The 131,564-nt window shown below is 45.2% G+C and overlaps 1 protein-coding gene, 3 non-coding genes and 1 pseudogene across 4 annotated transcripts; all 5 read right to left on the bottom strand.

The window, feature by feature from the left end:
* Positions 1-10,638: 10,638 nt before the first annotated feature.
* Positions 10,639-10,710, bottom strand: TRNAE-CUC (transfer RNA glutamic acid (anticodon CUC)). The gene has a single exon. It is a non-coding gene; the product is annotated as a tRNA-Glu (tRNA).
* Positions 10,711-18,929: 8,219 nt separating this feature from the next.
* TRNAV-AAC (transfer RNA valine (anticodon AAC)) lies at positions 18,930-19,002 on the bottom strand. Its single transcript has one exon. It is a non-coding gene; the product is annotated as a tRNA-Val (tRNA).
* A 2,505-nt stretch (positions 19,003-21,507) lies between these two features.
* Positions 21,508-21,581, bottom strand: TRNAN-GUU (transfer RNA asparagine (anticodon GUU)). Its single transcript has one exon. It is a non-coding gene; the product is annotated as a tRNA-Asn (tRNA).
* Positions 21,582-48,954: 27,373 nt separating this feature from the next.
* LOC139159915 (zinc finger protein 154-like) lies at positions 48,955-58,547 on the bottom strand. The gene is made up of 6 exons (XM_070737371.1): positions 58,400-58,547; positions 56,423-56,999; positions 56,061-56,178; positions 55,871-55,938; positions 54,017-54,143; positions 48,955-50,190 (listed from the first exon to the last, which is right to left on the bottom strand). The coding sequence occupies exons 2-6, from the start codon at positions 56,930-56,932 to the stop codon at positions 49,325-49,327; spliced, it is 1,689 nt and encodes a 562-aa protein (XP_070593472.1). The 5' UTR covers positions 56,933-56,999; positions 58,400-58,547; the 3' UTR covers positions 48,955-49,324.
* Positions 58,548-69,697: 11,150 nt separating this feature from the next.
* On the bottom strand, positions 69,698-124,971 carry LOC139159959 (zinc finger protein 721-like; annotated as a pseudogene).
* Positions 124,972-131,564: the final 6,593 nt, after the last annotated feature.

Raw genomic sequence — 131,564 nt, 5'->3', positions numbered from 1 at the left:
GCGCTAGAGGCTTCAGATTACACAGAAAAAGGAAAGGCAGAGAAAGAAGATGGCCCTGTGGTTGCCCACAAATTAAATTTGCAAGAGGGTGAACAGGGGGACGCAGAGTAGCAGGAGGACGGAACAGCAGCCACCCACCAGATTTTGCACAGCAATCCGATAGGCGGCAGGCATCACCTTTTTCACAGTAATCCCGTGTGATGGAAGGCCATGCACTCTGTGGCGCTATCGGTCTCTGGCCACTGTGACCAGTAGTAGCAGCTTGAGGCTTCCGATTACACAGAAAAAGGAAAGGCAGAGAAAGAAGGGAACCCTGTGGCTGGCCAAAAATTAAATTGAAAGACAGCGCTAGTGGCTTTTTCTTGCATAGAAAAAGGAAAGGCAGATAAAGAAGGCAGTCCTGTGGTTGGCCAAAAATTAAATTGAAAGACAGCGCTAGTGGCTTTTTCTTGCATAGAAAAAGGAAAGGCAGAGAAAGAAGGCGGCCCTGTGGTTGGCCAAAAATTAAATTGAGAGACAGCGCTAGTAGCTTTTTCTTGCATAGAAAAAGGAAAGGCAGATAAAGAAGGCAGCCCTGTGGTTGGCCAAAAATTAAATTGAAAGCTAGTGGCTTTTTCTTGCATAGAAAAAGGAAAGGCAGAGAAAGAAGGCGGCCCTGTGGTTGGGCAAAAATAAAATTTACAGAGAGCGCTAGAGGCTTCAGATTACATGGAAAAAGGAAAGGCTGAGAAAGAAGGCGGCCCTGTGGTTGCCTACAAATTAAATTTGCAAGAGGGTGAACAGGGGGACGCAGAGTAGCAGGAGGATGGAACAGCAGCCACCCACCAGATTTTGCACAGCAATCCTGTGTGATTGGAGGGCATACGCTATGTGACGCGCTGGGTCACTGGCCACTGTGGGCAGTAGTAACAGCAGACTGAACACTGAGAGTTTTGGGTCCACATGTGATCTAGCACCTCGTCCTCACCCCTGGTATCTTCTTCCACTGACTCCTCCCCGCTGGCCTTACTCTCAGACTCTACATTGCAGTAAGCTGCAGGATTGGTGATCTGGGTCTCATCATCCTTCCCAGATGATGCCCTGGACACCTCCTCCTTCTCTTGTTCTGTTGCCATGGCTGGATGGCTTTGCACACTGGAGAAGAGTGGCACACTGGCAAACTGCAACTGGTGGAGAGAGAACACAAACCGTGTTTGTCATACCCAAACCAGAACATTACATCCCATTACTATAAGCCTGCATATCTCAGATTTACAAAAGGTGACAGTTCTGGGAGGGAACATAGTTTATAGTTTATTAGAGTTATATGCCGCCCCTCTCTGAAGACTCCCTGCATTTAGGCTCCCTGCAACCATTTTTCCAAAAGAATTTTTTTCTTCCTGGCCAGGTGCACAGTACAGCCATTGACTAGAGTCGAACTCAGGACACACTAAAAATTTTCCCATGAAAATGCACATGGATATCTCAGATTTTCAATAGGTGGCACAAATTGGAAGGAACATCCATTTAGGCTCTCAGAACAAATCTGTGCAAAAAAATAGGTTTATTGAACACAAACTTTAGTCAAACACAAACTATACCCAAACTTTCACCATAAAAATATAACTGGCTATATACAGTGATCCCTCGAGTTTCGCGATCTCGATCTTCGCGAAACGCTATATCGCGATTTAAAAAAAAATTAATTAAAAAAAAAACCACTTCCGCGTTTGACTTCGGGAGTCAGCTGGGAAGCGGCGCGGCTTTTTTAAAAGGTCGCAGCCGGCCTGGGGGGCTTCCCAGCACCCCCCCGAACCTGGGTTGGGGGTTCGGAGGGGTGCTGGGAAGCCCCCCAGGCCGGCTGCGACCTTTTAAAAAAGCCGCGCCGCTTCCCAGCTGAGTCCTGAAGCCAAACGCCAAAGGCGAACTTCCGCATTTGGCTTCAGGACTCAGCTGGGAAGCGGCGTGGCTGTTTTAAAAGGTCACAGCCGGCCTGGGGGGCTTCCCAGCACCCCCCGAACCCGGGTGGCCGGGCGAGCAGCGAGCGAACGGCGGGTGGCCGGGCGAAGGGCGGGCGAGCGGCGAACGGCGGGCGAGCGGGTGCTGGGGGGGCCGGGGCAGCCGACATTCAAAGCAATCTGTCGGCTTCTGCACTTTCGTCGCTCCCCACCTCCACCATCTGCGCATGCGCGGCCATGAAAAAAAAGGGCGCGCATGCGCAGATGGTGTTTTTACTTCCGCAACCCTACATCGTGAAAAATCGATTATCGCGAGGGGTCTTGGAACGGAACCCTCGCAATAATCGAGGGATCACTGTACATACATAACATGAATTTTACAATTGTGAGGGTGGTGTTGGTAGCGAACGCTTTAACCACTCACTCAGGTGGTGGCACAGCAACGTCCTCTGTGATCCACGCCTGGTTCATTTTAAGAAATGTCAGTATGTCAACGTTGTCTGTGGATAGGTGGTGAGACCTGTCAGTGATGACCCCTCCTGCGGTGCTGAACACACGCTCTGACAGGACGCTTGCCGCAGGGCAGGCCAGCACTTCCAGGGCATAGAGAGCAAACTCTGGCCACGTGTTCAATTTACCTACCCAAAAATTTAAGGTGGTGGAGGCATCGCTAAGAACCATCATGCGCGTGGACAGGTAGTCGTCCACCATGCGAGTCACGTGATGCCTTCTGCTATGGGACATCACATCCGCGGGTGGTGGATCTGTGTCAATACTGAGTAAGGCCTCATGGATATTTTCAATGTCTGACAATGACCACCCCCCTGCGGTGCTGCCAGTGTCCCCGCTGCGTTGCCGACTGCGTCCTACTCCTACTCCGCGTGCCACCACTGGGCACTCCAATTGCTGTGGGAGCCATAGTTCCCTCTAAGCTGAGCAGTGAGCAATCGCTCACTTAAAAATCATCATCAACTCAGAGTTTTTCAAACCTGCCCAGAAGCCGAGAGGGAAAGAGTGAGATGGAAGGAGAGAGAGAGGGGAAGAGAGAGAAACAGATAGAAAAAAGAGAGTAAGGAAAAGAGAAAGAAAAAGAATGGGAGTAAGGAAGAGAGAAAGAAAATCAAAATCTAGTTTGAAACTAGCTCAACTATTTAAGTGGCATTTTGATATTGATAGAGTTGCCCTATTATGAGCTCACTGTTATAGACACACAGTGCAGTATTTTATTTTGAAATTCTCTGAGGCAAAACAGGGTGGGTTTTTTATTTGTTTGTTTGTTTGTTTGTTTATGTATTTATGTATTTATGTATTTATGTATTTATGTATTTATGTATTTATGTATTTATGTATTTATGTATTTATGTATTTATGTATTTATGTATTTATGTATTTATGTATTTATGGTTTTCTGTGCTGCCCAGTCCCGAAGGGACTGCCGCTCAGACACTATACTTTTCCGCCCCCCCCCCAAAAAAAAATTAGAGGGAACACTGGTGGGAGCTCTTCCAATAGTGTATCCACGAGCACATGCTTGTACTTGCGCATTCTGTGCTCCCGCTCGGGTGCTGGTATCAAGGAGGTGATGCTGTCCTTATAACGGGGATCCAGCAGGGCGGCCACCCAGTAACTGGCAGATTTGAGGATGCAGTCTACGCTGGGGTCATTCCACAGGCACTGGAGCATGTAGTGGCTCATGTGAGCCAGGCTGCCCGGAGTCAAGGCGATGTTTTCAGCAACAGGTCTCTCCTCTTCCTCTTCCTCCTGCTCCCCCCACCAGCCACGCTCCATTGGTGCCCGTGAGTGGCACTGGGGGCCGCCCTGCTGCAAGTCCTCCTCCTCCTCCTCCTTCTGCCCCAAAACTCTATGCTGGCTGGACAGTGGAGTACCTGACTGCTGTCGCCACAGCCCCCCACCCTGCGAGACATGGATTTGCTGGGAAAATGGGCCTTCCTCCTCCTGCCCCTCCTGTTCCACCTGCTGGTCCGTTTTTTCCTGTCGCACATCCTGCATGGCCTGAAGGGTTTTTTCCAGTAGGCAAACCATGGGGATGGTAGCACTGACGACGGAATTGCCAGCGCTGACCACATTAGTGACATACTGGAAGCCATGCAGGACGGAACAAATGTCCCTCACGGAGACCAACTCTTTGCAGGTAAAGTGCTGTGGGTCTGCACTTCTACTTGACCGGGGGTTATGAAACTGGTACTCCACTATTGCCTGCTGTTGCTCACACAGCCTTTGAAGCATATGCAGCGTGGAATTCCACCTGGTTGGCAAATCGCAGATGAGGCGGTGGGCGGGAAGGCCAAAGTTCTTCTGCAGGGAAGATAGGCGAGCAGCAGCAAGGTGGGAACATCCAAAGTGCGCGCACACCGCACGTACTTTACCCAGCAGTGCCGACATGCCCGGATAATTGGCCAGGAACTTCTGCACCACCAGGTTGACCACATGCGTCAACCCCGCTCGGCCCAAGGCTGCCACAAGGTTCCGCCCACTGTCGCACACCACCTTCCCCGGCTTCAGGTTCAGCGGCAACGACCACTCATCTGTCTGCCCCTGGATGCCGGTCCGTAGCTCCTGGGCAGTGTGTGGTCTCTCGCCCAAGCAGATGAGTTTCAGCACCGTGTGCTGCCGTTTACCCACAGCCGTTCTGAAGTAGGAGTGTACCGGGCTGTGCTTACTGGGTGTGGAGGAAGAAGACAGGGAAGTGTAGGAGCAGGAGGCAACAGCAGGCACCGACTGATGTCCAGCAATCCTGGGTGGTGGAAGGATATGCGCTGAACTGCTTCCCGCCTCATGTTCCAATGTCAGCTGTGGATCGAGGAGGACGCCCAAGTTGTACACCCTCTCTGAGGGGGTCAATAGTTCCCCCCCCAGGGTAATGGACGGACAGATGGAATTGTCCTTGGGAGGCAGGACTCACAGCCACTCCGTCTTGTCTGGGTTGAGTTTGAGTTTGTTGACACCCATCCAGTCCCCAACAGCCTCCAGGCACCAGCACATCACTTCTACTGGGCAGTGAGAGAGATGTACCGGCCCTGGCCATGTTTACTGGTCCACGTGTCGGTGGTGAGGTGGACACGGGAACTGACAGCATTTTGCAGTGCACACCGAATTTTCTCCACTACATGTTGGTGCAGGGCAGGGATGGCCTTGCGTGAAAAGTAATAGCGGCTGGGAACGGAGTATTGTGGGACAGCCAATTTAAATAATTTCCTGAAACTTGGTGTCTCCACCAGGCGGTAGGGGAGCATTTCAAATGCCAGCAGCTGTGAAATGCTGGCATTTAGGGCCAGGGCTCGTGGGTGGGATGGGCTGAACCTCTGCTTTCTCTTAAACGTTTGAGGGATGGACAGCTGAATGCTTCCCTGGGACGGTGTAGACATGCTTGACGATGGTGGTGGTGGTGGTACCGGTGCTGCTACATTGTCCCTTTGGGGAGAGGCAGGTGGCCTTGTTGTTGGGGAGGCGGTGGCATGGGCCGAGGCAGCCATAGCATAAGAGGAAGACCCAGGCGTTTGAATACTGTTAAGGTATTGTCTCCAACGAAGGTCATGTTTTGAAATCAGGTGCCTGGTCATGCAGCTGGTGCTGAGATGATTAACAACTCTCCCTCGCTTCAGGGACCGGTGGCAGAGATTGCAAACGACCTTTCTCTTGTCTTCTGGTAACTGCTTGAAAAAATGCCACGCTGGTGAGATTCTTTGTGACACATGTGGCGTGCTCGGTCCCTGGACACGGAGGGCAGTATTACCAGCAGACTGAGCGCTGAGGGTTTGCAGCCTTCTCCCTCCTCTTCTGCTGGCTGCCTGGGGCTGTGGGACCACCTCTGAACTCTGCCGGCCTTCGGTCCGAGTGGGATCTAGCGCCTCCCTCTCAGACTTAACATTGTAGTAAGCTGCAGGAGCAGGGATCTGGGCCTCATCACCCTCCATCGTGGTCTTCCCTGATGATGCCATGGACACCTCCTCTTTCTTCAGCAGAAGCTCCTGCCTCTCTGGAAGCCCAAGGTCTGCAACTGCGGATCGGGCAGGTGGACGGCCCCTGGCATCCCAGTTGCAAGTGTCAACGAACAGCATTAAGGACTTTGCTGCTTCTGGGTGAGACGGCCTTGCTGCTTTGGAGGGGGGTGATGACGGGGGCTTTGAACTCGCAGATGAGGTGGAGTGTGAAGAAGGCAATACCAAGGAAAAGGTAGCGCTGCATACCATGTCATCTCCAACTTCTTCTTGCATCAAACCCAGGTGCCTGCTTGCACCAGAGGAAGGGGTAGGAGGCGCAGATGCTACACGCCCTCTCCCTGCCCCTGCAGCACCAGTTCCATCACCACCACTACCACCACCAGCACAGCCACGTCCCTTTTTCACAGCTTTCTTCATGGTTGAAGCCCTGCAGTGACACTCGTCCAAGGAACAGAAGAAGGTGCGGCGTTCAGGTAGACCTAGAATTAGAAAAATAAATGCCCTGTAAATATTAACTGACTTCCGGTTTGAACTAGGGCTGCTGCAGAGGCTCCGGGACAGGGCTCTGTCCCCGAGGCCCCCTTTACCTAATCCTACCTAATCCTACGTAGCTTCTGCTCTGGCAATCTCACACTACTTACCAGAGCTTACAAAACTTTTGCCAGACCCTTCCTCGAATACAGCTCATCTGTTTGGAACCCATATCGCATCTCAGACATTAACACTCTTGAAAATGTCAAAGATACTTTACCAGAAGAGCCCTTCACTCCTCCACTCGAAATAGAATACCCTATGAGACTAGACTTTCAATCCTGGGCCTAGAAGGTTTAGAACTAAGACGCCTTACACATGATCTAAGTATTGCCCACAAGATCATAGGCTGCAACGTCCTGCCTGTTGGCGACTACTTCAGCTTCAACCACAACAACACAAGAGCACACAACAGATTTAAACTTAATATTAACCGCTCCAAACTTGACTGTAAAAAATATGACTTCAGTAACCGAGTTGTCGAAGTGTGGAACTCATTACCGGACTCTATAGTGTCATCCCCAAACCCCCAACACTTTACCCTTAGATTATCTACGGTTGACCTATCCAGATTCCTAAGAGGTCAGTAAGGGGCGAGTACAAGTGCACTAGAGTGCCTTCCGTCCCCTGTCCTATTGCTCTCCTATATTTCCTATACCTTTTTTCTACTCCTATATCTCTTCTTTTATTCTTTCATTGATATGTTCTATTCCTATATCTTCTTTTCTATTCTTTCATAGATATATTTTACTATGAGTATCTCCTCTATAACCTTCATCATGTATTTTACTATGTGTATATATAGCTAAAAACTAAAAACATTTAACACACACACACACACACACGCACATATATATATATATATGACGGTCTTGGTATATTCGGGTTTCTTCCCGTGTAGGATTTGGAAATTTCTGGCGACGTTTCGATGAGGTCCCACTCATCATCTTCAGGCTGGTGTTTCTGTCCTTGTTCTAAGGCGAACACCAAGACCGTCATACCTGTACCCGTGAAAATCTACGAAAACACACACACACACACACACACACACACATATATATCCACTAAAACTCTAATTGTGTATTGGACAAAATAAATAATAAAATAAATAAAATAAATAAAATAAATAAAATAAATAAAATAAATAAAATAAATAAAATAAAATAAATAAAATAAATAAAATAAAATAAATAAATAAAATAAAATAAAAAATAAAATAAAATAATAAATAAAATAAATAAAATAAATAAAATAAATAAAATAAATAAAATAAATAAAATAAATAAAATAAATAAAATAAATAAAATAAATAAAATAAATAAAATAAATAAAATAAATAAAATAAATAAAATAAATAAAATAAATAAAATAAATAAAATAAATAAAATAAATAAAATAAATAAAATAAATAAAATAAATAAAATAAATAAAATAAATAAAATAAATCTGCCCCTTCCTGACATTCTAAGATAGGCTATTTGGATGGGGACTCTGACAAGCCTGTTGCTAGGAGGACCAAAGGGTAGGGAGAGGTTAGGTTAGGTTTATTGGATTTATATGCCGCCCCTCTCCGCAAACTCGGGGCGGCTCACAACAATAATAAAAAACAGTACAGTACACAATACCAAATCCAATGCCCACCCATCCAGTTCCAATTGAAATTAATAATCTCATAAAAAACAGTATATATAAAAAACAGGCACACAGTCAATCAATCAACAAAACAACATGGGCAAGGGGGAGGTGTTTTAGTTCCCCCATGCCTGACGGCAAAGGTGGGTCTTAAGGAGTTTACGAAAGGCAGGGAGGGTGGGGGCAATCCTAATCTCAGGGGGGAGCTGGTTCCAGAGGGTCGGGGCCCCCACAGAGAAGGCTCTTCCCCTGGGTCCCGCCAGACGACATTGTTTAGTCGACGGGACCCGGAGAAGGCCAACTCTGTGGGACCTAACCGGTCGCTGGGATTCGTGCGGCAGGAGGCGGTCCCGAAGATATTCTGGTCCGGTGCCATGAAGGGCTTTATAGGTCATAACCAACACTTTGAATTGTGACCGGAAACTGATCGGCAGCCAATGCAGACTGCGGAGTGTTGGAGTGATATGGGCATACGTGGAGAAGCCCATAATTGCTCTCGCAGCTGCATTCTGCACGATCTGAAGTTTCCGAACACTTTTCAAAGGTAGCCCCATGTAGAGAGCGTTACAGTAGTCGAGCCTCGAGGTGATGAGGGCATGAGTGACTATGAGCAATGACTCCCGGTCCAAATAGGGCCCCAACTGGCGCACCAGGCGAACCTGGGCAAACGCCCCCCTCGCCACAGCTGAAAGGTATTTTTCTAATGTGAGCTGTGGATCGAGGAGGACGCCCAAGTTGCGGACCCTCTCTGAGGGGGTCAATAATTCCCCCCCCAGGGTAATGGACGGACAGATAGAATTGTCCTTGGGAGGCAAGACCCACAGCCACTCCGTCTTGTCTGGGTTGAGTTTGAGTTTGTTGACACCCATCCAGGCCCCAACAGCCTCCAGGCACCGGCACATCACTTCCACTGCTTCGTTGACTGGACATGGGGTGGAGATGTACAACTGGGTATCATCGGCATATTGATGATACCTCACCCCATGCCCTTGGATGATCTCACCCAGCGGTTTCATGTAGATATTAAATTGCAGGGGGGAGAGGACCGACCCCTGAGGCACCCCACAAGGGAGAAACCTCGGGGTCGACCTCTGACCCCCCACTAACATCGACTGCGACCGACCGGAGAGGTAGGAGGAGAACCACTGAAGAACAGTGCCTCCCACTCCCAACCCCTCCAGCCGGCGCAGAAAGATACCATGGTCGATGGTATCGAAAGCCGCTGAGAGGTCAAGGAGCACCAGGACAGAGGACAAGCCCCTGTCCCGGGCCCGCCAGAGATCATCCATCAACGCGACCAAAGCAGTTTCCGTGCTGTAGCCGGGCCTGAATCCAGACTGCTGAGGACCTAGATAATCGGCTTCATCCAAGGACCGCTGGAGTTGAAGTGCCACCACCTTCTCGACAACCTTCCCCATGAAGGGAAGGTTGGAGACTGGACGGTAGTTATTAAGCACGGCTGGGTCCAGGGAAGGCTTCTTGAGGAGGGGGCGCACAACCGCCTCCTTATAAAGTGGCGGGAAGGACCCCCTCCCCAAGGAGGCGTTGACAATCTCCTGGACCCAGCTCCGTGTCACCCCTCGACTGGCCGAAACCAGCCAAGAGGGACACAGATCCAGTAAACAGGTGGCGGAACTCACAGCTCCAATGGCCTTGTCCACTTCATCAGGTGTCACCAAGTCAAACTCCCCCCAGACAGATGGACAAAGACGTTTAGCCCCAGTCACCTCGACTGACTCATTGTCAGTCGACTCTGTTTCACAATTGGAGTCGAGGTCTGCTCGGATCCGGGCGATTTTATCAGCGAAAAACGTGTTAAAATCCTCGGCACTACTCTGCAAGGGCTCCCCAACTCCCCTCTGATTAAGAAGGGAGCGGGTTACCCTAAACAGAGCGGCCGGGCGGGATTCCGCTGATGCAATCAAGGCGGCATGATACGCGCATCTTGCCGCCTTGAGCGCCACTTTGTAAGTCTTAATATGAGCTCTTACAAGTGTTCGATCGGATTCGGACTTACTCTTCCTCCATCACTTCTCCAGACGTCTCTTCTGGCGCTTCAACACCCGGAGCTCCTCGTTGAACCATGGAGCTCTACGGGGTCTAGTGCCGCGGAGAGGTCGCAACGGCGCAATCCGGTCAAGAGCCTCCCCTGCAGCCTTGTTCCAGGCCTCAGCAAGAGACTCTGCCGAACTGTGGACAAGTGTATCTGGAATAACCCCAAGCGCCATCTGGAAGCCTTCTGGATCCATCAGGCGTCTGGGGCGGAACCTCCTAATTGGTTCCGCCTCCCTGCGGGGAAGGATTGGAGCCAGGAAGTTAAGCCGCAGTAGGAAATGATCTGACCACGACAAAGGCAGCACTTCTAAGCCCCTTAATCTCAGATCATTACTCAGTTGCTCAGAGAGGAATATCATATCGGGTGCGTGTCCACCCTCGTGAGGTGGGATGGGGGAAAGAAAAAAGAAGGAAAGGAAATGCAGGAAAATTTTCTGACCAACTCAGCCTATTATGTTGTAGAAATGAGCCTCTCTGAAAATTCCAGCTGCAGAACAATGGATAGATTGGAAACAAAAGCTTTCCCTGGCCGGGAATCGAACCCGGGCCGTGGCGGTGAGAGCGCCAAATCCTGACCACTAGACCACCAGGGAAGGACATAATAGCTTTCATCCCTCCACCTTCTCCTTAGAAAGGGCATCAACTCCAAAGGCAGGAAAGGTTTATCCTTCCTGTTAATGGCTACTTCACCTTTAACCACAGCAACACACGAGCACGTAACAGATTCAAACTAAATTTAAACCGCTCCAAACTCGACTGCAGAAAGTACGACTTCAGCAATAGAGTGATCAACGCCTGGAATTCACTACCTGGCTCTGTGGTTTCTTCCCTCAACCCCAAAATCTTCAGCCTTAGATTATCTACAGATGACCTCTCCCCCACCCCTTTTTAACTGATTTTTAATTCCAATAAATTGTCAAAGCAATGGAAACTGCAGTTCAATGTTTCCAAATGTAAAATAATGCACTTGGGCAAAAGGAATCCTCAATCTGAGTATTGTATTGGCAGTTCTGTGTTAGCAAAAACTTCAGAAGAGAAGGATTTAGGGGTAGTGATTTCTGACAGTCTCAAAATGGGTGAGCAGTGTGGTCAGGCTGTAGGGAAGCAAGTAGGATGCTTGGCTGCATAGCTAGAGGTATAACAAGCAGGAAGAGGGAGATTATGATCCCGCTATATAGAGCGCTGGTGAGACACCATTTGGAGTACTGTGTTCAGTTCTGGAGACCTCACCTACAAAAAGATATTGACAAAATTGAACGGGTCCAAAGACGGGCTACAAGAATGGTGGAAGGTCTTAAGCATAAAACGTATCAGGAAAGACTTAATGAACTCAATCTGTATAGTCTGGAGGACAGAAGGAAAAGGGGGGACATGATCGAAATATTTAAATATGTTGAACGGTTAAATAAGGTTCAGGAGGGAAGTGTTTTTAATAGGAAAGTGAACACAAGAACAAGGGGACACAATCTGAAGTTAGTTGGGGGAAAGATCAAAAGCAACATGAGAAAATATTATTTCACTGAAAGAGTAGTAGATCCTTGGAACAAACTTCCAGCAGACGTGGTTGGTAAATCCACAGTAACTGAATTTAAACATGCCTGGGATAAACATACAGTGGAACCCCGACATAAGAGCTGCTCGACTTAAGAGCTACTCGAGATAAGAGCTGGGAGAGGAGAGACATTTTTTTATTTTATTTTATTTATTACTTGGATTTGTATGCCGCCCCTCTCCGCGATACGAGCCGAGAAGAGCCGGGCTGGCTTACTTTCCTTCCTTCCTGCGCTGATGCAGAGCCACTCGAACAAAGCGTCGCGCCCCTCTGATGCTTTCGGCGGCTTCCGAAGCGACGCTGGGCTCTTTTGCCGCCAAAAGCATCAGGGGGGCGTGACGCTTTGTTCGAGTGGCTCTGCATCAGCGCGGGAAGGAAGGAAAGTAAGCCAGCCCGGCTCTTCTCGGCTCGTATCCCGGCACTTGGTGAGTGGAGAGGCGGTCGCCTCCCCTGCCGCCCCACTCTGGGGGTCCTTGGCTTCTGCTGGGGGTGGGGGGATCCGAACGCTGTTTTGAATTTCACATTCCGAGTGGCCCAAACGCCAAAGGCGAACTTCCGCACCTCAGGAGTTAGCTCGCAAACGGCGCGGCTGTTTTAAAACATCGCTGCCGGCCTGGGGGGGGAGAGGGAAAGGGGGGAGAGGGGGGAGAGAAAGAGAGAGGGAGAGAGAGAAAGAGAGAGGGAAAGGGGGGAGAGGGGGGAGAGAAAGAGAGAGGGATAGAAAGAGAGAGAGAGTGAGAGATGCTCAGTGAGCCTTTCTTTGAAGTTGCCTTTCTTTCTTTCTCTCTCTCTTTCTTTTTCTCTCTTGCTCTCTTGCTCTTTCATTCTTTTTTCTTTCTCTTTCTTTCTTTCTTTCTCTTGCTTTCTCTCCTTCCTTCCCTCCTTCCATTTCATAGAAACATAGAAACATAGAAGTCTGACGGCAGAAAAAGACCTCATGGTCCATCTAGTCTGCCCTTATACTATTTTCTGTATTTTATCTTAGGATGGATATATGTTTATCCCAGGCATGTTTAAATTCAGTTACTGTGGATTTATCTACCACATCTGCTGGAAGTTTGTTCCAAGGATCTACTACTCTTTCAGTAAAATAATATTTTCTCATGTTGCTTTTGATCTTTCCCCCAACTAACTTCAGATTGTGTCCCCTTGTTCTTGTGTTCACTTTCCTATTAAAAACACTTCCCTCCTGGACCTTATTTAACCCTTTGACATATTTAAATGTTTCGATCATGTCCCCCCTTTTCCTTCTGTCCTCCAGACTATACAGATTGAGCTCATTAAGTCTTTCCTGATACGTTTTATGCTTAAGACCTTCCACCATTCTTGTAGCCCGTCTTTGGACCCGTTCAATTTTGTCTATATCTTTTTGTAGGTGAGGTCTCCAGAACTGAACACAGTATTCCAAATGTGGTCTCACCATCATTCTATATAGTGGGATCATAATTTCCCTCTTCCTGCTTGTTATACCTCTAGCTATGCAGCCAAGCATCCTACTTGCTTTCCCTACCGCCTGACTGCACTGTTCACCCATTTTGAGACTGTCAGAAATCACTACCCCTAAATCCTTTTCTTTTGAAGTATTTGCCAACACTGAACTGCCAATACAATACTCAGATTGAGGATTCCTTTTCCCCAAGTGCATTATTTTACATTTGGAAACATTAAACTGCAGTTTCCATTGCTTAGACCATTTATCTAGTAAAGCTAAATCATTTACCATATTACAGACGCCTCCAGGAATATCAACCCTATTGCACACTTTAGAGTCATCGGCAAATAGGCAAACCTTCCCTACCAAACCTTCCCCTATGTCACTCACAAATATATTAAAAAGAATAGGACCCAGAACAGATCCTTGTGGCACACCGCTTGTAACCTGACTCTGCTCAGAATACTCGCCATTAACAATAACTCTCTGATGTCTACGCTTCAGCCAGCTGCAAATCCATTGAACTATCCAGGGATTAAGTCCAATCTTCACTAATTTATCTATCAGCTCTTTATGTGGAACCGTATCAAAGGCTTTGCTGAAGTCCAGGTAGGCAATATCCACGGCACCACCTTCATCCAACACCTTTGTGACATAGTCAAAGAAATCAATGAGATTAGTCTGACATGATTTGCCTTCAGTAAAGCCATGCTGATTTGGGTCTAATAAGTTATTGTTTTTTAGGTGCTGATTTATCCTCTTTTTGAGTAGAGTCTCCATCATTTTAACTACAACTGATGTCAAGCTAACTGGCCTGTAGTTACCAGCTTCTTCTCTACTGCCCTTCTTGTGAATAGGCACAACACTGGCCATTCTCCAATCCTCAGGAACTTCTCCTGTTAACAAGGATTGGTTAAACAAATCAGTCAGGGGGGTAGCAATGACAGATCTGAGTTCTTTAAGAACTCTGGGGTGGATGCCATCTGGACCCATTGCCTTATTTATCTTTAATCGTTCAAGTTCTTCTAAGACATCGGCTTCTAAGATCACTGGAGCTGAATCCGTACAGCTGGAAGCAATGCTATATCCCTCTATAGTATTATTTTGTAAGGTGTCTTTTGAGAAAACTGAACAGAAGTAGCTATTGAAATGGTCAGCGATCTCCTTATTCCCATTAATGCATGTATTATTCCCGGTACTAAGCTTCGTGATGCCGCAGTTTTTCTTCTTCTTATCATTAATATATCTGAAGAAGGTTTTATCCCCCTTCTTTACAGATTTGGCAATTTCTTCCTCTTTTGAGGCTTTAGCAGCATATATTATCTGTTTCGCCTCCTTCTGTCTCATTTTATATACCTCCCTATCAGCTATACTTCCAGACTCTTTATACCTCCTATAGGCAGCCTTTTTTTCATTGACTATAGCCCTTACATCATTGCTAAACCATAGCGGTTTCTTCTTCCTTTTACCTTTAGTTATTTGTCTTACATACAGTCCAGTGGCTTTTAAGATGGCCTTTTTTAATACAGTCCACTGGATGCTCGCTCCTGCCATTTTATCCCTCCCCTTTAATTCATTATCTAAATATTCTCCCATTGCATTAAAATTTGTTTTTCTGAAATCCAATACTTTGGTTGCATTATAGGATTGCTCACAATGAGTTTTTACATCAAACCACAAACATAGATGGTCACTGCAACCTAAATTTTCTCCCACCTTGACATCTGAAATCCAATTCCCATTCGTAAAAACTAAATCTAGAATATTCTCCCCTCTAGTTGGTGTCTTAACCAGCTGTGCCAGAGCTGCTCCTGTAAAGGCCTCTACTATATTCTTACTTTTGCATGTAAGGGCACTGGGGATATTCCAGTCAACATCAGGCATGTTGAAATCACCCATAACCACAATATCTCCCTTTACTGCCATTTGGGTAATTTCACCCACCATCTTGTTGTCATATTCCTCGGATTGCCCTGGAGGCCTATAGATCACCCCAATTCTAATGACAGAACCTTCTTTATTTTGCTTGCAAATCCAGAGAGTCTCTAGATCTTGACACGTATTTTGAATTAGTGTTGTTTTTAGACTTTCTTTAATATAAATGGCTACTCCACCTCCCCTTCTCTCTATTCTATCCTTCCTATACAGTGTATATCCTGGTATGGATATTTCCCATTCATTAGAATCCTTAAACCATGTCTCAGTTATGGCAACCAGGTCCAAATTATCTCTAGATATTATGGCCATTAATTCACAGAGCTTGTTGCTCAAGCTTCGAGCATTTGTGCACATTACCCGAAGAACATTATTTTCGTTATTAGTTTGCCCCTTATCATCAACAACTACATCTATATTATTTGCAGCTCCCTTTTCATAAGCTTCCAAAAACTGCTTTATCCTCATTGGTCGGGGACAGAAATCACCCACATCAGTTACATCTCTGTCCCCTTTACCTAGTTTAAATGCCTGTCCAAAAAAGTTCTGAATTCCTCACCGAGCACCTGGGTACCTCTGTATGATGGATGCAAACCATCCCTCTTAAACAACTCCCTATTAGACCACCTACTGACATCATGACTTACATAGCCAAAACCTTCAGCTTTACACCACTGCCTTAACCACACATTAAACTCTCTGATACACGTTGTTTTATCCTCTTGGCCACAAACCGGTAACACCTCTGAGAAAGTCACTGAATCAGTTATTTTACCCAGCTCCACACTTAGACATTGAAAATCTCTTTTTACTACATTAACATTTCTCTGGGACAAATCATTTGTGCCAAGATGCACCACCACATCAACATTATTACCTTTACTCACAGTCTTAACAATGTTTGTAATCCGCCTCCTGTCCCTGCTGGCAGTGGCCCCTGGGAGACACCTCAGCACCTTAACCACATCCTTGCTCTGTCCCAAATCAACACCTCTAACGGTCGAATCACCCACAAGAAAATGTGTCCTCTTTTTATTTCTACTAACTGTACTTGATGGTTTGGTGACATTTATGACAACTTCCCCTTTGAACATCCCCTCATTCTCTGCCTGAGGGGCCTTGCTAATATCTCCAACATCCTTACTATTTAAATCCGCAAGAACACTATAGGAATTCGATACAGAGAGACCAAAATTGCTATGTTTTTGCTCAACTGCACGCAATCTTCCTGAACCGACAGTTGTCCACACAGCCCTCCTCCTCGGGGGGCGCTGTGGAAGTGGAGGCTGGACACATGGCTGCATTACAGCACGTGGCTGGGACAATCTTTCCACTTCTGACTGCAAGCTACAAACTAAGGACTGCAATCTAGAGATCTCGCCATCTAACCTAGATGTCCTTATGCAAAGAGGGCAGTACCCCAAGTTCCACAAGGTACTACGGAAGACAACAGCCAAACAAATGTTACACTGCACCAAGCCAGTCATCTTAACAATGTATTGAAATACAAGTACTTAGCAGGAAAATCAACAATCCCTATTGCTACCAAACTTTGCTGATTTTGGTTTATAGTTATATGATTCCGGCGCGCGGGCCACTACCTTCTTCTCCTTCTCTGTGATCTGAAGTGCAAATTAAAATGGCTTTTTCCTGCCTTTTATACTTCCCAGTCTAATCCTGCCCCAGCCTAATCTGATTGGTCTGTGTTTGAAAACAAACTGCTAATAAAATTGTCTGTAACAGCCAGTTATAAATGCCCCTTCTCCTTGAATTCAAAAAATGCAAATGCAAAAAGTAAACAGCACTACCTTCTTCTCCTTCTCTGTGATCTGAAGTGCAAATTAAAATGGCTTTTTCCTGCCTTTTATACTTCCCAGTCTAATCCTGCCCCAGCCTAATCTGATTGGTCTGTGTTTGAAAACAAACTGCTAATAAAATTGTCTGTAACAGCCAGTTATAAATGCCCCTTCTCCTTGAATTCAAAAAATGCAAATGCAAAAAGTAAACAGCACTACCTTCTTCTCCTTCTCTGTGATCTGAAGTGCAAATTAAAATGGCTTTTTCCTGCCTTTTATACTTCCCAGTCTAATCCTGCCCCAGCCTAATCTGATTGGTCTGTGTTTGAAAACAAACTGCTAATAAAATTGTCTGTAACAGCCAGTTATAAATGCCCCTTCTCCTTGAATTCAAAAAATGCAAATGCAAAAAGTAAACAGCACTACCTTCTTCTTTCATTCTCCCTCTCTATTTTTATTTCTCTTTCATTTTCTTTCTTTCTCTCTTGCTTGCTTTCTTTCTTGCTCTTTTTCTTTCTCTCTTTTACCTTCCCTTCCTCTATTTCTTGCTTTCCTTTTCCTTCCTCCCTTCTTTCCTCCCTCTACAGGATTGGGTGGCAGTGAAGTTACTCTCCCCTTTCATAAGTTTCCTTGCTTCCTTCCTCTGTTCCTGTCCCTTCACCCTTTCTTTCTTTCTTTCTTTCTTTCTTTCTTTCTTCCTTTCTTTCTTCCTTCCTTTCTTTCTTTCCTTCCTTCCTTTCCTCCCTCCATTTCTTGCTTTCCTTTTCCTTCCTCCCTTCTTTCCTCCCTCTACAGGATTGGGTGGCAGTGAAGTTGAATAAATAACTACAGTTTAATGAATAAAAATAAAAGTTTGCCATGTTGATTGTTTTGGGTAAAAAGAGGAAGGGAAGGAAAGCTCTCAGCTTATCATCTTATTAATAAGTAAAGTTACATTTATTCTTGCAATGTCTTTTTGCATAATTTAGACTAACTTTGTGAGTTTTTTGAGGGCTGGAACCAATTAAAATTATTTACATTAATTCCTATGGGGAAAAGTCGTTCGAGATAAGAGCTGCTCGACTTAAGAGCACAGGTCCGGAACGAATTAAACTCGTATCTCGAGGTACCACTGTATATCCATCCTAAGATAAAATACAGAAAATAGTATAACGACAGACTAGATGGACCATGAGGTCTTTTTCTGCCTTCAGTCTTCTATGTTTCTAATTCAAGTCAAAGACACATATAAAAATAAAAACAAAAAAAGGGACAAGGAGAATCTGACTATTATAAAATTTAGTATAAGTTCTATGAGTGACTGGATAAAAGAACACTATTGTAAATATTGCAACGTATATCAGATGGTACAAAACTATGTGAACTTTTGTAAATAGTAATTGTTGATAGTTTATACTTTTTTTCTTTTCATTACTCCTTTTTTTACCTTCTCTTAATATGATCTACAACAGTGTTTCCCAACCTTGGCAACTTGAAGAGATCCGGACTTCAACTCCCAGAATTCCCCAGCCAGCAAATGTTGGCTGGGGAATTCTGGGAGTTGAAGTCCAGATCTCTTCAAGTTGCCAAGGTTGGGAAACACTGATCTACAAGACTCTTATTTAAATTTCTTAGACTTCTGAAAAGTATGGCTCAGCTTTGCGCTCCTTTGTGTGTGTGTGTGTGTGTTTTGACCTCTCCCCTTTTTAAAGAGATCTGTAAGGGGCGTGCATAAGCACGCCATTGTGCCTACCGTGCCTGTCCTATTGTCTTTTTTTATCATTACTTTCTATGTTATGTTTATATAAACTACTACCCTATACTTGATTGACAAAAGAAAAAAATAAAATAAAAGACAGTGGTGGCATTAATCTCACAGATTAGAAGTGGAAAATGGACACTTTTCCATAGTTCCCCAGAATGTGTGAAGCCATAAAACGGCTTCTGTTCTGTCCAGCTGGTCACTTGGGATGGTCAATATTTAGAACATCCTTTGCTTACACTCATTCCCTCTTAGATAAGGGAGAAATGAAAATGGGATGCTTCTTAATCTGGAGGGAAGGTTATTCCTTGGACATGCTTGGAACTTGAAATGGCTTTGATGCTGAGAAAAAGATGTGTTTCTGCCTGGTTTCGAACCAGGGACCTTTTGCGTGTTAGGCAAATGTGATAACCACTACACCACAGAAACCAGACATATGGGGCAGCTCTCAATTAGCGCATCCATATCTTTTGCTGGCCATTCTATGTTTATTGTATGAGAGGGCTTAAAATACCCGATACTTTTGTGCCCTACAGAGGTCAGTGATAGGCATGGGAGCAAAACTTGAAGCATTCTCAGGCCTCTGAGTCAACCCTGCAATTTCAGGAGAGTTTTTCTTTTGCAAAAGAATAGAATAGAATAGAATTTTATTGGCCAAGTGTGATTGGACACACAAGGAATTTGTCTTGGTGCATATGCTCTCAGAGTACATAAAATAAAATATACATTTGTCAAGAATCATGTGGTACAACACTTAATGATTGTCATAGGGGTCAAATAAGCAACGAAGAAGCAATATTAATAAAAATCTTAGGATATAAGCAACAAGTTACAGTCATACAGCAAATACTTCAGAAGAAAAGGATTTAGGGGTAGTGATTTCTGACAGTCTCAAAATGGGTGAACAGTGCAGTCAGGCGGTAGGGAAAGCAAGTAGGATGCTTGGCTGCATAGCTAGAGGTATAACAAGCAGGAAGAGGGAGATTGTGATCCCCTTATATAGAGCGCTGGTGAGACCACATTTGGAATACTGTGTTCAGTTCTGGAGACCTCACCTACAAAAAGATATTGACAAAATTGAACGGGTCCAAATGCGGGCTACAAGAATGGTGGAAGGTCTTAAGCATAAAACGTACCAGGAAAGACTTAATGAACTCAATCTGTATAGTCTGGAGGACAGAAGGAAAAAGGGGGACATGATCGAAACATTTAAATATATTAAAGGGTTAAATAAGGTCCAGGAGGGAAGTGTTTTTAATAGGAAAGTGAACACAAGGACAAGGGGACACAATCTGAAGTTAGTTGGGGGAAAGATCAAAAGCAACATGAGAAAATATTATTTTACTGAAAGAGTAGTAGATCCTTGGAACAAACTTCCAGCAGACGTGGTTGGTAAATCCACAGTAACTGAAGTTAAACATGCCTGGGATAAACATATATCCATCCTAAGATAAAATACAGAAAATAGTATAAGGGCAGACTAGATGGACCATGAGGTCTTTTTCTACTGTCAGACTTCTATGTTTCTATGTAACATGGGAGGAAATGGGTGATAGGAATGATGAGAAAAACTAGTAGAATAGAAGTGCAGATTTAGTAGAAAGTCTGACAGTGTTGAGGGAATTATTTGTTTAGTAGAGTGATGGCGTTCGGAAAAAAGATCCCCCATACAAGCCATTACATCACAAGCAAAGATGAAAAGTGGAAGTTATCTGATTGATGAACTCATGCGAGCAATTCAGGGCTTCCACATAAAGAGGTACCACTGATCTTTCAAAGATTTGCCCATCTGGGTGGTTGTGGCTATCAGCAAATTTTAGGAGGTTAATAACAGAGGCAAGCAGCTAATTTCAAAAAGGCTGTTGTTTTTTTCCGTATTGTGTCTTGGTGAAATTGCCAAGTCTTCACCTCCTATAAAGAGCTTCCACCAGATCCTGGAAACATAGAAACATAGAAGACTGATGGCAGAAAAAGACCTCATGGTCCATCTAGTCTGCCCTTATACTATTTCCTGTATTTTTATCTTAGGATGGATATATGTTTATCCCAGGCATGTTTAAATTCAGTTACTGTGGATTTACCAACCACGTCTGCTGGAAGTTTGTTCCAAGGATCTACTACTCTTTCAGTAAAATAATATTTTCTCACGTTGCTTCTGGTCTTTCCCCCAACTAACTTCAGATTGTGTCCCCTTGTTCTTGTGTTCACTTTCCTATTAAAAACACTTCCCTCCTGAACCTTATTTAACCCTTTAACATATTTAAATGTTTCGATCATGTCCCCCCTTTTCCTTCTGTCCTCCAGACTATACAGATTGAGTTCATTAAGTCTTTCCTGATACGTTTTATGCTTAAGACCTTCCACCATTCTTGTAGCCCGTCTTTGGACCCGTTCATTTTTGTCAATATCTTTTTGTAGGTGAGGTCTCCAGAACTGAACACAGTATTCCAAATATGGTCTCACCAGTGCTCTATATAACGGGATCACATTCTCCCTCTTCCTGCTTGTTATACCTCTAGCTATGCAGCCAAGCATCCTACTTGCTTTTCCTACCGCCCGACCAATATCTTTTTGTAGGTGAGGAACTACTTACCTGTCTCTTCTGCAGAAAACTTTTTATCCTAAAAGGAACAAGATTCACAACGCTGTGAAGCATCACTCAGCTTTCTTAACTTGCAACCTATGTACAAACTGGTATTGATCTGACCTTGTATTTTCTGCAGGAACTAAAATGTAGAAATCATTCCTGCTCCATCAGGCCTGGGGCCTTGTCTGCTTCTTCTTCTTGTAGGTAAAGCTGATGAAGCAGGTGACTAAATATTTAGGTCTGGCAGGAAAAAATACTGAGAGATTGGGAACCCCGATCCAAAAACGGAGAACCAAATGGATAAACAACCCATTGCCTTCATGTATTGTTCAATGTATCAAGCAGGCCGTCCCTGGGTGGGCTCGAACCACCATCCTTCTGGTTAACAGCCAGACGCGCTAACCCATTGCGCCACAGAGACCTGGCATGGGCCTTCCTCTCGGCTCTCCCCATCTGAGCATACACAGCTGTGCTGGCTAGACAGCAATCAGATAGATTGGTCCCAAAACCCAGTGTGTTTCTCTCTCCCACCATCAGATGGGAAAAGAGAAACCCTGGATATAAAGCTTTTCCCAAGACAGACTCTCAACAGCTGTGCCAGTGGTGTAGGGGCATCATGCAGGGTTCCCAATCTTGCGACCTGGGTTCGAATCCCAGCTGGCGCATGTCTTTTTCTACCTTTTGTCTTCTAGGATGTACAGGCAACAGCACCAGATGATGTTTTGAGCCCAGATTCTGTTTTAGTGGGAGAAGACCCACAGCCACTCCGTCTTATCAGGGTTGAGTTTGAGTCTGTTGACACCCATCCAGACCCCAACAGCCTCCAGGCACCGGCACATCACTTCCACTGCTTCGTTGACTGGACATGGGGTGGAGATGTAAAGCTGGGTATCATCCGCATACTGATGATACCTCACCCCATGCCCTTGGATGATCTCGCCCCATTGCCAGCTGCAGCCCGCTATTGCCCACCATCTCCCCAACTTCAATTAGGGTTACGGTTCCTTCATCCACCTTCAGATTCATGTCCAAGAATAATCTACCAAGCTGGCATTCAATAGCATCTGATCCTAACTAGCAACAACGCATCCCATAACTAGGCCAATGTTGGCAAACCTTTTCTGTCACCGTGTGTCGAAATGGGAGCGCAGGTGCGCACAGGGGAACACCAGAAACTAGAAGAGTGGCTTTTTGGCCCATATGTGCGGGAGGACCCAAAACTGGAAGAACAGCATACAGTACACCAGGAAGCTGAGCTTCTGTTTTCCGGTGTGCACATGCGTGCTGATCCCCTGGTTTTCCACTTTCTGGCATCCGTCCATGCGCAAAGACCAGTTGGCTGGCATGCGTGCATGTTGCGGCCCTATCTGGACCGGGACTCACTGCTCATAGTCACTCATGCCCTCAACACCTCGAGATTCGACTATTGTAACACTCTCTACATGGGGCTACCTTTGAAGAGTGTTCGGAAACTTCAGATGATGCAGAATGCAGCTGCGAGAGCAATCATGGGCTTCCCTAGGTATGCCCATGTTACACCAACACTCCGCAGTCTGCATTGGTTGCCGATCAGTTTCCGGTCACAATTCAAAGTGTTGGTTATGACCTATAAAGCCCTTCATGGCACCGGACCAGAATATCTCAGGGACTGCCTTCTGACGCACGAATCCCAGCGACCGGTTAGGTCCCACAGAGTTGGCCTTCTCCGGGTCCCATCGACTAAACATTGTCGTTTGGCGGGTCCCAGGGGAAGAGCCTTCTCTGTGGCAGCCCCGACTCTCTGGAATCAACTCCCCCCAGAGATTAGAACTGCCCCCACCCTCCTTGCCTTTCGTAAACCCCTTAAAAGCCACCTCTGCCGTCAGGCATGGGGGAATTGAGACGTCTCCCCTGGGCCTATACAATTCATGTATGGTATGTTTGTGAGTATGTCTGCTTTAGTAACAGGGTTTTTAAAAATGTTTTTAAATTATTAGATTTGTCTTGAATTGTTTTATTGTTGTTGTGAGCCGCCCCGAGTCTACGAAGAGGGGCAGCATACAAATCTAATAAAGATAGATAGATAGATAGATAGATAGATAGATAGATAGATAGATAGATAGATAGATAAAAATGTGCCCTAAACCAGAAGCTCAGCCTCCCGGTGGGAGCATACACACCAGGGAGTTGCTCTTCTGCTTTTCAGTGCTCCTGCTTGTGCACATCCAGCTGCCCGGTGTGCATGTGTGCGCCAGAACACTAGAATGGTAAAAGGCGGGTGGCCCCGGCCCTCTGGAGTCAACTCCCCCCTCCCCCCCCGGAGATTAGGACTGCCCCCACCCTCCTTGCCTTTCGCAAACTTCTGAAAACCCACCTATGTCGCCAGGCTTGGGGAAATTGACATACCCCTAGCTGTTCCATTTCATGTATGGTTTGTTTGGATTGTATCACTGTTTTATAGTGGGGTTTTTTTTATAATTGTTTTTTAATATTAGATTTGTATTTCTGTATTATTGTTGTGAGCCGCCCCGAGTCTTCGGAGTGGGGCGGCATACAAGTCTAATAAATTATTATTATAAATTAATAATAATAATAATTTATTAGATTTGTATGCCGCCCCTCTCCGAAGACTCGGGGCGGCTCACAACAATAATAAAAACAATATTATAGCGAAACAAATCTAATATTAAAAAAGAAGCATATAAAACCCTATCATATTTAAAAACCAAACAACACATACACACCAAACATAAAATATAAAGAGCCTGGGGGACAGGTGTCTGAACTCCCTCATGCCTGGAGGTATAGATGGGTCTTGAGTAGTTCACGAAAGACAAGGAGGGTGGGGGCATTTCTAATCTCTGGGGGGAGTTGATTCCAGAGGGCCGGGGCCGCCACAGAGAAGGCTCTTCCCCTGGGACCCGCCAAACGACATTGTTTGGTCGACAGGACCCGGAGAAGGCCAACTCTGTGGGACCTTATCGGTCACTGGGATTTCTGCAGTAGCAGGCGGTTCCGGAGGTACTCTGGTCCAATGCCAAGTGGCGCTTTAAAGGTCATAACCAACACTTTGAATTGTGACCAGAAACTGATCGGCAGCCAATGCATGTTGTAGAAACGTGGGAGAATCTGGAAAGTCCCACGATGGCTCTCACGGCCGCATTCTGCACGATTTGAAGTTTCCAAACACTTTTCAAAGGTAGCTCCATATAGAGAGCATTGCAGTAATCGAACCTCGAGGTGATGAGGGCATGAGCGACTGTGAGCAATGACTCCAGGTCCAAATAGGGCCGCAACTGGTGCACCAGGAGAACCTGGGCAAACGCCCTCCTCGCCACAGCCGAAAGATTATATTCCAATGTCAGCTGTGGATCGAGGAGGATGCCCAAGTTGAGAACCCTGTCTGAGGGGGTCAGTAGTTCCCCCCCTCCCAGGGTGATGGACGGACAGATGGAATTGTCCTTGGGAGGCAAGACCCATAGCCACTCCGTCTGGTCTGGGTTGAGTTTGAGTTTGTTGACACCCATCCAGGCCCCAACAGCCTCCAGGCACCAGCACATCCCTTCCACTGCTTCGTTGACTGGACATGGGGTGGAGATGTACAACTGGGTATCATCGGCAAATTATTATTATTAAATGTTTTAGAATATTTATTTCAAAGACAACCAGTAAACTAGCTCTGTAAGTTTAAAAGAGGATAAACAAAAACAATCTGTTATTAACAATAACTTAAAAAGTAAAAAATAAATAAAATTAGCCCAATCAGCAACCAAGAGTTAAAACCTAAGAGTTAAAATCCTTCAAAACTGGATTCCTCCTCCTCATCTGTATGTCCAAATAGAGCTTCAGCATTAGCTGCTGTGAGGCTATCAGCACAGACACTGTCCTCATCACTGAGTTCGCAGTCCTTGCCATCACTGCCGTCATTCTCAAACAAAGCATCGTCTTCACTGCCATCCATCACATTACTAATGCCACATTTTTTGAAGGCGCGTCGCACCAAGCCCTTTGGAATTTCTTCCCATGCGTCACGGACCCACTTGGCTATCAATCCTATGTCGGGCTTCTTCAGATTTCCCACTTTTCTCAGTTGGCCTTGACCAGATGACATCCATTCACGCCACATCTTTCGAACACGGTCTTTAAAACGTTTATTTAAGGAAAGGTCTAGGGGCTGTAACACAGATGTAAGCCCACCTGGAACACTGGCCAAAGTAACTTGAGAAGACCTTGCCAATTTTTTAATGTCGTCGGATGTGTGGGCTCTGAACATATCCCAAACTAGCAATGATGGTTTTTTCTTTGAGGCTCCTCCTGGTCGTCCGTTCCAAATTTCTTCCAGCCATTGTTTTGTTCCATCTTCATCCATCCAGCCTTTAACGTGAGCACGCACTGTAATTCGTGGTGGGAATTTGACCTTTTTTGGCAAGGTCTCTCTTTTAAAAATGATGACAGGCCGCAGCTTTCTTCCATTAGCCAAACATGACAGAACGACCGTGAAATTGTTTTTTTCGTTTCCTGTGGCTCTGAGCAAAACAGATTTATCTCCCAAACGTGCCGCAGTTCTGTTGCTTGGAAGATCAAATGTCATAGGTGTTTCACCCATATTCCCAATATCTCCCAGGTCATAGTTATGGATCTTTCTTCGTTTTATGATGAATGAATGGAACGATATCACTTTTTCTTCCAGGTCTTTTGGCAACTTCTGTGAAATCTTTGTTCTTTGCCGCAAGCACAGGCCAAACCTATTCATGAAGCCGGAACACCATCCTGCTGACGCAACAAAATTTTCAATGCCTGGTGCCTTTAATTTGTCATCTTTAGCCATTTGAAGGGCACGCAAGCGAGTTCCCATTCGTGTTACACAGCGGCCATTTTGACGACGCTCCATAACCCATTTATGCAATTCGGTCTCTAGAGCCCCATATGAAGTCGATGAACCACGTCGAGCTTTCTTTGCCTTTGGAATCTTCTCCAAGTCAGCTTTCATTTTCCTCCAGTCTCTCACTTGTTTTTCGGCGACACAAAATTCCCTACTTGCAATGCTGTTATTGCTTTCTTCTGCTCTTGACACAACCTGAAGTTTAAAACTAGCTTCATATGACCTCCGTTTTGGTTTTGGTCCAGGATTAGAAGTACTGGGATTTATTTCTAAGAAGATAAAAAAAATTTTTTTTTTGAAAAAGTAAACCCCCTCCTAGTAGGCAGGCATAGACAGTTTAATGTCCCCCATAGGCAGTTTAATAACCCCATAGGCAGGTATAGGCTGTTTAACAGAAACATAGAAGACTGACGGCAGAAAAAGACCTCATGATCCATCTAGTCTGCCCTTATACTATTTCCTGTATTTTATCTTAGGATGGATATATGTTTATCCCAGGCATGTTTAAATTCAGTTACTGTGGATTTACCAACCACGTCTGCTGGAAGTTTGTTCCAAGCATCTACTACTCTTTCAGTAAAATAATATTTTCTCATGTTGCTTCTGATCTTTCCCCCAACTAACTTCAGATTGTGTCCCCTTGTTCTTGTGTTCACTTTCCTATTAAAAACACTTCCCTCCTGGACCTTATTTAACCCTTTAACATATTTAAATGTTTCGATCATGTCCCCCATTTTCCTTCTGTCCTCCAGACTATACAGATTGAGTTCATTAAGTCTTTCCTGATACGTTTTATGCTTAAGGCCTTCCACCATTCTTGTAGCCCGTCTTTGGACCCGTTCAATTTTGTCAATATCTTTTTGTAGGTGAGGTCTCCAGAACTGAACACAGTACTCCAAATGTGGTCTCACCAGCGCTCTATATAAGGGAATCACAATCTCCCTCTTCCTGCTTGTTATACCTCTAGCTATGCAGCCAAGCATCCTACTTGCTTTCCCTACCACCTGACTGCACTGTTCACCCATTTTGAGACTGTCAGAAATACTGCTGGTTCTAACCAACACAAATTTTGTATCTGGTCAAATTTTTAATACCATTATTATTATTATTATTATTATTATTATTATTATTATTATTGTTATTATTATTATTTGGATTTGTATGCCGCCCCTCTCCGCAGACTCGGGGCAGCTAACAACAATGATAAAAAACAACATGTAACAATCCAATTTAATAAAACAACTAAAAACCCTTATTATAAAAAACCAAACATACACACAAACATACTATGCATAACTTGTAATGGCCTAGGGGAAGGAATATCTTAACTCCCCCATGCCTGGCGACAAAGGTGGGTCTTGAGTAGTTTGCGAAAGAGAAGGAGTATGTTGTTAGAGTAAATGACAACAAGCCTAGGTGCTAGAGCCCACTGTAACAGCATTGCCAAAAAGGCTTTAAGCATTGTAAACCTAATCTTACGTAGCTTCTTCTCTAGAAACACTGATTTATTAACCGTAGCATACAAAACATTCGTCAGACCTTGTTCTGTCTGGGTCCCCCCAGACGCCAACACCAACTAAAAAGAGTAGCCAGACACACTGGCAAAAAGCAAAGGCAGTTTATATATTTGAAAGCAAACACAGGTAACAAAAACTGTTCTTACAGACAGGAACGTTATGAAGCTTCACAGAGGTTTCACGACGGCCAGGCAATAAAACAGGATTCTTGCTGGCAAAAACAACACTGGAGGTAATAAAACCCACGCCTCCCCCAAGTCTTCAGCCTTCGAAGCCACAAGCCAGGATCAGAGACGCCAAGAATCGAAGCAAGGTCACAGGACTCCCAATTGATAACTCTCCACAATACAGGAGGAGAACCACACCCAAACCCAGCTGTTACCAATTCAGGGATGGAAATACCTTGCTAATTGACCCCTTCTTTGAGCTGCCCGTCTCTGCCTCATATCTATGATAGCCTGGGCGTCTTCATCTAATGAATCCAGGCTACTCGCTGGGGAGAGCCCCCCCCCCCCCGGGGGTCTCAGGCTGCTCTCCCTCTTCCTCTTCTGCCGGGTCCTCCCCCTCCTGTTCATTGTCCTCCCCCTCTGAGCATGGATCCGGCAGAGTTCCAGCCGTTCCCTGAGGAACCTCAGGCTGAATCACAACAGACCTATTCTAGAATACAGCTCACCTGTGTGGAATCCACACTGCATATCAGACAGTCCACGGAGAGGGGCGGCATACAAATCTAAATAATAAATAAATAAATAATTAATTAATTAATACAATCAAAGGAGTCCAGAAATACTTCACAAGAAGAGTCCTTCACTCCTTCTCACGTAACAAATTACCCTACTCCTCCAGACTTCAAATACTAAATCTAGAAAATTTACAACTCCGTCGTCTCCGAACTGATTGAACTGTTGTTCATAAAATCATACATCACAATGTACTCCCTGTCAGTGACTAGTTCACCTTTAACAACAACAACACAAGAGCACGTAATAGATACAAACTGAATATAAATATAGAAACTGAATATAAATCGCTCCAAACTTAACTGCAGAAAATATGATTTCAGCAATAGAGTGGTCAACCGCCTGGAACTCATTACCTGACTCTGTTGTTGCTTCCCCCAACCCCAAAATCTTCAACCTTACATCATCTACAATTGACCTCTCCCTTTTTCTAAGAGGTCTGTAAGGGGCGTGCGTAAGTCCACTTATGTGCCTAATGTCCCTGTCCTACTGTCTTATTATCCTTTCTATTACTACGTACTACTTATGTTATGTTAATATGTACTATAATATTATACTTGTTTGACAAATAAATAAATAAATAAATGAAAAGGACCCCCCAAAAAAAGCCTTCTGCAGCCGTCTTAACCTTGAAAAGGGGTCGTGGGTAGCTTTTGGAGGGGTCTGTCATAATTTTGAGTGTTAAATGGCCTGTTGTATCTCAAGGTTGTATCAGTACCAAAAAACTAAAAGATATACACTTTAAAAATGCTACATCATCAGATATATTTACCGTATTTTTTGGTGTATAAGACACACCGTTTTCTTCCTAAAAGAGGCTGATAATTAGGGTGCATCTTATACTCTGAATGTAGCTTTTTCCCCAGCTCTTACCTGGCAGGCTCTTTCATTGTTTCTCTATGTGAAAAATGTTTTCCAAGCCCTAAGTCTTTGCAGGTTGTTTTCCCATTACTCTAACTTGCTCCGAATAAGTTTCTTTCCAGCCCTAACCAGGTGCTAACAATGTTCCCAGCTTTTACCGGCTTGCAAGCTCTTTCATTGTTTCCCTCTGTGAAGAATGTTCTCCAAACCCTGTCTTTGTAGTTGCGGCCCTATCTGGATCGGGAGTCACTGCTCACAGTCACTCATGCCCTCATCACCTCGAGGCTCGACTACTGTAAAGCTCTCTACATGGGGCTACCTTTGAAGAATGTTCGGAAACTTCAGATCGTGCAGAATGCAGCTGAGAGAGCAATCATAGGCTTCCCAAGGTATGCCCATGTTATTCCAACATTCCGCAGTCTGCACTGGTTGCCAATCAGTTTCCGGTCACAATTCAAAGTGTTGGTTATGACCTATAAAGCCCTTCATGGCACCGGACCAGAATATCTCCAGGACCGTCTTCTGCCGCACGAATCCCAGCAACCGGTTAGGTCCCACAGAGTGGGCCTTCTCCGGGTCCCGTCGACTAAACAATGTCGTCTGGCGGGACCCAGGGGAAGAGCCTTCTCTGTGGTGGCTCCGACCCTCTGGAACCAGCTCCCCCCAGAGATTAGGATTGCCCCCACCCTCCTTGCCTTTCGGAAACTCCTTAAAACCCACCTCTGCCGTCAGGCATGGGGGAATTGAAACATCTCCCCCTTGCCCATTTAGTTTCTGTGTATGATTCGACTGTGTGCTTGGTTTTTATATATTGGGGGGATTTTTTTGGATTTTTTTAACCTAAAACTGTAATTTAGATTGCTAAATATTAGATTTGTTACTATGTATTGTTTACCATTGTTGTGAGCCGCCCCGAGTCTACAGAGAGGGGCGGCATATAAATCCAATAAATCTAAATCTAAATCTTTTTCCCCATTGCTTTACTTGCTCCAGAAGTTTCTTTCCAGCCCCAACCAGGTGCTATTAATGTTCCCAAGCTCTATCATTGTTACTCTCTGCAAAGAAGAATGTTTTCCAAGCCCTAAATCTTTGCAGGGATTTTTCCATTGCTCCACTTGCTCAGACTGTTTCTTTCCAGGTGCTAACGATGTTCCCAGCTCCTACTGGCTTGCAAGCTCTGTCATTGTTACTCTCTCAGAATAAAGGTTTTTTAAGCCCTTAACCAGGAGATAAAATAATGTGCTGAAGCTGACCAGACTAAGGACGCTAGCCAGATGAATACAGTACCTGGTAAGCAGATTCTTTTCCCTATTTTCCTCCCCAAAAACTAAGGTGTGTCTTATATTCCGGTGCATTTATACTCCGAAAAATATGGTAATCAAAAGCCAATGGTTATGTCCCCCAATGTCTTCTCTACGCTTTTGAGCACAGATTCTTACCCAGAAATTCCAGATTCCTGGAATTCTCCAGCATGACTTCTCTATGGAGGGCTTTTTGGCCAGGATCCAGTTGAGACCACTCCTCCTTGGAGAAATATATGGCCACGTCCTCAAAAGACATCACACCCTGAACAAGGAAAGAAGTTTCAGTATTAATAGATAATCCCGAGAATAATTTGAGAGTTTTCTGCCAATAATTCTAAATAATTCTCCCAATAATCCTACGGAGAGTCTACGGAGAGGGGCGGCATACAAATCTAATAAATAAATAAATAAATAAATAATAATAATAATAATAATAATAATAATAATAATAATAATAATAATAATCCTAAAGTTGAGGTCCAATGGACAAAATGGGCATCTTCTGCAGAATTCTGAATGAGATCTCACAACGTTTAGCTGACAGCACAACTGCTAAGCACCTTTGATCAAATTGGAAGGGCTTAGAATGCTTCGAATCCCCTCCTGCTTCGAATCCCAGCGGCCGATAAGGTCCCACAGAGTTGGCCTTCTCCGGGTCCCGTCGACTAAACAATGTCATCTGGCGGGCCCCAGGGGAAGAGTCTTCTCTGTGGCGGCCCCGGCCCTCTGGAATCAACTCCCCCCAGAGATTAGAACTGCCCCCACCCTCCTTGTCTTTTGTAAATTACTTAAGACCCACCTATATCGCCAGGCATGGGGGAATTGAGACATCACCCCCAGGCTTATAGAGTTTTATGTGTGGTATGCTTGTGTTGTATGGTTTTTTTAAATGATGGGCTTTTAGATGTTTTCTTTTAATTAGTAGATTTGTTACGCTGTATGTTGTTTTTGTCATTGTTGTGAGGCCGCCCTGAGTCTACGGAGAGGGGCGACATACAAATCTAATGAATTATTATTATTATTATTATTATTATTATTATTATTATTAATAATGCCTTTCATGAAGCCAATTAAAGTAATGTTCTTGGTCAATTGGTCTTAAAAATCACTACATATCAATGACTTTGATTCTTCCTAGAGTGGGTAGAAATACAGGGGAACCCCACTTGACATTTTTTGCCAGTGGCTTACGTTACCCACTGAGGGACCAACTCTCCCCCCACACTCCATACCAGTGGTCCCCAAACTACGACCCGTGGGCCACATGCGGCCCGCTGAGGCCAGTTATCTGGCCCGCGGGGTCTTTTCCAAGGCCGCACTGCTAAAGCAGTGAGAACGTCCCCCTCAATCTCATCTCACCCGAGGTAAAGTAAGGCTTGCCAAAAGCTGAGTTGGGCCCAACACACACAAATACACGCACACACCTGCCTCCTTCTCTTTGAGTTGCTAGCTCCTGTTTTCTGAATGGGGATTGAATGGGAGTCCGGGGTTGGAGGGTGGAGGCTTGTTGGGTGAGTTCTCCGCGGGGAGAGAAGAGGGAGGGTGAAAGAGGGAAAAGAGAGAGAGAGAAGTGGAGAGAAAGAAAGACAGAAAAGGGAAAGAGAAAGGGAAAAGCCAGGGAAAGAGAAGTGGATAGGAAGGAAGGAGGGAAGGAAAGGAAGGGGGAGAAAGAGAGGGAGAGAGAAAGGGAGGGAGGGAGGGAGGAAGAGAGATAGCAAGAGAGAGAGTGAGAGACAGAGAGAGCAAGAGACAGAAAGAAAGCAAGAGAGAGCAAGAGAGAGAGAAAGAAAGAGAGAGAGAAAGAAAGAGAGAGAGAAAGAAAGAGAGAGAGAAAGAAAGAGAGAGAGGGGGAGAAAGAGAGTGAGTGAGAGAGAGAGGAAGAAATAAAGTATGTGCAGTGTGCATAGGAATCTGTTCATAGGTTTTTTTATAGTCCAGCCCTCCAACAGTCCGAGGGACAGTGAACTGGCCCCCTGTGTAAAAGGTTTGGGGACCCCTGCTCCATACCCTCATGGAAGTGTTGGGATAGCTTATAATATTATGTGAGAATGACCTTGGGAGACAGAAGAAAGATCTCTAGTCAAGGCAACATTTGGCTAATGAATCTGAAGAAGGGTGGAGAAAGATTATCAGAAGAAACAGGAAGGTTAAAGTGAGTGTGAATATGACCTGCTACCCTGTTTCCCCGAAAATAAGACGTACCCCGAAAGTAAGGCATGTCAGAGGTTTTGCAGAATTTGCTAATATAAGGCACCCCCCGAAAATAAGGCGTAGTCAAGTTTACATACGGTACAGTGGAAAAACATACGGTACCATTCAAAGCTGTTCATAGCGGTACCGTAATAATGTGGCGTCCCCTGCTGGCCCCTTCCATCGCTTTGTACTGTCCAGAACAGCAGACACAGTCTGCTGCTGTCTCACCGCCATTACAGTCTCCACTACAGTGCGTAGACTGTAGTTCCTCTGGTGGCCGGACGCTGCAATAGCGGGAGTATACTGTTGTACCATATAAGTGCCATCGTTTGTGGTGTGTGGGTGCCATACTGACAGGTACCGCACCGTAATCAGTGTACCGTACGGTACACTTTCTTTGGGGGGGTGTCAGCTTTTCTGCCTGTGAATTTGTCTTATTTGAGAAATATAAGGCACCCCCCGAAAATAAGACATAGCACAACTTTTGGAGCAAAAATTAATATAAGACAGTGTCTTATTTTTGGGGAAACACAGTATTAAAAATTTGTGTTGGTTAGAACCAGCAGTATTTCTGACAGTCTCAAAATGGGTGAACAGTGCAGTCAGGCGGTAGGGAAAGCAAGTAGGATGCTTGGCTGCATAGCTAGAGGTATAACAAGCAGGAAGAGGGAGATTATGATCCCGCTATATAGAGTGCTGGTGAGACCACATTTGGAATACTGTGTTCAGTTCTGGAGACCTCACCTACAAAAAGATATTGACAAAATTGAACGGGTCCAAAGACGGGCTACAAGAATGGTGGAAGGTCTTAAGCATAAAACCTATCAGGAAAGACTTAATGAACTCAATCTGTATAGTCTGGAGGACAGAAGGAAAAGGGGGGACATGATTGAAACATTTAAATATGTTAAAGGGTTAAATAAGGTCCAGGAGGGAAGTGTTTTTAATAGGAAAGTGAACACAAGAACAAGGGGACACAATCTGAAGTTAGTTGGGGGGAAGATGAAAAGCAGCATGAGAAAATATTATTTTACTGAAAGAGTAGTAGATCCTTGGAACAAACTTCCAGCAGACGTGGTAGATAAATCCACAGTAACTGAATTTAAACATGCCTGGGATAAACATAGATCCATCCTAAGATAAAATACAGGAAATAGTATAAGGGCAGACTAGATGGACCATGAGGTCTTTTTCTGCCGTCAGTCTTCTATGTTTCTATGTTTCTATTATACACTGAATTCCAGGACAAGATAAAACCCATTCAAGATCCATGGAGCTTTCTGATATTTCTTCTCATACCTGAGGCAGAGGTTTAGCCACTCTTTCAGCTCTCTCATGAAGAGGAGGCGATCCTAAAAGTACCAAAGAGAGTTTTCTGTTCTCTGTGAGGGACAGAAAATGGCGGAAAGCAGGTGGTTAAAAAAGGAACCAGAGACAGATTCCAGAGAAGATGAGCAAAACAGTCAGCCACATCCCACAGAAAAACCTATTTTACCTGGCGCAGTGTCCTGAGCTTTCTGGAAGGTCTCCCTGAACTCTTGAGAGGATTTGGCGGAATCTTTACTTTCCTTGCGATACTCACTGCCAACGTCCGAGGATTTCTAGGCACGGTGAAGGGAAGAGCACAGAGACAGAAATGAATTATCATACTGCACCTTCAACCTAGTAGACTGCAGTATCCATCACTGTATAGGTAGTCCCTGACTTACGACGTCGATCCGTTCCTACGGGTCGTCGTAAGCTGAATTTCACGTAAGTTGGGATATTCTAATAATTTACACGAACGGAGGCAGCAGCAGAAAGGGATGAACAGCCGGTCCTTCTCTGCGCTGTGTTGCTGCAGCCTCCGAGGCCACCATCCCCTCGCCCGAACGGAGGCAGTGGCGGCCTCGGAGGCTGCAGCCACACAGCGCCGAGAAGGACCGGCTGTTGATCCCTTGGAGCCGCCGCTGCCGCCGCTACCTCCATTCAGGCAAAAGGGTCTCTGCAGGGTCTCCGAAGCTGCCGCCGCCCACCACAGAGGTCCCCTCGCCTGAACGGAGGTGGTGGCATGGCTTCGAGGGAGCTTCGGCTCCGCTGCTGTCCTAAAGACGAAACATCATAAGTCGGGGATGACATAACCCGGGGACTACCTGTAGTTGAAAAATGAGAATTTTATTTATTTATGGGATTTGTATGCCGCCCCTCTCCGTAGACTCGGGGCAGCTAACAACAATGATAAAAACAGCATGTAACAATCCAATTAATAAAACAACTAAAAACCCTTATTATAAAACCAAACATACACACAAACATACCATGCATAACTTGCAATGGCCTAGGGGGAAGGAATACCTTAACTCCCCCATGCCTGGCGGCATAAGTGAGTCTTGAGTAGTTTGCGAAAGACAGGGAGGGTGGGGGCAGTTCTAATCTCCGGGGGGAGTTGGTTCCAGAGGGCCGGGGCCGTCACAGAGAAGGCTCTTCCCCTGGGGCCCGCCAAACGACATTGTTTAGTCGACGGGACCCAGAGAAGGCCAACTCTGTGGGATCTTATCGTTCGCTGGGATTCGTGCGGTAGCAGGCGGTTCCAGAGGTAATCTGGTCCAATGCCATGTAGGGCTTTAAAGGTCATGACCAACACTTTGAATTGTGACCGGAAACTGATCGGCAGCCAATGCAAGAATGGAAGAATTGCTCCAAATACAGGGGAGAATAGAATAACTGGCCCAAAAATTCTGCCACAGAGGAGTTTCAAGTTTCAAGTTTCAATGGATTTATATGCCGCCCCGCAAATTAAAACCCCTTAATATAGAAAACCAAACACACATACAAACATACCATGCATACCATTGTAACGGCCTAGGTGGAGAAGATATCTTAATTCCCCCATGCCTGGCGGCAGAGGTGGGTTTTAAGTAGTTTACGAAAGGCAAGGAGGGTGGGGGCAATTCTAATATCTGGTTCCAGAGGGCCGGGGCCGCCACAGAGAAGGCTCTTCCCCTGGGTCCCGCCAAGCAACATTGTTTAGTTCAGTGTTTTTCAACCAGTGTGCCGCGAAGCTCAGAGAGAAAGAAACCAAGAGAGAGAGAAAGAAAGACAGAAAGAAAGCAAGAGAGAGAGAAAGCAAGAGAGAAAGAAAGCAAGAGAGAGAAAGAAAGCAAGAGAGAGAAAGAGAACAAGAGAAAGAAAGAGAGAGAGAAAGAGAGAGAGAGAAAGAAAGCGAGGGAGAGGGATGTACAGAGGGAGAGAGAAAGAGAGCAAAAAAGAGAGGAAGGAAGAGAAAGAAAGAGGAAGGAAGGGAGAGAAAGAGGGAGGGAGAAAGAAACAGAGCGAAGGGGAGGAAGAGAGAGAGAGAATTTTTTTGTCCAAACTTTTTTTAGCTGCCCCCGCCCCCCGCTCAATGTGCCCCAGGGTTTCGTAAATGTAAAAAATATGCCGCGGCTCAAAAAAGGTTGAAAATCACTGGTTTAGTTGACGGGACCCGGAGAAGGCCCATTCTGTGGGACCTAACTGGTCGCTGGGATTCGTGCGGCAGGAGGCAGTCCCTGAGATAATTGACAACTTCAGTGGGATCGCCCTTAGAACAATTGACCCGATTACATTCTCCCACCTGCAATTCTTCTTTCATCTTTTCCTCCTCCTGGGTCAGCAAGAAACCTTCGGCCAGGGACACCGCCTGGGAACTGGTCTCTGCTCCACACTCGCGCACCCATCTTGCCATCTCTGGGGGAAGGACCGCCAGCAATTGCTCCAGGAGCACCAGGTCCAGCATCTGAGCCTTGGTGTGTTTCTCTGGTTGCAGCCACTGATGACAAAGGTAGTGAAGCCGAGTGCAAATATCTCGGGGACTCTTCCCTTCCTGGAACTTCACTTTCCTGAACCGAAAGCGTTTGACTTCTGATTTGTTGGCTTCCTCTTCTTGAGTCTTGTGTACATTCTTCCCACAGCACCAAGACCGAGTAGCTTTAAAGCCTTTTCCAGTTGGTGCATCTGCTGGGTGTTGTCCCTCCATCTTCTTTCTGGTCTCTAATCCTACTCTGCAATGGATGGATGGATCACAGCAGGTCTTATTAACCGCCAAAGATCTGGACAAATCTTTCAACCCTCTTTCCACACTAGGTACTTAGGACTTCAGCGGAACCAGGGAAATTTCCAACTTGCGTATCTGAAATGAAAAACAAAAGAAACTTCCAGACATATTGGATGACCAACATAACAACTGAACATCCTGAAAATCCAGAATAAGAAATTATCATGAATCCACCAATATGCTGGAGAAATTTCTCAGTAAGAAGACCAATGTATCTCTGTGTGGAGAAAATTCTGTAGTAACCTTCTGGATCAACTTTTATCAGGGACTTTAAAAGTATTTAAAGTATTTAAAAACATTTAAATACGTTTTGGATTTCTGTTTTATTTATTTATTTATTGATTAATTAATTGGATTTGTATGCCGCCGCTCTCTGCGGACTCAGGGAAGTTCACAACATGTCAATAAAACAATATACAAATTACAATCGGATCCAATTAATATAGCTAATTAACTAAAAACATTATAGAAATTAAGTATCACAATCATTCATTCAGTACAACCAAACATATTAGACATTCAATAGCCATTGTATTGTATTGGCAGTTCTGTGTTAGCAAAAACTTCAGAAGAGAAGGATTTAGGGGTAGTGATTTCTGACAGTCTCAAAATGGGTGAGCAGTGTGGTCGGGCAGTAGGAAAAGCAAGTAGGATGCTTGGCTGCATAGCTAGAGGTATAACAAGCAGGAAGAGGGAGATCGTGATCCCCTTATATAGAGCGCTGGTGAGACCACATTTGGAATACTGTGTTCAGTTCTGGAGACCTCACCTACAAAAAGATATTGACAAAATTGAAGGGGTCCAAAGACGGGCTATAAGAATGGTGGAAGGTCTTAAGCATAAAACGTATCAGGAAAGACTTAATGAACTCAATCTGTATAGTCTGGAGCAGCGTTTCCCAACCGGTGTGCCGCAGCATACTAGTGTGCCGCGAGACACGGTCAGGTGTGCCGCGAAGCTAGGACCTAGAGAAGCTCCAGCTGGGTGGGGCGCTGCCGGACCGCCGTATCCGGCGTTCTCCTGCTGGGCCCCAAAGAAGGAAGGCGGGAAAAAGGAGGCAGGGGCGGGGAGGTGCGGCAGTAGGAGTAAAGGGAGCCGTGGCCGCCCCTGCCTCCCCACGGTGCCTCCGGCCAAACGCACCCCTGGCTTCTCCACCCTGAACCATTGCCCACCCGATCCGCCCACTCTCCTCCGCCGCCGTCGCCTCCTGTCTTGGGGCGCGATCTGCCCCCTCTCCTCCGCCGCCGCCTTCTGCCTTGGGGCGCGATCCGCCCCCTCTCCTCCGCCGCCACCTCCTGCCTTGGGATGAGCAATCCAGGAGTCCGGGACTGTGTGGCTTTGCGCCATGAAGAGAAAATGGCCAACTTTTCCCTGCTGCCGTTTTCTCTTCATGACGCAAAGCCACACAGTCCCGGACTCCCGGATCGCTCACTTCTCCGGTCAGCAAAGCCATCTGCCCAGAAAAGCGACGTGCATTGAAAAAGGGCGATGCTTTTCCGGGCAGCCGGCTTGCTGGCCGGAGAAGCGAGCGATCCGGGAGTCCGGGACTATGTGGCTTTGCGCCATGAAGAGAAAACGGCAGCAGGGAAAAGTCGGCCGGGCTAACGGGAGGTGGCGCGTGGCCGGGCGCTGGGGAGGTCTGGGAGGGCGAGGGGCTCCGGCTCTCTCTCTCTCTTTCTTTTTCTCTCTGTTGCCGGCGTAGTGAACGAGAGATAAAGAGAGAGAGAAAAAGGAGGGGAGAGAGAATGAGAGAGAAAGAAAGAAAGAGAAAGAGAGGGAAAGAAAGCAAGAGAGAGAGAGAAAGAGAGGGGGGAAGGAGGGAGAGGGAAAGACATAGAGGGAGGAAAGGAGGGAGAGAGAAAGAGAGCAAAAAAGAGAGAAAGAAGAAAGAGGGATGGAGAGAGAGAAAGAAGGGAAGGAAGGAAGAGAGAGAAAGAGGGAGGGAGAAATAGAGTGAAATGGAAGAAGAGATTTTTTTTTTTGTCCAAACTTTTCTTTAGCCCCCCCCCCCCCCGTTCAGTGTCCCCCCCCCCCCCCCGTTCAGTGTTCCCCAGAATTTTGAAAATATGAATAATGTGCCGCGGCTCAAAAACGGTTGGGAAACACTGGTCTGGAGGACAGAAGGGAAAGGGGGGAAATGATCGAAACATTTAAATATGTTAAAGGGTTAAATAAGGTTCAGGAGGGAAGTGTTTTTAATAGGAAAGTGAACACAAGAACAAGGGGACACAATCTGAAGTTAGTTGGGGGAAAGATCAAAGGCAACATGAGAAAATATTATTTTACTGAAAGAGTAGTAGATCCTTGGAACAAACTTCCAGCAGACATGGTTGGTAAATCCACAGTAACTGAATTTAAACATGCCTGGGATAAACATATATCCATTGTAAGATAAAATACAGGAAATAGTATAAGGGCAGACTAGATGGACCATGAGGTCTTTTTCTGTCGTCAGTCTTCTATGTTTCTATGTTTCATACAATGGCCTAATGATTTATTCATATAGTTCTGAGGGCCGATTGCAATGTTAAAAAAAATAACCTCTGTAGAATCCAAATCATAAATGTCTCCAGTCCCGAGCAGCAATTGAGCTGCTTTTCTATATTTTTAATCAATATTTGAACTTCCAGTATAATTTTAGACAGCAGTACCCCATTAACCTCCTGGCACAAACGGCTATGGATACCCTAGAAATCACAACAAAATACAATCTAATATAATCCTGACAGTCAGAACGGTTGATCAGTGGAACAGCTTGCCTCCAGAAGTTGTGAATGCCCCCAACACTGGATGTTTTTAAGCAGATGTTGGATGACCATCTGTCTCAAGTAGTGTAGGGTTTCCTGCCTAAGCAGGGGGTTGGACTAGAAGACCTCCAAGGTCCCTTCCAACTCTGTTGTTGTTGTTATTTATTATTATTATTATTATTATTATTATTATTATTATTATTATTATTATTAATGGAATAATACCGAAACCAATAAACCAGCTATGGCTTAACATGATGTTTTGATTCAGGAATCTCCTGGAAAGAGGCTTCCCACTTTTAACCTAATCCTGAATGGCTGTCAGATTCCCATGGTGCCATGCAGAAGCAACTTTGTAGGAGGTGTTATTGAATTTAAATTTGGCTGACCCTTTGCTGGGTGATAGTGGAAAGAAAGAGCTTTGGGCAATTCTTAATATGGCTGTTGTTTGTTATGCAGAATAGATTGGTCCAGCTATTAACAAAGGTGAGCTGGGCCATTCCTTGATGGCCCATTGACAAAGGTGGGGGCTACTAGGAGTGAGTCTTTTTCATAAAAACATAGAAGATTGACCTCAGAAAAAGACCTCATGGTCCATCTAGTCTGGCCTTATACTTATTTCCTGTATTTTATCTTAGGATGGATATATGTTTATCCCAGGCATGTTTAAATTCAGTTACTGCGGATTTACCAACCACGTCTGCTGGAAGTTTGTTCCAAGCATCTACTACTCTTTCAGTAAAATAATATTTTCTCATGTTGCTTCTGATCTTTCCCCCAACTAACCTCAGATTGTGCCCCCTTGTTCATGTGTTCACTTTCCTATTAAAAACACTTCCCTCCTGAACCTTATTTAACCCTTTAACATATTTAAATGTTTCAATCATGTCCCCCCCTTTCCCTTCTGTCCTCCAGACTATACAGATTGAGTTCATGAAGTCTTTCCTGATACGTTTTATGCTTAAGACCTTCCACCATTCTTGTAGCCCGTCTTTGGACCCGTTCAATTTTATCAATATCTTTTTGTAGGTGAGGTCTCCAGAACTGAACACAATATTCCAAATGTGGTCTCACCTGCCCTCTATACAGCGGGATCACAATCTCCCTCTTCCTGCTTGTTATACCTCTAGCTTCCTTGCATAAAAGCATGTTTCTGGGGATCTTCTATATTTATTAATTTATTATATTTATTTATTTGTATATTGGATTTCCGAGGACTCGGGGCGGCTCACAACATATAAAATATGCAATACATAATATAATGCAATTAACTAATTAAAAACCTAACCCACCCACCCCCAAAACCATAAAAATACAATCCTTCCATTCACTCCACATTTTTCCAGCGCATTCACTGGGCAGGGGGCAAAGATCTAATGGCCCCATATAATGTTCTGCCTTTTAAAATATTTCCTAGAATATTTCATTTTCCTAGAAGAGGGGTGGGAGCTAACTTCCTACACTGATTTTCCTCCTGGAGGCAACGCAGAGGGTCTGGAGCTTTGGTTTCTTCCCTGCCTGCTCCATGCATGCACCGGGGCGGCAGGGCAACATGGGACAACGGGCTCCCCGCCTTCCACGGCTCCATACCTGATGGAAGACTTACATGCCTCCACGCACGGTTCAGCCCAGGAAGTTTGGCAGGATAGAAAAGTTCTCGACCCCGGAGTCAGCTCTTGGTCCCCACGCTTCCTCGCGGCTTCTTGGCTTCGTCGAAACGCTCCGCCTAAGCTCTCAGCGAAGACCGTGGAAAGGTCGGACTCGCTCCCAGACTTTTCCGAAAAAAGTCCCGCCTCTCTCTTTTAAGTTTGAGGGAAAAAGGCGGGCGCATGCTCAGTTCCCACCAGACTATTCCAATGCCTGCGGACAGAGCCCCCTGGTGGATACGGCCCTCAATGCTAGAGTTCTATGCAAGGGGAGAGGCGATGAAGTTCCATGGCTCTTCAATAACATTTTCTTCATTGGGTTGTTAAAAGGAAACGACAGGTTGAGGAAAATTAAGATTTGTATTGTTTTTTATTTAACGAGTTCAGTTATTATAGCTGCCTGGATGCTTTTGGGTAGCCAAGGAGGCTTGGAAACACCAAAGACAGACTGTAATAATGTGAATAATCCTGAAGTATAGATCCTGATTAAAAAAAGAGGCATCAAAAGAAAAGTACCAAAACGAAGGGAAACCTCAAACTTGTAGACCTTGAATTTTTTTTACCTCAAACAAGCCCCGATTATGGACAAATGAAGACGGAGGGAATAAAGTCACATATGTAACTAGAGAAAAAGTGGAAAATTAAGGCAAATGCTGAAAAATAAATATAAAGCTCAAGTATTGCAAGGGAAAAATAAATAAGAGACATGAAGAGTTTTATTCTGGTGTTCAGTAGAGCAGTGATTTTCAACCTTTTTTGAGCCGCGGCACACTTTTTTACATTTTAAAATCCTGGGGCACACCACCAACCAAAATGACACAAAATGACACCCTAAGACACTCTCCTCTCCTTTTCCATCCGTCTCCTCCCCACCCTTCTGTGTGTATACAAACTCTTGAACCATTTCCAAAAACAGGTGAGGGTTGGGGGGGGGTTCTCTCTTATTCTTTGGGTGCTTTTTATCATATGCTTTAAATTAAGAGTCACTTCTCTCTCTTTTGTTTCTCTCTCTTTCCTTTCATTCTCTGTCTCAATCATTTTCTCATTTCTCTTTTTTTCCTCCCCTTTTTGCTCATTTCTCCCTCTCCTTTTCTCTCTCTCTCTCTTGCTTTCTCTTTCTCTTGCTTTCTCTCTCTATCACTCTTGCTTTCTCTGTTTCTCTTTTCTTTCTCTTGCTTTCTCTCTCTCACTTTTTCTCTCTTTCTCTCTTGCTTTCTTTCTCTCTCTTTCTCTCTCTCTCTTGCTTTCTTTCTCTCTCTTTCTCTCTCTCTCTCTCTCTCGCTCTCTCAGCAAAAAGTTGCGAGACTGGAACCTGAGCTTCCTTCTTCGCGGCACACCAGACCATGTTTCACGGCACACTGGTTGAAAAACACCGCAGTAGAGAATACGCCTCAGCAAATTTTAGCAGGAACTTTTGGTGTAAGACAATTTTTTTTTTCTTGCCAAAAGTAATGAACATTTCATTGGTTTGAAAAAATTAGTCTGGATTTGGAGATGACCGTTGAAGAAAAAAGAGATTTAGGTGTAATTAAAGAAAGGAGGGAGGAATAATTGTGGTTAAGAAGCAAAATAATAATAATAATAATAATAATAATAATAATATAATTAATAATTATATAAATGGAACTACCATTAACCAATGCAAAGAACTGGTGGGATCATAAGCCCGAAGCAAATCTATTGTGAGACTTCTGACTTCAGACTGACCAAATTCTGAAACATAACATACCAGACATCCTGATTGTGGAGAAAAAGAAAGTATGGATCATCGACATCGCAATCCCAGGGGACAGCAGAATTGAGGAGAAGCAGCTAGAGAAATTAGTTAAGGAAAATTCTATTCTAGTGTCTAGTTGTCTTAGTGTGCAGTGCTCTGTCGTGTTGTTTTGAGAGTTGAACCAAGGTTTATTATTACTGTATATTCGCAAGATCCTGATTGGTACACATAGGTCTTTAGAGAAGCTGATATATGATGTTATGTAGTATGTCATGTTATGTCATAAAAGGGGTGGGTTCTAAGTTTGCCCACACCCATATTCAATACCCCTCCACGTGCCCATGGTCCCCCATTTCCTGACTTCCAGTGGGCCCAGTAGGGCCATTTTTGCCCTCCCCAGCTCCAGAGGCTTTCATGGAGCTCGGGGACGGCAAAACAGCCCTCTTCTGCCCCCCTGGAGGCCCTCCAGAAGCCCAAAAGGCTCTCGCAGTGCCTCCTTGCAAGCCAAAAATCAGTTGACAGGTGCCCACACATGCTTTGGAGCTGAAAACAGCCTGTTTCCCAATTTGTAGTGGACCCAGTAGGCTCGTGTTTCTCCATTCCCAGGCATCAAAGTCCTTCCTTCAGCTTTGGAGCTGAGCATGGGGAACGGCTTGTGTTCCAGCAAATATGACTATGGGTGCCACCTGTGCCATGCATGCGATAGGTCAGTGATGGCGAATGTTGTTTTCCTTGGGTGCCGAAGGAGCGTGTGTATGCGCTATTGTGCTTGCACGAGTGCCCACACTCATAATTCAATGCCTGGGGAGGGCAAAAACAGCTTCCCCCACCCTCGGAGGCTTTCTGGAAGCTGAAAACGGCCTGTTTCTCAATTTCTAGTGCGTCGAGTATCCTCGTGTTTCTCCCTTCCCAGACACCAAAGTCCTTCCTTCAGCTGCGGGAGGGTAAAAACGTCCTCCCCCAATCACCCGGAGCCTCTGTGCAAGCCAAAAATCAGCTGGACAGCACACAAACGCACCTTGGAGCTGAGCAAGGGCAACACATCACTTACCAGCAGATATGGCTCCACATGTCACCTGTGGCACCTGTTCCATAGTTCGCCATCATTGCCATAGGTTCACCATCATGGCCCTACACCGTTTCTGACAGCTGGCAATTCAGTCTCTTCTTCAAAGCTTCTAGTGATGAAGCTCCCACAACTTCTGAAGGCAACATCTGTTCCATTGGTTGATTTTTCTCAGTCAGAAAAGTTCTCCTTATTCCCAGGTTGAATCTCTCCTTGACCCCCTCCTTGGAAAATAGCTTGAGCCCGTCCTCTCTGTGGCAGCCCCTCAAGGATTGGACCACTGCTATCATGTCTCCCCTGGTCCTTCACTGGACTAGCCATGCCCATTTCCTGCAATAGTTCACCACTTTATAGCTTCCTAACCCTGATCATCTTGATTGCTATTCTCTGTACTCTTTCTTAGGATTTTAAATATTATTTGGTTTGTTTATTATTTATTTATTTGATTTGTATTTCGCCCCTCTCCGAGGACTGGGTTTGGTAGCCCAGCAACCGGTGGGAGGGTGGGAGAGAGAGGGTGGCCCTCTATAACCAGCAGGGACATGTTGGTGCGTGCAGGTCCATTTGTGGAAGCAGCTGGCTCACACATCCACCTCTCACACAAATGGAGATTTCCGTGCTACTTGTGCAAGTAGAACTAGGCTCATACACTATTTGCGCGGCCCACTTCCAAACACGCCACTGTCTGGGGGGTTGGGGACAATTGGTTTAAAAGATCCTGTGACAAATGTGGTGGCAATGGTGGGATCGGTTCAGACTCAAGAGACTCATTAAGTAACTACTGTGTGTGAAAAAAAGTTTTAGCTGCTAAAGGAACAGAATGTGTCCCTCACACAAAGACTGCAAGCAACAGCCAACAATCTGGATAGAGAAACCAGACCTCTCACTTGAGCCTTCTTCAGAGGAACAGGGATGGGAACGGCAGAACAGACAGAGAAAGGGCTCAGCTCAGATTCTTAGTCCAACAAAAGTACTGAAGCAACAGCAAGAGATATCGGATAACCTCTAGGAAAATTGTGGCTTGTTTTTTTATCTAAAACATACTTGAAGAATAATGCGATAATTGTGTTTGATATTTTGGAATATCAGGAACAATATAATGAAAAAAAAAAGATCAGGAATACTTCTCCATGTAGAGAACATTTTTGAGTAGTTCGACTTTGCAAAAACCACAATCAGGATTAGGGATTCACTTTATTCCCTATTGCACTAGAAAGGCAATTTATAGATGCATATCTAAGGCATACAATTCATTTGAATTATTACTAAAATGGCACTTATCTGAAATTTTGGACAACCATAGGTGTTTGTCGATTTACTACAATTCGTTTACAATTGGCTCAAATTTACGGAAAAACTGAAGAAAGTGATTTATGACCCTTTTCCACACTTATGACGGTTGCAACATCCCCAAGGTCACCTGATCAAACTTTGGATGCTTGGCAACCGATTCAAGACAGTTGCATTGTTCCTGGATCATGTGATCACCTTTGGTAACCTTATGACAAGACAAGCCGATGGGGAAGCCAGATTCATTTCACAAGTGGTACTAACTGTGGTGATTCACTTAAGAAACGGGGCAAGAGAAATCGTAAAATTGGGGAGGGGGGTATATTTAAAAACTGTTTCAACAAGAGAAATTTTGGGCTCAATTGCAGTCATAAGGCGAGATCCTCCTGGATTTCTAAGAACATAAGAAGAGCGATGATGAATCAGGCCAAAGCCCATCGTGTCCAGTGTTGCCTTTGTCATGGTCAGACCATTTTCTACTACACCTTGACTTCCTGGCTCCAATCCTCCCCCGCAGGGAGGCGGAACCAACTAAGTGGTTCTACCCCAAGCGCCTGATGGACCTTTAGGGCTTTCAGAGGGCTCTTGGGGTTATTCCAGATGCACTCGTCCACAGTTCAGCAGAGTCTCTTGCTGAGGCCTGGAACAAGGCTGCAGCGGAGGCTCTTGATCGGATTGCGCCATTGCGACCTCTCTGTGGCACTAGACCCTGTAGAGTTCCATGATTTACCGAGCAGCTCTGGGAGTTAAAATGCCAGAAGAGACGTCTGGAGAAGTGATGAAGGATGAATAAGTCCGAATTTGACCGAACACATGTAAGAGCTCACATTAAGATTTACAAAGTGACGCTCAAGGCGGCAAGATGCGCATATCATGCTGCCTTGATTGCATCAGCGGAATCTCGCCCGGCTGCTCTGTTTAGGATGACCCACTCCCTTCTTAACCAGGGGGAGCTGGGGAGCCCTTGCAGAGCAGTGCTGAGGATTTGAAGACATTTTTCCCTGATAAAATTGCTGGGATCCGGGCGGACCTCGACTCCAATTGGATAAGAGTCGAATGACAACGAGTCAGTCGAGGTGACTAGGGCCCGTCCTTGTCCATCTGTCTGGGAAGAGTTTGATCTGGAGACACATGATGAAGTGGACAAGGCCATTGGAGCTGTGAATTCCGCCACCTGTTTGCTGGATCTGTGTCCCTCCTGGCTGGTTTCGGGCACCAGGGAGGTGACACGGAACTGGGTCCAGGAGATTGTCAAAACTTCTTTGGGGAGGGGTCCTTCCCGGCTCCCTACAAGGAGGCACTTATGCGCCCCCTCCTCAAGAAGCCTTCCCTGGACCCAGCCATTGTCAACAACTATTGTCCAGTCTCCAGCCTTCCCTTTTTGGGGAAGGTTGTTGAGTAGGTGATGGCTCTCCAGCTCCAGCGGTTCTTGGAAGAAGCCGATTATCTAGGCCCTCAGCAGTCAGGACTCAGGCCTGGCTACAACACGGAAACTGCTTTAGTTACGTTGATGGATGATCACTGGCTGGCCCGAGACAGGGGTTTTCCCCCTGTCCTGGTGATTCTTGACCTCTCAGCGGCTTTCTATACCATTGGACATGGTATCCTTCTATGCCAGCTGGAGGGATTGGGACTGGGGAACACTGTTCTTCAGTGGTGTTCCTCCTACCTTTCCAGTCAGACGTAGTCAGTGTTAGTGGGGGGTCAGAGGTCGAATTCTAGGTCTCTCCCTTGTGGGGTGCCTCAAGGGTCGGTCCTCTCCCCTCTGCTATTTAATATCTACATGAAACCGCTGGGCGAGATCATCCAGGGACATGGGTGAGGTATCATCAGTACGCTGATGATACCCAGCTGTACATCTCCACCCCATGTCGTCAACGAAGCAATGGAAGTGATGTGGGAGTGCCTGGAGGCTGTTAGGGTGTCGATGGGTGTCAACAGGCTCAAACTCAACCCTGACAAGACAAGGCTCTGGGTTTTGCCTCCTAAGGACAATTCCATCTGTCCGTCCATTACCCGGGAGGGGGAATTATTGACCCCCTCGGAGAGGCTCCACAACTTGGGCGTCCTCCTCGATACACCGCTAACATTTGAGAACCATCTTTCGGCTGTGACGAAAAGGGTGTTTGCTCAGGGTCACCTGGTGCACCAGTTGCGGATCTACCTGGACCAGGAGTCACTGCTCAATCACTCATGCCCTCATCACCTCAAGGTTCGAGTACTGTAACACTCTCTACATGGGGCTACCTTTGAAGAATGTTTGGAAAATTCAGATCGTGCAGAATGCAGCTGCGAGAGCAATCATGGGCTTTCCCAGATATACCCATGTCACATCAACACTCTGCATTGGTTGCCAATCAGTTTCCAGTCAGAATTCAAACTGTTGGTTATGACCTATAAAGCCCTTCACGGCATCGGACCAGAATACCTTCGGGACCGCCTTCTGCCGCACAAATCCCAGTGACCGATTGTTTTTAAATTAAGGGTTTTTAACTGTTTTGTTTTTAATCATTGGATTTCTATTGCACGTTGTTGTTGTGAGCCACTCCGAGTCGTCAGAGAGTGGCGGCATACAAATCTAATATATTATTATTATTATTATTATTATTATTATTATTATTATTATTATTATTCTATGCCACACAGTCGTCCACCAATTGTACATGGGAATCTTGAGCAGAAAGAGAAGGCAAAACCCTCCCTTTTCCTTGACACCCAACAAATGGTACCCAAGGGAACCCTGCCTGCCTCAACCAACAAAGAGGTGACACTTGGACATCCATTTCAATAAGCACAGATACATTTGGCATCTATGAATTTGTCTAATCCTGCTTTAAAGCTATCCAGGCTGACAGCTGTCACGACCTCTTCTGGAAGTGAATTCCATAAACCAAAGACTCTCTGGGTGAAGAAATATTTCCATTTGTCCTTTCTTACCTATGAGCTTTAGGGAGTGCCCCCACCTCCTAGTATTGTGTGATAGAGAAAAGAATATTTCTCTCTCCATCTTTTCTCTCCAATGCATGAGTCTTCGGAGAGTGGCGGCATACAAATTTAATAAATTATTATTATTATTATTATTATTATTATTATTATTATTATTATTATTATTATATACACTTTGATCAAGTCTCTCCTTCAACACCATCTTTCAAGGCTGAAGAGACTAAGGCGTTGCAACCTGGTTTCAGAGGCAATACAGCAGTTGCCGCCCTATTTTCAATTCCCTTCCTAATCATGGCAAGCATGGAATTTGCTTTTTTTTACTGCTGCTGCACACTGGGTTGACATCTTCATTGGGCTGTCCACCAAAACCTCAAAATCCCTTTCTTGGGTTCTCAGAAAGCTTGGTACCTATAATTGCGGTTCTTTCTCCCGATATGCATAACTTTGCACTTGTTTAGATTAAAATTCATTTGCCACTTTGTTGCCCACTCACTCAATTTCGAGAGATCCTTCTGGAGCTCCCGACAAACAGTTCCACTTTTCACTACCCAGAGCAATTTAGAAAACTTTGCTACCTCACTATTTACTTCTACATCCAGATCATTAATGAATAAATTATCCCAAAACTGAACCTTGGGGTACACTACTTCTCACTTCTTTCCATCCTGAGAATTATCCATTTATTGCCACCCTTTGCTTCCTACAATTTAGCCAGTTACCAATCTGGAACAAGACCTGTCCTCTAATTCTGTGGCTGAAGAGCTTTTTTAGGAGCCTTTGGTGAGGAACGTGGTCAAAAGCCTTTTGAAAGTCAAGATATACAATATCAACCGGTTCCCCTTCATCTATGTGTTTATTTACACCCTCAAAGAATTCTAACAAGTTTGTAACACATGATTTGCCTTTGCAGAAACCATATTCATTTTATTTCATAAATTTCTATTGAAGCTTTTTCCACAATTCCTTTATTCATATGGTTTATCTTGTGTGTGGATGTTTCTATGACAAGTAAGAGCTTTACTCCTTACAAATTCTTTCCTCACTCCATGGATCCATATGGTTTTTTTCCTCCCAAATGGAACCTTTTATGTAAAGTGAGATCACAACTCTTTTCAAAGCCATTTCCACACTTCAAATTTTATGTGACTCTTGTGTGGCTCCTCTTGTGGGAACTGAGACCATCACTACGAGTAAAGCTCTTTCCCTACTCCATGCATTGATAGGGTTTCTCTCCTGTGTGGCTCCTCTGGTGTCGAAGAAGATGACTGGTACAGCCAAAGCTCTTCCCACACTCTATGCATTGATAGGGTTTCTCTCCTGTGTGGCTCCTCTGGTGTCGAAGAAGATTACTGCTATGGCCAAAGCTCTTTCCACACTCCATGCATTGATAGGGTTTCTCTCCTGTGTGGCTCATATTGTGTTGAAGAAGATGACTGCTACGGCCAAAGCTCTTTCCACACTCCATGCATTTATAAGGTCTTTCTCCTGTGTGGCTCTTCCTGTGGAAATAGAGACCACTATTATGGGTAAAGCTCTTTCTACACTCCATGCATTGATAGGATTTCTCTCCTGTGTGGATCTTCTTGTGGGAATTAAGACCAGTGGTACAAGTAAAGGTCTTTCCACACTCCATGCACTTATAAGGTCTTTCTCCTGTGTGGCTCCTCTTGTGTCGAAGAAGATTACTCCTATGGCTAAAGCTCTTTCCACATTCTGTGCATTTATAAGGTCTTTCTCCTGTGTGGCTCCTCTTATGGGAACTGAAATCAGTACTGCGGGTAAAGCTCTTCCCACATTCCATGCATTGATAGGGTTTCTCTCCTGTGTGGATCTTCTTGTGGGAATTAAGACCAGTGGTACAAATAAAGGTCTTTCCACACTCCATGCACTTATAAGGTCTTTCTCCTGTGTGGCTCCTCTTGTGTCGAAGAAGATTAGTGCTATGGCCAAACCTCTTTCCACACTCCATGCTCTTATAATGTCGTTCTCCTGTGTGGATCCTCTTGTCAGAATTAAGATGGATTGCTTGGGGTTCCTCCTTCCAATTCTTGTTTTCTTGCCCATTAAAACCTTGAAAAAGAAAAAATAAAAGCTGTAGCAAGAAAAAGGAACAATAAAAACCTACAAATCAAAATGGTTTGTAACTATAGGAAAGGCTGATGTCAACCATAACAATATGTAATCAAGGGTTTGCTAATTGTGCTGTAACCTGATTGGCTGTAACCTATATAATAGGAATAACACCCTTGCATGTGTGTGGTTTGTTATAGAGGGATTTGTTAAAGAGTGGCTTCTTATAGAGTGGTTTTGTTATAGAGTAGTTTTGATATAGAGTGGTTTTGTGCTGGATGGTTTGTAGTTAGTAATTAGTGCTTAGTGGTTGCAGTGGTGGATGTAGTAAGAGTTATATGAGAGTATTTTAGATAGTTTGATATACAGTGAACCCTCGAGTTTCGCGTCCTCAAGGATCGCGAAAGGGCTATTTCGCTAGTTTTCAACCCGGAAGTAAACTCCACCATCTACGCATGCGTGCCCTTCCACGCATGCGTAGATGGTGGAGTTTCCCCGCCGGGCAGAGGCTTCCCTGGGTCTTCTCCCTCTTTCTCTATGTTGCTTCTTCCTCTCTCACACTCTCTTCCTCCCTCTCTCATCTCTTTCTTTCCTTCTCTCTCTTTCTCTATCTCTCCCCCTCTTGCTCTCGAGCGGCCGCCTAGCAGCTGATCTGCTCGGCAGCGCAGCAGCAGCGAGGAGCCGAAGATCTTCGGCTCCTCGCTGGTGCTGCGCTGCCGAGCAGATCAGCTGCTAGGCGGACGAAGGAACCTTCCCTGGGTCTTCCCCGCCCGGATCTTCGGCTCCTCGCTGCAGCCGCGCGCCCCTCGCCTTCGCCTCACCTGGCGGGCGAAGGAGGGCGCAGCTCCGGCCGCTCGCCTCGGAGCCGGTCTGCCTCACTGCCTCCAGTCCGCGGCAATTCCCCTCAGCACGCTGCCGGATCCAGCGGGGGAGGGGGGGAAGCGAAGGCGCGGCGATGGGCAAGGGCTGCCAGTGAGCCTTCTCCGTCCCTTTCCTGCTGCACTGGTCTGGGGCCAAGTGGGCGGGGGGCGGCCGGGACCTCGCCTGTCTCCGCCGCCCGCATCGCCCCTCCGGCGGGCCGGCCTCCCCCGCCCGCCTCTGCTGCAGCCGCCACCGCCTCCCCGACTGGCACAAAAGGGCCCCGCCCGCCCCGCCCCGAAGCTTACCTTGCGGCGGGATTCCCTCCCCCCGCAGCCAAAACTAAAAGCCTGTCTCTTTTTTTTCTTGCGGCGAGCCCAAGCCGTTTCTCTCTCGACCACAGCCGAGCTTCCCTCGGCCCCGTCGCCTCCTCCCCGCCTGCCTTTCCTCGCCAAGCGCACGAAAAAAAAGAGAGAAGGCTTCTACCAGAAGCGGGTGATGGCGGAGGAGCTCCGAAAGCTGGCTAGCGGCTTTTCCCCCGCAAGAGATCCTTCATGCCCCTGCCCGCCGTCCCCGGCTTCTGGTAGAAGCCTTCTCTCTTTTTTTTCGTGCGCTTGGCGAGGAAAGGCAGGCGGGGAGGAGGTGACGGGGCCAAAGGGGGCCGAGGGAAGCTCGGCTGCGGTCGAGAGGGGAACGGCTTGGGCTCGCCGCAAGAAAAAAAAGAGACAGGCTTTGAGTTTTGGCTGCGGGGGGAGGGAGTTAGGAAAGTCCTACTTCTCTCCCCGCAGCTAAAAACTCAAAGCCTGTCTCCTGCCGCCCGGTTTAGCCAGGACACGAGCGGCGAAGTGACACCCCCCACCCCAGCACTTTGAATCCCGCCGCAAGGTAAACTTTGGGGCGGGGCGGGCGGGGCCCTTTTGTGCCAGTCGGGGAGGCGGCGGTGGCTGCAGCAGAGGCGGGCGGGGGAGGCCGGCCCGTCGGAGGGGCGATGCGGGCGGCGGAGACAGGCGAGGTCCCGGCCGCCCCCCGCCCGCTTGACCCCGGGGGCTGAAGGGAGCCGGGCGGGGGCTACTCCCCCAGCCGGTTAACTTGAAGCGCTCGATTAACCGGCTGGGGGAAGGCAGGGCATTTGCCTCCTCTTTCCAGCTGAAGGAAAAGCAGACAACTGCCTTTCCCTCGGTCGCTTCCCGGAGACCGCTTTGGAACATCGCTTTGGGAGAGGGAGCAACTGCTCCCAGTTAAGAAGCAAGAATCCACCCCCTAGCCAAATGGCTTTTTTCGTGTTTAGCGCTCGAACGCCGTGTTAAACAGGAAAAAAGCCATTTGGCTAGGGGGTGGATTCTTGCTTCTTAACCGGGAGCAGTTGCCCCCTCTCCCAAAGCGATGTTCCAAAGCGGTCTCCGGGAATCGACCAAGGGAAAGGCAGTCGCCTGCCTTTCCTTCAGCTCTAAAGAAGCGGCAACTGCCCTGCCTCCCCCAGCCGGTTAACCGAGCGCTTCAAGTTAACCGGCTGGGGGGAGGCAGGGCAGTTGCCGCTTCTTTAGAGCTGAAGGAAAGGCACGGCGTTCGAGCGCTAAACACGAAAAAAGCCGTTTGGCTAGGGGGTGGAAGTGAAAGTGAAATGCCGGCGGCTCTAGCAGCTGCTACAAGCAGCATTTCACTTTCCCTCCCAGGCAAAAAGATGCCGGCATTATGGGCTGATGGGGCCGGACTTCCCAGGCGGAAGGCGTGCCCCTCTCCCCGGCATCTTTTTGCCTGGGAGGGAAAGTGAAATGCCGCTCGTAGCAGCTGCTAGAGCCGCCGGCATTTCACTTTCCCTCCCAGGCAAAAAGATGCCGGCATTCTGGGATGATGGGGCCGGACTTCCCAGGCGGAAGGCGTGCCCCTCTCCCCGGCATCTTTTTGCCTGGGAGGGAAAGTGAAATGCCGGCGGCTCTAGCAGCTGCTACGAGCGGCATTTCACTTTCCCTCCCAGGCAAAAAGATGCGGGGAGAGGGGCACGCCTTCCGCCTGGGAAGTCCGACCCCATCAGCCCAGAATGCCGGCATCTTTTTGCCTGGGAGGGAAGGTGAAATGCCGCTCGTAGCGTGGGCGGGCGCGCGTGCGGGGACCCCAGCTTCGCTTCCCAGCTGGGAAGCGGCCCCAGCAATGGCGTGGGCGGGCCCGGGGAAACCCCAGGCGCGAGCAACGGGGTGGGCGGGCGAAGGGCGGTGGAAGTAAAAACACCATCTGCGCATGTGCAGAAGGTGTTTTTACTTCCGCACCGCTACTTCGCGAAAAATCGATCATCGCTTGGGGTCCTGGAACGGAACCCTCGCGATGATCGAGGGTTCACTGTAGTGGTTAAATGTAAAGTGAAGTATTTTGATGAGAAAAAAAATAAAATATATTTTTACAAGAAAGCCTTCTACAGTGTTTTTCCTTGAAGACTTCAATTAGGTATAGTGATTAACTGTGGCTACTTGGTGGGTTTACCTTCCGCATGTGCAAAACTCTCCCACCATATGCTACACACATCCTCCACCTGGCCCCCATCTCTACACCTCAGGGGCTTGATAAAATCTTATATGAAATAGACATTTTGTATTTCATGAGCAGAACACTTTAGGTAAAATTCTTTAGGTAAAAAGCCAGGGTAGGCAGTCTGCCAATCTTTCTTTCAATAAATTTCTTTCTTCCATAAAGTTGGTTTGCTCAAAAGCTTAAAACACCAGGTTAGAAACTAATACATTTACAGAGATTTCTCAAATTTTTGTTATCACATCATTGTCATCATTGGTATCAAAAGTAGATGAATGAGAAAAATAATGAATTTCAACAACTGTAGACTCATGCCGCAGTATAACAAAATTCTACACAGTGAAGGGGTGTGTGAGTGCTTGCTGAATGCACTGTCAATAAAGGATTTCCCTCCCCAGAAATAACATTTAACTCTCTTCTATTTCTGAGCACAGAAAGAGGATCTTACCCAGAGAAAACAGATTCCTGGAATTCTCCAGCATGACTTCTTCATGGAGTGCTTTTTGGTCAGCGTCCAGGTGAGACCACTCCTCCTCTGAGAAATACACGGCCACGTCCTCCAAAGACAGAACGTCCTGAACAAGGACAAAGGTTTCCTTAATTATGGATAATCCCAATAATAACTTTATAGTTTTCTTTCACCAATTTTAGGAAAAGAGATCACGTGAACAAAATTGGTACCTTCTGCAGATTTCAGAATGAGATCTTACCACTTTTGGCTGCTGGACCAAATGAATCATGTTTGATGAAGTTGGGAGTGTTTGCAATGCCTTAGGGCAGTGATGATGAAGCTTTTTTCCCTCAGGTGCCAAAAGTCTGGGTCCGCCTGCTACCGGAATTGCCGTTTCCCTACGTCTGGTGGGCACAGTTGTTGTACATACTCCTGATCAGTTGGAGGATGATGAAGATATTGAGAACTCGGATTCAGATAGCGTTTATGAATTAGTGGGGTGTCTGGGGTTACAGGTAGTAGAACAGGTGGGAGGTCAGCCACAGGATGGGGCTATGAGTTCAGGATCTAGCGAGGGAGAATCAGACACTCGCTGGTTTAACCCTAAATTCAGAAGGGACCAAAAATGTAGAGAACAGAAGTCTGGAAGAAGATATTAAGGAGAGGAATGGGTTAAATACTATAGTGATGTATTTGGCACGTCAGGGGGTCAGTGGAGAAGAAGGGTGGAGTTTCAACGTTGTTGAACGGAAAAATGGAGGTGTTTCTTGCCGCTCTCAAGTAAGCAAAAAGTATTCTTTGTTGTTAGCCCTCAGTTCTGCTGTTTTTAGAAATCATGCTGTTAGGACAATAAATCTTGTTAAGTGGAGCAGGAGAAGGAATATGAGAGATGAAGCTACGGGAGATAACGGACCAAGTGCCTGTATGGAATGTGTTTGAATTCCAGAAGAGCAGAGAAATAAATGGAGTTTCTTTATTCATGAAATAATACATTTAATAAGAGTTATTTGTAATTGCTAAATTTCTACCAGAAACCAGAACAACAGTAGGCTCATGTTTCGCCCTCCCCAGGTTCCAAAGGCTTCCGTGGAGCTGAGGGAGGCTAAAAAGAAACCCACCCAAAGAGGCCCTCTGGAAGCCCAAAACGCCCCTGTGCAAGCCAAAAAACAGCTGGCCAGCACACACATGCATGTTGGAGCTGAGCTAGGGCAACGTCTCGTGTGCCACCTGTGCCATAGGTTCACCACCACAGCCTTAGGGCATCCCATTCTTCAATATTCTTGGTCAATTGGTAGTTGGGTCTTAAATCCACTCCTGGTCCGTGACTCCCATTCTGGTCCGTGACTCCCATGACTGTAACTTGTTGCTTTATTAATATTGTTTCTTCATTGCTTATTTCACCCCTATGACAATCATTAAGTGTCGTACCACATGATTCTTGACAAATGTACATTTTATTTTATGTACGCTGAGAGCATATGCACCAAGACAAATTCCTTGTGTGTCCAATCACACTTGGCCAATAAAATTCTATTCTATTCTATTCTTTTCAGAGTGGGCAGAGAAAAATACTGGCAAAACCCACCTGACGTGTTTTCCAATGGCTCACTTCATCCACTCAGGGACTAATGGACTCCAACACCAACACCCTCATGGAGGAATTAAGAGGTTGCAATAGAACTCTATATGCCTATAGGGGGATTCTCAATCACCAGGTGACGACCGTTCCAAATATGCTTTTCAAAGGGCAAAAAAGGATATATATTTTTTGTAATGGTGCGTGAGAAAAACCCTGAGAGACAGAAGGAGGAGCCTTCTGATCCAGGGGCCTTTTGTGAGTCTCCTCCTTACCTGAAGTAGCGTTTCAGCTCCATCACAAAGAGGTGAATCTAAAGAATCCAAGGACAGCTTTCTACTCTCTGCGAGAAAGATTAAAAAACGGTGGAGGCAGATTTGTTAAAGAGGGACATTCCAATAAAGTGGAACGAAAGAATCAGCTAAATGTTGAAATCTCACCTCACACAGAAAGAGCTTTTCTTACCTTGCGTAGAGTCTTGACTTTGATCTTTCTGGATGTTCTCCCTGAAGATCAACTCTTGAGAAGATCTGAATGAATCTTTCCCCTCCTCTCTATACTCAGTCACAGCTTCCACAGATTTCTGGAGATGATGCAGAAGGAGAGACAAAGAACACAGATGGAAATAAATTATCTGTCATACTGCACCTTGAAATTAGCAGACCCCAATGTCCATTGCTGAAAGAGAATGGAAGAATTGCCCCAAATCCTCTGGAAGAAGAGAGCAAATGCCCTTAGGAGTTAATAATCCCAGAAAACACTGCCAGAAAGGGATTGACAAATCCAGAGGGATCCTCTTTAGAGTTGCCATGGTTACATTCTCCCACCTGAAACTCTTCTTTCATCTTTTCCTCCTCCTGGGTCAGCAAGAAGCCTTCAGCCAGGGACACCGCCTGGGAACTGGTCTCTGCTCCACACTCCCGCACCCATCTTGCCATCTCTGGGGGAAGGACCACCAGCAATTGCTCCAGGAGCACCAGGTCCAGCATCTGAGCCTTGGTGTGTTTTTCTGGTTGCAGCCACTGATGACAAAGGTAGTGAAGCCGAGTGCAAATATCTCGGGGACGACTCCCCTCCTGGAACTGCATTTTTCTGAAGTGACAGCATTGAACCTCTGGACTATTGGAAGCCTCTTCGTGGCTCTTCCGCCCAGGACTTGCCCCGTTCTTCCCACGGCTCCATGGCTGAGTAGCTGGTGAGTGTTTTCTAATTTCTGCATCTGCTGGGTGTTGTCCCTCCATCTTCTTTCTGATCTCTAATCCAGCTCCAAAATGGACCCAAGGATTTTCATAGGTTTTTCCGTTAGATAGAGGTGGGGCCAAATTTTCCAAGGCCATTCAGCTCTCTTCCCAGACAAGATACTTAAGATTCCAGAAGAAGCAGAAAATATTTTGAGCTTAGTACCTGAAATGGGAAGAAAAAATGGAGTAATGGGAAAGAGAGAGAAGGCAAGATTAAGTAAAGAAATATGTCTGCACCCACCAAGGTCTGGGAAGGAGGTGAAATCTTATTATTTAGTTTTTTCTCCCTACATATGGGGGACATTGCAGTGAACCCTTCAAGATCAATGTCTATCAAAATATTGGAAAACACATTTACGAGGGTTGCCCAGAAAGTAATGCACCACATTTTTTTCTTCAACAATTATTTATTGAAGATAATGAAACTTATACACAAGAAATAATTATGTTTTTTGTACACTCCCGATTTTTCAACATAATCTCCATCCCGTTCTATGGCCTTCCTCCAGCGAGACACAAGGTCATGTATGCCCTTTCAGTACCACTCCTTGTTCTGGTCACAAAGGTATTCCGTCTTCTAATGGCTTCACCCTCTGTGCCCAGCGACTAACCGTACTTCTGTCGACTGCAGATTCTCCATAAACTGAACACAAATGTTGTTGAATGTTCCCAACAATTTTTTTCCCTCCAGTGAGAAATTCAATGATGACACACGCTTGTAACGTACATCACGTACAGACGTCCTTTCAAAAAACTGCTGTACCTACAATATCTATCTGAATAAACACAAAATTTACACACGCACTCCTGACAATTCAGATAATGTATATCTAAAGTTTCGCACCCATACCATTACTGTAGGCTGAGAGGAAAAAATGTGGTGCATTACTTTCTGGGCAACCCTCATCCATGTAATTTAATTTCTACTTCCTAGTTTTTTATTAAAAATTAATTTTTATTCTTATGTCTTCTTGTTATTTTTATACATTACTACTTTCCCCAGAACAACATCCATGTGAAGCAGATTGGGCTGAGAGCTGGGATGGGCTCAAGGCTTTTATGCCAAAAGTTGGACTAGAAATCTATTGGTTTCTAAGCCTTGTGCGTGAACCCAATTTCTCTCTCTTCCTAATCATAATTTAACATGATATAATTTACAATATTTATATATTCAATATAATTTAAAATATACTTTGATATCACTTTTAACGTGCATAGTGAAGAACAAGTCCTTGCACCAGCTCCTCGTACGTGGAGAGGCAGCCTTGCATGCAAAGCTAACAGGAGGGACTCCAACTGCTCGCTTCTCTCGTCCTTGGAAGGGGGAGGGGAGGGAAACCCCTTCTGGAAACGGAGCCAGGAAATGGGCAGGGAAACTGTCCAGGAGTCAACACTGACTTAGAGGCTCGAATCTCTCTTTTGCAAAGACGATCTCTCCCCCTCCCCCTCCATGCAAAGAGCCTCCAGCGCGGGAGAAAAGCCCCATCACTGAACCCCGATCTCCAAGTGCAAAATTTCCCTCCAGCCTCTTCGTTTGCTAGGAAGACTCGCCCGAAGACTCACAGTTGTGTGTGCGAGGGGAGAGCACAACCGGAGACCGCAGAAAAGATGAACAGCTTTTCAAGTCTTTGCTGCAAAATGCCTCGGGAATCCCGCCTTGAGTTCCTGTTTTGGAGAAGACGCCGGCGCATGCTCAGTTCTCTTGGAAGGCGGAGACAGTTTGAGGAAAATTAAGATTTGTATTTTTTCTTTAACGAGTTCAGTTATTATAGCTGCCTGGATGCCTTTCGGTTTGGAAACACCAAAGGCAGACTGTAATAATGTGAATAATACTGAAGTATAGATCCTGATAAAAAAGAGGCATCAAAAGAAAAGTACCAAAATGAAGGGAAACCTCAAACGTGTAGACCTTAAATATTTTTTACCTCAAAACAAGCCGCAATTATGGACTAAATGAAGACGGAGGAGAAAAACTGGAAAATTAAGGAAGGCAAATTCTGAAAAATAAATATAAAGCTCAAATATTGCAAGGGAACAATAAATAAGAGACATGAAGAGTTTTATTCTGGTGTTCAGTAGAGAACGTGTACACCTTAAATATTTTTTACCTCAAAACAAGCCGCAATTATGGACTAAATGAAGACGGAGGGAATAAAGTCACATATGTAACTAGAGAAAAACTGGAAAATTAAGGAAGGCAAATTCTGAAAAATAAATATAAAGCTCAAATATTGCAAGGGAACAATAAATAAGAGACATGAAGAGTTTTATTCTGGTGTTCAGTAGAGAATACGCCTCAGCAAATTTTAGCAGGAACCTTTGGTGTAACAAGAATATTTTTTTCTTGCCAATAGTAATGCACATTTCAGTGGTTTGAAAATATTAGTTTGGATTTGGAGATGAGGGTTGAAGAAAAAAGAGATTTAGCTGCAATTAATGAAAGGATGGAGGAAAAATTGTGGTTAAGAAGCAACTTAATACATAATAATAATAATAATAATAATAATAATAATAATAATAATAATAATAATAATAATAATAATAATAATAATATTGGAAGGGAACTTGAAGGCCTTTCAGTCCAACGCCCTGCATAGGCAGGACACCCTACATTACTTCAGACAAGTGATTATCCAACATCTTCTTAAAAACCTATAGTCTCCCCTGGTCTTTCTTGTCATTGAACTAGACATACCCAGTTCCTGCAGCCATTCTTCATGTTTTAGCCTCCAGTCCCCTGATCAACTTTGTTGCTCTTCTCTGTGTACTCTTTGAGTCTCAACATCCTTTTTGCATTGTCGTGACCAAAACTGAATGCAGTGTTCCAAATGTGGCCTCACCAAGGCCTTATAAAGAGGTATTAACACTTCACGTGATCTTGATTCCATTCCTGTTAATGCAGCCTAGAATCGGGTTGGCTTTTTTGGCAGCTGTTACACATTGCTGGCACATGTTTAAATGGAATTGTCAATGAACAATATTTGAATATTTTAAGGAAGCTGAAAGCCTTAAGTATTCTCTCCTAGTAATAATTTGAAAAGTTTCATGTATTTTTAATTTGTAATTAGAATAGAATAGAATTCTTTATTTGCCAAGTGTGATTGAACCCACGAGGAATTCTTCTTCGGTGCATATGCTCTCAGTGTACATAAAACAAAGTATACATTTTTCAAGAATCATGAGTACAGAATTTAATATTGTCATAGGGGTCCTATAAGCAATGAGGAAATAATATTAATAAAAATCTTAAGGATACAAGCAACAAGTTACAGTCATACAGTCACAAGTGGGAGGAAATGGGTCATAGGGATGATGAAAAAAAACTAGTAGTAATAGTAGTACAGACTTAGTAAATAGTTTGACAGTGTTGAGGGAATAATTTGTTTAGCAGAGTGATGGTGTTAAGGAAAAATCTGTTCTTGTGTCAAGTTGTCTTAGTGTGCAGTGCTCTGTCGTGTTGTTTTGAGAGTTGAACCAAGGTTTATTATTACTGTATATTCGCAAGTTCCTGATTGGTACACATAGGTCTTTAGAGAAGCTGATATATGATGTTATGTAGTATGTCATGTTATGTCATAAAAGAGGTGGGTTCTACGTGTGCCCACACCCATATTCAATACCCCTCCACGTGCCCACAGTCCCCCATTTCCTGACTTCCAGTGGGCCCAGTAGGGACATTTTTGCCCTCCCCACCTCCAGAGGCTTTGGAGCTGAGCATGGGGAACAGCTTGCGTTCCAACAAATATGACTATGTGTGCGACCTGTGCCATGCATGCGATAGGTCAGTGATGGCGAACCTTTTTTTTCCTTGGGTGCCGAAGGAGCGAGTGCCCACACTCATAATTCAATGCCTGGGGAGGGCAAAAACAGCTTCCCCCACCCTCGGAAGTTTTCTGGAAGCTGAAAACGGCCTATTTCCCAATTTCTAGTGGGCCCAGTATCCTCGGGTTTCCCCCTTCCCAAGCACCAAAGTCTTTCCTTCAGCTGCAGGAGGGTAAAAACGTCCTCCCGCAATCACACGGATGCTCTCTGGAAGCCAAAAATGCCCTCCCAGAGCCTCTTTGAAGGCCAAAATCAGTAGGCCGGCACACAAATGCACCTTGGAGCTGAGCGAGGGCAACACATCCCTTACCAGCAGATATGGCTCCAAATGTCACCTGTGGCACCAGTTCCATAGTTCGCCATCATTGCCATAGGTTCACCATCACGGCCCTACACCGTTTCTGACAGATGGCAATTCAGTCTCTTCTTCAAAACTTCTAGTGATGAAGCTCTCACAACCTCTGAAGGCAACATCTGTTCCATTGGTTGATTTTTCTCAAGTCAGAAGAGTTCTCCTTATTCCCAGGTTGAATCTCTCCTTGACCCCCTCCCTTGGAAAATAGCTTGACCCCGTCCTCTCTGTGGCAGCCCCTCAAGGATTGGACCACTGCTATCATGTCTCCCCTGGTCCTTCACTGGACTAGCCATGCCCATTTCCTGCAATAGTTCACTTTTTAGCTTCCTAACCCTGATCATCTTGATTGCTATTCTCTGTACTCTTTCTTATGAGTTTCAAAATTATTTGGTTTGTTAATTATTTATTTATTTGATTTGTATGCCGCCCCTCTCCGAGGACTGGGTTTGGTAGCCCAGCGACCGGTGGGAGGGTGGGAGACAGAGGATGGCCCACTACAACAAGCAGGAACATGGTTGTGCGTGCAGGTCCATTTGTGGAAGCAGCTGGCTCACACATCCACCTCTCCCACAAATGGAGATTTTCGTGCTACTTGCGCAAGTGGAACTAGGTTCATACACTATTTGCGTGACCCACTTCCAAACATGCCACCGTCTGGGGGGTTGGGGACAATTGGTTTAAAAGATCCAGTGATAAATGTGGTGGAATCAGTTCAGACTCAAGAGACTCATTAAATAACTGTGTGTGAAAACAAATCTTAGCTGCTAAAGGAACAGGCTGTGATCCTCGCAAACTGAACTACTTTACGTGCAACAGCCAACAATCCGGAAGGAGAAATCCGATCTCTCACTTGAGCCTTCCTCAGACAAGCAAGGATGGGAAAGGCAGAACAGCCAGAGAAAGGGCTCGGTCCAGATATTTGGCCCATAAAAGTACTGAGGAAGCAGCAAGAGGTATCAGATAACCAGAAATAAATTGTACTTACGGTATATTAAATTTTAGTCAACTATGGGCAGTTGTCAATTTACTACAATTTACAATTTGCTCAAACTTACAGAAACACTGAAGAAAGTGATTGATGACCACTTTTCAAACTTATGACCCTCCAAGATCACCTGATCAAACTTTGGATGCTTGGCAACCGATTCAAGACAGTTGCATTGTCTCTGGATCATGTCATCACCTTTTGTAACCTTATGACAAGACAAGCCAATGGGGAAGCCAAATTCATTTCACAAGTGGTCCTAACTCCGGTGATTCACTTAAGAAACGGGGCAAGAACAGTCATAAAATGGGGGGGGAAATATTAAAAAACTGGGCTCTATTGCAGTCATAATACGAGATGCTCCTGGATTTTTAAGAACATAAGGGCCATGCTGAATCAGGCCAAAGCCCATCACGTCCAGCATTCTATGTCACACCAATTGTCCATGGGGATCTTGAGCAGAAAGAGAAGGCAAAACCCTCCCTTTTCCTTGACACCCAACAAATGGTACCCAAGGGAACCCTTCCTGCCTCAACCAACATAGAGGTGACACTTGGACATCTATTTCAATAAGCACAGATACATTTGGCATCTATGAACTTGTCTAATCCTGCCTTGAAGCTATCCAGGCTGACAGCTGTCGTGACCTCTTCTGGAAGTGAATTCCATAAACCAATGACTCTCTGGGTGAAGAAATATTTCCCTTTCTCCTCATTTTCTTACCTAAGAGCTTTAGGGAGTGCCCCCACCTCCTAGTATTGTGTGATAGAGAAAAGAATATTTCTCTATCCATCTTTTCTATCCCATGCATGAGTCTTCAGAGAGGGGTGGCATACAATTTTAATTAAAAATAATAATAATAATATATAGACTTCGATCAAGTCATCTCTTCAACGCCATCTTTCAAGGCTGAAGAGACTAAGGCGTTGCAACCTGGTTTCAGAGGCAATACAGCAGTTGCCGACCTATTTTCAATTCCCTTCCTAATCATGGCAGGCCTGGAATTTGCTTTTTTTACTGCTGCTGCACACTGGGTTGACATCTTGATTGAGCTGTCCACCAAAACCCCAAAATCGATATGCATAACTGTGCACTTGTTTAGGTTAAAATGCATTTGCCACTTTGTTGCCCACTCACTCAATTTGAAGAGATCCTTCTGGAGCTCCTGACAATTCCACTTTTTATCACTGTATCCTCTAAGGCAGAGGTCCCCAACCTTTTTTGCACCAGGGACCGGCTTTAAGATAGACCAATTTTCCACGGCCCGGGGGGGGGGGGGGGGCTTTGGTCATATGGGGGTGGGGTTATGGAGGGGTGGAGCTTAGTGATGCAGCCCTCCACATTTTCCACAGGGCGGGGAGAATCAGGAGGCTCCTTTGGCGGCTGGGGGCTGCCTGGCTTTGTGATTTTGGTTGGGGGGGGGAGTTAGGAAGGTCCTACTTCTCCACCCCCCAGCCAAAAATTCTGCTGGATACGGGCGATGAGTGGGACAGAGCGGCGCGGAAGCCTCTTGCAGCAGCTGCTACAGCCACCGGCTTCCGCGCCGCTCGTCCCATCCATCGCCCGTATCCAGCAGAAGCTGCTGCCTGAGTGCTCTTGGCCGGCGGGATTCAAAGTGCTGGGGTGGGGGGTGTCCCGACAGCCCCCCCACCCCAGTGCTTCGCCTCCCGCTGGGACACCCCCCACCCCAGCACTTTGAATCCCACCGGCCAAGAGCACTCGGGCAGCAGCTTCTGCTGGATACGGGCAATGGGTGGGACGAGCGGCGCGGAAGCCTCTTGCAGCAGCTGCCACAGCCACCGGCTTCGGCGCCGCTCGTCTCGCTCATTGTCCGTGTCTGGCAGAAGCTGCTGCCCGAGTGCTCTTGGCCGGCGGGATTCAAAGTGCTGGGGTGGGGGGTGTCCCAGCGGGAGGCGAAGCACTGGGGTGGGGGGGCTGTCAGGACACCCCTCCACCCCAGCACTTTGAATCCCGCCGGCCAAGAGCACTCGGGCAGCAGCTTCTGCCAGACACGGGGAATGAGCGGGACGAGCGGCGCCGAAGGCGGTGGCTGTGGCAGCTGCTGCAAGAGGCTTCCGCGCCGCTCTGTCCCACTCATCGCCCGTATCCAGCAGATAGGCTTTGAGTTTTTGGCTGGGGGGGGACTTAGGAAGGTCCTACTTCTCCCCCCCGCAGCCCAAAACTCAAAGCCTATCTGCTGGATACGGGCGATGAGTGGGACAGAGCAGCGCGGAAGCCTCTTGCAGTAGCTGCCACAGCCACCGGCTTCGGCGCCGCTCGTCCCGCTCATCGCCCGTATCCAGCACATAGGCTTTGAGTTTTTGGCTGGGGGGGGGAGAAGTAGGACCTTCTTAACTCCCCCCCAGCCAAAATCACAAAGCCAGGCAGCCCCCAGCCGCCAAAGGAGCCTCCTGATTCTCCCCGCCCTGCCCGACGCCCCACCCTGTCCTGCATAATGTCCTCTGCCGGGAGGGCAGCGGCGCCGCGGACCGGCTGGAAAACCCCAACGGCCCGGTCCCGGTCCGCGGACCGGCGGTTGGGGACCTCTGCTCTAAGGTGTGTGCCTGCGCACCCCAAAACAGCCCCCCACGCACCTTTTCAGGCCCGCGCAAGGAGCCGCCCCCGCCCCCCCAGTGCCTCCGGCTCCCTCACTTCCCTGGCTTCTCCGCTGCACTCCGCCCGCCCGCCCGATCCACCCCTCTTTCTACTCCTCCGCTGCGGCTTCTCGTCCTATTGATCCGGCCGCTCCGAACGCTTTGGGACACCCGCCCCGTCCCTCTCGCAGTCCCTTCTCCTAGAGCACTTTCGCCCGGGCTGTCAGCAAAGGGGCTGCAGGAGAGGTGGGGCAGGCGTTCTTCTCACAGCGGAGGCCGGTGAAGGTTAGTTTGAATGTCGGGCGCGTGGCTGCGTGTGTTCCCCATCCCCCTGTCAGCCCACCCGGAACATTCAAAGTAAAAAACCTTCGCCGGCCTCCGCAGAGAAGAAAGGAAGAGAGAGAAAGAGAGAATAGCAGACAGAGCAAGATAGAGAGAAAATGAGAGAGATAGAAAGGGTAGAGAGAGATAGCGAAAGAGAGAACAAGAGAGAAAATGTGTGTGTGTGAGAGAGAAAGCAAGAGAGGGAGAGAAAGAGTGAGAGAGAGAGCAAGAGAAAGAAAACGAGAGAGAGAGAGAAAGAAAACCAGAAAGCGAACAAGGGAGAGAGAGAGAGAAAGGAGAGAGGGAGACAGAAACTGAGAAAAAAAGAGAGAGAACAAGAGGGGAGAGAAAGAGAAGATAGGAAAGGAGAGTGAGAGAGAGCAAGAAAGAAAGAAAAAGGAGAGAGGAAGGAAGAGCGAGTGAGAGAGAAAAAGCAAGAGAGAGAGAGAAGAGTGGGAGGAAGAGAGAGAAATGATAGAAAAAATGGGAGAAAAAAAGAGAAATGAGAAAATGATTGAGGCAGAGAATGACAGGAAAGAAAGAAAAACAGAGAGAAGTGACTCTTGATTTAAACCATATGTTAAAAGCACTGAAATAATAACAGATTTTAAAAAAACCCAGCCCTGACCTGTTTTTATTAATAGTTATGTTTTTGGTTTTGCTGGTTGTTTTAGTTTTAATAGTAATAGATTCTTGTTTTGTTTTATTATTAATTTCTTTTAATAAAAAGAAGGGATTTATTTATTTATTTATACTTCTGTCACCCAGTCCCAAGGGGACTGCTGCTCAGACACTATATTTTTCCGCCCACCCCGAAAAAAAATTAGAGGGAACATTGATTTCACTAACCAAAGCAATTTAGTGTCGTCAGCAAACTTTGCTACCTCACTATTTACTTCTACATCCAGATCATTAATGAATAAATTAAAAAGTAAAAGTCCCAAAACTGAACCTTGGGGTACACCACTTCTCACTTCTTTCCATCCTGAGAATTGTCCATTTATTGCCACATTCTGCTTCTTACAATTTAGCCAGTTACCAATCCAGGACAAGACCTGTCCTCTAATTCCATGGCTGAAGAGCCTTTCTAGGAGCCTTTGGTGAGGGACTTTGTCAAAAGCCTTTTGAAAGTCAAAATTTACAATATCAACTAAATGGAACCCATCCATTCTACTATATATAATACCGTCACCTATCTGGGACTCGACCAATTGGTAACTAACAATACCAGACTTGATAACTGTCTGGATCTCATTTTTCTGCAACAGCAAAAGTGCAATATATGGCTTACAAATAACAGAACCATTTTCCAGCAGCGACCACAGCATGATAAACTTCAGTCTCAACTTAAGCCACACTATGATCCACCAAAATAATACAACAGCAAAAATCAAATTTCAAAAAAGCAAACTACGAACTCATTAAAGCCCACCTCTCAACATTAAACTGGAAAACTATTCTCTGAATGCTACACTACTGATGACCTCTACAACACATTCCTACTCGAAATGAAAATTATCATCAGACTTCATGTACCTCTAACATGTACCATAAACAAAAAAAATAACCTCCCCATCTCAATAAGAAAATTACAAACAAGAAAAAAATCTCTCTGGAGGAAAAACAAAAAAGGACAAGTTTCCCATTTCAAAAGCCGATATAAAAGCATTTGCAATCAAATAAAAACAGAATGCCCTTAACTACTACAGCAAGGAGAAGGGCGGCATATAAATCGAATAAATAAACAAACAAACAAACAAACAAACAAGAGGAAAACCTCCAACGCACCAAATCTAATAGAGCTTTCTACAACTTTGTCAATAATAAACTCAAAGACTCTACACCTATCCCACCTCTCAAAGGACCCAACAACAAAGAATACCATGATGATTCATCCAAAGCTAACCTCGTCAACTCTTTCTTTGGCTCTGTCTTTGTTAACAGCAATGGCTCATCCCCCAATTTCATTAATCGCACCTCAAACTCCCTCAACGACTTAACCCAAGTAGACTTCACTGAAGACCGAGTTGAAAAAGCATTACGTGACCTTAAACCTTCTCTATCAGTCGGACCAGATGGTCTATGTGCTTACTTCCTAAAAAAACTCTCTTCTGCCATAGCTGAACCACTAAGCATAATTTTTGAAAAATCCTTCAGAACCAGCACACTTCCTAAGCTATGGTCGAAAGCAATGGTCATTCCCATCTTCAAAAAAGGAGACCCCTTTCTTGTAGATAACTACAGACCAATTTTACTATGCTGCGTCCTATGCAAAGTCATGGAATCAATTATAAACAAATCAATTACTCTCCATCTAGAAATTAATGATTTGCTCTCTAACAAACAATTTGGTTTCAGAAAAAAACTATCCTGCAACCTGAAGCTCCTCGACTGCAAAAATATATGGACAACTCATCTAGATCAAGGGAAATCTACAGATGCAATTTATATTGACTTCTGCAAAGCCTTTGATTCAGTGGTCCACGACAAATTACTCCTAAAACTCAAATCCTATGGCATCTCAGGATCCCTCCATAGCTGGATTACAGCATTCCTGTCAAACAGACAACAAGTGGTCAAAATAGGAAGCACCATATCCACCCCCATCCCAGTTAAAAGCGGTGTTCCCAAGGTAGTGTACTGGGACCAACGCTCTTCATTCTCTACATCAATGACCTTTGCGATTACATCACAAGCAATTCCATCTGTCCGTCCATTACCCTGGGGGGAGAATCATTGACCCCCTCAAAGAGGGTTCGCAACTTGGGCGTCCTCCTCAATCCACAGCTCACATTAGAGAAACATCTTTCATCTGTGGCGAGGGGGGCGTTCGCCCAGGTTCGCCTGGTGTACCAGTTGCGACCCTCTTTAGACCGGGAGTCACTGCTCACAGTCACTCATGCCCTTATCACCTCGAGGCTCGACTATTGTAACGCTCTCTACATGGGACTACCTTTGAAAAGTGTTCGGAAACTTCAGATAGTGCAGAATGCAGCTGCGAGAGCAATCATCGGCTTTCCCAAATATGCCCATGTTACACCAAAACTCCGTAGTCTGCATTGGTTGCCGATCAGTTTCTGGTCACAATTCAAAGTGTTGATTATGACCTATAAAGCCCTTCATGGCACCGGACAAGATTATCTCAGGGACCGCCTTCTGCTGCACGAATCGCAGCGACCAGTTAGGTCCCACAGAGTGGGTCTTCTCCGGGTCCCGTCAACGAAACAATGCCGCTGGCGGGACCCAGGGGAAGAGCCTTCTCTGTGGCGGCCCCGGCCCTCTGAAACCAACTCCCCCAAGAGATTAGAATTGCCCCCACCCTCCTTGCCTTTCATAAGCTACTTAAAACCCACCTCTGCCGCCAGGCATGTGGGAATTGAGATACTCTTTCCCCCTAGGCCTTTACAATTTTATGCATGGTATGTTTGTATGTATGTTTGGGTTTTATATTAATGGGTTTTTAATCGTTTTTATTATTGGATTATTATTGTACGCTGTCTTATTATTGCTGTTAGCCGCCCCGAGTCTCCGGAGAGGGGCGGTATACAAATCAAATCAAATCAAATCAACAAACAAACAAACAAACTGTGTCCTCTTCGCCAACGATGTAAAACTCTTCAACATCACCGATAACACAACTACTCTCAAAAAAGACCTTGACGCTGTTTCTGAGTGGTCTAACACATGGCAACTCCAAATCTCAACTAGCAAATGCTCTGTCCTACACATTGGGAAGAAGAATCTGAACTCCAAATACGAACTGAATAATCAAATTATCACAGACAATCCCCACTCGGTTAAGGACCTTGGTATACTAATAACAAAAGATTTAAGTACCAAAGCCCACTGCAAAAATATAGCCAAGAAGGCTTCAAGAGTTGTAAACCTAATCCTACGTAGCTTCTGCTCTGGCAATCTCACACTACTTACCAGAGCTTACAAAACTTTTGCCAGACCCATCCTCGAATACAGCTCATCTGTTTGGAACCCATATCGCATCTCAGACATTAACACCCTTAAAAATGTCCAAAGATACTTCACCAGAAGAGCCCTTCACTCCTCCACTCGAAATAGAATACCCTATGAGACTAGACTTTCAATCCTGGGCCTAGAAAGTTTAGAACTAAGATGCCTTAAACAAGATCTAAGTATTGCCCACAAGATCATATGCTGCAACGTCCTGTCTGTCGGCGACTACTTCAGCTTCAACCACAACAACACAAGAGCACACAACAGATTTAAACTTAATATTAAGCGCTCCAAACTTGACTGTAAAAAATATGACTTTAAGTAACCGAGTTGTCGAAGCGTGGAACTCATTACCGGACTCCATAGTGTCATCCCCAAACCCCCAACACTTTACCCTTAGATTATCTACGGTTGACCTATCCAGATTCCTAAGAGGTCAGTAAGGGGTGAGTACAAGTGCACTAGAGTGCTTTCTGTCCCCTGTCCTATTGCTCTCCTACATCTCCTATACCTTTCCTCTATTCCTACATCTCTTCTTCTATTCTTTCATTGATATGTTCTATTTATTTATTTATTGGATTTGTATGCCTATTACTATACCTTCTTTTCTATTATTTCTTAGATATATTTTACTATGAGTATCTCCTCTATAACCTTCATCATGTATTTTACTATGTGTATATAGATATATACCCACTAAAAACCCTCATTGTGTGTTTATTAACACCCTCAAAGAATTCTAACAACTTAGTAAGACACAATTTGCCTTTACAGAAACCATATTGATTTTCTTTCAGAAATTTCTATTGAAGCTTTTTCCACAATTCCTTTATTCATATCGTTGATCTTGTGTGTGGATGTTTCTATGGCAAGTAAGAGCTTTACTCCTTACAAATTCTTTCCTCACTCCATGGAGCCATGTCTTTTTTTCTCACAAAGGGAACCTTTTATGTAAAGTGAGATCATAACTCTTTTCAAAGCCATTTCCACACTTCAAACTTTTATGTGACTCTTGTGTGGCTCCCCTTGTGAAAATCAAGATCATTACTACGAGTAAAGCTCTTTCCACACTCTGTGCATTGATAGGATTTCTCTCCTGTGTGGCTCCTCTTGTGTCGAAGAAGATGACTGCTACAAACAAAACTCTTTCCACACTCCATGCATTTATAAGGTCTTTCTCCTGTATGGCTCTTCCTGTGGAAAGAGAGACCGCTACTATGGGTAAAGCTCTTTCCACACTCCATGCATTGATAGGATTTCTCTGCTATGTGGATCTTCCTATGGGAATTAAGACCAGTGGTACAAATAAAGGTCTTTCCACACTCCATGCACTTATAAGGTCTTTCTCCTGTGTGGCTCCTCTTGTGTCGAAGAAGATCACTGCTACAGCCAAAGCTCTTTCCACACTCCATGCATTTATAAGGTGTTTCTCCTGTGTGGCTCCTCTTGTCTGCTACAGACAAAACTCTTTCCACACTCCAGGCATTGATAAGGTCTTTCTCCTGTATGGCTCTTCCTGTGGAAAGAGAGACCGCTACTATGGGTAAAGCTCTTTCCACACTCCATGCATTGATAGGATTTCTCTGCTATGTGGATCTTCCTATGGGAATTAAGACCAGTGGTACAAATAAAGGTCTTTCCACACTCCATGCACTTATAAGGTCTTTCTCCTGTGTGGATCCTCTTGTGTCGAAGAAGATCACTGCTATGGCCAAAGCTCTTTCCACACTCAATGCATTGATAGGCTTTCTCTCCTGTGTGGATCTTCTTGTGGGTATTAAGACCAGCGGTAGAAATAAAGGTCTTTCCACACTCCATGCACTTATAAAAGTCTTTCTCCTGTGTGGCTCCTCTTGTGGGAACTGAGACCAGTACTACAGGTAGAGCTCTTTCCATGCTCTATGCATTGATAATCTCCTGTGTGATGGATTGATTGGTGTTCCTCCTTGCAATTCTTGTTTTCTTGCCCATTAAAACCTTGAAAGAGAAAAAGAAAAACTGTAGCAAGAAAAGGGAACAATCAAAACTTTTCTTCTGAAATTTAGCCAAAGAATCATAAATGGATTTCAGTGGTTTTGTTCCCAAACTTGAAGAGCCAAAACAAAGATTATAGGAAAGTCCCATTTCCAAGTGAAATCATAGCCCTATAACAGGATGGGATGGCAGCCCTGATCTCACCTTTGACCTGGGACAATTTCATGGTGCCACAAACTCTCAAAGTGCATCGGACACCTTGTCATGCTGGGGCAGCAACCTACCCACCAGATCCCATCTTCAATCAAAGTCTGATCTCCACCTGTCTACAGAGCAGAATCTTTGAAAGTCAGGGGGAATTTTTGGATGGCACTATCTCCCCACCCTCAACTTAAGACTAAGGACAAACGCGGTACACAAGTGGGCATATCTCTAAACATCCCTCCCAGAGGTCATCTGGTCAGTTAAGGCAACTAAGGGCCATCACGGACTCAGCGACCAGGTTCAGGAGGGAATCCTGAATCCTGGTAGGCAGAACCTTGCTCAGTACATTCAGCCTCTTCCTCAGAGGCAAATTGTGGCAGGATGCACAGATCGCTGACTTCCTTCATAGTGTTTATTGCTTTTTGTAGTTTTCCAAGCCTCAAAAGATAGAAAAAACAAGAGCATTGTCTAGAGTCCAGATTTCGGCCGGCCAGGGAGGACATCTCCGTGATGTCAAAGCTCCACCCCTGGAATTCCCTGTTGGGATTCCCCACCTCTGTTTGAGCCTCCAAACCAGCCGACAGCTCCACGGCTCTTCTGTGAAGGTGACAGCCGGGCAAACCCCAAACCCGAACTTTTGCCTAACTTCCGAGAAGCCCCCCAAGCTGTTTCGGAAGGTGACAGACAGGCGGCAGCGCTTCTCGGAGGCCTTCCTAATCCGAACCTTTGCCGAACTTCCGGGTTCAGCGCTCACGGCGGCAGGTTCATAAGGTGAAAAAAGTTCCGAACCCCGTGTTCGTATCTCAAAAAGTTAGTATGATGAGAGGTTCGTATCATGACGTACTGCTTTAAATGGTTTGTAACCATAGGGGAGGCTGATGTCAGCCATAATCAGTATGTAATCATGGGTTTGCTAATTGTGCTGCAACCTGATTGGCTGTAACCTATATAATAGGAGTAACATCCTTGCATGGGTGTCGTTTGTAACAGAGTGGTTTTGTGCTGGGTGGTTTGTAGTTAGTAATTACTGCTTAGTGGTTGCAGTGGTGGATGTAGTAAGAGTTATATGAGGGTATTGTAGATAGTTTGATAAAGTGATTAAATGCAAAGTTGATAGTTTATTTAGAGAAGTATTTTGATAAGAAGAAAAGTAAAATATATTTTTACAAGAAAGCCTGCTGCAGTGTTTTTCCTTGAAGACTTCAATTAGGTACAGTGATTAACCATGGCTACTTGGTGGGTTTACCTTCCGCATGTGCAAAACTCTCCCACCATATGCTACACACATCCTCCACCTGGCCCCCATCTCTACACCTCAGGGACCCCATAAAATTGTATTTCATGAGCAGAACACTTTAGGAAAATTCTTTAGGTAAAAAGCCAGGCTAGGCAGTCTGCCAATCTTTCTTTCAATAAATTTCTTTTTTCTATAAAGTTGGTTTCCTCAAAAGATTAAAACTCTAGGCTAGAAACTAATACATTTACAGAGATTTCTAAATTTTTTGTTTTCACATTACTATCATCATCATCATCAGGTACCAAGTGTAGATGAATAAGGAAAAAAATGAATTTCAACAACTGTAGACTCATAACAAAATTCTACACAGTGAAGGGGTGTGTGAATGCTTGCTGAATGCACTGTCAATAAAGGATTTCCCTCCCCAGAAATAAAATGTAACTCTTTTCTATTTCTGAGCACATACAGGGGTTCTTACCCAGAGAAAACAGATTCCTGGAATTCTCCAGCATGACTTCTTCATGGAGTGCTTTTTGGTCAGCATCCAGGTGAGACCACTCCTCCTCTGAGAAATACACAGCCACGTCCTCCAAAGACAGAACGTCCTGAACAAGGACAAAGGTTTCCTTAATTATGGATAATCCCAATAATAACTTTATAGTTTTCTTTCACCAATTTTAGGAAAAGAGATCACGTGGACAAAATTGGTACCTTCTGCAGATTTCAGAATGAGATCTCACCACTTTTGGCTGATGGACCAAATGAATCATGTTTGATGAAGTTGGGAGTGTTTGCAATGCCTTAGGGCAGTGATGACGAAGCTTTTTTCCCTCAGGTGCCAAAAGTCTGGGTCCGCCTGCTACTGGAATTGCCGTTTCCCTACGTCTGGTGGGCACAGTTGTTGTACATACTCCTGATCAGTTGGAGGATGATGAAGATATTGAGGACTCGGATTCAGATAGCGTTTATGAATTAGTGGGGTGTCTGGGGTTACAGGTAGTAGAACAGGTGGGAGGTCAGCCACAGGATGGGGCTATGGGTTCAGGATCTAGCGAGGGAGAATCAGACGCTCGCTGGGTTAACCCTAAATTCAGAAGGGCCCAAAAACGTAGAGAACAGAGGTCTGAAAGAAGATATTAAGGAGAGGAATGGGCTAAATACTGTAGTGATGTATTTGGCACATCAGGGGGTCAGTGGAGAAGAAGGGTGGAGTTTCAATGTTGCCACAGGGAAAAATGGAGGTGCTTCTTGCCGCTCTCAAGTAAACAAAAAGTATTCTGTGTTATTAGCCGTCAGTTCTGCTGTTTTTTAGAAATCATGCTGTTAGGACAATAAATCTTGTTAAGTGGAGCAGGAGAAGGAATGTGAGAAATGCAGCTACGGGAGATTACGGACCAAGTGCCTGTATGGAATGTGTTTGAATTCCAGAAGAGCAGAGAAATAAATGGAGTTTCTTTATTCATGAAACAATACATTTAATAAGAGTTATTTGGAATTGCTAAATTTCTACCAGAAACCAGAACAACAGTAGGCTCACATTTCGCCCTCCCCAGGTTCCAAAGGCTTCCCTGGCCCTCTGGAAGCCCAAAACGCGCCTGTGCAAGCCAAAAAACAGCTGGCCAGCACACACATGCATGTTGGAGGTGAGCTAGGGCAACGTCTCGTGTACAACCTGTGCCATAGGTTCACCACCACAGCCTTAGGGCATCCCATTCTTCAATATTCTTGTTCAATTGGTAGTTGGGTCTTAAATCCACTCCTGGTCCGTGACTCCCATCCTGGTCCGTGACTCCCATGACTGTAACTTGTTGCTTTATTAATATTGTTTCTTCATTGCTTATTTCACCCCTATGACAATCATTAAGTGTCGTACCACATGATTCTTGACAAATGTACATTTTATTTTATGTACGCTGAGAGCATATGCACCAAGACAAATTCCTTGTGTGTCCAATCACACTTGGCCAATAAAATTCTATTCTATTCTATTCTATTATTTTCAGAGTGGGCAGAGCAAAATACTGGCAAAACCCACCTGACGTGTTTTCCAATGGCTCACTTCATCCACTCAGGGACTAATGGACTCCAACACCAACACCCTCATGGAGGAATTAAAAGAGGTTGCAATAGAACTCTATATGCCTATAGGGGGATTCTCAATCACCAGGTGACGACCGTCCCAAATATGCTTTTCAAAGGGCAAAAAAGGATATATATTTTTTGTAATGGTGCGTGAGAAAAACCCTGGGAGACAGAAGGAGGAGCCTTCTGATCCAGGGGCCTTTTGTGAGTCTCCTCCTTACCTGAAGTAGCATTTCAGCTCCATCACAAAGAGGTGAATCTAAAGAATCCAAGGACAGCTTTCTACTCTCTGCGAGAAAGATTAAAAAACGGTGGAAGCAGATTTGTTAAAGAGGGACACTCCAATAAAGTGGAACGAAAGAATCAGCTAAATGTTGAAATCTCATCTCACACAGAAAGAGCTTTTCTTACCTTGCGTAGAGTCTTGACTTTGATCTTTCTGGATGTTCTCCCTGAAGATCAACTCTTGAGAAGATCTGAATGAATCTTTCCCCTCCTCTCTATACTCAGTCACAGCTTCCACAGATTTCTGGAGATGATGCAGTACGAGAAACAAAGAACACAGATGGAAATAAATTATCTGTCATACTGCACCTTGAAATTAGAAGACCCCAATGTCCATTGCTGAAAGAGAATGGAACAATTGCCCCAAATCCTCTGGAAGAAGAGAGCAAATGCCCTTAGGAGTTAATAATCCCAGAAAACTCTGCCAGGAAGGGATTGACAAATCCAGAGGGATCCTCTTTAGAGTTGCCATGGTTACATTCTCCCACCTGCAACTCTTCTTTCATCTTTTCCTCCTCCTGGGTCAGCAAGAAGCCTTCAGCCAGGGACACCGCCTGGGAACTGGTCTCTGCTCCACACTCCTGCACCCATCTGGCCATCTCTGGGGGAAGGACCGCCAGCAATTGCTCCAGGAGCACCAGGTCCAGCATCTGAGCCTTGGTGTGTTTTTCTGGTTGCAGCCACTGATGACAAAGGTAGTGAAGCCGAGTGCAAATATCTCGGGGATGACTCCCCTCCTGGAACTGCATTTTTCTGAAGTGACAGCATTGAACCTCTGGACTATTGGAAGCCTCTTCGTGGCTCTTTCGCCCAGGACTTGCCCCGTTCTTCCCACGGCTCCATGGCTGAGCAGCTGGAGAGTCTTTTCTAATTTCTGCATCTGCTGGGTGTTGTCCCTCCATCTTCTTTCTGATCTCTAATCCAGCTCCAAAATGGACCCAAGGATTTTCATAGGTTTTTCCGTTAGATAGAGGTGGGGCCAAATTTTCCAAGGCCATTCAGCTCTCTTCCCAGACAAGATACTTAAGATTCCAGAAGAAGCAGAAAATATTTTGAGCTTAGCTACCTGAAATGGAAAAAAATGGAATAATGGGAAAGAGAGGGAAGGCAAGATTAAGTAAAGATATATGTCTGCACCCACCGAGGTCTTGGAAGGAGGTGAAATCTTACTATTTAGCTTGCACTGCCTACATATGGGGGAAATTGCAGTCAACCCTTCAGGATCAATGTCTATCAAAATATTGGAAAACACATTTACTAGGGTTGCCAAGAAAGTAATGCATCACATTTTTTTCTTCAACAATTATTTATTGAAGATAATGAAACTTAAACAGAAGAAATAATGATGTTTTTTGTACACTCCCTATTTTTCAACGTAATCTCCGTCCCGTTCTATGGCCTTCCACCAGCGAGACACAAGGTCATGTATGCCCTTTAAGTACCACTCCTTGTTCTGGTCAAAAAGGTATTTCCGTCTTCTAATATCTTCACCCTCTGTGCCCAGCGACTAACCGTACTTCTGTCGACTGCAGATTCTCCATAAACTGTACACAAACATTGGCAAATGTTCCCAACAATTTCTTTCTCTCCAGTGAGAAATTCAGTGATGACCCACGCTTGTAACGTACATCACGAACAGACGCCATTTCAAAAAACTGCTACGCTGTCTGAATAAACACAAAATTTACACACGCACTCCTGACAATTGAAATAATGTATATCTAAAGTTTCGCATCCATACCATTACTGTAGGCTGAGAGGAAAAAATGTGGTGCATTACTTTCTGGGCGACTCTCATCCATGTATTTTTAATTTCTACTTCCTAGTTTTTATTAAAAATTAATTTTTATTCTTATGTCTTCTTGTTATTTTTATACATTACTACTTTCCCCAGAACAACATCCCTGTGAAGCAGATTGGGCTGAGAGCTGGGATGGGCTCCAGGCTTTCATGCCAAAAGTTGGACTAGAAATCTATTGCTTTCTAAGCCTTGTGCTTGAACCAAATGTCTCTCTCTGCCTCATCATAATTTAATATGATATAATTTACAATATTTATATATTTAATATAATTTAAAAGATAGTTTGATATCATTTCTAACGTGCATAGTGAAGAACAAGTCCTTGCACCAGCTCCTCGCACGTGGAGAGGCAGCCTTGCATGCAAAGCTAACAGGAGGGACTCCAACTGCTCGCTTCTCTCGTCCTTGGAAGGGGGAGGGGAGGGAAACCCCTTCTGGAAACGGAGCCAAGAAATAGGCAGGGAAACTGTCCAGGAGTCAACACTGACTTAGAGGCTCGAATCTCTCTTTTGCAAAGACGATCTCTCCTCCTCCCCCTCCATGCAAAGAGCCTCCAGCGCGGGAGAAAAGCCCCATCAGTGAACCCCGATCTCCAAGTGCAAAATTTCCGTGCAGCCTCTTCGTTTGCTAGGAAGACTCGCCCGAAGACTCACGGTTGTGTGTGTGAGGGGAGAGCACAACCAGAGACCGCAGAAAAGGTGAACAGCTTTTCAAGTCTTTGCTGGAAAATGCCTGGGAAATCCCGCCATCTGTGTCTGTTTAGGAAACAGGCCCGCGCATGCTCAGTTCTCTTGGAAGGCGGAGACACTTTGAGGAAAATTAAGATTTATTTTATTTTATTTATTATTTGTCCAATATACAAATCATATGGAATGAAATAAACATTAAGTAGTATATATAGGGATAGTAAGTATAATAACTGAGGCCTTTTACCAGAACATGTGAGTTTAATCAGAACGTGCCAACCGGGCAGGTACAGGCTTAAGAGCCAAACAAGAGTACACAGACTTATATACAGGACGCCTTCTGAGGCAGCTACCAATCACATACAGAGGAAAGTTCCCGCTTAACAAGTAACTGGGCTTACGCGCCCAATCAGCACCCTGGAGAGGGATACGCGAGCTAGATTCTGACAGCCGGCTGTTACTAAGCAGACACAGCACTCCTGCCCCTTCGGCTGACACAGACATAATCTTTTAAATACACCGGTCTGCGACAGATTCTCTCGGAGCGCCGGGGCTCTGTGGAATGTTCTGAACCCTCGATCTCGGCCGGATGGATCGGTTTGGGAGCCTGGCCCACCTCCTCTTCCCTGCTATACGTCGAGGAAGGATTTCCTGAAGTTCCTGCTGCCGTGGGCGGTTCCTGAAAACACTCCCCCTGGAACTCATTGGCTTCCCGATCCCCATGCCGATCCTCCCTATTAAGTCTAATCTGATCCAGGTGTCTTTTCCAAATTCGCCCGTCCCTTAGCTCTACCTCGAACGAATGAGGCCCCAGTTCCCTGCATACAGTACCTTTCTCCCAATTCTTTTGGCCCGAATATGCACGGGCAAATACCGCGTCTCCTACAGACACCTCACGTCTGGCAGCTTCTGGCCATTGTACTGTTCCCGCATACCCTGGGTGCAACCTGTCAAGTATAATCCGCAATTTGCGACCCATTAAAAACTCCGCTGGCATCTTTCCCGTGGTTACACATGGGGTAGTATGTTGGGCCATGAGCACATCAGCCAATCTAGCCTTCCAAGAGTTCTGGGGCAACCTTTTGAGGGACTCTTTAATTGACCTAACTGCCCGTTCCGCCTGGCCATTACTGGCCGGATGCCAAGGCGAGGTTAAGGCATGTCTAATGCCAGCAGTAGCCAAAAAGGATTCAAACAGGACTGATGTGAACTGCGGGCCGTTATCCGAGACTAGCAGGTCCGGGAATCCATGTGTGGCAAATAGGGTCATCAAAGATTCTATGATGGCCTGTGACTGAGTGGACTGCAACTGGGCCACCTCTACCCACTTGGAGTATGCATCCACGGTGATTAAAAATGTTTGCCCCATGAAGGGACCGGCCAAATCTATGTGCAAGCGTGTCCAGGGGCTAGCTGGTGGTTCCCATGTTAAAGGTTCAGCCCGTGGGGGTAAAGACCTGCTCTCCTGGCAAACAGCACAGTTAGCCACACACTGCTCTACTTCCTTATCTAATGCTGGCCACCACACGTAATCCCTGGCCAGACCCTTCATTCTAACTATTCCAGGGTGCCCCTTGTGCAGCAGGGACAACACCTGGTTCCTCAGCTTGCCTGGTATAACCACTCTGCCACCCCTTAAAAGAACTACTCTCTCTACTGAGAACTCCGTGCGACAGCGGAAAAACGGAATGAACTGGTCAGCTGGGGTAGAGAGTGGCCACCCCCTCAAAACCCATTGCCTTACCTGGGCCAGAATGCGGTCTTTCCCTGTCTCTCTAGATACCTCGGGGGCAGCCAATACTAATGGCCCATCTGTCAGAGCAAAAACGGAGCTGGCAGGTGCAGGGTCTGTTAATTCCTCATGTACTGGGCACCTGCTGAGTGCGTCGGCATGTGCTATGTGACGACCCGGTTTATATGTTAATGTGTAGGTGTAATTGGCCAAAAAGACAATCCAGCGTGTCATACGCGGAGACAACACAGCTGGGCTCTGGCGGTTACCTGAGAGTAACCCTAGCAAGGGCTGGTGGTCCGTTACTAACTCGAACCTTCTGCCATACAAATACTCGTGGAAACGGCGAACTCCCGCCACTAGGGCCAATGCCTCCTTATCTATTTGCCCATAGTTTCTTTCTGCCGCGGCCAAAGTCCGAGAAAAAAACGCCAAAGGGGCTTCCGAGCCATTTGGCAATCTGTGGCTGAGGACTGCCCCCACTCCGTACCTGGAAGCGTCACAGGTGAGAACTAATGGCAGACTAGGGGAATACTGAGCCAGGACACTGTTTGAGGTGAGTATTCCTTTGACCCCTCTGAAAGAAGCTTCCTCCCGCTCCCCCCAGTGCCAAGCAGACCGCTTGTCCAGAAGCCTATGCAACGGCTCTGCCACCGAAGCCTTGTGCGGGATAAACACCGCATAGAAGTTCAAGAGACCAAGGAAAGCCTGCAGCTCCTCCTTCGACTGGGGTCTGGGGGCATCCCAAATGGCCCTAGTCTTTTCAGGGGTGGGATGGATTCCCTTTTCATCCACCCTGAATCCCAGGAAATCAACCTCTGGAACCCCAAAGACACACTTTTTTGATTTGAGCTTCAGTCCCGCTTCTTGGAATTTAAGCAATACCTTCTTAACCCTGCGAAGAAGTTCGTCCTCGGAACTCCCCGAGACCAGGACATCGTCAAAGTAGGGCACCGTGCCTTCCAGCCCATACAGCAACCGCTCCATCAATCCCTGAAACATACCCGGTGCAATAGAGACCCCAAATTGTAGCCTGTGGCACCTGAACACCCCTCTATGTGTTATAATCGCCTGGGCTTCTGCAGTCAAGGGGTCTACGGGGAGCTGCTGGTAAGCCTGGGATAGGTCGAGCTTGGCAAAGATCTTGCCATTACACAGAGTGTGAAGTAACTGCTGCACCACTGGGAGCGGGTATGAGTGGTGAGCCAGGGCCTTATTAACAGTGCATTTATAATCCCCGCACAATCTCAATCCCCCATCCCCTTTGAAAGCGATGACCAGTGGGGTCTCCCAGACAGCTTGGTCAACTGGCTCTAACACCCCAATTCAGCATCAACTTTTGGTCCAATTCAGCATCAACTTTTGGCCTGAGGGGAATGGGCACCCTGCGGGGCTTCAGCCTCACTGCTGGTACTTTGGGATCAAGGCTAAAAGTAATCGGGGTTCCGGTGTAGCAACCCAGCTTGTCATCGAAGACGGAGGGGAATTCCTTAGTAAGCCCTTGAAATACTGATTCCCCCCTCACAGCGTTCACCCCCGCAACAGAAAAGCCCAAAGACTTAAACCAGTCTAAACCCAGGAGGCTGGAGAATGGCCCGTCCACCACCATCAGAGGCAACCTGCCCATGAACGATTTGAATATGACAGGGAATCTCCCTTCCCCCAACACCGGAATGGGCGCCCCTTGGTAGTCCCGTAAAGTCACAGTACATGGCTGTAACCGATTCTTGCTTAACCCGGGCATGCATTTCTTGATGGTGGCCCAGGAAACCAATGAATGCGCGGAGCCCGTGTCCACTTGCATGGAGCAATTCACGCCTCCCAGGCGAACTGTCACGGAGATCTTGTCAGAAGAAACTGAGGTTTTCCTCACAAACGTAGAAGCTGGGCGCGGGCAGCTATAGATGGCATTGCAGTCATCCCTCTTAGTGGAAGAAAATCTCTGCCAACGGGGATTGAAGCCTTGGAACTCCCTCTGCTCTCTAGGGGCGGCTGGAGGGGACCTCCGGGAACGGCAGACTCTCGCAATGTGGCCTCTGGCCCCGCAACGCCGGCAAGCCGCTTCTTTAAACGAGCAATTCGACCGATAATGGTTTCCCCCGCAACCCCTGCATGGAGACAGAGGGGGGCGGGGGCGACTAGCAGGAGGCTCACGACCCCTAGAAGCACCCAGCCGGCAGACTTCCTCCTCCTCAACTTCGCTGCCGCCCTCCTTTTCCGCAGCGGCGTTCGGGTTCTCTGGCACCGCTGGCACTTTGGCCGTTGCGTTCACCGAGCTATCCATGGCTGCCAGAGATTGTGTGGAAAGCTCAAAAGCACGAGCTTCAGCTAAGGCTGTCTGAAAAGTCAAATCCCGGGTGGCCAGCAAGCGGCGTTTAAGGCGGCCATCCCGGACTCCGAACACTAGCCTGTCCAGCAAGTAATCATTCAAATCCGTAAACTCGCAATATAATGCAGCCCGGCGGAGAGCGGCCACAAACTCATTAATGGATTCACCCTCTGCCTGGTTTCTCTGATAAAAAACGTAGCGCCGGGCACAACGTGACGGGGCTGGGGCATAATGATCTTGGAGAGTTGACAGGAAAGTCTCCCAAGGCACATCGTGGATAGAGACTGGAGCGAATAAAGCTCTGGCTGTCTCGAACATTTCGGGGCCGCAGAAACCGAGAAAATAAGATCTTTTACGGTCCCCAGAAATCTCGGTATACCCATTCGAGATTAGGAAGCAGTCGAAGCGGGCAACGTAGGAATCCCAGGTCTCCCCTTGTGGGTTGAAAGGGGGAAAAGTAAGCTGTACAGACATTGTCACTTACTGCAGACACAGATGCGAAATGGAAATGCAGGGCTGAAATCTCGTCGCCAGTATAATAACTGAGGCCTTTTACCAGAACATGTGAGTTTAATCAGAACGTGCCAACCGGGCAGGTACAGGCTTAAGAGCCAAACAAGAGTACACAGACTTATATACAGGACGCCTTCTGAGGCAGCTACCAATCACATACAGAGGAAAGTTCCCGCTTAACAAGTAACTGGGCTTACGCGCCCAATCAGCACCCTGGAGAGGGATACGCGAGCTAGATTCTGACAGCCGGCTGTTACTAAGCAGACACAGCAGTAAGTAAAAAAGAAGAGGAGTGGATGAGAGGGAGAGAATATATAGGATATATGAGAAAAGGAAAGGTAATTGGACAGGGGACGTTAGGCACATCAGTACACTTATGTTCGCCCCTTGTATTTTTTTGTATTTTTTCTTTAACGAGTTCAGTTATTATAGCTGCCTGGATGCCTTTGGGCAGACAAGGAGGTTTGGAAACACCAAATGCAGACTGTAATAATGTGAATAATCCTGAAGTATCGATCCTGATAAAAAAAGGCATCAAAAGAAAAGTACCAAAATGAAGGGAAACCTCAAACGTGTAGACGTTAAAATTTTTTTTACCTCAAAACAAGGCCCGATTATGGACAAATGAACACGGAGGGAATAAAATCACATATGTAACTAGAGAAAAACTGGAAAATTAAGGAAGGCAAGTGCTGAAAAATAAATATAAAGCTCAAATATTGCAAGGGAACAGTAAATAAGAGACATGAAGAGTTTTATTCTGGTGTTCAGTAGAGAATACGCCTCAGCAAATTTTAGCAGGAACCTTTGGTGTAAGAAGAATATTTTTTTTCTTGCCAAAAGTAATGCACATTTCAGTGGTTTGAAAAGATTAGTCTGGATTTGGAGATGATGGTTGAAGAAAAAGGAGATTGAGCTGCAATTAATGAAAGAAAGGATGGAGGAAAAATTATGGTTAAGAAGCAACATAATAATAATAATAATAATAATAATAATAATAATAATAATAATAATAATAATGTTGGAAGGGAACTTGAAGGCCTTCCAGTCCAACCCCCTGCATAGGCAGGACACCCGACATTATTTCAGACAATTGATTATCCAACATCTTCTTAAAAACCTATAGTCTCCCCTGGTCTTTCTTGTCATTAAAATGGACATACCCAGTTCCTGCAGCCATTCTTCATGTATTAGCCTCCAGTCCCCTAATCAACTTTGTTGCTCTTCTCTGTACTCTTTCTTGAGTATCAACATCCTTTTTGCATTGTGATGACCAAAACTGAATGCAGTGTTCCAAATGTGGCCTCACCAAGGCCTTATAAAGAAGTATTAACACTTCACGTGATCTTGATTCTATCTCTGTTAATGCAGCCAAGAACTGGGTTGGCTTTTTTGGCAGCTGTTGCACATTGCTGACATATGTTTCAATGGAATTGTCAATGAACAATATTTGAATATTTTAAGGAAGCTGAAAACCTGAAGTATTCTCTCCTACTAATAATTTGAAAAGTTTCATGTATTTTTAATTTTTAATTACAATAGAATAGAATTCTTTATTTGCCAAGTGTGATTGGACCCACAAGGAATTTGTCTTTGGTGCATATGCTCTCAGTGTACATAAAACAAAGTATACATTTGTCAAGAATCATGACTATAGAATTTAAGATTGTCATAGGGGTCATATAAGCAATGAGGAAACAATCAATATTAATAAAAATCTTAAGGATACAAGCAACAAGTTACAGTCATACAGTCACAAGAGGGAGGAAATGGGTGATAGGGATGATGGGGAAAAAACTAGCAGTAATAATAGTGCAGACTTAGTAAATAGTTTGACAGTGTTGAGAGAATAATTTGTGATGGCGTTAAGGAAAAATCTATTCTTGTGTCAAGTTGTCTTAGTGTGCAGTGCTCTGTAGTGTTGTTTTGAGAGTTGAACCAAGGTTTATTATTACTGTATATTCGCAAGTTCCTGATTAGTACACATGTCTTTAGAGAACTGATACAGTATATGATGTTATGTAGTATGTCATGTAATGTCATAAAAGGGGTGGGTTCTAAGTGTGCCCAGACCCATATTCAATACCCCTCCACGTGCCCACGGTCCCCCATTTCCTGACTTCCAGCAGGCCCAGCAGGGCCATTTTTGCCCTCCCCAGCTCCAAAGGCTTTCATGGAGCTTGGGGAGGGCAAAACAGCCCTCTTCTGCCCACCTGGAGGCCCTCCAGAGGGCAAAATAGGCGTTGATTGCTTACCTGAACGCCTCTTCTCGTACGGTGAGCGGGTACAGCAGTCACATGGGTTGCTCATGTCCAATCCGGTGGAACTGAGCCTAGTATTAAAAAAGCTTGCCGGATCCGCCCCTTCCCCAGAATTCGCGAATCCATAGACTAGGCTCAGTTGTGAAGCTCTGTAGTGTTCAACTCTCATTGTTAGAGGAAAAAGGATTATAGAAAGGTGAAGAAGACACATACAAGGGCGGGAAGTGACTGCTGTACCCGCTCACCGTACGAGAAGAGGCGTTCAGGTAAGCAATCAACGCCTATTCTCCGTACTGAAGGAGCGGGTCCAGCAGTCACATGGGACATACCCAATAGATGGTCCCTAGGGTGGGATTAGATTGCTATCGTGTGAGATAACGGATTGGAGTACCCTTCTGCCGAAGGCAGCGTCCGCCGAAGCGTAAGAATCAATCTTGTAGTGCCTGATGAAGGAATTTGGCGAGGCCCAAGTGGCTGCTTTGCAGACCTCCTCCAACGGGGCTTGAGTCGCCCAAGCGGCCGAGGTGGCTGCGCTCCTGGTGGAATGCGCTGTGATGTTCCTTGGAACTGAGAGGGAAGCCGACTCATAGGCCTTAGATATAGTCCCTCTGATCCAACGGCCTATTACTGTTGAAGACACTTTGGCCCCCATGACTCTGGGATGATAGGCTACGAAAAGTGCTTCTGACCTCCGAAAGGGTCCTGTGCGTTGGATATAGATCCTCAGCGCTCTGATGAGATCCAGGGTGTGCCATCTAATTGCCAAGGGATGATCTCGTTGGAGGCAGAAGGAAGGTAGGACAATATCCTGAGATCTGTGGAACATGGAACTGACCTTGGGTAAGAAGGTGGGGTCCAGTCGCAAGACTACCTTGTCCTGATGGAATTGACAAAGGTCCTGCCTGATTGAGAGGGCAGCCAGCTCCGAAATGCGTCGGGCAGAGGTAATAGCCACCAGGAAAGCTACCTTAAAGGATAGGTACCTGAGGGACGCCGATTTTAGGGGTTCGTATGGTGCCTGCGTGAGGGAATGGAGAACCCGTGGCAAATCCCAGGATGGATACCTGTGGACCTTGGAAGGTCTGAGGTTGGCTATGCCCTTGAGGAATTCCTGAACTTCAGGGAAGGATCGGAGAGGCTGTCTGCGGGGACCTCCTAGGACAGATGAAATGGCTGCCAGATGACGCCGGAGGGTGCTGGTGGAAAGCCCTTTATGGAAGCCTTGCATAAGGAAGGAAATAATTCTGTGTATGGGGATGCACAGAGGGGATAGACCTTCCTGTAGACACCACTGGTGAAACTTGGACCACGTGTGGTCGTAGATTCGATTGGTCGAACCCCTTCTGGCCTTTAAAATGACCTCCACTGAATCGGGGTCATGACCACGCAGTTCTAAGTCTCTCCTGATAACAGCCAGGCGGTGAGGTGGAACCACTCCGGGTCTGGATGAAATGAGGCCCCCTGCCGCAGCATATCCCCCGAAACGGGGAGTCGCCAAGGGTCCTGGACGGACAGCTGTTGGAGGTCCGCGAACCAGGGCCGGCGGGGCCAATGAGGGGCGATTAAGATTACCCGGGCCCTCTCGGTGAGAACCTTGTGAATCACGTCCGGGAGAATTGGAATTGGAGGGAATGCGTAGAGTAGGCCTGGAGGCCATGGACTCCGGAGGGCATTGATTGCTTCCGCTCCCGGGGATGGAAATCTGGAAAAGAAGCGAGGGAGTTGGGCGTTCACATTGGTCGCGAAGAGATCCAGGACTGGTAGGCCGAATCTGAGGCTGATTTGATGGAACAGGTCCTGATGGAGGTTCCACTCTCCTGGGTCTATCGTTGCTCGAGATAGCCAGTCCGCCTGGACGTTGAGGCTCCCCGAGATGTGGTCGGCTAGGAGCGACCGAAGATGTTTTTCCGCCCAAAGGCCTAACTTGAGGGCCTCCCTCATGAGAGCTTTGGATCTCGTGCCCCCCTGTCTGCAGATATGGCTTTTTGTGGCAATGTTGTCGGTGAGAATGAGAACGTGCCGGTTGGGAATGCGAGGAGAGAAATGCTTCAGAGCCAGGGAAACGGCTCTTAACTCTAGCCAATTGATTGGCCTGGAAGCTTCCTCCGGGGACCACGTGCCCTGGGCTATCATCCCCTGGGCGTGGGCGCCCCATCCCGATAGACTGGCATCTGTGGTGATGACAAATTGATCCGGGCATCTGAACGGGGATCCTTTGTCCATGGCCGGAGACTTCCACCACTTGAAGGATCTGCGAACACTTGGTGGGATGACAATGCGCCGATTTGAGTTGCTGTGCCCCGATCTCTGAAAGGGTAATAGGAGCCACTGGAGTTCCCTAGCATGAAGGCGAGCCCAGGGAATGATGCCTATGCATGACACCATCTTCCCCAAAAGGGAAGACAGAGTTACTATGGATACAGAAGAATTAGATAAAATGTTAGAAATTAACTCCCCTATACTGAGTTTTCTCTCAGGAGAGAGAAAAACCTGGGAAGATTCTGAATTGATAATGGAACCCAGGTGAGAAATGGATGTGGAAGGTTGGAGGTGACTTTTTTCAAAGTTGATGGAAAAACCATGGTCCTGAAGGACTGACATGGTGACAGAAAGGTCTGTTTTCACTTTCTCTAGGGAGTTCCCATGAATTAAAATATCATCGAGATAACATAAAATGTGAATGGGAGACGACCGGATATAGGCCGCCAGGGACCCCAAGAGCTTTGTAAAGACCCGAGGGGCCGAGGAAAGGCCAAATGGCATCGCCCTATACTGGAAATGCCTGCCTTGAAAGGAAAAACGTAAAAACTTCCTGTGGCATTTGGCTATAGGAATGTGAAGGTAGGCCTCAGTGAGGTCTAGGGAGACCATGAAATCTCCGGGGTGAATGGCGGCCAAAATAGAAGATAAGGAGTGCATTTTAAACTTCCTATATTTGATGAATAGGTTTAGTTTCTTTAAATCCAAAATAGCTCTCCAACCTCCAGAGGATTTTGGAACCATAAATAAAATGGAGTAAAATCCTAGGCCCTTCTGACCGGAAGGAACCGGTTGAATGGCTCTGATGGACAATAGATGAGAAATGGCCTCCTCCATACGGTTACAATCTGAGGAGGACCTGGGAGAAGGGCAGGAAATAAAACGTTTGGGGGGAGGAGAAATAAATTCTAAAAGAAGGCCAGTTTGAACAGTGTCAATGACCCAGGGGTCCTTGGAGGTGAGACGCCAATTTGAGGCGAAATGAGCTAGGCGGCCCCCTATGGGAATAGAGGGAAAATTACCATCTAGGTTTTTTTGAAGCCCTGTTAGAAGAAGCTCCCCTTTGGAAGCGAAAACCTCTACCCCTGGAGTTCCTACTTTGGGAACGAAAGCGGGGGGAATACTGACCTGGAGATCTCTGATAGGACGCCGCTTGATCTTGCTGGCGCCCCGGGCGACGAAAGGACTGCGTTTTGGTAGCCTTTTTTGTGGTTGGACCCAAAACTTTCTTCTTATCCGTGGTTTCCGTGAGGAGAGGATCCAGAAGATCACCGAAAAGAAGGTCGCGCTTTAAGGGTCCCTGGGATAACTGCCACTTCTGGCGTACTCCCGCTTGCCAAGGGCGAATCCATAGGAGTCTCCTTGCCGTTGTATAAGCTGCAATAGACTTAGCAGAAAATCTGGTAGATTGCAAGGTGGCATCAGCCACGTACTGGGCAGCTGCAAAGACCTTGTTGAAGTCTTGTTGACCTCTCAAGTCATCGGGAGGAATATGCTGTTGAAGTTGGCGAAGCCACAGCAGCGTGGCTCTGGAGAAAAAGGAGGCTGCTGCAGAACTTTTAATGGCCCAGGAATCTGCCGTGAATCCTCTTTTGAGCATTTGTTCAATGCGCTTGTCCTCTGGGCGGAGGACTTCCTCCGCCTCTCCCGGCACAGCCGCTGCCGAATGAAGGATCTTGACAGGTTCATCCGGTTTGGGAAAGGATAGAAGCTCTTCATAGGAAGAGGAAAGTTTGTACAACTTCCTGTCTTTAGTTGAGGGATTAAGACTAGAGGTTGGGAAATCCCACTGTTTGAGTAAGGCATCTTTAAACAATTTAGGCATAGGAATTACCTCGTTATCCTCCTGTTCCTCAGTGAAATAAGGTAAATTCTCCTCCGGGGGATCAGTGGAAGTGGAGGCTTGTTTCTCCTGGGCCGCTAATCCCGTAGAAATCCTAGCTTTGAGGAGGAGAGATTTGAATAATTGAGAAGGGAAAATGGTAATTGGAGAAGGAACCTTTATTTGGGATTCTTCATCATCTGATAGCCCTTGGAAAGGGTCCTCATCATCCTCCATATCCTCATATTCGTCCTGAGAGGAATCTGAATCATCCTGAATAGGAGCCCTAACCGCTGGGGAAGAACCCAAGGGGCGGGAGGGACGAGGAGGAGGAGGAGGTAAGGGAAGCTCATTGATGGAAGAGAGTTTGGCATCAATGGCCTTAGACAACACAGCAAAAATAGATTGGAACTCAGGAGGTAAATTAGAAATATCAGCAGGAATGGCAGAAGAATCCCTAAAGGCCTGGGAGGATCCTGGCTGGGAGGGATCTTCAATAATATCTGGTTCCTCTGGCCCTATGCCCCATAGGTTAGGTTGGGGTCTGTCTAGGTTAGGCTCATCCAGAGATAACACAGGGACCCCAGAAGGAGGTAGACTAGAAGCCTCTGGGGGGTCTTGACTACTGAGTACTTGGGCCTGCACTTTTAAACGTTTTGCTGATTTGTCATGGATTCTTTGTAGGGCTAGGTCCCTTCTCTTCTCGGCCCTGGTGACCTTAGTCGAGGGGCGGGCCCCAGGAGAAGAGGAGGAAGAGGCCTGGGGGATACTAGTAATCTCATCGCCTGTAGGCCTGGCCTCTCTGGGACCTTTAGTTGTGCCTCTCTTGGGAAAGGAAGCCATAGTCTGAAATTTAACAGAAGACAAGGCTGAGCCAATAACTGAATAGAAAGGGAGAAGAATTTTAAGGACTTCCCAAGAGGAATGGATCCTGCTTCGAGGCCTCGAAGCTGCTGAGACGTGAGGACAATCTGGGCAAACCCAGAGTTCGTGCCCCCAAATCCAGCGGGGCCAGCCTCCCTAAACTTTTCAATTAAGTAAACCAAGGCACTCTGGTTGGAGGCTTAGCCGGTGGAGAATTTAGCCTGGGACCCCCAAGGCCCGCTCCGGGATCCACGCGGTGGACTGAGGCCTACGCGGCTGGCAGGAGGCCAACACGAGAGGCCTAGTTTAAAAAGGGCGCGAAGGCCTTCGCGCCTAAAAATCGCTCCGAATATGCCTTAAAGGGGAAGCGATCGACTAAGTCCAGGAGACTAGAAGCCGTCTCACTCCGCAGGAGGTATATTTTAAGCCCTTTAATATATATGCAATAATTAGAATCAATAAGGCAATCAATTAATACTTGCACTAGAACCTCCAGGCCAAGGGATTAAAGGAATCCACAAGCGGCCGCGGGGATCGTACACGGCAAAACCGCCGGGGGAAAACGAAACCGCAACTTCTCCAAGGGAAAAAAGCCGAGCCGCAAACGGCTGGCGCTATTAGTGCAAGTAAAACAAATAAGGATAAACAGTCTTACTATTTTTGAAGGAAAAGATCGAAGGGAAGGTGTTAGAATGTTGAACGAATGTTGAACGAGCTATCACAATACAACCGCAGGATATGCGAACTGAGCGAATTCTGGGGAAGGGGCGGATCCGGCAAGCTTTTTTAATACTAGGCTCAGTTCCACCGGATTGGACATGAGCAACCCATGTGACTGCTGGACCCGCTCCTTCAGTACGGAGAAAGGCTCTCGCAGAACCTCCATGCAAGCCAAAAATCAGTTGACAAGTGCCCACACATGCTTTGGAGCTGAAAACAGCCTGTTTCCCAATTTCTAGTGGGCCCAGCAGGCTCGTGTTTCACCCTTCCCAGGCACCAAAGTCCTTCCTTCAGCTTTGGAGCTGAGCATGGGGAACAGCTTGTGTCCCAACAAATATGACTATGGGTGCCACCTGTGCCATGAATGCGATAGGTCAGTGATGGCGAACGTTGTTTTCCTTGGGTGCCGAAGGAGCATGTGTGTGCGCTATTGTGCTTGCGCGAGTGCCCACGCTCATAATTCAATGCCTGGGGAGGGTAAAAATAGCTTCCCCCACCCTCAGAGGATTTCTGGAAGCTGAAAACAGCCTGTTACTCAATTTCTAGTGGGCCCACAATCCTCGTGTTTCTCCCTTCCCAGGCACCAAAGGCTTTCCCTTCAGATGCAGGAGGGTAAAAACGTCCTCCCCCAACCACCCGGATGCTCTCTGGAAGCCAAAAATGCCCCTCCAGAGCCTCTGTGCAAGCCAAAAATCAGCTGGCCGGCACACAAATGCACGTTGGAGCTGAGCGAGGGCAACACATCACTTACCAGCAGATATGGCTCCACCTGTCACCTGTGGCACCTGTTCCTTAGTTCGCCATCATTGCCATAGGTTCACCATCACGGCCCTACACCGTTTCAGACAGCTGGCAATTCAGTCTCTTCTTCAAAGCTTCTAGTGATGAAGCTCCCACAACTTCTGAAGGCAACATCTGTTCCATTGGTTGATTTTTCTCAAGTCAGAAAAGTTCTCCTTACTCCCAGGTTGAATCTCTCCTTGACCCCCGCCTTGGAAAATAGCTTGACCCCGTCCTCTCTGTGGCAGCCCCTCAAGGACTGGACTACTGCTATCATGTTTCCCCTGGTCCTTCAATGGACTAGACATGCCCATTTCTTGCAATAGTTCACCACTTTTTAGCTTCCTAACCCTGATCATGTTGATTGCTGTTTTCTGTACTCTTTCTTATGAGTTTCAACAATATTTGGTTTGTTTCTTACTTATTTATTGGATTTGTATTTCGCCCCTCTCCGAGGACTGGGTTTGGTAGCCCAGCGACCGGTGGGAGGGTGGGAGAGAGAGGATGGCCCTCTACACCAGCAGGATCATGGTTGTGCGTGCAGGTCCATTTGTGGAAGCAGCTGGCTCACACATCCACCTCTCCCACAAATGGAGATTTTTGTGCTACTTACGCAAGTGGAACTAGGTTCATACACTATTTGCGTGACCCACTTCCAAACATGCCACCGTCTGGGGGGTTGGGGACAATTGGTTTAAAAGATCCAGTGATAAATGTGGTGGAATCAGTTCAGACTCAAGAGACTCATTAAATAACTGTGTGTGAAAACAAATCTTAGCTGCTAAAGGAACAGGCTGTGATCCTCACAAACTGAACTACTTTACGTGCAACAGCCAACAATCTGGAAGGAGAAATCCGATCTCTCACTTGAGCCTTCCTCAGACAAGCAAGGATGGGAAAGGCAGAACAGCCAGAGAAAGGGCTCGGTCCAGATATTTGGCCCATAAAAGTACTGAGGAAACAGCAAGAGGTATCAGATAACCACAAATAAATTGTACTTACGGTATACGAAATTTTAGACAAGTATGGGCAGTTGTCGATTTACTGCAATGTACAATTTGCTCAAACTTACAGAAACACTGAAGAAAGTGAGTGATGACCACTTTTCAAACTTATGACCCTCCAAGATCACCTGATCAAACTTTGGATGCTTGCCAACCGATTCAAGACAGTTGCATTGTCTCTGGATCATGTCATCACCTTTTGTAACCTTATGACAAGACAAGACAATGGGGAAGCCAAATTCATTTCACAAGTGGTCCTAACTCCGGTGATTCACTTAAGAAACGGGGCAAGAACAGTCATAAAATGGGGGGGAAATATTAAAAAACTGGGCTCTATTGCAGTCATAATACGAGATGCTCCTGGATTTTTAAGAACATAAGGGCCATGCTGAATCAGGCCAAAGCCCATCGTGTCCAGCATTCTATGTCACACAGTGGCCCACCAATTGTCCATGGGGATCTTGAGCAGAAAGAGAAGGCAAAACCCTCCCTTTTCCTTGACACCCAACAAATGGTACCCATGGGAACCCTGCCTGCCTCAACCAACATAGAGGTGACACTTGGACATCCATTTCAATAAGCACAGATACATTTGGCATCTATGAATCTGTCTAATCCTGCCTTAAAGCTATGCAGGCTGACAGCTGTCGTGACCTCTTCTGGAAGTGAATTCCAAAAACCAATGACTCTCTGGGTGAAGAAATATTTCACTTTGTCCTTTCTTCCCTATGAGCTTTAGGGAGTGCCCCCACCTCCTATATTTTGTGATAGAGAAAATAATATTTCTCTATCCATCTTTTCTATACCATGCATGAATCTTCGGAGAGGGGCGGCATACAAATTAATTAATTAATTAAATAATAATAATAATAGTAATAATAATAATAATATATAGACTTTGATCAAGTCACCCCTTCAACACCATGTTTCAAGGCTGAAGAGACTAAGGCGTTGCAACCTGGTTTCAGAGGCAATACAGCAGTTGCCGACCTATTTTCAATTCCCTTGCTAATCATGCCGAGCATGGAATTTGCTTTTTTTACTGCTGCTGCACACTGGGTATACATCTTCATTGGGCTGTCCACCAAAAACCTAACATCGATATGCATAACTTTGCACTTGTTTAGGCTAAAATGCATTTGCCACTTTGTTGCCCACTCACTCAATTTGAAGCGATCCTTCTGGAGCTCCCGACAATCAATTCCACGTTTCATCACTGTATAAGGTTTGTGCCTGCGCACCCCAAAACAGCCCCCCCACGCACCCTTTTCTAAGGCCGCACAAGGAGCCGTGGCTGCCCCTGCCCCCCAGTGCCTCCGGCCCCCTTGTGCCCCTGGCTTCTCACCGCTGCACCCCACCCGCCCGTCTGATGCGCCCCTCTTTCTACTCCTCCGCTTCCCGCATTGGGATGCAGCTCCTCCCGCAGCAGTGGCAGCTGCGGCTTCTCATCCTCTTCATCCGGCTGCTAGCCGCTCCGAACGCTTTGGGAACGCCCGCCCCGCCCCTCTCGCAGTCTCTTCCCCTAGAGCACTTTCGCCCGGGGTGTCAGCAAAGGGGCTGCAGGAGAGGTGGGGCAGGCGTTCTTCTCACAGCGGAGGCCGGCAAAGGTTAGTTTGAATGTCGGGCGCATGTGTTCCCCATCCCCCTGCCAGCCCACCCGGAACATTCAAACTAAAAAACCTTCGCCAGCCTCCACAGAGAAGAAGGGAAGAGAGAGAAAGAGAGAATAAGAGACAGAGCAAAATGAGAAAGAGAGAGAGATAGAAAGGGTGGAGAGATAGCGAGAGAGAGAACAAGAGAGAGAAAATGTGTGTGTGAGAGAGAGAAAGCAAGAGAGAGAGAGTGAGAGAGAGAGAGAGCAAGAGAAAGAAAACAAGAGAGAGAAAGAAAGAAAACCAGAAAGCAAACAAGGGAGAGTGAGAGAGAAAGGAGACAGGGAGACAGAAACTGAGAAAAAGAGAGAACAAGAGGGGAGAGAAAGAGAAGATAGGAAGGAAGAGAGTGAGAGAGAGCAAGAAAGAAAGAAAGAGGAGAGAGGAAGGAAGAGTGAAAGAGAGAGAGAAAAAAAGCAAGAGAGATAGAGAAGAGTGGAAGAAAGAGATAGAGAAAGAAGTGATAGAAAAAAGGGGGGGAAGTGAAATGAGAAAATGATTGAGGCACAAAATGACAGGAAAGAGAGAAAAACAGAGAGAAGTGACTCTTGATTTAAAGCATATGGTAAAAGCACTTAAATAATAACAGAGGGAAAAAAAACCCAGCCCTGACCTGTTTTTATTAATAGTTACGTTTTTGGTTTTGCTGGTTGTTTTAGTTTTAATAGTAGTAGATTCTGGTTTTGTTTTATTATTGATTTCTTTTAATAAAAAAGAAGGGATTTATTTATTTATTTATTTACATTTCAGTCACCCAGTCCCAAGGGGACTGCCGCTCAGACACTATACTTTTCCGCCCACCCCGAAAAAGAATTAGAGGGAACATTGCTTTTCACTATTCAGAGCAATTTAGTGTCGTCAGCAAACTTTGCTACCTCACTGTTTACTTCTACATCCAGATCATTAATGAATAAATTAAAAAGTAAAAGTCCCAAAACTGAACCTTGGGGTACACCACTTCTCACTTCTTTCCATCCTGAGAATTGTGCATTTATTGCCACATTCTGCTTCCTACAATTTAGCCAGTTACCAATCCAGGACAAGACCTGTCCTCTAATTCCATGGCTGAAGAGCTTTTCTAGGAGCCTTTGGTGAGGGACTTTGTCCAAAGCCTTTTGAAAGTCAAAATTTACAATATCAACTAAATGGAACCCATCCATTCTACTATATATAATACCGTCACCTATCTGGGACTCGACCAATTGGTAACTAACAATACCAGACTTGATAACTGTCTGGATCTCATTTTTCTACAACAGCAAAAGTGCAATATATGGCTTACAAATAACAGAACCATTTTCCAACAGCGATCACAGCATCATAAATTTCAGTCTCAACTTAAGCCACACTATGAACCACCAAAATAATACAACACCAAAATTCAATTTCAAAAAAGCGAAGTACGAACTCATTGAAGCCCACCTCTCAACATTAAACTGGAAAATTCTATTCTCTGAATGCTACACTACTGATGACCTCTACAACACATTCCTACTCGAAATGAAAATTATCATCAGACTTCATGTACCTCTAACATGTACCATAAACAAAAAAAATAACCTCCCCATCTCAATAAGAAAATTACAAACAAGAAAAAAATCTCTCTGGAGGAAAAACAAAAAAGGACAAGTTTCCCATTTCAAAAGCCGATATAAAAGCATTTGCAATCAAATAAAAACAGTATGCCCTTAACTACTACAGCACGGAAAAGGACGGTATATAAATTGAATAAATAAATAAATAAACAAGAGGAAAGCCTCCAACGCACCAAATCTAATAGAGCTTTCTACAACTTTGTCAATAATAAACTCAAAGACTCTAGACCTATCCCACCTCTCAAAGGACCCAACAACAAAGAATACCATGATGATTCATCCAAAGCCAACCTCGTCAACTCTTTCTTTGACTCTGTCTTTGTTCACAGCAATGGCTCATCCCCCAATTTCATCAATCGCACCTCAAACTCCCTCAACGACTTAACCCAAGTAGACTTCACTGAAGACCGAGTTGAAAAAGCATTACGTGACCTTAAACCTTCTCTATCAGTCGGACCAGATGGTCTATATGCTTACTTCCTAAAAAAGCTCTCTTCTGCCATAACTGAACCACTAAGCATAATTTTTGAAAAATCCTTCAGAACCAGCACACTTCCTAAGCTATGGTCGAAAGCAATGGTCATCCCCATCTTCAAAAAAGGAGACCCCTCTCTTGTAGATAACTACAGACCAATTTCACTATGCTGCGTACCATGCAAAGTCATGGAATCAATTATAAACAAATCAGTCCATCTAGAAACTAATGATTTGCTCTCTAACAAACAATTTGGTTTCAGAAAAAAACTATCCTGCAACCTGAAGCTCCTCCACTGCAAAAATATATGGACAACTCCTCTAGATCAAGGGAAATCTACAGATGCAATTTATATTGACTTCTGCAAAGCCTTTGATTCAGTGGTCCACGACAAACTACTCCTAAAACTCAAATCCTATGGCATCTCAGGATCCCTCCATAGCTGGATTACAGCATTCCTGTCAAACAGACAACAAGTGGTCAAAATAGGAAGCACCATATCCACCCCCGACCCAGTTAAAAGCGGTGTTCCCCAAGGTAGTGTACTGGGACCAACGCTCTTCATTCTCTACATCAATGACCTTTGCGATTACATCACAAGCAATTCCATCTGTCCATCCATTACCCTGGGGGGAGAATCATTGACCCCCTCAAAGAGGGTTCGCAACTTGGGCGTCCTCCTCGATCCACAGCTCACATTAGAGAAACATCTTTCAGCTGTGGCGAGGGGGGCGTTCTCCCAGGTTCGCCTGGTGCACCAGTTGCGACCCTCTTTGGACCGGGAGTCACTGCTCACAGTCACTCATGCCCTCATCACCTCGAGGCTCGACTATTGTAACGCTCTCTACATGGGGCTACCTTTGAAAAGTGTTCGGAAACTTCAGATTGTGCAGAATGCAGCTGCGAGAGCAATCATGGGCTTTCCCAAATATGCCCATGTTACACCAACACTCCGCAGTCGTTTTTATTATTGGATTATTATTGTACGCTGTCTTATTATTGCTGTTAGCCGCCCCGAGTCTCCGGAGAGGGGCGGCATACAAATCAAATCAAATCAAATCAAATCAAATCAAATAAAAAAACAAACAAACAGTGTCCTCTTCGCCAACGATGTAAAACTCTTCAACACCACTGATAACACAACTACTCTCCAAAAAGTCCTTGACGCTGTTTCTGAGTGGTCTAACACATGGCAACTCCAAATCTCAACTAGCAAATGCTCTGTCCTACACATTGGGAAGAAGAATCTGAACTCCAAATACGAACTGAATAATCAAATTATCACAGACAATCCCCACTCGGTTAAGGACCTTGGTATACTAATAACAAAAGATTTAAGTGCCAAAGCCCACTGCAACAATATAGCCAAGAAGGCTTCAAGAGTTGTAAACCTAATCCTACGTAGCTTCTGCTCTGGCAATCTCACACTACTTACCAGAGCTTACAAAACTTTTGCCAGACCCATCCTCGAATACAGCTCATCTGTTTGGAACCCATATCGCATCTCAGACATTAACACCCTTGAAAATGTCCAAAGATACTTCACCAGAAGAGCCCTTCACTCCTCCACTCGAAATAGAATACCCTATGAGACTAGACTTTCAATCCTGGGCCTAGAAAGTTTAGAACTAAGATGCCTTAAACAAGATCTAAGTATTGCCCACAAGATCATATGCTGCAACGTCCTGCCTGTAGGCGACTACTTCAGCTTCAACCACAACAACACAAGAGCACACAACAGATTTAAACTTAATATTAAGCGCTCCAAACTTGACTGTAAAAAATATGACTTTAGTAACCGAGTTGTCGAAGCGTGGAACTCATTACCGGACTCCATAGTGTCATCCCAAAACCCCCAACACTTTACCCTTAGATTATCTACGGTTGACCTATCCAGATTCCTAAGAGGTCAGTAAGGGGTGAGTACAAGTGCACTAGAGTGCCTTCCGTCCCCTGTCCTATTGCTCTCCTATACCTTTCTTCTATTCCTACATCTCTTCTTCTATTCTTTCATTGATATGTTCTATTTATTTATTTATTTATTGGATTTTTATGCCTATTACTATACCTTCTTTTCTATTATTTCTTAGATATATTTTACTATGAATATCTCCTCTATAACCTTCATCATGTATTTTACTATGTGTATATAGATATATACCCACTAAAAACCCTCATTGTGTGTTTATTAACACCCTCAAAGAATTCTAACAACTTAGTAAGACACAATTTGCCTTTGCAGAAACCATATTGATTTTATTTCATAAATTTCTATTGAAGCTTTTTCCACAATTCCTTTATTCATATGGTTTATCTTGTGTGTGGATGTTTCTATGGCAAGTAAGAGCTTTACTCCTTACAAATTCTTTCCTCACTCCATGGATCCATGTTTTTTTCTCACAAAGGGAACCTTTTATGTAAAGTGAGATCATAACTCTTTTAAAGCCATTTCCATATTTCAAACTTTTATGTGACTCTTGTGTGGCTCCCCTTGTGAAAATCAAGATCATTACTACGAGTAAAGCACATTCCACACTCTGTGCATTGATAGGGTTTCTCTCCTGTGTGGCTCCTCTTGTGTCGAAGAAGATGACTGCTACAGACAAAGCTCTTTCCACACTCCATGCATTTATAAGGACTTTCTCCTGTATGGCTCTTCCTGTGGAAAGAGAGACCGCTACTATGGGTAAAGCTCTTTCCACAATCCACGCATTGATAGGGTTTCTCTCCTGTGTGGATCTTCCTATGGGAATTAAGACCAGCGGTACAAATAAAGGTCTTTCCACACTCCATGCACTTATAAGGTCTTTCTCCTGTGTGGCTCCTCTTGTGTCGAAGAAGATGACTGCTACAGCCAAAGCTCTTTCCACACTCCATGCACTGATAGGGTTTCTCTTTGGTGTGGCTCCTCTTGTGTCGAAGAAGATGACTGCTACAGACAAAACTCTTGCCACACTCCATGCACTTATAAGGTCTTTCTCCTGTGTGGCTCCTCTTGTGTCGAAGAAGATTACTGCTACAGCCAAAGCTCTTTCCACACTCCATGCATTGATAGGGTTTCTCTCCTGTGTGGCTCCTCTTGTGTCGAAGAAGATTACTGCTACGGACAAAGCTCTTTCCACACTCTGTGCATTGATAGGGTTTCTCTCCTGTGTGGCTCCTCTTGTGTCAAAGAAGATTACTGCTACAGCCAAAGCTCTTTCCACACTCCATGCATTGATAAGGTCTTTCTCCTGTATGGCTCTTCCTGTGGAAAGAGAGACTGCTACTATGGGTAAAGCTCTTTCCACACTCCACGCATTGATAGGGTTTCTCTCCTGTGTGGATCTTCTTGTGGCAATTAAGACCAGTGGCACAAATAAAAGTCTTTCCACACTCCATGCATTTATAAGGTCTTTCTCCTGTGTGGCTCGCCTTGTGTCGAAGAAGATTTCTGCTATGGATAAAGCTCTTTTCACATTCTGTGCATTTATAAGGTCTTTCTCCTGTGTGGCTCCTCTTGTGGGAACTGAGACCAGTACTACGGGTAGAGCTCTTTCCATGCTCTATGCATTGATAATCTCCTGTGTGATGGATTGATTGGTGTTCCTCCTTGCAATTCTTGTTTTCTTGCCCATTAAAACCTTGAAAAAGAAAAAGAAAAACTGTAGCAAGAAAAGAGAACAATCAAAACTTTTCTTCTGAAATTTAGCCAAAGAGTCATAAATGGATTTCAGAGGTTTTGTTCCCAAACTTGAAGAGCTGAAACAAAGATTATAGGAAAGACCCATTTCCAACTGAAATCATAGCCCTATAACAGGATGGGATGGCAGCCCTGATCTCATCTTTGACCTGGGACAATTCCGTGTGCCACAAACTCTCAAAGAGCATCGGACACCTTGTCATGCTGGGGCAGCAACCTACCCACCAGATCCCATCTTCAATCAAAGTCTGATCTCCATCTGTCTGCAGAGCCGAATCTTTGAAAGTCAGGGGGAATTTCTGGATGGCACTATCTCCCCACCCTCAACTTAAGACTAACGACAAACTCGGTACACAAGTGGGCATATCTCTAAACATCCCTCCCAGAGGTCATCCGGTCAGTTAAGGCAACTAAGGGCCATCACGGACTCAGCGACCAGGTTCAGGAGGGAATCCTGAATCCTGGTAGGCAGAACCTTGCTCAATAGATACAGCCTCTTCCTCAGAGACAAATTGTGGCAGGATGCACAGATCTCTGACTTCCTTCATAGTGTTTATTGCTTTTTGTAGTTTTCCAAGCAGCAAAAGATAGAAAAAACAAGAGCATTGTCTGGAGTCCAGATTTCAGCCGGCCAGAGAGGACATCTCCGTGATGTCAAAGCTCCACCCCTGGAATTCCCTATTGGGATTCCCCACCTCTGTTTGAGCCTCCAAACCAGCTGACAGCTCCACGGCTCTTCTGTGAAGGTGACAGCTGGGCAAACCCCAAACCCGAACTTTTGCCTAACTTCCGAGAAGCCCCCCGGCTGTTTCGGAAGGTGACAGATGGGCGGCGGCGCTTCTCCGAGGCCTCCTGAACCCGAACCTTTGTCGAACCTCTGGGTTCAGCGCTTGCGGGTTCGTAAGGCGAAAAAAGTTCGCAAGTGTTCTGTCTGGGTGCCCCCAGACTTCAACACCAACTGAAAAAAGCAGCCAGACACGCTGGTAAAAAGCAAAGTCACTTTATCTCTTTGAAAACAAACACAGAGAACAAAAACTGTTCTTACAAACTGGAATGCTATGAGGCTTCACAGAAGAGTCACGATGGCCAGACAATACAACAGGCTTCTTGCTGGCACACACACCACTGTAGATAATAAAACCCACGCCTCCCCCAAGTTTTCAGCCTTCGAAGCCACAAACCAGAATCAGAGACGCCAAGGATCGAAGCAAGGTCACAGAACTCCCAAAAGATAACTCTCCACAATACAGGAAGGGCGGGCCTGCCTTTTCAACCTTTCTGGGGATAACCACACGCAAACCCAGCTGTTGCCTATTAGGGATGGAAATACCTGGCTAATTGTCCCCTTCGTTGTGCTGCTCTTCTCTGCCTCATATCGATGATGGCTTGTGCGTTCTCATCTAAGGACTCCAGGCTACTCGCTGGGGAGAGATCCCCCCGGGGGTCTCAGGCTGTTCTCCCTCTTCCTCGGCCTGACATTCCTCCTCCCCGTCTGCCTGGTCCTGGTCCTCCTCCTCCTCCTCCTCCTCGTCCTCCCCCTCTGAGCATGGAGCCGGCAGAGTTCCAGCCCTTCCCTGAGGAGCCTCAGACTGAATCACAACAGTAAGAAGACGCAAAAAAATTCAGAATCCCGGGTTCGTATCTCGATAAGTTCGTATGGCGAGGGGTTCGTATCACGAGATACTACTGTAAATAGTTTGTAACCATAGGGAAGGCTGATGTAAGCCATATTCAGTATGTAATCATGGGTTTGGTAATTGTGCTTTCAACCTAATTGGCTGTAACATATATAATAGGAGTAACACCCTTGCATGGGTGTGGTTTGTTATAGAGTGGTTTTCTGCTGGGTGGTTTGTAGATAGTGATTAGTGCTTAGTGGTTGCAGTGGTGGATGTAGTAAGAGTTATATGAGAGTATTGTAGATAGTTTGATAAAGTGGTTAAGTGTAAAGTTGACAGTCTATTTAGAGAAGTATTTTGATAAGAAGAAAAGTAAAATATATTTTTACAAGAAAGCCTGCTGCAGTGTTTTTCCTTGAAGACTTCAATTAGGTATAGTGATTAACCGTGGCTACTTGGTGGGTGTACCTTCTGCATGTGCAAAACTCTCCCACCATATGCTACACACATCCTCCACCTGGCCCCCATCTCTACACCTCAGGGACTCCATAAATTCTTATATGAAACAGGTATTTTGTATTTCATGAGCAGAACACTTTAGGTAAAATTCTTTAGGTAAAAAGCCAAGCTAGGCAGTCTGCCAACCTTTCTTTCAATAAATTTCTTTCTTCCATAAAGTTGGTTTGCTCAAAAGCTTAAAACACCAGGCTAGAAACTAATACATTTACAGAGATTGCAAACATTTTTGTTTTCACATCATCATCATCATCATCATTATTGGGTACCAAGAGTAGATGAATGAGAAAAAATAATGAATTTCAACAACAGTAGCAGCATAACAAAATTCTACACAGTGAAGGGGCTATGAATGCTTGCTGAATGCACTGTCAATAAAGGATTTCCCTCCCCAGAAATAACATTTAACTCTCTTCTATTTCTGAGCACAGAAAAAGGATCTTACCCAGAGAAAACAGATTCCTGGAATTCTCCTGCATGACTTCTTCATGGAGGGCTTTTTGGTCAGCATCCAGGTGAGACCACTCCTCCTCTGAGAAATACACGGCCACGTCCTCCAAAGACAGAACGTCCTGAGCAAGGACAAAGGTTTCCTTATTAACGGATAATCCCAATAACAATTTGATAGAAACATAGAAGACTGACGGCAGAAAAAGACCTCATGGTCCATCTAGTCTGCCCTTATACTATTTCCTGTGTTTTATCTTAGGATGGATATATGTTTATCCCAGGCATGTTTAAATTTAGTTACTGTGGATTTATCTACCACGTCTGCTGGAAGTTTGTTCCAAGGATCTACTACACTTTCAGTAAAATAATATTTTCTCATGTTGCTTTTGATCTTTCCCCCAACTAACTTCAGATTGTGTCCCCTTGTGTCCCCTTTCCTATTAAAAACACTTCCCTCCTGAACCTTATTTAACCCTTTAACATATTTAAATGTTTCGATCATGTCCCCCCTTTTCCTTCTGTCCTCCAGACTATACAGATTGAGTTCATTAAGTCTTTCCTGATACGTTTTATGCTTAAGACCTTCCACCATTCTTGTAGCCCGTCTTTGGACCCGTTCAATTTTGTCAATATCTTTTTGTAGGTGAGGTCTCCAGAACTGAACACAGTATTCCAAATGTGGTCTCACCAGCGCTCTATATAGCGGGATCAGTTTTCTTTCACCAATTTTAGGAGAAGAGGTCACGTAAACAAAATTGGTATCTTCTGCAGATTTCAGATGAGATCTCACCACTTTTGGCTGATGGACCAAATGAATCATGTTTGATGAAGCTGGAAGTGGTTGGAATGCCTTACGGCATCTCATTCTAAAATATTCTTGGGCAATTGGGAGTTGGGTCTTAAATCAATTCCTGGTCTTAAATCAATTCCTTGTCCGTGACTCCCATTCTTTCTATAGTGGACAGAACAAAATACTGGCAAAACCCACCTGACATTTTTTCCAATGGCTCACTTTATCCACTCAGGGACTAATGGACTGACTCCAACACCCTTATGGAGGAATTAAAAGCAGTTGCAATAGAACTCTATATGCCTATAGGGGATTCTCAATCACCAGGTGATGGCAGTCCCAAACATGCTTTTCAAAGGTCAAAAAAGGACATATTTTTTTGTAATGGTGTGTGAGAAAAACCCTGGGAGACAGAAGGAGGAGCCTTCTGATCCAGGGGCCTTTTGTGACTTTCCTCCTTACCTGAAGTAGCGTTTCAGCTCCATCACAAAGAGATGAATCTAAAGAATCCAAGGACAGCTTTCTACTCTCTGCGAGAAAGATTAAAAAACAGTGGAGGCAGATTTGTTAAAGAGGGACACTCCAATAAAGTGGCGCGAAAGAATCAGCTAAATGTTGAAATCTCACCTCACACAGAAAGAGCTTTTCTTACCTTGCGAAGAGTCTTGACTTTGATCTTTCTGGATGTTCTCCCTGAAGATCAACTCTTGAGAAGATCTGAATGAATCTTTCCCCTCCTCTCTATACTCAGTCACTGCTTCCACAGATTTCTGGAGATGATGCAGTACGAGAAACAAAGAACACAGATGGAAATAAATTATCTGTCATACTGCACCTTGACATTAGCAGACCCCAATGTCCATTGCTGAAACAGAATGGAAGAATTGCCCCAAATCCTCTGGAAGAAGAGACCAAATGCCCTCAGGAGTTCATAATCCCTGAAAACTCTGCCAGAAAGGGATTGACAAATTCAGAGGGATCCTCTTAATAATAATAATAATAATAATAATAATAATAATAATAATTTATTAGATTTGTATGCCGCCCCTCTCCGAAGACTCGGGGCGGCTCACAACAAGTGATAAAACAATATTGTACAGGCACAAGGGTTGCCATGGTTACATTCTCCCACCTGCAACTCTTCTTTCATCTTTTCCTCCTCCTGGGTCAGCAAGAAGCCTTCAGCCAGGGACACCGCCTGGGAACTGGTCTCTGCTCCACACTCCCGCACCCATCTTGCCATCTCTGGGGGAAGGACCGCCAGCAATTGCTCCAGGAGCACCAGGTCCAGCATCTGAGCCTTGGTGTGTTTTTCTGGTTGCAGCCACTGATGACAAAGGTAGTGAAGCCGAGTGCAAATATCTCGGGGACGATTCCCCTCCTGAAACTGCATTTTTCTGAAGTGACAGCATTGAACCTCTGGACTATTGGAAGCCTCTTCGTGGCTCTTCCGCCCAGGACTTGCCCCGTTCTTCCCACGGCTCCATGGCTGAGCAGCTGCAGAGTGTTTTCTAATTTCTGCATCTGCTGGGTGTTGTCCCTCCATCTTCTTTCTGATCTCTAATCCAGCTCCAAAATGGACCCAAGGATTTTTATAGTTTTTTCCGTTAGATAGAGGTGGGGCCAAATTTTCCAAGGCCATTTAGCTCTCTTCCCAGACAAGATACTTAAGATTCCAGAAGAAGCAGAAAATATTTTGAGCTTAGATACCTGAAATGGAAAAAAATGGAATAATGGGAAAGAGAGGGAAGGGAAGATTAAGTAAGGAAATATGTCTGCACCCACCAAGGTCTTGGAAGGAGGTGAAATCTTATTATTTAGCTTGCACTGCCTACATATGGGGGAAATTGCAGTGAACCCTTCAGGATCAACGTCTATCAAAATATTGGAAAACACATTTACGTGGGTTGCCCAGAAAGTAATGCACATTTTTTCTTCAACAATTATTTATTCAACACCATGGAATTTTCACACAAGAAAGAATGATGTTTCTTCTACACTCCCTATTTTTCCATGTAATCTCCGTTCCGTTCTATGGCCTTCCTCCAGCGAGACACAAGGTCATGTATGCCCTTTCAGTACCACTCCTTGTTCCGGTCACGGAGCCATTTCCGTCTTCTAATGGATTTACCCTGTGCCCAGCGACTAACCGTACTTCTGTCGACTGCAGATTCTCCATAAACTGTACACAAACGTTGGCCAATGTTCCCAACAATTTCTTTCTCCTGTGAGAAATTCAATGATGACACACGCTTGTAACGTACATCACGTACAGACGCCATTTCAAAAAACTGCTACGCTAATGTATATCTAAAGTTTTGCATCCATACCATTACTGTAGGCTGGGAGGAAAAATGTGGTGCATTACTTTCTGGGCAACCCTCATCCACGTGTTTTTAATTTCTACTTCCTAGTTTTTTTTTAAAAAAAATTTCTATTCTTATGCCTTGTTATTTTTATACATTACTATTTTTCCCAGAACAATATCCCTGTGAAGCAGATTGGGCTGAGAGCTGGGATGGGCTCAAGGCTTTTATGCCAAAAGCTGGACTAGAAATCTATTGGTTTCTAAGCCTTGTGCTTGAACCAAATGGCTCTCTCTGCCTAATCATAATTTAATATGATATAATTTACAATATTTATATATTTAATATAATTTAAAAGATACTTTGATATCATTTCTAACGTGCATAGTTAAGAACACGTCCTCGCACGTGGAGAGGCAGCCTTGCATGCAAAGCTAACAGGAGGGACTCCGACTGCTCGCTTCTCTCGTCCTTGGAAGGGGGAGGGGAGGGAAACCCCTTCTGGAAACGGAGCCAAGAAATAGGCAGGGAAACTGTCCAGGAGTCAACACTGACTTAGAGGCTCGAATCTCTCTTTTGCAAAGACGATCTCTCCCCCTCCCCCTCCATGCAAAGAGCCTCCAGCGCGGGAGAAAAGCCCCATCACTGAACCCCGATCTCCAAGTGCAAAATTTCCCTGCAGCCTCTTCGTTTGCTAGGAAGATTCGCCCGAAGACTCACAGTTGTGTGTGTGAAGGGAGAGCACAACCGGAGACCGCAGAAAGGGCGAACAGCTTTTCAAGTCTTTGCTGGAACATGCCTGGGGAATCCCGCCTTCTGTTTCTGTTTTGGAGAAGACGCCGGCGCATGCTCAGTTCTCTTGCAAGGCGGAGATAGGGAGGGAGCTCTTCCGGGAGAGAGGATCCGGGGAGACCGGGGAGCATCCTGTGCGCAAAGCTTGAGGACCCTGCAAGGATATTATGTTCCAATGGGGGTCTGGGATTGTGGACATTAGATTAGAACAGGGACTCAAAAACTTGGCAACTTTAAGACTTGTGACTTCGATTCCCAGAATTCCACAGGCAGCTTGCGGGACAATTCTGGGAGTTGAAGTCCACAAGTATCAAAATTGCCAAGTTTGAAGATCTCTGGACAAAAGGAAACGACAGGTTGAGGAAAATTAAGATTTGTATTGTTTTTTATTTAACGAGTTCAGTTATTATAGCTGCCTGGATGCTTTTGGGCAGCCAAGGAGGCTTGGAAACACCAAAGACAGACTGTAATAATGTGAATAATCCTGAAGTATAGATCCTGATTAAAAAAAGAGGCATGAAAAGAAAAGTACCAAAACGAAGGGAAACCTCAAACTTGTAGACCTTGAAATTTTTTAACCTGAAAACAAGCCCCGATTATGGACAAATGAAGACGGAGGGAATAAAGTCACATATGTAACTAGAGAAAAAGTGGAAAATTAAGGAAGGCAAATGCTGAAAAATAAATATAAAGCTCAAATATTGCAAGGGAAAAATAAATAAGAGACATGAAGAGTTTTATTCTGGTGTTCAGTAGAGCAGTGATTTTCAACCTTTTTTGAGCCGCGGCACACTTTTTAAAATCCTGGGGCACACCACCAACCAAAATGACACCCTAAGACACTCTCCTCTCCTTTTCCATCCGTCTCCTCCCCACCCTTGTGTGTGTATACACACTCTTGAACCATTTCCCAAAACAGGTGAGGGTTGGGGGGGGGGTTTCTCTCTTATTCTTTGGGTGCTTTTTATCATATGCTTTAAATTAAGAGTCACTTCTCTCTCTTTTGTTTCTCTCTTTCCTCTCATTCTCTGTCTCAATCATTTTCTCATTTCTCTTTTTTCCTCCCCTTTTTGCTCATTTCTCTCTCCCTTCCTCTCCTTTTGTCTCTCTCTCTCTTGCTTTCTCTCTCTTGCTTTCTCTCTCTATCACTCTTGCTTTCTGTTTCTCTTTTTTTCTCTCTCTTGCTTTCTCTCTCACTCTCTTTTTCTCTCTCTTTCTCTCTTGCTTTCTTTCTCTCTCTCTCTCTCTCTTGCTTTCTTTCTCTCTCTCTCTCTCTCTCTCTCTCTCTCTCAGCAAAAAGTTGCGAGACTGGAACCTGAGCTTCCTTCTTCGCGGCACACCAGACCATGTTTCACGGCACACTAGTGTGCCACGGCACACTGGTTGAAAAACACCGCAGTAGAGAATACGCCTCAGCAAATTTTAGCAGGAACTTTTGGTGTAAGAAGATTTTTTTTTTCCTTGCCAAAAGTAATGCACATTTCAGTGGTTTGAAAAAATTAGTCTGGATTTGGAGAAGACCGTTGAAGAAAAAAGAGATTTAGGTGCAATTAAAGAAAGGAGGGAGGAATAATTGTGGTTAAGAAGCAAAATAATAATAATAATAATAATAATAATAATAATAATAATAATAATAATAATGATAATTTTACAAAGAACTGGTGGGATCATAAGCCCGAAGCAAATCTACTGTGAGACTTCTGACTTCAGACTGACCAAATTCTGAAACATAACATACCAGACATCCTGATTGTGGAGAAAAATAAAGTATGGATCATCGACATATCCCAGGGGACAGCAGAATTGAGGAGAAGCAGCTAGAGAAATTAGTTAAGGAAAATTCTATTCTTGTGTCTAGTTGTCTTAGTGTGCAGTGCTCTGTCGTGTTGTTTTGAGAGTTGAACCAAGGTTTATTATGACTGTATATTCGCAAGATCCTGATTGGTACACATAGGTCTTTAGAGAAGCTGATATATGATGTTATGTAGTATGTCATGTTATGTCATAAAAGGGGTGGGTTCTAAGTGTGCCCACACCCATATTCAATACCCCTCCACGTGCCCATGGTCCCCCATTTCCTGACTTCCAGTGGGCCCAGTAGGGCCATTTTTGCCCTCCCCAGCTCCAGAGGCTTTCATGGAGCTCGGGGACGGCAAAACAGCCCTCTTCTGCCCCCCTGGAGGCCCTCCAGAAGCCCAAAAGGCTCTCGCAGTGCCTCCGTGCAAGCCAAAAATCAGTTGACAGGTGCCCACACATGCTTTGGAGCTGAAAACAGCCTGTTTCCCAATTTGTAGTGGGCCCAGTAGGCTCGTGTTTCTCCATTCCCAGGCATCAAAGTCCTTCCTTCAGCTTTGGAGCTGAGCATGGGGAACACCTTGTGTTCCAGCAAATATAACTATGGGTGCCACCTGTGCCATGCATGCGATAGGTCAGTGATGGCGAATGTTGTTTTCCTTGGGTGCCGAAGGAGCGTGTGTATGCGCTATTGTGCTTGCACGAGTGCCCACACTCATAATTCAATGCCTGGGGAGGGCAAAAACAGCTTCCCCCACCCTCGGAAGTTTTCTGGAAGCTGAAAACGGCCTATTTCCCAATTTCTAGTGGGCCCAGTATCCTCGGGTTTCTCCCTTCCCAGGCACCAAAGTTTTTCCTTCAGCTGCAGGAGGGTAAAAACGTCCTCCCGCAATCACACGGATGTTCTCTGGAAGCCAAAAATGCCCTCCCAGAGCCTCTTTGAAGGCCAAAATCAGCTGGCCGGCACACAAATGCACCTTGGAGCTGAGCGAGGGCAACACATCCCTTACCAGCAGATATGGCTCCAAATGTCACCTGTGCCACCTGTTCCATAGTTCGCCATCATTGCCATAGGTTCACCATCACGGCCCTGCACCGTTTCTGACAGATGGCAATTCAGTCTCTTCTTCAAAGCTTCTAGTGATGAAGCTCCCACAACCTCTGAAGGCAACATCTGTTCCATTGGTTGATTTTTCTCAAGTCAGAAAAGTTCTCCTTACTCCCAGGTTGAATCTCTCCTTGACCCACTCCTTGGAAAATAGCTTGACCCCGTCCTCTCTGTGGCAGCCCCTCAAGGATTGGACCACTGCTATCATGTCTCCCCTGGTCCTTCAATGGACTAGCCATGCCCATTTCCTGCAATAGTTCACCACTTTTTAGCTTCCTAACCCTGATCATCTTGATTGCTATTCTCTGTACTCTTTCTTATGAGTTTCAACATTATTTGGTTTGTTTATTACTTATTTATTTGATTTGTATTTCGCCCCTCTCCGAGGACTGGGTTTGGTAGCCCAGCGACCGGTGGGAGGGTGGGAGAGAGAGGGTGGCCCTCTATAACCAGCAGGGACATGTTGGTGCGTGCAGGTCCATTTGTGGAAGCAGCTGGCTCACACATCCACCTCTCAGACAAATGGAGATTTCCGTGCTACTTGCGCAAGTGGAACTAGGTTCATACACTATTTGCGTGACCCACTTCCAAACATGCCACCGTCTGGGGGGTTGGGGACAATTGGTTTAAAAGATCCAGTGATAAATGTGGTGGAATCAGTTCAGACTCAAGAGACTCATTAAATAACTGTGTGTGAAAACAAATCTTAGCTGCTAAAGGAACAGGCTGTGATCCTCGCAAACTGAACTACTTTACGTGCAACAGCCAACAATCCGGAAGGAGAAATCCGATCTCTCACTTGAGCCTTCCTCAGACAAGCAAGGATGGGAAAGGCAGAACAGCCAGAGAAAGGGCTCGGTCCAGATATTTGGCCCATAAAAGTACTGAGGAAACAGCAAGAGGTATCAGATAACCACAAATAAATTGTACTTACGGTATACGAAATTTTAGACAAGTATGTGCAGTTGTCGATTTACTGCAATTTACAATTTGCTCAAACTTACAGAAACACTGAAGAAAGTGATTGATGACCACTTTTCAAACTTATGACCCTCCAAGATCACCTGATCAAACTTTGGATGCTTGGCAACCGATTCAAGACAGTTGCATTGTCCCTGGATCATGTCATCACCTTTTGTAACCTTATGACAAGCCAAACCAATGGGGAAGCCAAATTCATTTCACAAGTGGTTCTAACTCCGGTGATTCACTTAAGAAACGGGGCAAGAACAGTCATAAAATGGGGGGGAAATATTAAAAAACTGGGCTCTATTGCAGTCATAATACGAGATGCTCCTGGATTTTTAAGAACATAAGGGCCATGCTGAATCAGGCCAAAGCCCATCGTGTCCAGCATTCTATGTCACACAGTGGCCCACCAATTGTCCATGGGGATCTTGAGCAGAAAGAGAAGGCAAAACCCTCCCTTTTCTTTGACACCCAACAAATGGTACCCATGGGAACCCTGCCTGCCTCAACCAACATAGAGGTGACACTTGGACATCCATTTCAATAAGCACAGATACATTTGGCATCTATGAATCTGTCTAATCCTGCCTTAAAGCTATCCAGGCTGACAGCTGTCGTGACCTCTTCTGGAAGTGAATTCCATAAACCAATGACTCTCTGGGTGAAGAAATATTTCACTTTGTCCTTTCTTCCCTATGAGCTTTAGGGAGTGCCCCCACCTCCTATATTTTGTGATAGAGAAAATAATATTTCTCTATCCATCTTTTCTATACCATGCATGAGTCTTCGGAGAGGGGCGGCATACAAATTAATTAATTAAATAAATAAATAATAATAATAATAGTAATAATAATAATAATAATATATAGACTTTGATCAAGTCACCCCTTCAACACCATGTTTCAAGGCTGAAGAGACTAAGGCGTTGCAACCTGGTTTCAGAGGCAATACAGCAGTTGCCGACCTATTTTCAATTCCCTTGCTAATCATGCCGAGCATGGAATTTGCTTTTTTTACTGCTGCTGCACACTGGGTATACATCTTCATTGGGCTGTCCACCAAAAACCTAACATCGATATGCATAACTTTGCACTTGTTTAGGCTAAAATGCATTTGCCACTTTGTTGCCCACTCACTCAATTTGAAGCGATCCTTCTGGAGCTCCCGACAATCAATTCCACGTTTCATCACTGTATAAGGTGTGTGCCTGCGCACCCCAAAACAGCCCCCCCACGCACCGTTTTCTAAGGCCGCACAAGGAGCCGCGGCTGCCCCTGCCCCCCAGTGCCTCCGGCCCCCTTGTGCCCCTGGCTTCTCACCGCTGCACCCCACCCGCCCGTCTGATGCGCCCCTCTTTCTACTCCTCCGCTTCCCGCCTTGGGATGCAGCTCCTCCCGCAGCAGTGGCAGCTGCGGCTTCTCATCCTCTTGATCCGGCTGCTAGCCGCTCCGAACGCTTTGGGAACGCCCGCCCCGCCCCTCTCGCAGTCTCTTCCCCTAGAGCACTTTCGCCCGGGGTGTCAGCAAAGGGGCTGCAGGAGAGGTGGGGCAGGCGTTCTTCTCACAGCGGAGGCCGGCAAAGGTTAGTTTGAATGTCGGGCGCATGTGTTCCCCATCCCCCTGCCAGCCCACCCGGAACATTCAAACTAAAAAACCTTCGCCGGCCTCCACAGAGAAGAAGGGAAGAGAGAGAAAGAGAGAATAAGAGACAGAGCAAAATGAGAAAGAGAGAGAGATAGAAAGGGTGGAGAGATAGCGAGAGAGAGAACAAGAGAGAGAAAATGTGTGTGTGAGAGAGAGAAAGCAAGAGAGAGAGAGTGAGAGAGAGAGAGAGCAAGAGAAAGAAAACAAGAGAGAGAAAGAAAGAAAACCAGAAAGCAAACAAGGGAGAGTGAGAGAGAAAGGAGACAGGGAGACAGAAACTGAGAAAAAAGAGAGAACAAGAGGGGAGAGAAAGAGAAGATAGGAAGGAAGAGAGAGTGAGAGAGAGCAAGAAAGAAAGAAAGAGGAGAGAGGAAGGAAGAGTGAAAGAGAGAGAGAAAAAAAGCAGGAGAGATAGAGAAGAGTGGAAGAAAGAGATAGAGAAAGAAGTGATAGAAAAAAGGGGGGGGGGAAGTGAAATGAGAAAATGATTGAGGCACAAAATGACAGGAAAGAGAGAAAAACAGAGAGAAGTGACTCTTGATTTAAAGCATATGGTAAAAGCACTTAAATAATAACAGAGGGAAAAAAAACCCAGCCCTGACCTGTTTTTATTAATAGTTACGTTTTTGGTTTTGCTGGTTGTTTTAGTTTTAATAGTAGTAGATTCTGGTTTTGTTTTATTATTAATTTCTTTTAATAAAAAAGAAGGGATTTATTTATTTATTTATTTACACTTCAGTCACCCAGTCCCAAAGGGACTGCCGCTCAGACACTATACTTTTCCGCCCACCCCGAAAAAAAACTAGAGGGAACATTGCTTTTCACTATTCAGAGCAATTTAGTGTCGCCAGCAAACTTTGCTACCTCACTGTTTACTTCTACATCCAGATCATTAATGAATAAATTAAAAAGTAAAAGTCCCAAAACTGAACCTTGGGGTACACCACTTCTCACTTCTTTCCATCCTGAGAATTGTCCATTTATTGCCACATTCTGCTTCCTACAATTTAGCCAGTTACCAATCCAGGACAAGACCTGTCCTCTAATTCCATGGCTGAAGAGCTTTTCTAGGAGCCTTTGGTGAGGGACTTTGTCCAAAGCCTTTTGAAAGTCAAAATTTACAATATCAACTAAATGGAACCCATCCATTCTACTATATATAATACCGTCACCTATCTGGGACTCGACCAATTGGTAACTAACAATACCAGACTTGATAACTGTCTGGATCTCATTTTTCTACAACAGCAAAAGTGCAATATATGGCTTACAAATAACAGAACCATTTTCCAACAGCGATCACAGCATCATAAACTTCAGTCTCAACTTAAGCCACACTATGAACCACCAAAATAATACAACACCAAAATTGAATTTCAAAAAAGCGAAGTACGAACTCATTGAAGCCCACCTCTCAACATTAAACTGGAAAACTCTATTCTCTGAATGCTACACTACTGATGACCTCTACAACACATTCCTACTCAAAATGAAAATTATCATCAGACTTCATGTACCTCTAACATGTACCATAAACAAAAAAAATAACCTCCCCATCTCAATAAGAAAATTACAAACAAGAAAAAAATATCTCTGGAGGAAAAACAAAAAAGGACAAGTTTCCCATTTCAAAAGCCGATATAAAAGCATTTGCAATCAAATAAAAACAGAATGGCCTTAACTACTACAGCAAGGAAAAGGACGGCATATAAATCGAATAAATAAATAAATAAACAAGAGGAAAGCCTCCAACGCACCAAATCTAATAGAGCTTCCTACAACTTTGTCAACAATAAACTCAAAGACTCTAGACCTATCCCACCTCTCAAAGGACCCAACAACAAAGAATACCATGATGACTCATCCAAAGCCAACCTCCTCAACTCTTTCTTTGACTCTGTCTTTGTTCACAGCAATGGCTCATCCCCCAATTTCATCAATCGCACCTCAAACTCCCTCAACGACTTAACCCAAGTAGACTTCACTGAAGACCGAGTTGAAAAAGCATTACGTGACCTTAAACCTTCTCTATCAGTCGGACCAGATGGTCTATATGCTTACTTCCTAAAAAAGCTCTCTTCTGCCATAACTGAACCACTAAGCATAATTTTTGAAAAATCCTCCAGAACCAGCACACTTCCTAAGCTATGGTCGAAAGCAATGGCCATCCCCATCTTCAAAAAAGGAGACCTCTCTCTTGTAGATAACTACAGACCAATTTCACTATGATGCGTCCCATGCAAAGTCATGGAATCAACTATAAACAAATCAATTACTCTCCATCTTGAAACTAATGATTTGCTCTCTAACAAACAATTTGGTTTCAGAAAAAAACTATCCTGCAAACTGCAGCTCCTCCACTGCAAAAATATATGGAAATCTACAGATGCAATTTATATTGGCTTCTGCAAAGCCTTTGATTCTGTGGTCCACGGCAAACTACTCCTAAAACTCAAATCCTATAGCATCTCAGGATCCCTCCATAGCTGGATTACAGCATTCCTTTCAAACAGACAACAATTGGTCAAAATAGGAAGCACCATATCCACCCCCGACCCAGTTAAAAGCGGTGTTCCCCAAGGTAGTGTACTGGGACCAACGCTCTTCATTCTCTACATCAATGACCTTTGCGATTACATCACAAGCAATTCCATCTGTCCGTCCATTACCCTGGGGAGAGAATCATTGACCCCCTCAGAGAGGGTTCGTAAGTCGGGTGTCCTCCTCGATCCACAGCTCACATTTCAGCTGTGGCGAGGGGGGCGTTTGCCCAGGTTCGGCTGGTGCACCAGTTGCGACCCTCTTTGGACCGGGAGTCACTGCTCACAGTCACTCATGCCCTCATCACCTCGAGGCTCGACTACTGTAACGCTCTCTACATGGGGTTACCTTTGAAAAGTGTTCAGAAACTTTAGATCGTGCAGAATACAGCTGCGAGAGCAATCATGGGCTTTCCCAAATATGCCCATGTTACACCAACACTCCGCAGTCTGCATTGGTTGCCGATCAGTTTCCGGTCACAATTCAAAGTGTTGGTTATAAACTATAAAGCCCTTCATGGCACCGGACCAGATTATCTCAGGGACCGCCTTCTGCTGCACGAATCCCAGCGACCAGTTAGATCCCAGAGTGGGTCTTCTCCGGGTCCCGTCAACTAAACAATGTCGCTTGGCGGGACCCAGGGGAAGAGCCTTCTCTGTAGTAGCCCTGGCCCTCTGGAACCAACTCCCCCCAGAGATTAGAATTGCCCCCACCCTCCTTGCCTTTTGTAAGCTACTTAAAACCCACCTCTGCCGCCAGGCATGTGGGAACTGAGATACTCTTTCCCCCTAGGCCTTTACAATTTTATGCATGGTATGTCTGTATGTATGTTTGGGTTTTATATTAATGGGTTTTTAATCATTTTTATTATTGGATTGTTATTGTACGCTGTCTTATTATTGCTGTTAGCAGCCCCGAGTCTCTGGAGAGGGGCGGCATACAGATCAAATCAAATCAAATCAATCAATAAATAAACTGTGTCCTCTTCGCCGACGATGTAAAACTCTTCAACACCACCAATAACACAACTACTTTTCAAAAAGACCTTGACGCTGTTTCTGAGTGGTCTAACACATGGCAACTCCAAATCTCAACTAGCAAATGCTCTGTCCTACACATTGGGAAGAAGAATCTGAACTCCAAATACGAACTGAATAATCAAATTATCGCAGACAATCCCCATTCGGTTAAAGACCTTGGTATACTAATAACAAAAGATTTAAGTGCCAAAGCCCACTGCAAAAATATAGCCAAGAAGGCTTCAAGAGTTGTAAACCTAATCCTACGTAGTTTCTGCTCTGGCAATCTCACACTACTTACCAGAGATTACAAAACTTTTGCCAGACCCATCCTCGAATACAGCTCATCTGTTTGGAACCCATTTCGCATCTCAGACATTAACACCCTTGAAAATGTCCAAAGATACAGTGGTACCTCAAGATACGAACCCCTCGTCTTACGAACAACTCGTGATACGAACCTGGGGTTCAGCAAAATTTTGCCTCTTCTTACGAACTTTTTTCGAGTTACGAACCTGCGTTCGGAGACAGCTGGGAAGCCGCGCGGCTGTTTTAAAAGGTAACAGCCGGGCGGCGGGGCTTCCCAGAAGCCTCCCGAACGCCGGTTCGTAACTCGAACAAAGTTCGTAAGAAGAGGCAAAATTTTGCTGAACCCCGGGTTCGGTTCGGGAGGTTGCTGGAAAGCCCCCCAGGCCGGCTGCGACCTTTTAAAACATCCGCGCCGCTTCGCAGCTGTCTCCCGAAGCCGAACGCGGAAGATCGGCTTTAGCGTTTGGCTTCAGGAGACAGCTACGAAGCGGCGCGGGTGTTTTAAAAGGTCGCAGCCGGCCTGGAGGGCTTTCCAGCACCCCCCCGAACCCTGAAGTTCGGCAAAAGTTCGGGGTTCGGGGGGGTGCTGGCAAGCCCCCCAGGCCGGCTGCGACCTTTTAAAACACCCGCGCCGCTTCGTAGCTGTCTCCTGAAGCCAAACGCTAAAGCCGATCTTCCGCGTTCGGCTTCGGGAGACAGCTACGAAGCGGCGCGGGTGTTTTAAAAGGTCGCAGCCGGCCTGGGGGGCTTGCCAGCACCCCCCCCCGAACCCCGAACCCGGAAGTTCGGCAAAACTTCGGGGTTCTGGGGGGGGGTGCTGGCAAGCCCCCCAGGCCGGCTGCAACCTTTTAAAACACCTGCGCCGCTTCGCAGCTGTCTCCTGAAGCCGAACGCGGAAGTTCGGGTTTTCCGTTCGGCTTCAGGAGACAGATGGGAAGCGGCGCGGCTCTTTTAAAAGGTCGCAGCCGGCCTGGGGGGCTTGCCAGCACCTCCCCGAACCCCGAACCCGGGTTCGGGGTGGTGCTGGGAAGCGCCCCAGGCTGGCTGTCACCTTTTAAAACAGCCAGAAAGCTGTTTTTTTGCGGGGGAGTTTTTTTTGGTTGCACGGATTAATTGACTTTACATTGTTTCCTATGGGAAACAATGTTTCGTCTTACGAACCTTTCGTCTTGCGAACCTCCCCCCGGCACCAATTAAGTTCGTATCTTAAGGTACCATTGTACTTCACCAGAAGAGCCCTTCACTCCTCCACTCGAAATAGAATACCCTATGATACTAGACTTTCAATCCTGGGCCTAGAAAGTTTAGAACTAAGACGCCTTAAACAAGATCTAAGTATTGCCCACAAGATCATATCCTTCAACGTCCTGTCTGTCGGCGACTACTTCAGCTTCAACCACAACAACACAAGAGCACACAACAGATTTAAACTTAATATTAACCGCTCCAAACTTGACTGTAAAAAATATGACTTCAGTAACCGAGTTGTCGAAGCGTGGAACTCATTACCGGACTCCATAGTGTCATCCCAAAACCCCCAACACTTTACCCTTAGATTATCTATGGTTGACCTATCCAAATTCCTAAGAGGTCAGTAAGGGGTGAGTACAAATGCACTAGAGTGCCTTCCGTCCCCTGTCCTATTGCTCTCCTATATCTCCTATACCTTTCTTCTATTGCTACATCTCTTCTTCTATTCTTTCATTGATGTGTTCTATTTATTTATTTATTTATTGGATTTGTATGCCTATTACTATACTTTCTTTTCTATTATTTCTTAGATATATTTTACTATGAATATCTCCTCTATAATCTTCATCATGTATTTTACTGTGTGTATATAGATATATACACACTAAAAACCCTCATTGTGTATTGGACAAAATAAATAAATAAAAATAAATAAAACTAGTTCCCCTTCATCTATGTGTTTATTAACACCCTCAAAGAATTCTAACAAGTTAGTAAGACACAATTTGCCTTTGCAGAAACCATATTGATTTTCTTTCAGAAATTTCTATTGAAGCTTTTTCCACAATTCCTTTATTCATATCGTTTATCTTGTGTTCCTCACTCCATGGATCCATGTTTTTTTTTTCTCACAAAGGGAACCTTTTATGTAAAGTGAGATCATAACTCTTTTTAAAGCCATTTCCATACGTCAAACTTTTATGTGACTCTTGTGTGGCTCCTCTTGTGAAAATCAAGATCATTACTACGAGTAAAGCTCTTCCCACACTCCCTGCACTTATAAGGTCTTTCTCCTGTGTGGCTACTCTTGTGTTGAAGAAGATGACTGCTACAGACAAAACTCTTTCCACATTCCATGCATTTATAAGGTCTTTCTCCTGTATGGCTCTTCCTGTGGAAAGAGAGACCGCTACTATGGGTAAAGCTCTTTCCACACTCCATGCATTGATAGGATTTCTCTGCTATGTGGATCTTCCTATGGGAATTAAGACCAGTGGTAGAAATAAAGGTCTTTCCACACTCCATGCACTTATAAGGTCTTTCTCCTGTGTGGCTCCTCTTGTGTCGAAGAAGATCACTGCTACCGCCAAAGCTCTTCCCACACTCCATGCATTGATAGGGTTTCTCTCCTGTGTGGCTCCTCTTGTGTCGAAGAAGATGACTGCTACGGCCAAAGCTCTTCCCACACTCCATGCATTGATAGGGTTTCTCTTCTGTGTGGCTACTCTTGTGTCGAAGAAGATGACTGCTACGGCCAAAGCTCTTCCCACACTCCATGCATTGATAGGGTTTCTCTTCTGTGTGGCTCCTCTTGTGTCGAAGAAGATCACTGCTACCGCCAAAGCTCTTCCCACACTCCATGCATTGATAGGGTTTCTCTCCTGTGTGACTCCTCTTGTGTCGAAGAAGATGACTGCTACGGCCAAAGCTCTTCCCACACTCCATGCATTGATAGGGTTTCTCTCCTGTGTGGCTCCTCTTGTGTTGAAGAAGATGACTGCTACGGCCAAAGCTCTTCCCACACTCCATGCATTGATAGGGTTTCTCTCCTGTGTGGCTCCTCTTGTGTTGAAGAAGATTACTGCTACGGCCAAAGCTCTTCCCACTCTCCATGCATTGATAGGGTTTCTCTCCTGTGTGGCTCCTCTTGTGTTGAAGAAGATTACTGCTACGGCCAAAGCTCTTTCCACATTCCATGCATTTATAACTTCTTTCTCGTATGTGGTTCGTCTTTTGGGAACTGAGACCAGTACTACAGCCAAAGCTCTTCCCACACTCCATGCATTGAAAGGGTTTCTCTCCTGTGTGGCGCCTCATGTATCGAAGAAGATCACCGCTACAGCCAAAGCTCTTTCCACACTCCATGCATTGATAGGGTTTCTCTCCTGTGTGGATCTTCTTGTGGGAATTAAGACCAGCAGTATAAATAAAGGTCTTTCCACACTCCATGCACTTATAAGGTCGTTCTTCTGTGTGATGGATTGCTTGGTGGATTGCTTGGTGTTCCTCCTTGCAATTCTTGTTTTCTTGACCATTAAAACCTTGAAAAATAAAAAGAAAAACTGTAGCAACAAAAGGGAACAATCAAAACCTTTCTTCTGAAATTTAGCCAAAGAATCATCATCAATGGATTTGAGTGGTTTTGTTCCCAAACTTGAAGAGCTGAAACAAAGATTATAGGAAAGACCCATTTCCAACTGAAATCATAGCCCTATAACAGGATGGGATGGCAGCCCTGATCTCACCTTTGACCTGGGACAATTCCGTGTGCCACAAACTCTCAAAGTCCATCGGACACCTTGTCATGCTGGGGCAGCAACCTACCAACCAGATCTTCAATAAAAGTCTGATCTCCATCTGTCTGCAGAGCAGAATCTTTGAAAGTCAGGGGGAATTTCTGGATGGCACTATCTCCCCACCCTCAACTTGAGACTAAAGACAAACTTGGTACACAAGTGGGCATAACTCTAAGCATCCCTCTCAGAGGTCATCTGGTCGGTTAAGGCAACTAAGGCCCATCGCGGACCGAGCGACCGGGATCAGGAAGGAATCCTGAATCCTGGTAGGCAGAACCTTCCTCAGTACATTCAGCCTCTTCCTCAGAGGCAAATTATGGAAGAATGCACAGATCGCTGACTTCCTTCATAGTGTTTTTTGATTTTTGTACAGTTTTCCAAGCAGCAAAACATAGAAAAAACAAGAGCATTGTCTGGAGTCCACATTTCGGCTGGCCAGGAAGGACGTGTTGTCAAACCTGCACCCCTGGAATTCCCTATTGGGATTTCCCACCTCTGTTTGAGCCTCCCGACCGGCCAACAACTCCACGGCTCTTCTGCGAAGGTGACAGCCAGGCAAACCCCAAACCCGAACTTTTGCCTAACTTCTGACAAGCCCCCCAGCTGTTTCGGAAGGTGACAGACGGGCGGCGGCGCTTTTCGGAGGCCCCCCGAACCCGAACCTTTGCCGAACTTCTGGGTTCAGCGCTCCCGGCGGCGGGTTCGTAAGGCAAAAATTTTTTGTAAGAAGACGCAAAAAAATTCCGAACCCCGGGTTCGTATCTCGAAAAGTTCGTATGATGAGGGGTTCGTATCACGAAGTACTACTGCAAATGGTTTGTAACCATAGGGAAGGCTGATGTAAGCCATATTCAGTATGTAATCATGGGTTTTGTAATTGTGCTTTCAACCTGATTGGCTGTAACCTATATAATAGGAGTAACACCCTTGCATGGGTGTGGTTTGTTATAGAGTGGCTTTTTAAAGTGGGGTTTGTTATAGAGTGGTTTTCTGCTGGGTGGTTTGTAGTTAGTGATTAGTGCTTAGTGGTTGCAGTGCTGGATGTAGTAAGAGTTATATGAGAGTATTGTAGATAGTTTGATAAAGTGATTAAATGTAAAGTTGATACTTTATTTAGAGAAGTATTTTGATAGGAAGGAAAGTAAAATATATTTTTACAAGAAAGCCTGCTGCAGTGTTTTTCCTTGAAGACTTCAGTTAGCTATAGTGATTAACCGTGGCTACTTGGTGGGTTTACCGTCCGCATGTGCAAAACTCTCCCACCATATGCTACACACATCCTCCACCTGGCCCCCATCTCTACACCTCAGGGACTCCATAAAATCTTATATGAAATAGGCATTTTGTATTTCATGAGCAGAACACTTTAGGTAAAATTCTTTAGCTAAAAAGCCAGGTTAGGCAGTCTGCCAACCTTTCTTTCAATGAATTTCTTTCTCCTATAAAGTTGGTTTGATCAAAAGCTTAAAACACCAGGCTAGAAACTAATACATTTACAGAGATTTCTAAAATTTTTGTTTTCACATCATCATCATCATCGGGTACAAAGCATAGATGAATGAGAAATAAATGAATTTCAACAACGGTAGCAGCATAACAAAATTCTACACAGTGAAGGGGGTATGAATGCTTGCTGAATGCACGGTCAATAAAGGATTTCCCTCCCCAGATATAACATTTAACTCTCTTCTATTTCCGAGCACAGAAAGGGGTTCTTACCCAGAGAAAACAGATTCCTGGAATTCTCCAGCATGACTTCTTCATGGAGGGCTTTTTGGTCAGCATCCAGTAGAGACAATTCCTCCTCTGAGAAATACACGGACACGTCCTCCAAAGACAGAACGTCCTGAGCAAGGACAAAGGTTTCCTTATTAACGGATAATCCCAATAACAATTTTATAGTTTTCTTTCACCAATTTTAGGAGAAGAGATCACGTGAACAAAATTGGTATCTTCTGCAGATTTCAGAATGAGATCTCACCACTTTTGGCTGATGGACCAAATGAATGATGTTTGATGAAGCTGGGAGTGTTTGCAATGCCTTAGGGCAGTGATGGTGAAGCTTTTTTCCCTCAGGTGCCAAAAGTCTATGTCCGCCTGCTACCGGAATTGCCCTCTTTCCCTACGTCTGGTGGGCACAGTAGGCTCATGTTTCGCCCTCCCCAGGTTCCAAAGGCTTCCGTGGAGCTGAGGGAGGCTAAACAGACCCCTTCCCCCAAAGAGGCCCTCTGGAAGCCAAAAACGCCCCTGTGCAAGCCAAAAAACAGCTGGCCAGCATACACATGCATGTTGGAGCTGAGCTAGGGCAACATCTCGTGTGCCAGCTGTGCCATAGGTTCACCACCACAGCCTTAGGGCATCTCATTCTTTAATATTCTTGGTCAATTGGTAGTTGGGTCTTAAATCCACTCCTGGTCCATGACTCTCATTCTGGTCTGTGACTCCCATGACTGTAACTTGTTGCTTATATCCTAAGATTTTTATTAATATTGTTTCTTCACTACTTATTTGACCCATGTGACAATGATTAAGTCTCGTACCACATGATTCTTGACAAATGTATATTTTATTTTATGTATGCTGAGAGCATATGCACCAAGACAAATTGCTTGTGTGTCCAATCACACTTGGCTAATAAAATTCTATTCTATTCTATTCTTTCTAGAGTGGGCAGAGCAAAATACTGGCAAAACCCACCTGACATCTTTTCCAAAGGCTCAATTCATCCACTCAGGGACTAAAGGACTCCAACTCCAACACCCTCATGGAGGAATTAAAAAAGACGTTGCAATGGAACTCTATATGCTTATGGGGGATTCACAATCCCCAGATGACGGCCGTCCCAAATACAATGGTACCTCTACTTAAGAACTTAATTCGTTCCGTAACCAGGTTCTTAAGAAGAAACGTTTGTAAGTAGAAGCAATTGTTCCCATAGGAATCCATATAAAAGCAAATAATGCGTGCAAACCCATTAGGAAAGAAATAAAAGCTCAGAATTTGGGTGGGAGGAGGAGGAAGAAGAGGAGGAGGACAGTTGCTGCTAAAGGAAGAAGCAGAGGCTTAAAAAGGGGGGGGGGGGTCCCTGAAGAAGCAAGGAGGAGCACATGCCTCCCATACACCCAGTGCGAGGCTGCCTCCCATACACTGCGCCAGAGTGAGAATCCCAGGGGGAATGGCAGGAAACTGGGGAGGCCTTCGTGCCGCTCTCAAATTTCCTGGGAAATTTTTCTGGACTTCGGTTATTAAGTCGAAAATCTTTCTTAATTAGAGGCAAAAAAATCTTGAACACCTAGTTCTTATCTAGAAAAGTTGTTAAGTAGAGGCGTTCTTAGGTACCACTGTATGCTTTTCAAAGGGAAAAAAGGACATATACTTTTGTAATGGTGTGTGAGAAAAACCCTGGGAGACAGAAGGAGGAGCCTTCTGATCCAGGGGCCTTTTGTGACCTTCCTCCTTACCTGAAGTAGCGTTTCAGCTCCATCACAAAGAGGTGAATCTAAATAATCCAAGGACAGCTTTCCACTCTCTGCGAGAAAGATTAAAAAACGGTGGAGGCAGATTTGTTAAAGAGGGACACTCCAATAAAGTGGAACGAAAGAATCAGCTAAATGTTGAAATCTGACCTCACACAGAAAGAGCTTTTCTTACCTTGCGTAGAGTCTTGACTTTGATCTTTCTGGATCTTCTCCCTGAAGATCAACTCTTGAGAAGATCTGAATGAATCTTTCCCCTCCTCTCTATACTCAGTCACAGCTTCCACAGATTTCTGGAGATGATTTAATACAAGAAACAAAAGAAGAACACAGAGATAGAATTAAATTATCATACGGCACCTTCAAACTAGCAGACCCCAATGTCCATTGCTGAAACAGAATGGAAGAATTGCATCAAATACATCCTTTGGAAAAATAGAACAAATACCCTTAATAATAATCCCAGAAAACTCTGCCAGAAAGGGATTGACAAATCCAGAGGGATCCTCTTTAGAGTTGCCATGGTTACACTCTCCCACCTGCAACTCTTCTTTCATCTTTTCCTCCTCCTGGCTCAGCAAGAAGCCTTCAGCCAGGGACACCGCCTGGGAACTGGTCTCTGCTCCACATTCCTGCACCCATCTTGCCATCTCTGGGGGAAGGACCGCCAGCAATTGCTCCAGGAGCACCAGGTCCAGCATCTGAGCCTTGGTGTGTTTTTCTGGTTGCAGCCACTGATGACAAAGGTAGTGAAGCCGAGTGCAAACATCTCGGGGACGACTCCCCTCCTGGAACTGCATTTTTCTGAAGTGACAGCATTGAACCTCTGGACTATTGGAAGACTCTTCGTGGCTCTTCCGCCCAGGACTTGCCCCGTTCTTCCCACAGCTCCATGGCTGAGCAGCTGGTGAGTCTTTTCTAATTTCTGCATCTGCTGGGTGTTGTCCCTCCATCTTCTTACTGATCTCTAATCCAGCTCCAAAATGGACCCAATGATTTTCATAGGTTTTTCCGTTAGATAGAGGTGGGGCCAAATTTTCCAAGGCCATTCAGCTCTCTTCCCAGACAAGATACTTAAGATTCCAGAAGAAGCAGAAAATATTTTGAGCTCAGATACCTGAAATGGAAAAAAATGGAATAATGGGAGAGAGAGGGAAGGGAAGATTAAGTAAAGAAATATGTCTGCACCCACCAAGGTCTTGGAAGGAGGTGAAATCTTATTATTTAGCTTGCACTGCCTACATATGGAGGAAATTGCAGTGAACCCTTCAGGATCAATGTCTATCAAAATATTGGAAAACACATTTACGAGGGTTGCCCAGAAAGTAATGCACATTTTTTCTTCAAGAATTATTTATTGAACACAATGGAATTTTCACACAAGAAAGAATGATGTTTCTTCTACACTCCCTATTTTTCCATGTAATCTCCGTCCCATTCTATGGCCTTCCTCCAGCGAGACACAAGGTCATGTATGCCCTTTCAGTACCACTCCTTTTGGTCACAAAGGCAATTCCGTCTTCTAATGGCTTCACCCTCTGTGCCCAGCGACTAACCGTACTTCTGTCGACTGCAGGTTCTCCATAAACTGTATACAAATGTTGGTGAATGTTCCCAAGTTTATTTATTTATTTATTAAATTTGTATGCCACCCCTCTTGTTGCGGCTCACAACAGTAATAGAAAACAATATATAATACAAATCTAATAATTAAACCTAAAAACCCATAATTTAAAAAACATGCACACAACATACCATACATAAACAGTATAGGCCTGGGGAAGTTATCTCAGTTCCCCCATGCCTGACCGCAGAGGTGGGTTTTAAGGAGATTACGAAAGGCAAGGAGGGTGGGGGCAGTTCTAATCTCAGGGGGGAGCTGGTTCCAGAGGGTCGGGGCTGCCACAGAGAAAGCTCTTCCCCTGGGACCCGCCAAACGACATTGTTTAGTCGACGGGACCCGGAGAAGGCCAACTCTGTGGGACCTAATCAGTCGCTGGGATTCGTTTCTTTCTCTGCAGTGAGAAATTCAGTGATGACACATGCTTGTAACGTACATCACGTACATACGCCATTTCAAAAAAACTGCTACGCTATCTGTCTGAAGAAATGCACAATTTACACACGCACTCCTGACAATTCAAATAATGTATATCTAAAGTTTCACATCCATACCATTACTGTAAGCTGAGGAACAAATGTGGTGCATTAGTTTCTGGGCAACCCTCATCCATGTAATTTAATTTCTACTTCCTAGTTTTTATTAAAAAATTAATTTTTATTCTTATGCCTTCCTGTTATTTTTATACATTACTACTTTCCCCAGAACAACATCCCTGTGAGGCAGATTGGGCTGAGAGCTGGGATGGGCTCAAGGCTTTTATGCCAAAAGTTGGACTAGAAATCTATTGGTTTCTGAGCCTTGTGCTTGAACCAAATGGCTCTCTCTGCCTAATCATAATTTAATATGATATAATTTACAATATTTATATATTCAATATAATTTAAAAGATACTTTGATATCATTTCTAACGAGCATAGTGAAGAACAAGTCCTTGCACCAGATCCTCGCACGTGGAGAGGCAGCCTTGCATGCAAAGCTAACAGGAGGGACTCCGACTGCTCGCTTCTCTCGTCCTTGGAAGGGGGAGGGGAGGGAAACCCCTTCTGGAAACGGAGCCAAGAAATAGGCAGGGAAACTGTCCAGGAGTCAACACTGACTTAGAGGCTCGAATCTCTCTTTTGCAAAGACCATCTCTCCCCCTCCCCCTCCATGCAAAGAGCCTCCAGCGCGGGAGAAAAGCCCCGTCACTAAACCCCGATCTCCAAGTGCAAAATTTCCCTGCAGCCTCTTCGTTTGCTAGGAAGATTCGCCCGAAGACTCACAGTTGTGTGTGTGAAGGGAGAGCACAACCGGAGACCGCAGAAAAAGTGAACAGCTTTTCGAATCTTTGCTGGAAAAGGCCTCGGGAATCCCGCTTTCTGTTTCTGTTTTGGAGAAGACGCCGGCGCATGCTCAGTTCTCTTGGAAGGCGGAGATAGGGAGGGAGCTCTTCCGGGGAGAGAGGATCCGGGGAGACCGTGGAGGATCCTTTGCGCAAAGCTTGAGGACCCTGCAAGGATATTATGTTCTAATCGGCGTCTCGGATGGTGGACATTAGATTTGAACAGGGACTCAAAAACTTGGCAACTTTAAGACTTGTGACTTCGATTCCCAGAATTCTACAGGCAGCTTGCGGGACAATTCCTGAATTGTCCACAAGACTTAAAGTTGCCAGGTTTGAAGATCTCTGGACTGAAAGGAAATGACAGGTTGAGGAAAATTAAGATTTGTATTGAGTTTCCTTTAACGAGTTCAGTTATTACAGCTACCTTTTAATATTCATGCCTTTGGGCAACCAAGGAGGCTTGGAAACACCAAAGGCAGACTGTAATAATGTGAATAATCCTGCAGTATAGATTCTGATGAAAAAGAGGCATCAAAAGAAAAGTACCAAAATGGAGAGAAAGATCAAATGTGTAGACCACTTTTTTTTTACCTCAAAGCAAGCTGTGATTATGGACTAAATGAAATATATGTAACTAGAGAAAAAGTGGAAAATTAAGGAAGGCAAATGCTGAAAAATAAATACAAAACTCAAATATTGCAAGGGAAAAATAAATAAGAGACATGAAGAGTTTTATTCTGGTGTTCAGGAGTAGAGAATACGCCTCAGCAAATTTTAGTAGGAACCTTTGGTGTAAGAAGAATATTTTTTTTCTTGCCAAAAGTATTGCACATTTCACTGGTTTGAAAAGATTAGTCTGGATTTGGAGATGATGGTTGAAGAAAAAAGAGATTTAGCTGCAATTAATGAAAGAAAGGATGGAGGAAAAATTGTGGTTAAGAAGCAACTTATAATATTCAATTCAATTCAATTAGATTTGTATGCCGCCCCTCTCCGAAGACTCGGGGTGGCTCACAACAATAATAAAAACAATATTCCAGTGAAAACAAATCTAATATTAAAAAGCACATAAAACACTATCATATTTAAAAAAGCAAACAACATATACATACCCAAACCTAATTTTTTTTAAAAAAAAAAAGCCTGGGGGAAAGGTTTGTCAACTGCCCCATGCCTGGCGGTATAGATGGATCTTGAGTAATTTACGAAAGAAAAGGAGTGTGGGGGTAGTTCTAATCTCTGGGGGGGAGTTAATTCTAGAGGGCTGGGGGGGAGTTAATTCTAGAGGGCTGGGGCTGCCACAGAGAAGGCTCTACCCCATTGTTTGGTCGACGGGACCCGGAAAAGGCCAACTCTGTGGGACCTTATCGGTCGCTGGGATTCGTGCGGTAGCAGGCGGTTCCGGAGGTACTCTGGTCCAATACCATGCAGGGCTTTAAAGGTCATGTGAATTGTGACCGGAAATTGATCGGCAGCCAATGCAGGTCACGGAGTGTTGAAGAAATATGGACAAATCTAGGAAGCCCATTATTATTATTAATAAATAATAATAATAATAATTAATAATGTTGCAAGGGACCTTGAAGGCCTTCCAACCCCCTGCATAGGCAGGACACCCTACATTATTTCAGACAAGTGATTATCCAACATCTTCTTAAAAACCTATAGTCTCCCCTGGTCTTTCTTGTCATTAAACTAGACATACCCAGTTCCTGCAGCCATTCTTCATGTGTTTTAGCCTCCAGTCCCCTAATCAACTTTGTTGCTCTTCTCTGTACTCTTTCTTGAGTCTCAACATCCTTTATGCATTGTGGTGACCAAAACTGAATGCAGTGTTCCAAATGTGGCCTCACCAAGGCCTTATAAAGTGGCATTAACACTTCGCGTGATCTTGATTCTATCCCTGTTAATGCAGCCTAGAACCGGGTTGGCTTTTTTGGCAGCTGTTGCACATTGCTGGCACATGTTTAAATGTATTTGTCAATGAACAATATTTGAATATTTTAAGGAAGCTGAAAGCCTGATGTATTCTCTCCTACAAATAATTTGAAAAGTTTCATGTATTTTTAATTAGAATAGAATAGAATTCTTTATTTGCCAAGTGTGATTGAACCCACAAGGACTTTGTTTTTGGTGCATATGCTCACAGTGTACATAAAACAAAGTATACATTTGTCAAGAATCATGAGTACAGAATTTAAGATTGTCTTAGGAGTCATATAAGCATTGAGAAAATAATCAATATTAATAAAAATCTTAAGGATACAAGCAACAAGTTACAGTCATACAGTCACAAGTGGGAGAAAATGGGTGATAGGGATGATGAGAAAAAACTAGTAGTAATAGTAGTGCAGACTTATTAAATAGTTTGACAGTGTTGGGGGAATAATTTGTTTAGCAGAGTGATGGCGTTAAGGAGAAATCTGTTCTTGTGTCAAGTTGTCTTAGTGTGCAGTGCTCTGTAGTGTTGTTTTGAGAGTTGAACCAAGGTTTATTATTACTGTATCTTCACAAGTTCCTGATTAGTACACATAGGTCTTTAGAGAAGCTGATATATGATGTTAAGTAGTATGTCATGTTATGTCATAAAAGGCATGGGTTCTAAGTGTGCCCACACCCATATTCAATACCCCTCCACGTGCTCACGGTCCCCCATTTCCTGACTTCCAGTGGGCCCAGTAGGGCCATTTTTGCCCTCCCCAGCTCCAGAGGCTTTCATGGAGTTTGGGGAGGGCAAAACGGCCCTCTTCTGCCCCCCTGGAGGCTCCTCAGAGGGCAAAAAGGCTCTAGCAGAACCTCCATGCAAGCCAAAAATCAGTTGGCAAGTGCCCACACATACTTTGGAGCTGAAAACAGCCTGTTTCCCAATTTCTAGTGGGCCCAGTAGGCTCGTGTTTCTCCCTTCCCAGGCACCAAAGTCTTTTCTTCAGCTTTGGAGCTGAGCATGGGGAACAGCTTGTGTTCCAACAAATATGACTGACTATGGGTGCCACCTGTGCCATGAATGCGATAGGTCAGTGATGGCGAACCTTTTTTTCCTTGGGTGCCAAAGGAGCGTTTGTGTGTGCTATTGTGCTTGCACGAGTGCCTACACTCATAATTCAATGATTGGGGAGGGTAAAAATAGCTTCCCCCACCGTCTGAGGCTTTCTGGAAACTGAAAACGGCCTTTTTCTCAATTTTTAGTGGGCCCAGTATCCTCGTGTTTCTCCCTTCCCAGGCACCAAAGTCCTTCCCTCAGATGTAGGAGGGTAAAAACGTCCTCCCCCAATCACCCGGATGCTCTCTGGAAGCCAAAAATGCCCTTCCAGATACTCTGTGCAAGCCAAAAATCAGCTGGCCGGCACACAAATGCATCTTGGAGCTGAGCGAGGGAAACACGTCACTTACCAGCACCTGTGGCACCTGTTCCATACTTCGCCATCATTGCCATAGGTTCACCATCACGGCCCTACACCGTTTCTGACAGATGGCAATTCAGTCTCTTCTTCAAAGCTTCTAGTGATGAAGCTCCCACAACTTCTGAAGGCAACATCTGTTCCATTGGTTGATTTTTCTCAAGTCAGAAAAGTTCTCCTTACTCCAAGGTTGAATCTCTCCTTGACCCCCTCCTTGGAAAATAAGCTTGACCCCATCCTCTGTGGCAGCCCCTCAAGGATTGGACCACTGCTATTATGTCTCCCCTGGTCCTTCACTGGACTAGCCATGCCCATTTCCTGCAATGGTTCACCACTTTCTAGCTTCCTAACCCTGATCATCTTGATTGCTGTTTTCTGTACTCTTTCTTATGAATTTCAACATGATTTGGTTTGTTTCTTACTTTTTAATTGGATTTATATTCCACCCCTCTCCGAGGACTGGGTTTGGTATCCCAGCGACCGGTCGGAGGGTGGGAGAGAGAGGATGACCCTCTATAACCAGGAGGAACATGTTTGTGCGTGCAGGTCCATTTGTGGAAGCAGCTGGCTCACACATCCACCTCTCACACAAATGGAGATTTCCAGGCTACTTGCGCAAGTGGAACTAGGCTCATACACTATTTGCGTGACCCACTTCCAAACACACCGCTCTCTGAGAGGTTGGGGACAATTGGTTTAAAAAGATCCTGTGACAAATGTCGTGGTAATGGTGGGATCAGTTCAGGCTCAAGAGACTCATTAAGTAACTGTGTGTGAAAAAAAGTCTTAGCTGCTAAAGGAACAGAATGTGTCCCTCACACAAAGACTGCAAGCAACAGCCAACAATCTGGATAGAGAAACCAGACCTGTCACTTGAGCCTTCCTCAGACAAACAGGGATGGGAACGGCAGAACAGCCAGAGAAAGGGCTCGGCCCAGATTCTTAGTCCAACAAAAGTACTGAAGCAACAGCAAGAGGTATCGGATAACCTCTAGGAAAATTGTGGCTTGTTTTTTTATCTAAAACATACTTGAAGAATAATGTGATAATTGTGTTTGATATTTTGGAATATCAGGAACAATATAATGAAAAAAAAAGATCAGGAATACTTCTCCATGTAGAGAACACTTTTGAGTAGTTCGACTTTGCAAAAAACCACAATCAGAATTAGCGATTCACTTTATTCCCTATTGCACTAGATAGGCAATTTATAGATGCATATCTAAGGCATACAATTCATGTGAATTATTACTAAAATGGTACTTATTTGAAATTTTAGACAACCATAGGCAGTTGTCGATTTACTACAATTCATTTACAATTTGCTGAAATTTACAGAAAAACTGAAGAAAGTCGACTTCTAGGTTTCTCCCTTGTGGGGTGCCTCAGGGGTCGGTCCTCTCCCCCCTGCTATTTACTATCTACATGAAACCGCTGGGCGAGATCATCCAGGGACATGGGGTGAGGTATCATCAGTACGCTGATGATACCCAGCTGTACATCTCCACCCCATGTCGTCAACGAAGTAGTGGAAGTGATGTGCCACTGCCTGGAGCCTGTTAGGGTCTCGATGGGTGTCAACAGGCTCAAACTCAACCCTGACAAGACAAGGCTCTGGGTTTTGCCTCCTAAGGACAATTCCATCTGTCCGTCCATTACCCGGGAGGGGGAATTATTGACAATCTCGGAGAGGCTCCACAACTTGGGTGTCCTCCTCGATACACAGCTAACATTAGAGAACCATCTTTCGTCTGTGGCGAGAAGTGTGTTTGCTCAGGGTCACCTGGTGCACCAGTTGCGGATCTACCTGGACCAGGAGTCACTGCTCAATCACTCATGCCCTCATCACCTCAAGGTTCGACTACTGTAACGCTCTCTACATGGGGCTACCTTTGAAGAATGTTCGGAAAATTCAGATCGTGCAGAATGCAGCTGCGAGAGCAATCATGGGCTTTTCCAGATATACCCATGTCACATCAACACTCTGCATTGGTTGCCAATCAGTTTCCAGTCACAATTCAAAGTGTTGGTTATGACCAATAAAGCCCTTCATGGCATCGGACCAGAATACTTTCGGGACCGCCTTCTGCCGCACAAATCCCAGTGACCGATTGTTTTTAAATTAAGGGGTTTTAACTGTTTTGTTTTTAATCATTGGATTTCTTTTGCACGTTGTTTTTGTGAGCCACTCCGAGTCTTCAGAGAGTGGCGGCATACAAATCTAATAAATAATAATAATAATAATCATTATTATTATTATTATTATTATTATATGCCACACAGTCGTCCACCAATTGTACATGGGAATCTTGAGCAGAAAGAGAAGGCAAAACCCTCCCTTTTCCTTGACACCCAACAAATGGTACCCAAGGGAACCCTGCCTGCCTCAACCAACATAGAGATGACACTTGGACATCCATTTCAATAAGCACAGATACATTTGGCATCTATGAATCTGTCTAATCCTGCCTTAAAGCTATCCAGGCTGACAGCTGTCACGACCTATTCTGGAAGTGAATTCCATAAACCAATGACTCTCTGGGTGAAGAAATATTTCACTTTGTCCTCTCTTACCTATGAGCTTTAGGGAGTGCCCCCACCTCCTAGTATTGTGTGATAGAGAAAAGAATATTTCTCTCTCCATCTTTTCTATCCCATCATGAGTCTTGGGCGAGGGGCGGCATACAAATTTAATTTATTATTATTATTATTATTATTATTATTACTACTACTACTATTATTATTATTATATACACTTTGATCAAGTCACCCCTTCAATGCCCTCTTTCAAGGCTGAAGAGACCAAGGCGTTGCAACCTGGTTTCAGAGGCAATACAGCAGTTGCCGACCTATTTTCAATTCCCTTCCTAATATTGCCAGGCAAATGAATTTGCTTTTTTTACTGCTGCTGCACACTGGGTTGACATCTTCATTGAGCTGTCCACCAAAACCCCAAAATCGATATGCATAACTTTGCACTTGTTTAGGTTAAAATGCACTTGACACTTTGTTGCCCACTCACTCAATTTGAAGAGATCCTTCTGGAGCTCCCGACAAACAGTTCCACTTTTCACTACCCAGAGCAATTTAGTGTCGTCAGCAAACTTTGCTACCTCCCTATTTACTTCTACATGCAGATAATTAATGAATAAATTAAAAAGTAAAGGTCCCAAAACTGAACCTTGGGGTACACCACTTCTCACTATTTTCCATCCTGAGAATTGTCCATTTATTGCCACCGTTTGCTTCCTACAATTTAGCCAGTTACCAATCTGGA

The sequence above is a fragment of the Erythrolamprus reginae genome, chromosome 2 (genome assembly GCF_031021105.1).
Source record: "Erythrolamprus reginae isolate rEryReg1 chromosome 2, rEryReg1.hap1, whole genome shotgun sequence".
In the NCBI taxonomy this organism is placed as follows: domain Eukaryota; kingdom Metazoa; phylum Chordata; class Lepidosauria; order Squamata; family Dipsadidae; genus Erythrolamprus; species Erythrolamprus reginae.
The sequence above is the reverse complement of the archived record's forward strand: the minus strand, read 5'-3'. Positions and strand labels throughout refer to the sequence as shown.

Excerpts from the sequence above, each read along its gene's own strand:
- LOC139159915 (XM_070737371.1), bottom strand. The coding sequence starts at position 56,932 with ATGGCCTTGGAAAATTTGGCCCCACCTCTATCTAACGGAAAAACCTAT. Across the intron at positions 56,179-56,422 it reads AGATGAAAGAAGAGTTTCAG|AAATCTGTGGAAGCTGTGAC; the intron begins GTGGGAGAATGT and ends CATCATCTCCAG. Across the intron at positions 54,144-55,870 it reads GAGCTGAAACGCTACTTCAG|GACGTTCTGTCTTTGGAGGA; the intron begins GTAAGGAGGAGA and ends GTCCTTGTTCAG.